Source organism: Lampris incognitus, chromosome 2 (genome assembly GCF_029633865.1).
Source record: "Lampris incognitus isolate fLamInc1 chromosome 2, fLamInc1.hap2, whole genome shotgun sequence".
Lineage (NCBI taxonomy): Eukaryota > Metazoa > Chordata > Actinopteri > Lampriformes > Lampridae > Lampris > Lampris incognitus.
Genome location: NC_079212.1, coordinates 5653126 through 5795683, shown reverse-complemented (window position 1 = coordinate 5795683; position 142558 = coordinate 5653126). Strand labels below are relative to the sequence as shown.

Sequence of the window (142558 nt, the reverse complement as noted above, 5' to 3'; positions counted from 1 at the left end):
GCTTTGGCCATGGCGAATGTCAGTGGTTTATGGTCCACAGACACAGAGAACCGGTGGCCTTCCAGCAGGAACCGGAAGCAGCGGATGGCGAGAAACAGGCCAAGAAGCTCCCGGTTGAAGGTACCGTATTTCCTCTCACTGCTGCGCAGCTGTTGGCTGAAAAAAGCAAGTGGCTGCCAGGCTCCGCCCACCCACTGCTCATACATTGCCCCCACGGTGAAATCTGAGGCATCCGTGGTGAGTGCTACTGGGGCAGTCGGTGATGGGTGCGCCAACAAGGCGGCGTCAGCCAGCGCAGCCCTAGTGTTCTCAAACGCCCGGTTTTTCTCCTCCGGCCAGCCCACTGGGCCCTTGGGGTCCCTACCCTTCAGAGCGTCATACAGGGGGCACATGAGATGAGCCGCCCGGGGAATGAACCGGTTGTAAAAGTTCACCATGCCCAGGAACTCCTGCAGGGACTTCACCATGTTTGCGCATGGGAACCTGGCGACAGCGTCCACATTGTTGGGGGGGAGGGTTGCTCCATCCTTTGTAACTCGTTGCCCAAGGAAATCAAAGGCTGGCAGGCCCAACTTGCACTTTGCCAGGTTGACGATGAGCCCATGCTGGCTGAGCCGTTTGAACAGCTGCCAGAGGTGGACCAGGTGCTCCGCTGCGGATGTACTGGCCACGAGAATGTCGTCCAGGTAAACAAACAGGAATGGCATATCTGGCAGCACAGAGTCCATGAGCCGCTGAAAGGTCTGTGCAGCCCCCTTGAGCCCAAACGGCATCCTCAGGAACTCGAACAGGCCGAACGGCATGATTACTGCTGTCTTCAGCACATCCTGTGGGCGGACCGGCGCCTGGTGGTATCTGCGCACGAGGTCTACCTTGGAGAAGATGACCGCCACCGCCAAGTGCACGGAGAAGTCCTGGATGTGCGGGACGAGGTAGCGGTCTGGTGTTGTGGCGTTGTTGAGGTGGCGGTAATCACCACATGGGCGCCAGCCACCGTTAGCCTTCGTGAACATATGCAGGGAGGAGGCTCATGGACTGTCGGAGTGGCGCATGATGCCGAGGCGCTCCATGTTGGTAAACTCCTCCTTGGCGATGGCGAGCTTGGCTGGGTCGAGGCTCCGTGCATGAGCATAGACTGGGGGGCTCGTGGTGGTAATGTAGTGTTCCACTCCATGCTTGGTGACTGCTGATGAGAAGATGGGCGTTGTGAGGTCCGGAAACTCAGCGAGCAGACGCTGAAATTCATCCCCACTGGCAATCATGTTGGACAAGCCGATGGGACCCGCCTCCCCCAGCGTATATGGGTAAGAGCAGAAGGAGACGGCGTCAATCAAGCGGCGTTTTTAACGTCTACCAACAGTCCATAAGCGCACAGGAAATCCACACCCAGGAGGGCAATGGACACCTTCGCCATTACAAAGTCCCAGCCGAACCGCCGACCTCCAAAAACCACCTCCACATACCTCGTGCCATAGGTGCGTACAGGTGTGCCATTAGCAGCATCCATAGGAGGGCCGAATCCGCCGGCTATCGCGTCCACTGGTGTCGCAGGCAGGATGCTCCGCTGCTTGCCTGAATCAACTAGCAACCGCTTGCCGGAGATGTTGTCCTGAATAAACAGCAGCCTGCCTTCCTGGCCAACACTCAGGGCTACTACTGAGTGCTGGCCCTGGCTTTTCCCGCCCTGCTGAAAGTGCATGGCGCATGGTATTGCTTGGCTTTGGTTCCAAACCTAGCATGGTAGAAGCACAGTCCCCCTGCCGACGAGAAACTGCTGCCGCAGTGACGCCTACAGCCTCAGCCGGCGGTGGTGGAAGAGCGTGGGCAGGCAGCAGAGCGGCCGCACACTGCTGTTGGCTGGTGAGAAAAATCCTGTCAGCCTCCGCGGCCAACTCCTGAAAGTTGCTGGTGGTGGACAACTTGGAGCTTGCCAAGGCAGCACAGATGTGTGGGGGGAGCTGACGGAGGAACAGCTGGCCGAAAAGGAAGGTGGGATTGCACGAACCCACCATACTCAGCATCTTGTCCATTAGCTTAATCGTACCGTACTTATCCACGGGCAGCGGGGCTTGCAGCAGGCCCAATATCCATGATGCTGTAGATGTTCCGAGTGCCGCCACAACGTATTGGTACTTGGTCTCATCCACGGTGATGTTCCTAATCGCGAACTGGGCTTCGATGTGAGCGAACCATGCTGCCACAGCCGTTTCCCAGAAGTCAGGCAGTTTGAGCGAGATGGCGTTAGTCACTGCCGCTGCACTGGTAGCTTCGTCCTCCATGGCTCACATCGGGGTCACCAATGTGGAGGATGAAAGAAAGGAGACGAGACCGCTTCTCCTTTTGACCACACAGCCACGGGGTCGTTTATTTCCTCCAACAAACTCTTAAGTCAGCAGTTCATTCTGCTACAAACCTCAGCTTTGTGTCTACCCACAATACCCCTTGCTAACCCCCGCCCACTGTCTTAAAGGGACCGTCTCTGGCCCGCATGGTGAATATCTACCCTGCAAGTAGGTCACTACAACATCAAAATTCTCTGACATTGGCGTACCGCAGAGCTCAGTTCTTGGCCCTGTACTTTTCTCTCATTATATTTCACCTCTTGGCCAAATTATATCAAGTCATGGAATAAATTTCCATTGCTATAGTGATGATACTCAGCTGTATGTACTTATAAGGGCTGATGCTCGTGCTGAAATGACTAATTTAGAGGCCTGTTTAGCTGCTGTGAAAATTTGGATGGCACTAAATTTCCTGCTTTTAAATTCAGATAAAACTGAGATGCTGGTCGGTGGCCCTGCTAGACACAGATACCAATTTGATCAATTAACAATAATAATCGACAACTCTGTGATTTCATAAATTCTCACAAAGTGTGGCAGCCAAAAATCTTGGTGTTACGTTTGATCCCAGCTTTTCCTTTGATAAGTATATTAAAGAAATCACCAAGACTGCCTTGTTTCACTTACATAACAGCCAAAGTTTGGTCTTTCCTGTCTGTAGCTGACACAGAGACTATAATACATGCATTTTGTTTCATCCAGACTTATTGTAATGTTCTGTTTTCAGGTCTTCCACATGCTAGTACTGAAAGTCTTCAGATGGTTCAAAATACTGCAGCTACAATCATAACTAAAAGTAGAAAATTTGACCTTAATACACTAATTCTTTCCTCCCTTCATTGGCTTCCTATCCATGAAATATCAGATTTCAAGGTGCTTCTGCTGACTTATAATATCCTAAATGGGCTTTCCCCATCATACACGTCTGATCTCCTTAAACCGTACATTCCATCTCGAGCTCTCTGCTCTCAAAATACAGAGCCTCTGTGTGTACCCAAAGTTGAAAAGAAATCACATGGTGGCAGGGCCTGTTGCTATCGGGCCCCGCTGTTGAGGAATAACCTGCCTGCTGCCATCAGACAGTCAGTCTGTTGAGTCCTTTAAATACAAACTTAAAAGTCATCTTTTTTGGGGGGAGGGGGTTCCCCCTTTTTTCTCCCCAATTGTACTTGGCCAATTACCCCACTCTTCCGAGTCGTCCCGGTCTCTGCGATACCCCCGCTGCCGATCCGGGGAGGGCTGCAGACTACCACAATCCTCCTTCAATACATGTGGGGTCGCCAGCCGCTTCTTTTCACTCGACAGTGGGGAGTTTCGCCAGACGTAGCGCATGGGAGGATCACACTATCCCCCCCCCCAGTTCCCTCTCCCCCCTGAACAGGCGCCCCAACCGACCAGAGGAGGCGCTAGTGCAGCGACCAGGACACATACCCACATCCGGCTTCCCACCCACAGACACGGCCAATTGTGTCAGTAGGGACGCCCTCCAAGCCGGAGGCAACACGGGGATTCGAACTGGGATCCCTGTGTTGGTAGGCAACGGAATAGACCGCTACGCTACCCGGACGCCCCACAAAACCCTTTTTTTTTTTTTTGCCTTAGCCTACAATTAGTTGCCTTTAAGTTGAGTGCTTCACAACCTGGACTGCGTGGCGGGTTGGTTTCTGTCTCAACCAAGCATTGTTCTGCTGACGCAATTATAGATTATTGATTATAGCAAACTGTTGTCTTCTCTCACGTCTTTTCTCTCTCTCTGAATGATGTCTTCTCCTGTTTCTTGTGATGTGATGTGAGTCTCCCTTGTATGGACGTGTAATCTGTCCCCCTCCCAGTCTCCATGGTGACAGTGGTCACCACCTGGACACTGCTTATAAATCCATATAATTTTGTTATCTGTTTCAATGTTGTTATCCTCCTCTCACTCAGATGCGTTTTGTTGTTGTTGTTGTTTTGTGTCCCGTGTGTGTGATTGGTGTGATGTGAGTCTCCCCTGCCCCTGTGTGCGTGTGTAGTCTGTCCTGCTGTCAGGTCTCCATGGTGATGCTGGTCGCGTGGCTCAAGTCCTGGGCAGTTCCGGTGGCATCTGGACACGGCTTGGCCTCCTCATCATATTCTTCATATATTTTATAATTCCATTATAATTGTGTTATCCTCTTTCAATGTTGTATTGTGTAAATTGTGTAAACACAACATCCATGGCCCGTTGTGCGTCTTGGGAGAGAGATCCTCCTCCGCTGCTCTCCCTGAGGTTTCTTCCTAGTTTTTTTCTCCCTGTTAAAGGTTTTTTTTTTAGGGAGGTGTTCCTTATCCGATGCGAGGGTCTAAGGACAGGATGTTGTGATGCTGTAAAGCCCCCTGAGGCACATTTGTAAGTTGTGATAATGGGCTACACAAATAAAACTGACTTGACTTGACTTGACAGGCAGACAGAGAGAGAGAGAGAGAGAGAGAGAGAGAGAGAGAGAGAGAGACAGGAAGATAGCTACCCATCCATCCATTATCCAAACCGCTTCTCCTGCTCTCAGGGTCGTGGGATGCTGGAGCCTATCCCAGCAGCCACTGGGCGGCAGGCGGGGAGACACCCGGGACAGGCTGCCAGGCCATCACAGGGCCGACAGACAGACAGACAGATAGAAAACTGTCCTCAACTGTATAGCCATATAACCAAGAAGCTATAAAAATAAAAATATAAGAAATACAAAATAAAATTAAAATAAAAAAAATATCTGGTAACACTTTAGTATGGGGAACATAGTCACCATTAATTAGGTGCTTATTAGCATGCAAATTAGTAACATATTGGCTCGTAATTGGTCATTATGACGTACTCATTAATGCCTTATTCTGCATGGCCTTATTATACAACCAGTAAGCCATGAACTATGAGTTTTCCCTCTATAACCTCAGAAGTATTGCTTATTAGTAGTACCATCTCAATATGCTTTGCTTAGTATGGCCTTTATAAGGTGGTAGTACCACAAGAAGAGTTATTCTCCCTTACTAACACTTAATGAATATGCTCTGTTCTTACATAACAACACACAACACTACAAGTGTTCATAGTGTTAAATTACTGTACATTAAGTTTTTGTTACTTAGAATATGTTCCCCATACTAAAGTGACATCTTGATCATTACTAATTCACTAGTAATTAAGTGTTTTTATGTTCCCCATACTAAAGTGTTACCAAGTATCTTCATATGTGCATGGAAAGAAATGGAAGAAAGACGGAGCAAACGGGTCAGATGTGCCATATCCTGCGACGGTGGCGGCAGCGGTGCACATGGTCAGACTGCTTGTTTAGTTGGCTGCATTAACGAGCAGTGAGGTCACGTGACGGTTTGCTCTGATTTTCAGGTACTTTAAATGCTGCTGATGGAAGCAGCCGGGATTCAGCACACGCTGGATGTGACTCGTCCCTGTGTGTTTTATCAGTCTGGTGGAACGGGAGCAGTTAATAGGAGAGCGGAGGTGTTTACTGCACCCCGGTGATCTTACAGATTTTCACAACCGTGCACAACTCCCTTCTCCGCATGGTGTTGGGACTCTCCAAACCAACCTGCAACACACCGGGGCGGTTTGCTCTCTTGACTTGTTTGTGAAACAGAACAGTAGGCCGGATCTGTTTAGTTGGCCAGCACGTGTAAGGACATGTCAGCGTTTCATGTCATTTTTGTGACGCTAAACTATTTGTTTGACCTCGGGATCGATGAGGTCGCGCGACTGAGTACTACTTCTTGTCGTGGTCGTATTGTGACGGGGGGGGGGGGGAAGTAGGAACAATAGCCTGCAGCCTGAGAATAGGGAGGTACACGGGGGGGCAGAAAAAGGTCAGAGGGAGCATTCAGGGGAGAAGGCATATATGTGTCACACAGCCGCAGTGAAGTGGCTGTCAGCCTGGCTGGGGGGGGGGGGGTCCACTATAAGCATGCCACAGCCAATCAGGATGGTACGCCGAGCTGGAGGGTTTGTTTGGGCAGAATTGAGTGCCGGTGTCGTCCTGTTGTGAACCCGTTATAGCCGTAGAGCCGGCCGGGAATGTCATGGGCAGGACCGAGGGGACAGATTCGGCGTGTGTGTGAGGAGTTTTTCCCCCCCATACGTTCTGTAGCCGGCAAAAGTTGAATCAGGCCCGGTGAAGGTCGGGTTTCGGTTTGTAGATCGTTATAGCCGACTTAACGTCTTGCCACTTGTTTACCCCGTGAACCTCAAAATTCATGGCCCCTCGGCTGGGTCGGGCCCTCCATTTTAAACAGATGTTGTGGTGGAGATAAAGGTTGCGCAAGAGGAACAGGGGTTGGGACCACCAGGGTCACACTTACAGCCTGCCTTTGTGCAGGGTTGATGGACTTCCTCTGGGCCCCTCAGGTTCTTAAATAAAGCACACGGCAGAAAGGGCAGCGCAGGGCTCTACTTGATGGGAGGGGCTTTGTTGGACAAGACCAGACTCTTAATGATTTTAAGATGTATATATACGTACATATACATACATCTACACACACATATATATATAATATATACATCTACATATATATGTATATATATATGTTTGTGTGTGTATATATGTGTGTGTATGTGTACATCTACATATATATATGTGTGTGTGTATATGTATATATATGTGTGTGTGTGTACATCTACATATATATCTATATATGTGTGTATATGTGTGTGTGTGTGTGTGTGTGTGTGTACATATATATCTATATATATGTGTGTGTATATATGTGTGTGTGTGTATCAGTGCCACAGCGGTTAGCGCGGTCGCCTCACAGCAAGACGGTCCTGGGTTCGAGCCCCTGGGTAGTCCAACCTTGGGGGTCGTCCCAGGTCGTCCTCTGTGTGGAGTTTGCATGTTCTCCCTGCGACCCTGAGAGCAGGGTGAGCAGTTTAGATAGTGGATGGGTGGATGGATGGATGGGTGGATGGATGGGTGGGTGGATGGGTGGGTGGCTGTATAACAAAGGGATATGCTAAACAGCTTGAAGGTTGACATGAACATACATAGTGGCTGTTGTGATGATCAGTTGGAGACTTGATGTGATCATTCAGACACTGGTTTACTTGTTGTCATTTGGATGCAGGTGCGGTGTTGGGCCTTGTTGAAGCATGATACGACTGTTCGATATCAGCGGCGGTTGCTCAGCGGCACTCTCGAAGTTAAAGAGGTCACTCGTATATTCTGAGCTCTCTTTAAACTGCAAACCATATTGGATGAACGCATTGAATTGGTTAATCACCGTTTGACAGAAGTGACCACTGCTGCTGGAAAATGGCTGCTGGCGTGAAGGCACAGCTCGTTGTAGAATATTGTTGAACCAGTCAACTAAGAACCTGTATGTCCATCCATCCATCCATCATGCATCCATCCATCCACCATCCATCCATCATGCATCCATCCATCCATCATCCAAACCGCTTATCCTGCTCTCAGGGTCGCTGGGATGCTGGAGCCTATCCCAGCAGTCATTGGGCAGCAGGCGGGGAGACACCCTGGACAGGCCGCCAGGCCATCACACAGGGCCGAGACACACACACACACACACACACACACACACACATTCACCCCTAGGGGCAATCTAGTACGGGTGAGTCACCTGACCTACATGTCTTCGGACTGTGGGAGGAAACTGGAGACCCCGGAGGAAACCCACACAGACACGAGGAGAACATGCAAACTCCACACAGAGGACGACCCGGGACGACCCCCAAGGTTGGACTACCCCGGGGCTCGAACCCAGGACCTTCTTCCTCTGAAGTGACTGCGCTAACCACTGCGCCACAACAACATTTTCTAGTGGCAAAAGGTAGCAGTAGTGGTAATCAACACAATTAAAGCGTAGCGACAAGGAGGTTGAAGTAGTGCCGGTAACATTTCAAATCATAATGGTACGTCTGAAATGTAAAGTATCCATTTTCTGTTGACTGAAGCTCACATGGGGGCGGCACGGTGGCGCAGTGGTTAGCACGGTTGCCTCACAGCGAGAAGGTCCTGGGTTCGAGCCCCGGGGTAGTCCCGCCTTGGGAGTCGTCCTCTGTGTGGAGTTTGCATGTTCTCCCCCGTGTCAGTGTGGGTTTCCTCCGGGGGCTCCGGTTTCCTCCCGCAGTCCAAACACATGTAGGTCAGGTGGATCAGCCGTACTAGATTGTCCCTAGGTGTGAATGTGTGTGTATGTGTGTGTGGGCCCTGTGTGATGGTCTGGCGGCCTGTCCAGGGTGTCTCCCCGCCTGCCGCCCGGTGACTGCTGGGACAGGCTCCAGCATCCCCACGACCCTGAGAGCAGGATAAGCGGTTCGGATGATGGATGGATGGATGAAGCTCGCATGTAAGCTCGCTGTATATACGATAAACGCCAAAATGTCATGTTTATGGAGAAGCAGTGCCCCCTCGACAAGTGTTTCCTGGTGGTTACTTCCTTGTGGTTTCGGCTGCAGTTTCCTCTGAACACCCGAGGCCGTCTCTCCATCTTCAGTCTCTCTCTCTCCATCTTCAGTCTCTCTCTCTCCATCTTCAGTCTCTCTCTCCATCTTCAGTCTCTCTCTCTCCATCTTCAGTCTCTCTCTCCATCTTCAGTCTCTCTCTCTCCATCTTCAGTCTCTCTCTCCATCTTCAGTCTCTCTCTCCATCTTCAGTGTCTCTCTCCATCTTCAGTCTCTCTCTCCATCTTCAGTCTCTCTCTCTCCGTCTTCAGTCTCTCTCTCTCCATCTTCAGTCTCTCTCTCCATCTTCAGTCTCTCTCTCTCCATCTTCAGTCTCTCTCTCTCCATCTTCAGTCTCTCTCTCTCCATCTTCAGTCTCTCTCTCCATCTTCAGTCTCTCTCTCCATCTTCAGTCTCTCTCTCTCCATCTTCAGTCTCTCTCTCTCCATCTTCAGTCTCTCTCTCCATCTTCAGTCTCTCTCTCTCCATCTTCAGTGTCTCTCTCCATCTTCAGTCTCTCTCTCCATCTTCAGTCTCTCTCTCTCCATCTTCAGTCTCTCTCTCCATCTTCAGTCTCTCTCTCTCCATCTTCAGTCTCTCTCTCCATCTTCAGTCTCTCTCTCTCCATCTTCAGTCTCTCTCTCTATCTTCAGTCTCTCTCTCTCCATCTTCAGTCTCTCTCTCCATCTTCAGTCTCTCTCTCCATCTTCAGTGTCTCTCTCCATCTTCAGTCTCTCTCTCTCCATCTTCAGTCTCTCTCTCCATCTTCAGTCTCTCTCTCTCCATCTTCAGTCTCTCTCTCCATCTTCAGTCTCTCTCTCTCCATCTTCAGTCTCTCTCTCCATCTTCAGTCTCTCTCTCCATCTTCAGTCTCTCTCTCTCCATCTTCAGTCTCTCTCTCTCCATCTTCAGTCTCTCTCTCCATCTTCAGTCTCTCTCTCTCCATCTTCAGTCTCTCTCTCTCCATCTTCAGTCTCTCTCTCCATCTTCAGTCTCTCTCTCTCCATCTTCAGTCTCTCTCTCTCCATCTTCAGTCTCTCTCTCTCCATCTTCAGTCTCTCTCTCCATCTTCAGTCTCTCTCTCTCCATCTTCAGTCTCTCTCTCTCCATCTTCAGTCTCTCTCTCTCCATCTTCAGTCTCTCTCTCTCCATCTTCAGTCTCTCTCTCTCCATCTTCAGTCTCTCTCTCTCCATCTTCAGTCTCTCTCTCTCCATCTTCAGTCTCTCTCTCTCCATCTTCAGTCTCTCTCTCCATCTTCAGTCTCTCTCTCTCCATCTTCAGTCTCTCTCTCCATCTTCAGTCTCTCTCTCTCCATCTTCAGTCTCTCTCTCTATCTTCAGTCTCTCTCTCTCCATCTTCAGTCTCTCTCTCCATCTTCAGTCTCTCTCTCCATCTTCAGTGTCTCTCTCCATCTTCAGTCTCTCTCTCTCCATCTTCAGTCTCTCTCTCCATCTTCAGTCTCTCTCTCTCCATCTTCAGTCTCTCTCTCCATCTTCAGTCTCTCTCTCTCCATCTTCAGTCTCTCTCTCCATCTTCAGTCTCTCTCTCCATCTTCAGTCTCTCTCTCTCCATCTTCAGTCTCTCTCTCTCCATCTTCAGTCTCTCTCTCCATCTTCAGTCTCTCTCTCTCCATCTTCAGTCTCTCTCTCTCCATCTTCAGTCTCTCTCTCCATCTTCAGTCTCTCTCTCTCCATCTTCAGTCTCTCTCTCTCCATCTTCAGTCTCTCTCTCTCCATCTTCAGTCTCTCTCTCCATCTTCAGTCTCTCTCTCTCCATCTTCAGTCTCTCTCTCTCCATCTTCAGTCTCTCTCTCTCCATCTTCAGTCTCTCTCTCTCCATCTTCAGTCTCTCTCTCTCCATCTTCAGTCTCTCTCTCTCCATCTTCAGTCTCTCTCTCTCCATCTTCAGTCTCTCTCTCTCCATCTTCAGTCTCTCTCTCTCCATCTTCAGTCTCTCTCTCCATCTTCAGTCTCTCTCTCTCCATCTTCAGTCTCTCTCTCCATCTTCAGTCTCTCTCTCTCCATCTTCAGTCTCTCTCTCTCCATCTTCAGTCTCTCTCTCTCCATCTTCAGTCTCTCTCTCCATCTTCAGTCTCTCTCTCTCCATCTTCAGTCTCTCTCTCTCCATCTTCAGTCTCTCTCTCCATCTTCAGTCTCTCTCTCCATCTTCAGTGTCTCTCTCCATCTTCAGTCTCTCTCTCTCCATCTTCAGTCTCTCTCTCTCCATCTTCAGTCTCTCTCTCTCCATCTTCAGTCTCTCTCTCCATCTTCAGTCTCTCTCTCTCCATCTTCAGTCTCTCTCTCTCCATCTTCAGTCTCTCTCTCCATCTTCAGTCTCTCTCTCTCCATCTTCAGTCTCTCTCTCCATCTTCAGTCTCTCTCTCCATCTTCAGTCTCTCTCTCCATCTTCAGTCTCTCTCTCTCCATCTTCAGTCTCTCTCTCTCCATCTTCAGTCTCTCTCTCTCCATCTTCAGTCTCTCTCTCCATCTTCAGTCTCTCTCTCTCCATCTTCAGTCTCTCTCTCTCCATCTTCAGTCTCTCTCTCCATCCTCAGTCTCTCTCCATCTTCAGTCTCTCTCTCCATCTTCAGTGTCTCTCTCCATCTTCAGTCTCTCTCTCTCCATCTTCAGTCTCTCTCTCTCCATCTTCAGTCTCTCTCTCTCCATCTTCAGTCTCTCTCTCTCCATCTTCAGTCTCTCTCTCCATCTTCAGTCTCTCTCTCTCCATCTTCAGTCTCTCTCTCCATCTTCAGTCTCTCTCTCCATCTTCAGTCTCTCTCTCTCCATCTTCAGTCTCTCTCTCTCCATCTTCAGTCTCTCTCCATCTTCAGTGTCTCTCTCCATCTTCAGTCTCTCTCTCCATCTTCAGTCTCTCTCTCTCCATCTTCAGTCTCTCTCTCTCCATCTTCAGTGTCTCTCTCTCCATCTTCAGTCTCTCTCTCCATCTTCAGTCTCTCTCTCTCCATCTTCAGTCTCTCTCTCTCCATCTTCAGTCTCTCTCTCTCCATCTTCAGTCTCTCTCTCCATCTTCAGTCTCTCTCTCCATCTTCAGTCTCTCTCTCCATCTTCAGTCTCTCTCTCCATCTTCAGTCTCTCTCTCTCCATCTTCAGTCTCTCTCTCCATCTTCAGTCTCTCTCTCTCCATCTTCAGTCTCTCTCTCCATCTTCAGTCTCTCTCTCCATCTTCAGTCTCTCTCTCCATCTTCAGTGTCTCTCTCTCCATCTTCAGTGTCTCTCTCCATCTTCAGTCTCTCTCTCCATCTTCAGTCTCTCTCTCCATCTTCAGTCTCTCTCTCCATCTTCAGTGTCACTCTCCATCTTCAGTCTCTCTCTCCATCTTCAGTCTCTCTCTCTCCATCTTCAGTCTCTCTCTCTCCATCTTCAGTCTCTCTCTCTCTATCTTCAGTCTCTCTCTCTCCATCTTCAGTGTCTCTCTCCATCTTCAGTCTCTCTCTCCATCTTCAGTCTCTCTCTCTCCATCTTCAGTCTCTCTCTCTCCATCTTCAGTCTCTCTCTCTCCATCTTCAGTCTCTCTCTCCATCTTCAGTCTCTCTCTCTCCATCTTCAGTCTCTCTCTCTCCATCTTCAGTCTCTCTCTCTCCATCTTCAGTCTCTCTCTCTCCATCTTCAGTCTCTCTCTCCATCTTCAGTCTCTCTCTCTCCATCTTCAGTCTCTCTCTCTCCATCTTCAGTCTCTCTCTCCATCTTCAGTCTCTCTCTCTCCATCTTCAGTCTCTCTCTCTCCATCTTCAGTCTCTCTCTCTCCATCTTCAGTCTCTCTCTCTCCATCTTCAGTCTCTCTCTCTCCATCTTCAGTCTCTCTCTCTCCATCTTCAGTCTCTCTCTCCATCTTCAGTCTCTCTCTCTCCATCTTCAGTCTCTCTCTCTCCATCTTCAGTCTCTCTCTCCATCTTCAGTCTCTCTCTCTCCATCTTCAGTCTCTCTCTCCATCTTCAGTCTCTCTCTCCATCTTCAGTCTCTCTCTCTCCATCTTCAGTCTCTCTCTCTCCATCTTCAGTCTCTCTCTCCATCTTCAGTCTCTCTCTCTCCATCTTCAGTCTCTCTCTCTCCATCTTCAGTCTCTCTCTCCATCTTCAGTCTCTCTCTCTCCATCTTCAGTCTCTCTCTCTCCATCTTCAGTCTCTCTCTCCATCTTCAGTCTCTCTCTCTCCATCTTCAGTGTCTCTCTCCATCTTCAGTCTCTCTCTCCATCTTCAGTCTCTCTCTCTCCATCTTCAGTCTCTCTCTCCATCTTCAGTCTCTCTCTCCATCTTCAGTCTCTCTCTCTCCATCTTCAGTCTCTCTCTCCATCTTCAGTCTCTCTCTCTCCATCTTCAGTCTCTCTCTCTCCATCTTCAGTCTCTCTCTCCATCTTCAGTCTCTCTCTCTCCATCTTCAGTCTCTCTCTCTCCATCTTCAGTCTCTCTCTCCATCTTCAGTCTCTCTCTCTCCATCTTCAGTCTCTCTCTCTCCATCTTCAGTCTCTCTCTCCATCTTCAGTCTCTCTCTCCATCTTCAGTCTCTCTCTCTCCATCTTCAGTCTCTCTCTCCATCTTCAGTGTCTCTCTCCATCTTCAGTCTCTCTCTCCATCTTCAGTCTCTCTCTCTCCATCTTCAGTCTCTCTCTCTCCATCTTCAGTCTCTCTCTCTCCATCTTCAGTCTCTCTCTCCATCTTCAGTCTCTCTCTCTCCATCTTCAGTCTCTCTCTCTCCATCTTCAGTCTCTCTCTCCATCTTCAGTCTCTCTCTCCATCTTCAGTCTCTCTCTCCATCTTCAGTGTCTCTCTCCATCTTCAGTCTCTCTCTCCATCTTCAGTCTCTCTCTCTCCATCTTCAGTCTCTCTCTCTCCATCTTCAGTCTCTCTCTCCATCTTCAGTCTCTCTCTCCATCTTCAGTCTCTCTCTCCATCTTCAGTGTCTCTCTCCATCTTCAGTCTCTCTCTCTCCATCTTCAGTCTCTCTCTCTCCATCTTCAGTCTCTCTCTCTCCATCTTCAGTCTCTCTCTCTCCATCTTCAGTCTCTCTCTCTCCATCTTCAGTCTCTCTCTCCATCTTCAGTCTCTCTCTCTCCATCTTCAGTCTCTCTCTCCATCTTCAGTCTCTCTCTCCATCTTCAGTCTCTCTCTCCATCTTCAGTGTCTCTCTCCATCTTCAGTCTCTCTCTCTCCATCTTCAGTCTCTCTCTCCATCTTCAGTCTCTCTCTCCATCTTCAGTCTCTCTCTCCATCTTCAGTGTCTCTCTCCATCTTCAGTCTCTCTCTCTCCATCTTCAGTCTCTCTCTCCATCTTCAGTCTCTCTCTCCATCTTCAGTCTCTCTCTCCATCTTCAGTCTCTCTCTCCATCTTCAGTCTCTCTCTCTCCATCTTCAGTCTCTCTCTCTCCATCTTCAGTCTCTCTCTCTCCATCTTCAGTCTCTCTCTCCATCTTCAGTCTCTCTCTCTCCATCTTCAGTCTCTCTCTCTCCATCTTCAGTCTCTCTCTCCATCCTCAGTCTCTCTCCATCTTCAGTCTCTCTCTCCATCTTCAGTCTCTCTCTCCATCTTCAGTGTCTCTCTCCATCTTCAGTCTCTCTCTCTCCATCTTCAGTCTCTCTCTCTCCATCTTCAGTCTCTCTCTCTCCATCTTCAGTCTCTCTCTCTCCATCTTCAGTCTCTCTCTCCATCTTCAGTCTCTCTCTCTCCATCTTCAGTCTCTCTCTCCATCTTCAGTCTCTCTCTCCATCTTCAGTCTCTCTCTCTCCATCTTCAGTCTCTCTCTCTCCATCTTCAGTCTCTCTCCATCTTCAGTGTCTCTCTCCATCTTCAGTCTCTCTCTCCATCTTCAGTCTCTCTCTCTCCATCTTCAGTCTCTCTCTCTCCATCTTCAGTGTCTCTCTCTCCATCTTCAGTCTCTCTCTCCATCTTCAGTCTCTCTCTCTCCATCTTCAGTCTCTCTCTCTCCATCTTCAGTCTCTCTCTCTCCATCTTCAGTCTCTCTCTCCATCTTCAGTCTCTCTCTCCATCTTCAGTCTCTCTCTCCATCTTCAGTCTCTCTCTCCATCTTCAGTCTCTCTCTCTCCATCTTCAGTCTCTCTCTCCATCTTCAGTCTCTCTCTCTCCATCTTCAGTCTCTCTCTCCATCTTCAGTCTCTCTCTCCATCTTCAGTCTCTCTCTCCATCTTCAGTGTCTCTCTCTCCATCTTCAGTGTCTCTCTCCATCTTCAGTCTCTCTCTCCATCTTCAGTCTCTCTCTCCATCTTCAGTCTCTCTCTCCATCTTCAGTGTCACTCTCCATCTTCAGTCTCTCTCTCCATCTTCAGTCTCTCTCTCTCCATCTTCAGTCTCTCTCTCTCCATCTTCAGTCTCTCTCTCTCTATCTTCAGTCTCTCTCTCTCCATCTTCAGTGTCTCTCTCCATCTTCAGTCTCTCTCTCCATCTTCAGTCTCTCTCTCTCCATCTTCAGTCTCTCTCTCTCCATCTTCAGTCTCTCTCTCTCCATCTTCAGTCTCTCTCTCCATCTTCAGTCTCTCTCTCTCCATCTTCAGTCTCTCTCTCTCCATCTTCAGTCTCTCTCTCTCCATCTTCAGTCTCTCTCTCTCCATCTTCAGTCTCTCTCTCCATCTTCAGTCTCTCTCTCTCCATCTTCAGTCTCTCTCTCTCCATCTTCAGTCTCTCTCTCCATCTTCAGTCTCTCTCTCTCCATCTTCAGTCTCTCTCTCTCCATCTTCAGTCTCTCTCTCTCCATCTTCAGTCTCTCTCTCTCCATCTTCAGTCTCTCTCTCTCCATCTTCAGTCTCTCTCTCTCCATCTTCAGTCTCTCTCTCCATCTTCAGTCTCTCTCTCTCCATCTTCAGTCTCTCTCTCTCCATCTTCAGTCTCTCTCTCCATCTTCAGTCTCTCTCTCTCCATCTTCAGTCTCTCTCTCCATCTTCAGTCTCTCTCTCCATCTTCAGTCTCTCTCTCTCCATCTTCAGTCTCTCTCTCTCCATCTTCAGTCTCTCTCTCCATCTTCAGTCTCTCTCTCTCCATCTTCAGTCTCTCTCTCTCCATCTTCAGTCTCTCTCTCCATCTTCAGTCTCTCTCTCTCCATCTTCAGTCTCTCTCTCTCCATCTTCAGTCTCTCTCTCCATCTTCAGTCTCTCTCTCTCCATCTTCAGTGTCTCTCTCCATCTTCAGTCTCTCTCTCCATCTTCAGTCTCTCTCTCTCCATCTTCAGTCTCTCTCTCCATCTTCAGTCTCTCTCTCCATCTTCAGTCTCTCTCTCTCCATCTTCAGTCTCTCTCTCCATCTTCAGTCTCTCTCTCTCCATCTTCAGTCTCTCTCTCTCCATCTTCAGTCTCTCTCTCCATCTTCAGTCTCTCTCTCTCCATCTTCAGTCTCTCTCTCTCCATCTTCAGTCTCTCTCTCCATCTTCAGTCTCTCTCTCTCCATCTTCAGTCTCTCTCTCTCCATCTTCAGTCTCTCTCTCCATCTTCAGTCTCTCTCTCCATCTTCAGTCTCTCTCTCTCCATCTTCAGTCTCTCTCTCCATCTTCAGTGTCTCTCTCCATCTTCAGTCTCTCTCTCCATCTTCAGTCTCTCTCTCTCCATCTTCAGTCTCTCTCTCTCCATCTTCAGTCTCTCTCTCTCCATCTTCAGTCTCTCTCTCCATCTTCAGTCTCTCTCTCTCCATCTTCAGTCTCTCTCTCTCCATCTTCAGTCTCTCTCTCCATCTTCAGTCTCTCTCTCCATCTTCAGTCTCTCTCTCCATCTTCAGTGTCTCTCTCCATCTTCAGTCTCTCTCTCCATCTTCAGTCTCTCTCTCTCCATCTTCAGTCTCTCTCTCTCCATCTTCAGTCTCTCTCTCCATCTTCAGTCTCTCTCTCCATCTTCAGTCTCTCTCTCCATCTTCAGTGTCTCTCTCCATCTTCAGTCTCTCTCTCTCCATCTTCAGTCTCTCTCTCTCCATCTTCAGTCTCTCTCTCTCCATCTTCAGTCTCTCTCTCTCCATCTTCAGTCTCTCTCTCTCCATCTTCAGTCTCTCTCTCCATCTTCAGTCTCTCTCTCTCCATCTTCAGTCTCTCTCTCCATCTTCAGTCTCTCTCTCCATCTTCAGTCTCTCTCTCCATCTTCAGTGTCTCTCTCCATCTTCAGTCTCTCTCTCTCCATCTTCAGTCTCTCTCTCCATCTTCAGTCTCTCTCTCCATCTTCAGTCTCTCTCTCCATCTTCAGTGTCTCTCTCCATCTTCAGTCTCTCTCTCCATCTTCAGTCTCTCTCTCCATCTTCAGTCTCTCTCTCTCCATCTTCTGTGGCTCACATGCCAGCCCACAGCAGGACGCCGGGACGCATGCTGCGGCCGAGCGGCCGTCCTCGGCGAGGCGCAAGCAGCATCAGCAGGGCCGAGCAGCTGGGAGGGGGGCTGTGTGCGCGCTCATCGTCGCCCGAAACAAAAAATACACAACGCAGCTCCGGATCCCCTCCTTCATTCACGCTTCCTTAAGTGCCGTCCTCAGACCACAGGCGGCTCGCCGTTTAAGCGGCGCACCGCTGACGAGGCAGGTCCTGGCAGTATCTGGGTCGCGAGCTGAAGACCAACACACAGCGGCGTTCACTGGGCCAGCGTTGGCCCGGCAAGTCCAGCGACGACTCTCGTGTAACGATTACAGATGCTAACGTTAGCAGTAAGAACCGGGTTACGAAGAACCAGAGGGGGGGGGGGTGGCGAGTGGGGAAGATGAGTTAAGCTATCCAGATATCCGATACGGACAGCTGGTTGCACACCTGGTGAATAGTACTGACCCGGAACGGGAAGTAACGGAACAGAGCTCGAGCTCGGTGACTGTGAACCCGAGCGGATGAAATGAGCAATGATGAAGCGAGTTCTAGCGCCGCGTCCAATTTCTATAACCGCACCACAAAAACACTGGCGAGTAATCACTTCATCTCATCACAGGCATGCATGCATGGCCTGGATACACACACACACACACACACACACACACACACACACACACACAAATCTGCATACATAAATTGCACATGCCAGACAAATTTTTTTGTGTGTCTTTTTATTTCATGGCTGCCATCCAGCTCGTTCCCCCTCTCTTTTCAGCGTTCATTCATTTACTCCCCCTCACGGATTTACAAAGAAAAAGGGACGGGTGCAGGAAGGGCGGAGGCTCCTTCTCCCGGCAGATGCTGACACTAATCCGGTGTCGATCCCGTCCACGTGGGGAGAGAATGAGCTCCCACTTAGGTGAAGAGGGGCGTATGTGGACTCGGGGCCTCTTGGCCATTGTCCCTTTCGCTCTGCCCTGCCCCCCCTCCCCCCCCCGTTCTCTCCTACGTTTAGCCCTGGTCTTTTTCTTGATGAACCAGGCCCACCGTGCTACATGGTCCGTTGTTTCCTGTTACTTAGTTACCAGTTGCCATGATTTGCCTGGGCCGCTTGTGTTTCCATGGTGACTGTACCCATTCTGTCGTCTCCCGGTTGCCTCTTGGCTTTGCTGTCCCGATGGCCTGTAGCCACCCCGGGCCCTGACCCACCGTTCCACGCCTCCCCGCCTCCGTGCCTCATGGTCCCAGAAGGCTGTCAGTGTGTGTTCATGTCGCACCCCAGCCCCCCACCATGCTGCACCAGCAAGCCAACTTCTGGCTGATATGTGTGCAGCCAGCGGCTGCAGGAGCAGACAAACAGGAGAGGTAGTACGACGGCCACACTGAGCCGAGCGTGCAGCCACGATGCCCCTTCTGCTCCCTCATCCATTTACAGCATCTCATCACACGCTGGACACATCAGCCAACGAATGCAAAAAAAAAAAAACTGCTTTTTTTCTTGAGTTGACACGGAGGTATACTGAAATATTCATGTATTCAGGCAAATTACGGTGGATTTTTGATCGTTATACTTGTCAGAAATGCATCACGAGAGACGTCAGCTGGACTAGAAAAGGTTTTTATGGGTTTATGGTGATAGGACCGGACGGGACAAGTGACACAAAGGAGGTGCAATTTTCAGCATCGCCACCAGGAGGCAGTGGTTATTAAATTCTCTCTTGTCGGTTTTTATCACACTCCCGAGATCAACACGGGTTGGGCCGTGTAAACTTGTCACCCAAAGCTGATTCACCATCACCCCCTCATGTGTCTGCCTCCCGTACATACGTAGTCAGTCGAACACTCACTGGGCTGTGTCAGTCTCTCTTTCTGCACTGCATGCTGGGAGTTTGGTCACTGCATGCTGGGAGTTTGGTGGTTGAGAGTGTGGGGAGTTTGGCTGAGAGTCTCTGACTTTTTCCTCGATTTTTTTCTTTTTTTCCTACTGTGTTTATTGTATGATTGTTTTGTAGTTGTGGTTGTTCTTACTGTAGTTTGTTGTGTGTTCGGTGGTTGTTTCTGGCAGACGGTGAGCCGTGCTTCTTGCTGGGCATGCCGTCCTTTGAGACGCTGTCCCTGCCCAGATAGCAAAATTGCTGTGGCCCGGACCCGTCCCAAACCCGACACTTTATCCGGCCCACATACCGCGTGGAATGATGGCACTTGGGCGGTCCGCTTCTGTTTGCCAGATCTGAGCCAGAACCAAGCCATAGAAATGCTGCATGTGCCACATATTTGTCGAAGGTGGCCCATATTTGTTTTGTGATATTTGGGCCATATTCACCATTTACCACACGGGCCACTTCAGGGTCACATCCAGATCACATGTTGCCGAGAGCACCGCATCTTTGCCAAAAAAGGTCCACATTTGATTTGGCATATTTGCGCCGTATTTGCTATTATACATGTGGGCCACTTCAGGCTCACATCCGTTTCGCCAGGGCCAGAAGAAGACCACCAGTGTTGCATCATTGCCTGAAGTTGCCCATATCCGGATGCTATCTGGGTGTCTTTGAGGCACAGAATGAGAATAGCACCGCGGCCCAGTACCCCGGTGGAGCAGGTGCTGTTGGCGGTGGGAGAACAGGTAGGGTATGGAAACATCCCATGTGCCTCACGAATGAGTAAAGCGGTGGTTGTATTTATGAAGGACCAGGGATTTGTCAACCAGCTGATAGAAAACGGCTCGCTCTTAAACGATGAGTTTACACTAATTTCCCCGCTGGCGGTGCCTTCCACCTGGATCACCATGTCCAGAATCCCCCCTTTTATTTCCAACGAGGCGCTGGCACAAGAACTGAGGCGTATCGGGAGGTTTGCAAGTGGGTTTCTGGATGGTGAGTCTGGGCTGTACGGATGCCAAATTGAAGCATGTTCCATCTGCATGTCAAGTGTTCATGTGTTTGGACTCTGACTCAAACACTGGATGTCTCTTTCCGTGTTAAGCATGAAAAGGGTTTCTGTATGGTGTATGCTAGCTCCGGGTGTATGAAGTGTTTTGAGTGAGGAGATGTGGGTCACAAGTGGATTGCCTGTGTATGACAGAGGGGAGGGGAGCAGTGGGAAGGCCGATGTGGCTGACAGTGGCAGGTATCAGGCCGCTGTGACTGGCAATGGCGGGCAACAGGCTGCTGAGATGCTGCAGGTCAGACTGGACAGTGAGGCTGAGGAGCAGGTGATGAAGCCTGCTGGTTGCCAAGATAACGTGACTGACATGGAGTGGAGCTGAACCCGATAGTGTTTCTGTAGCGGACAGTATGTCTCAGAATTTAAACCCGTGTTCATAGTTTTCTGGTTCACACATTTGGTAAATCAGTTACTACACTGCAAAGCGTCGGGTTAGAATTACTGGATAGCAAAAAACGTTATCGTCTCAAGAAGCATATCACTGGTGTAAGGAGAGGTTTAAACGTGGCGAAGGCTAAAACGGTAAAGAAAACGAAACTCTCACTTTAAACGTACCGTGATGGTACAACACTGGGTGTTTCATCTCTGCTGTCTTTTTCTGTCTGGCTTCTGACTGGTCTGTCTCTCCTCTCCATATATGCAGGGTTTAAGGGTGGCTTCATTAAATATGAATGGGGGTAGAGATGCACAGAAAAGAGCTTTAATAACAGAAGTAATCAAGCAGAAACGACTGGATGTAGTTTTTCTACAAGAAATGCACAGTGACAGCACAAATGAAATAGACCGGGGCTTATGGTGGGCAGGGCAGCACGTCCTTAGCCATGGGACACATTTTAGTGCAGTCACTCCGCCCTGTGATGGCCTGGCGGGCCTGTCCAGGGTGTCTCCCTGCCCGCCACCCAGTGACTGCTGGGGTAGGCTCCAGCATCCCTGCGACCCTGAGAGCAGGATAAGCGGTTTGGGTGATGGACGGATGGATGGATGGATGGATGGAGTTAACATTTTATTTTCTTCTACCTTAAATGCAAATATTATATCCCGCACACAGACTGTGAAGGGCAGAGTCCTTATGGTGAAAGCTGAAATAGAGGAATGTTTATGCACCAAACCAAGGCTCTGAGCATGAAGGGCTTTTTGAAATATTGAAAGAAAAATTAAGTGGCATTGATCCAGGGAGTGCATTGTATTGGGTTGAGACTGGAATTGTTGCACAGGCTTTACTTTGACTAAAGTAAAGTCTTCACTTCAGTCATCCTCTGTTTTGTCCCACGTCTTAAAGAAAACTGATTCGGTTGATGTGTGAAGGATGAAACACCCTTCAGTTAGACAGTACACTTGGGTCAAAATATCAGATGGCAGAGTTAGTGCAGCTAGATTGCACAGGTTTTACGCATCTAGTTCTTTTACTTCTCAAGCTTATTGTCGCCCACTCTGTCGCTTTTACAGACCATCATTTAGTTTTAATGGAGAGGATTTTATCTCCCACCGGAAAACCAAAAATGTTTTGGCATTTTACCGTTAAATTATTCCATGATCTTGGTTTTTGTGGAAATTTTAGATTATTGGAGATCTAAGAAAGACAAGTTTCTTTCTCTTACTCAGTCGTGGGAGGTAGGAAAGGTCCAAATTAAGGTGTTTTGCCAGCAATACACATACAATTCCGCAACTAACATTAAGAGATCTGTGCAGGAGCTAGAAGGAGAGATAAGAGACCTGGAAGATGTTTCTGTCTCACAAGCTAATGATCTGTTACACTGCAAAATACAGCAGCTGAACTCCTCCCTGCACGAGAGAGCTAAACGAGATTTAGCCTGAGCCTGCTTCACCAGACACCAGGACAGGGATGCACCAACCACTTTCTTCTTTAATTTAGAGAACTCAGTGGTTAAAAACAAAACAAAACAAAAACAAATGGTGTGTCGTCGTCTCCCTGATGGAAAGGTCAAGTCAAGTCAATTTCATTTGTATAGCCCAACATTGCAAATTACAAATTTGCCTCAGGGGGCTTTACAGCAACACAACATCCTGGCCCTCGCATCGGATAAGGAACAACTCCCTTAAAAAAAAACCTATTTAACAGGGAGGGGAAAAAAAATAGAAAGAAACCTCAGGGAGAACAACAGAGGATCTCTCTCCCAAGACGGACAGCGTGCAATGGATGTTGTGTTTACAGAATTTACACAATGCAACATTGAAAGAGGACAACAATTATAATAGAATTATAAAATATATGAAGAATATGATGAGGATGATGCCAAATGCCAAGTAGTGTCCAGACGCTACCAGAACAGCCCAGGACCCGATACATGTGACCAGCATCACCATGTAGACAAATCAATAGTAATAATAATAACACATTAGTCACACATTTGATTGAGAGAAGGTGACCACAGATTTAGCTGAGATCAGGAAATATGCAGTGGACTTTGACGCAGACTTGTCCAGGACAGACGGCTGTGATGTGGACTCTGTTGCAGAGCTTCTACAGGGCCTTCCTCAACTGAGTCCAGAAGAACAGGATACATTGAGCTTGGACATGACTGGATGAACTTACTGCTGCTTTGTCTCAGATGGTGTCAGGGAAGACTCCAGGAATAGATGCCTTACCATCTGACTTTTAAACACTTCTGGAGTGTTTTGGGACAGGGTCTTCTGGACATTTTAAAAGGATGTTTTAAAAAAGGGACACTACCAGCTTCCTTTAGGTATGCAGTTCTCTCTCTGCTGCCTAAGAAGGGAGATTTAGCCCTTTAAAAAATGGAGAAGAGTAGCTCTTTTATGCACAGACTATAAAATTCCTTCCAATGTTTTATCAAACAGACTGAAATATTTATTGAACTGTTGATTGGTGCAGGTCAATCTTATTGTGTTCTAGACTTATTTTTAATGAGAGGTGTGTTTCTTCATTCAGCTTGTTCCCTGTTTCTCAGGGGTCACCACAGCCGATTATTTTATAGTTTCCATCTGTACCTTGTGAGGGCAAAGCACCAATGGCAGTTGTTGTTATCCCGGGCCTTGAGCGATCCTGGTAGTGAGCCTTGACCAATCCGATATGATCTGTCAATCCGCATAATGATTTGGCAAAATTTTACATTGGATGCCCTTCCTGACACAACCACTAACCCTATGGACAGGGGCACAGGTAAAGCGTTGGATGCCATCCCAATATTCGTGAACTTGTGCCCATGACTGTCACTAATAACAAGAGATGTGTTTGATATCTGTAAATTATGTAATATAAATGTTGGTATTTTATCTACTGACCAAGAGAAGGCTTTTGGCCGTGTAGATCATAGTTTTCTTTTCTCTACCTTGAAGACTTTTGGTGTTGGGGAGGATATTCCTGCCCTGGATAAAGCTAGTTTATAGTGGTGCTTGTTGTGTAGTGAAGGTGGGGGGGGGGGTAAAGCTGTCCTGTGCCCTTTAGGAGAGGGATCAGGTAGGGCTGCCCCATCTCAGGCCAGCTTTACAGCATTGCCATTGAGCCTCTCCTGTGCAGGCTGAGGAGCAGGCTGAGTGGTCTCTCTGCTAGAGTTAGCTCAAAACCCTCCTGTTGTTGTATCAACATACACTGATGTTAATGTGTTTTTCCAGGGAGATGGAGCTGTCCAGGTAGTTGAAAGAAAGCCTGGACCTGTATGAAAAGGTTTCTTCAGCCAAGGTTAATTGGGGGAAAAGTGAGGCTTGTTTGGTGGCTCAGTGGGGCTTGGGCAGCACTCCTGGTCTTCCTGGGAACCTTAGGTGGGGAGAAAGGTATTAAAATCCTAAAAGTATACTTAGGAAGTGATGACCTTCAGAGACAGAACTGGGAGGGAGTGCTGGAGAAGGTGGAAGCCAAGTTGTCTGAATGGAACTGGTTGCTACCTCAGCTGTCCTACAGGGGAAGAGCTCTGAACCTGGTCGCCTCATCTCTATGGCACGGACTCATTGATTTAGTGCCACTACCAGGCCTTGTGGAAGAGATACAGAGGCTCCTGGTGAATTTTTTTCTGGCCTGGTCAGCACTGGCTGAGGGCATTGGCCCTGTATCTATCTGTGGCCGAAGCAGGGCAAGGACTTCTAGATATTCTATCCAGAACTGTGGCCTTCAGACTACAGACGGCACAGAAGCTGCTGTACGGCTGTGGTCACTGCTGGTTGGCTCCTGCTCGGCTTCTTCTTAGGAAAGCTAGCCGGCTTGGGTTGGATAAACAGCTTTTTCTGCTGAGATCACCTGAAGCTGTCCTGACTGGACTTAACACCCTTTTACAACTCGGTGGTTGAAGCCTGGCAGATGCTGAAGGTCACACAAACTCCTGACCCTAGACCAGGAATGTGGCTTTTGGGGGGGGGGGGTTCCCGCTTTTCTCCCCAATTGTACTTGGCCAATTACCCTATTTTCAGAGCTGTCCCGGTCGCTGCTCCACCCCTCTGCCGAGCCGGGGAGGGCTGCAGACTACCACATGCCTCCTCTGATACATGTGGAGTCACCAGCCGCTTCTTTTCACCCGACAGTGAGGAGTTTTGCAAGGTGGATGTAGCGCATGGGAGGATCGCGCTATTCCCCCAGTCCCCCCTACCCCCTGAACAGGTGCCCCGACCGACCAGAGGGGACGCTAGTTCAGTGACCAGGACACATACCCACATCCGGCTTCCGACCCACAGACGCGGCCAATTGTGTCTGTAGGGATGCCTGACCAAGCCCGGAGGTAACACAGCGATTCGAACCGGGATTCCGAAGTTGGTAGGCAACGGACTAGACCGCTATGGTACCTGGACACCCAGGAATGTGGCTTTTTGAGGAACCACTGTTTCATAATGACTTTCTTTCAAATACCACCATTTCCTCTGCTACAGTAAGGACTAAGTTTGTTGAAACTGGGCCATCTTATAAAAACATCAATGGAAACACTTAGTGGTATCACTAAGAGTGCCGAAGAGGGTTGTGGAGGAAGTCTGGCAGTCCCTGTCTGGACCACTGAGAGCGTTTGCCAAAAATTGTTCTCTAGCTGACTAATGGAATGATGACAATGAGTACGTTTTCCCTCCCTGATCGTTGATCCTGCTGTTGAGAAGCGGCGAGGGCGGAGCGGACAGCGTCTTTCGCAGAATACACCAGTGCTGGATCATTTCAGCTGTTGGGGAAGAAGCAGTTTTATTACAGCTGTATGAAGGTACTCAACCTTTGCTCTTTGGCTGAAGTCAAGGAGTTGAGGTGGACTGTGGTTTTTACTTCAGACAGTATCCCTAAAGGCAGGTGGAGGGTCCTGTAAAAGCTTCCTGTTGGGAAACAGACGGCTGACCTCCAGTGGAGGATTAAACATGGAGCAGTAGCCACGAACAGGCACAGAGCTCACCTGGATCCAAGCACTGTGGACAAATGTCCTTTCTGTGCACAAAGGAAAACATTAGAGCATTTAGTTGTCTCTTCTCCTCGATTAGTGGGCTTATTTAGAGTACTGAAGGAATGGGTGGAAGCGTTGGGAGAGGAATTCTCTGCCCCGTTGTTTGTTTTTGGGGCCTAAATACGCAGTAAGAAAAAGACTGCTTCTGGTCCTAGTCCATTTTTTGTTTGGAACTGCTAAGCTAGCGATCTGGAAGACCAGGAAGAATAAGATGTTAGGTCAGGGCTGGACTGATACGGTGCCAAATCTGAAGGATTTGGTGGCGGCTGTTCTGGGGATAGAGCACGCTTTTTACACCCTGACCAGTAATCTGGACTCTTTCAGGGCTCTGTGGGGGATCAGACCGGTTTTATGTTTACTTAGGGAAGATGGTTCACTTGTTCTTAATCTTTAATTTATAATGGGCATGTGTGTGTGTGTGTGTGTGTGGTGTGGGTGTGTATGTGACAGGGAAGTTTTTTGTGTAACTAATTTGATGGCGCCACAGTAATGACACCTGAGATTTTATTGTGTCTTAGCTTACCAGTTTATGTTGACATGATGGGAATGGAAAATTTGTATAATGTGATGGAAAGAAAAGTTCTTTAAAAAGTCTCTCTCTCGCTGTGTTATTCTGACTCCCCCTTTCCACCTCTCTTCTTCCTCTGTTTACTGATATGAGAGTATCTGGTGCTGTATGTCCCGCCGTGAGCCCAATTTACATCTCACCACCGACACCCAGACACCAGTTCCGTCTGCTTCCACCACAACCAATTGCTCTGTTCAAAGTTGTATCTGAAATGATCCTTTGTTGTAAAAGAGCCTCTGGAGAGAGACTCGGGTTGGGCTGAGTAAGCTCTCTGCAGGGATAAAACACCGACTAAAACACGGCCAATGCATTTCTGAACAGACACTTTTCACCTCTTGGATTCAAATCCTAACAAGAAACGACGAGGAACCGAGAACCTACTACAATTGTTGAGTTTCTGCCAAAATTTGAGTTCATTTGAATTGGGGGTGAGGGAGTAAGCAAATCCGAAAAGGTGATTGACGTGGGTTTGAAAATGATGTTGTTGTTGTTTTTAATGAATATTCAGAGCGGCGCGCATAAAATAAACAAATCACGAATCAAATTTGTTTGAGAATCCAGTATCAGCATGTGTGCAAGACAGCACACACTGTGGCCCTTCAGGATGGAGGTCCACCCCGTAGCGAGGAGAAGGCTCTCGGTGGGGGATGGTGAGCATAATTACAGCAGTCTTTGCCTCATTAGGAGTGAGGATGCGTGACTCTCCCTACAGGTCGGACAGCTGAACCACACGGAAGGCGGCGTTCGGGGGGGGCAAGCTAGTCACTACGCCTAGTGGGTATATAGGCTCTCGATAGAAGTGCAACAGCACCGTCTGGGTGGTGCAGGAGGATGGATGACTGGGTCCCTTGTTTCGAGGAATCCATAGAAGAATAGGATATTCACTGACACCCCAGTGTGTGCACGGTCGTGTCTCGGAGCAATTTGCAATAATGTCGAAATCTACACTTAAATCTGCCCGCGAGGAGTGGCCGTGAAATGCGACCCCACCCCACCACCCCCACCCCCCACCCCCGTGGGATGATGGTTCGCCTTTGGGCTCGTCCTGCACGCGGGCTGGTCCTAAGAGAAGAAGACTAAACACGAGTCACAATGATGAAACTCAATGAAATAGGGCTATACAAGGACCTTGGTCATCACACGCACACACACGCACACACACACACAATCACGCGCTCACTCGCGATGATGTATTGATCGAGTGTCGTGGTGTTCGTCGCATGGCGTTGGTGTGAGCAGGACGTGCGAGAGTCTGGGTGGAGCTGTGGTCCGGCATGCCGTTGTCTGAGTCAGGACGCAGAGATGAGGATCGGGCATCCCACTCACCCTCTGCACAGCCAGAGCCACTGCTGCGCTGCTGTCATGGCAACAGCAGCAGTCACCACCAGAGCAGTATGGTCCAGGCCAGAAGGAGTCATACGAACGCACACGCAAGCACACGCACACACACACACACACACACACACACACACACACACACACACACACACACACAAAATAAGAGTATGAGACCACATAGGCAGAACTAAACATCCAAGGGGTAGGTGAGGATGCAGAACACGTGTGATGCTTTTGGATGGAGGTCAAACTTTTCGCTGTTGGTAGCATCGGCGGGTGTAGTTACTTGCTGAATAATGCTGCCCTGTTCCTCCCCGTTGTTACGAGACGGTCCTCCGCCAAAAAACGACCCCACGGGTCGTTTGTACAAAGCAGCGTATTACGACCCAGAGTTCCGTTCTAAAGTTAAGCGCCCTCTAGCGGTCGCGCTGCCAATTGCAATGTTAGTTGCTAGTAAAACGCGCCGACTACATATTCTGTTGTTCTCAACTTGTTTTAATCACTATTTACGGACTACTTACCTTTGTTAGCCTGTCTGTCTGTGAGGCGTTGTAAAAAGGACGTCAGCAAGCAGATTAAAAACCCACTACGCGCAGAGGCGATACGTATCTGTGGCATATCTCCTGCCAACGGTAGGGGGCGCTGATTTAGGAAACGCTCCTGTGGGTCGTATTAGGAGGGTATACGACCTACGTGGTCGTATGGGTTGGAGGACTTGTTGGTTATGGCGCCTTCTGTTGCGCTCTTGTCGTTTGGAGGGCGTGTAGGGGAGGGCGGGCTGAGTTGAGCCGGGTTGTACTCGCGGTGCCTCCAGCGAGGGCTTGACAGTCACGTCTCCAGCTAACATGTGCACATAGCAGGGGGGACTCTAGGATCAGAGCTTTAGGGGTGCTGAGCACCCAGAGTGCTGGCCGGCCAGGCAAGATACATTTGGGGGGGTGGATCAAACCATTTTCGAAGCATGGGGGAGGGGGTGCTGTATTTTTGTTGTTAAAATATTACGTTTAAACCACATACCGGATATGGTTTTGATATTTCTTCAGCTTATTAAACATGGGCATACAGTAGAAAATAAAAAATCTCTTCAATTTTAGGGGTGCTGGGGTTCAATTTAGGGGTGCTGCGGCACCCCCCAAAAATGGGCTAGAAACGCCTATGGCAGGGGCGATTCTAGGATCAGAGCTTTAGGGGTGCTGAGCACCCAGAGTGCTGGCTGGCCAGGCAAGATACACTTGGGGGGGGGTGGATCAAACCATTTTCGAAGCATGGGGGGGTGCTGTATTTTCGTTGTTAAAATATTAAGTTTAAACCATATACCGGATATGGTTTTGACATTTCTTCAGCTTATTAAACATGGACATACAGTAGAAAATAATAAATCTCTTCAATTTTAGGGTTGCTGGGGTTCAATTTAGGGGTGCTGCGGCACCCCCCAAAAATGGGCAAGAAACGCCTATGGCACATAGTATATCCCAGGAGGCGGCGCGTCCCTGGGAAGAGTCACTCTGGATCTCAAATAAACAAGCTTTGAAAATACGACTTTCCAACGAGAAGCGGTGCCCTGGCTCAACTTGCCCCCCCTCCCGGTGAGGGGTAAGTTGAGCCACATGAGGGGGGGGGGTAAATTCACACTGTGCTAAAAATCGCCTGAGTGGACGAGAAGCGTCGATGCAGGCTCGTGTCTTTATAAATGAGCCGCTCGAGTGAGGCGGAAGTCTTACGTGGCCGCCCTCGAAGTGCAAACTGGATCACGTGTCATGTGGATCTGCAGAAAACCAAACAAACAAACAAACAAACACGAAGCGCAGTTTCATTCCGAACAAACCGGTGTGGTCTCCGTGGTCCGGTGGGAGAGAACCTACCCTCGCCCTTCCACCCCCCCACCCCGCACGTCTCCGGGTCGGACGTGTTCCGTCCGTGCAAGGAGGCGGCGTGGCGCCGCCTGCCGGTGGCGTGCTCCCTGGCGGGATTCGGATGGGGCCGGCTTCCTCTGCAGACCGCACGTGTAGCTAGTTTTCATTCAAACAGGTGTGTGTGTGTGTGTGTGCACGCGCGCGCGCGGTAGAGAGAAGGAGGGGGGGTGGAGGAATCGCAGGTGACGCGCGTGCACGATCGGATGCGATCGTCGGGGCTGGAACGTGCCGCATCCGAAAACAAGTGGGCGAGAGCTGTTAGGGGAAAAAGTAGGTCGACAGAAACCGAGAGTAACGTTATCTCTGCGCTTTACTCGTTTCTCTCTCTCTTTCTCACGCACACCCACACCCCCCTCCTCCCCCCTCCTCCCCCCCTCTCTCTCTTTTGTTGTTTGGTTAAAAAAAAGCACTGTGGTTTCCCCCCCCCCCCCCTCATATAGCCTTTAAGTCAAGGGAGCCGTTACGCACAGGTGGGAGATACCCGGCACTCCGTGTAGGACGGCCCCCCTCTCTCTCTCTCTCTCTCTCTCTCTCTCCCCCTCTCTCTCTCTCTCTCTCCCCCTCTCTCTCTCTGTCTCACGGGGACATTTTTGCGGCTGCAGTTCGGGACGGCGCATCTTCTCTGCAAACAGGTGTGCAGAGGTCCAGTCCACTTTAACGAGCCTTCTTCTTTTTTCTCCCTTTGCAAGCAAAAGTGAGAGCGAGACACAGAGAGAGAGAGCGCGCGCGCGAGAGAGAGAGAGAGAGAGAGAGAGAGAGAGAGAGAGAGAGAGAGAGAGAGAGAGAGAATCCCATCGCCGCATACCGAGCCTCCTCCTCGACGCGCGCGCGGGACGGGGGGCAGCGGAGGAGAAGACCCAAGCTCCATATTTGAAGTGGTTCTCCCCCCCCTCCCCCCTCTCTCTCTCTCTCTCTCAGATGTTCCCGTGTTAGCGCGACCTGCGGATCGGAACGTTGTGCCGGAGCAGGAGGAGGAGGAGGAGGAGGAGGAGGAGGAGGTGCGACATGGCAGCGAAGAAGGCGTGCGCGGACGCGGGCAAGCGGAGCCGGAGTCCGGTGGCGCTGGAGGCGGAGATGTTCGGCGAATTTCAGGACTGGTGTCTCCGGACCTACGGGGACTCCGGCAAGACCAAGACGGTCACCCGGCGCAAGTACAACAAGATCATGCAGACGCTGCTGCAGAGCGACGACTCGGACGGCGTGTACGTCGACAACAGCCACATCAACGCCAAATTCAAATTCTGGGTGAAGTCGAAGGGCTTCCAGGTCGGCACCAACGTCCTGGGGGAGCACAACAAGAAGGGGGCGGCCGGGAAGCCCGTCCTATACGTCCCGGTCAAGTCCACGGTAAAGTCTGTGTGCGTGTGCATGCGTGTGTGTGTGTGTGTGTGTGTGTGTGGTGAACGGAAACACACGGGGGGGGGGGGGCTTCTAAGCCATCGTGCGTGAGAGAGGACGCGTGCGTGTGTGGTGAACGGAGACACACATATGGGGGGGGTGCGGGGGGGGCCTTGTAAGCCATCGTGCGTGAGAGAGGACGCGTGCGTGTGTGTACAACGCGCGCGCTCGAGGTGTCCCGTCGCCGCCGCCGCCGCCGCCGCGTTAAGTTTTCTATTATTCCAGCCGACGACGACGCACACACGCGCCCCCGTCACGTGCATTAAATTTACAACTTATGGACGTGCCGCCGCCGCCGCGCCCGCTCGCTCGCGCTCACCCGGACCGACACCGGATTCGATTCCAGACCGCAAACAGGCATATATAGCCCATACCGATGGCTTGCTGCCATAGCAACGCCGGTGCCTCCAGGCAGTCGCGATAGTGTAAGGTAGACCGGCCATCATCATCATCATCATCATCATCTTCCTCTTCATCAGTCAGCTGCGAGTCCGTGTCAGGGGCCGCGCTGCTGGGCCGAGGGATGACATAATGATTGTCCATTGACAACATTTCCCCCAGACCCGTCCTGGCCGGGTCCTGGACCGTTGCGCGTGCACGCGCCTCGATGCCGGCGGTGTGCCGATAGGTAGGCTGTGTCGGGATACTCCGCGTGACCCTTACGGGAATGGGTGTAGGCTGTTTTTCCCTAAATCTCCCCTCGCAAGGGCGCATCTGGTTTTTCGGTGACGCTCCGCGCGGTAGGAGTCCTCCTATCCCCAATTAGGCCGTTTCAAATCGGCTCGTGCGCCATATAGAGGATTCTTCTTCTTCTTTATTTCGGGGGGGGGGAGAGAGACCGGGTGTGTGGTGGGGGGGGGGGCCGAGTGTGTGCACGATAAATACGCAATCCGTGCGCAATTTCGGAGGCTGCTTCCGCACAACGACAGCCGGTCGTGTGGCGGTCTGAGCGGCGGCGTTCGCATCCCACTTCTCATTGTCCTGCGTCGGCAGGATGCGGATCGGCTCGCAGGCGCTCGTTGCTCTGGCAACACCTGTGCAGCTCCGCTGCCTCCCTCATCCCCCCCCTCCCCCCCACAAAGACCAACTCCATTATCCCACCGACGACTGTCTTCACAAGTGCACAGTTTCTTTCTTTCTTTTTTGCGTGACACATTGATTCTGGTTTTGACGAGGGGTGGGGTGTAGGTGGGGTAGGGGGTGGGGGTGGGGTGGCATGCACGATTTGGTGACCACATGAGGGGCTCCGGTGGAGACAATAGGGTCTGCGTGGTGGTGGCTGATAGCGACGTGCGCTCTGCGAGCTGCGGGACTCTCGTTTCACACAGCAGCGGAGGAGCGGCTGTAATATTCGGGGGGGGGGGGTTAACGCCGCTGTTGCCCCGGTGGAGGCATCCCGGGGTATTCCGCTATCAGTCTAACTGGGTTGCTCTCTGTGTGTGTGTGTGTGTGTGTGCGTGGGTTTGCGTGCATGGGTACGTGTGCGCATTTCTGTTTGCGCCGTTTTGGGGGGTCTGCACCGTGCCGGTCGGGAGACAACCTCCATTTTAAACGAGCCCCCCCCCTCCCCTCAGGGAGTAATAGTCAGCCCCCACCCCCACCCACCCACCCACCCGATTCACCGGGACAGCCTCTCAGGGCCGCGGAGAACAAAAGACGGGAGCCGCGTGCTCATAAACGGGTCCTGGCGCAGACGAGAGGGGCGGTGATTGGATGAGAGATCGGTGATCCCGCCACAGGTGTTCCTACCTGTGTGAATGTGGAGAACTGCTCCAGTCTCGCGCCGAGCTCGCGCTTCACCCGCAGGGCAACCGGATGTGGCTGCGGCTATATCCGGTTGAAAACGGGCCGGTTCCTCGCGGCTTCTGCCCCGCATCTCATTTCTGGTCCCATCACAGACAGCATCCGGATGTGGGGCCACTTCAGGCAGCGATGCGGCACTGACGGCCTTCTTCCGGCCCTGACAACATGGATGTGGCCCTGAAGTGCCCCCCCCCCCCCCGTGTGGTAAATGGTGAACATGGCCCAAACGTCACAAAGCAAATACGGGCCACCTTTGGCGAATATGTGGCGCATGCGGCACTGCTATGGCTCGGTTCTGGCCCAGATCTGGCAAACAGGAGCGGACCGCTCAAGTGGCATCACGCCACGCGGTGTGTGGGCCGGATGAGGTGTCGGTGTGGGACGGGTCCGGGCCCCAGCGGTGTTGCTATGGCTCGGTTCTGGCCCAGATCTGGCAAACAGGAGCGGACCGCTCAAGTGGCATCACGCCACGCGGTATGTGGGCCGGATGAGGTGTCGGTGTGGGACGGGTCCGGGCCCCAGCGGTGTTGCTATGGCTCGGTTCTGGCCCAGATCTGGCAAACAGGAGCGGACCGCTCAAGTGGCATCACGCCACGCGGTATGTGGGCCGGATGAGGTGTCGGTGTGGGACGGGTCCGGGCCCCAGCGGTGCGAATATGTGGCGCATGCGGCACTGCTATGGCTTGGTTCTGGCCCAGATCTGGCAAACAGGAGCGGACCGCTCAAGTGGCATCACGCCACGCGGTGTGTGGGCCGGATGAGGTGTCGGTGTGGGACGGGTCCGGGCCGCAGCGGTGTTGCTATCTGGGATTAATAGTTAATGGTTAATGATCTGGAAGTGTCCCGCTTTCTGATGTGTTTCTCAGTCTAGCAGCTCTTTTTATGGGCCGCGGCCTTTCGGCACAGCCGTCCGTCCGTCCGTTCGAGGCCTGACGGAAAACCACCGAGCTGACGTCATTTTCAGGGGCCCCGGTTTGCAAAACCCACATCTGCACCATGCAAAACTGAGAACGACACATTTTTATTTTGCATCGCAGAGCTCTTTTTTTGGGGGGTGGGGGCGGTTCAGAAAAGTGCACAGCCTTTGTTGCTTATAAGACAACCCCCCCACCCCCACCCCCCCTCCCTCCACCCGGTTCTGGCTCGCTTGGGACATTTATAAGCAACGCGAATTACACGTCACAAGACACTTGAGTCGTACGTGAGTCATCAGCCAGTTTACACGCTTGACTCCGCCTGGTTCTGGTTCTGGTTCTGTACGTTTATCAGGCGCAGTCACACGTTCAGATACACAACACACACTTAGACGTCTTACAAAGCAGTCCGTGGATGTCGGCGTCCTCTCGTTGTCCGTATATGGTTCCCGTTCTTAAAACAGAAAGGGAGCGGGAACAGGAACGAGCAGTGATGTTTGTCCATGAGCACGGATAACAAGTAAATAAACATGACACAAGAAGAAGAAAAGACACAAAACCCCGTTTACACCCGCTTTTAAAATGCGTTTTTTTTGGGATCGGATCACAAGTGGACGGCGCTAAATACAAGTGTAAACCACCACCAAACCGTTTTGTGAACCGGCTCCTCAAACCACTTACCGAGGTGGTCTGGGACGAGTTGGACCACGTGTCTTTTGTAGCGGAAAGGCTAATGCGTCCTGACGCGTCCCCGACAAGGACGGAACAGGAAAATACGTCATCGATGCAGGATGTGGTGGTTGTTAGGGTAACAGCGCGCCAACTTTAGACAAAATGGAGGGAGGGGAGAGTGTACGTGGTTGGAGCAGGTGACACGAGACGCCTAATCTCCACGTGGGCAGAAGAATCAGTGCTGTCAGTCTCAACAGCTGGAACAGTCCGGACATGTATAATAGTGCTGGAAACATCTTCACACGTTAGCTCTCGTTTTCACAGCTAGTCGGCAAACCTGGCGCTCGACTGAGGCCCTTTGACCTCGCAGCGGAAGTGACGTAGACAATAACGAAATCTTGTTCGGAGTAACGAACTCTGATCACATGTGGTCAGCAGGACGCATTTGGAGACGCATGACGGACGCAGGTGATGCGTCTCTGTCCACTTGTGATCCGATCGCCCAACAACGCATTTTAAACCCAGGTGTAAACGGGGGGGGGGGGTAGTGTTCACGTTTAGATGAGGAGAAGAGAAATCCGCAAGAATTTTGTCTTATTTCAAATCGATTGAGGGAATATGAAACAATTGGGGACCACTCGGTGAGAAATACACCGGTTTTGGTTGTAACCTTGCAGTTGTGGTTTCCACGTGATAAACGTCCCTCCGATTAAGATCCCGAGTCCTCGCCGCAGTCCTGCACTCGTACGTGGTGAAGCGCGGAGCCGGGGTGCTCGGGGCGCTGATGGGAGGTGGCTCCAGTGATCGATGCGTGCGCAGACTGTGTCCCTGGCCTCTTGCGGAAGTCGCTTTGGACGAGAGCACGTGCCAAACGAATGAATGCACGTGTAATAGTTTAGCACACACGTGTTTAATCACACCATTGGTTGCCAATGGGGAAAGAATGTGTCGGTGGGACCCCTCATGGACAAATTCATCATCATCATCATCATCATCATCATCATCACTTCCGTAACCCATGGAGGTCGTAGCAGCGCAGCGGATGCCTAACAGGTTGAGTCATCATGGTGTTCCAGTGCGGGGAGTGCCTGGTGGTCCCTCGCTCCTCTCCAGGTATGGATGGCCGTTGGTTCACAGAGGAACTCATCCGCCCTTGGACGGGTTTTGTTTGTAGTCCTGCTGGGTGTCCACACACCCTCCTCACAACAACCCAAGGGTTGAAGGGGGCGGGAGGGGGGGGGGTGCCGGTTTAGTCGCCGACGACCCGGCGGTTGCAGGATTGAAGGAGGACAGTCCATGGGGGCAGGGAGGAGTCCCGCAGCGAGAGAATGCTTCCGCGGGCAGTGAGGGAGGTCAAGGCAATAACGCGAGTTTTGAAGATTAGTTGTGACGTTTATCTTCCGTTGGTCTTCCAAAAATGGCTACGTGAGGAGGTGGTGAAAGGTGAGTCTGCGGTATCTCGGAGACACCGTTGGGAAAAAAAGATTCCCAAAACCTAAACAATTTGGGGCACGGCCAGAACATACACGTAGGATCAGGTGGAGAAAGTGGGCATCTGTTGCATTTACCTTCGGCCGTATGTGGGTCAGGGTTGTGTGTTGGCGAGGGCGACGCGATACGGGGTCACGATACGGGGTCACGATACGGGGTCACGATACGGGGTTATGATTCAATGCTGTGATGCTGTAAGATAGGCGATATATCGCGGTTTGATAGGCCTGTGTTCTTTGTGCTTATGCTACTTCCCGTCTCAGTTGACGTTCTTGCGTTGGAGCGGAAGAGTCAAATGGCTGAAGATCGGTCACAACACTGCCATCTAGCGGTCGTGGGGTTGCACACAACACAAAACGTTTGTCACGAACCTTTGCGTGTAAACAATCAAAAATCGATACGGTATCACAAAAGATTATATCGCCATACTACAGTGTATCGATATTTCTTCCACCCCTGATCTGGGTAGGCTCTGTGGTGGCCTGGCGGCCGGTCCAGGGTGTCTCCCCGCCCGCCTGCCGCCCAGTGCCTGCTGGGATAGGCTGCAGCATCCCCGCCACCCTGAGAGCAGGAGAAGCGGTTCGGATAACGGATGGATGGATGGATTATCACACACTTGATGTGTCCGTGTACTCGTGTAGACACAAGGACACGAAGGCCCAAACACACATGTGCATGCACAGATGCAGGCACACACCAATACACACACAGACACACACAAACACACAAACACACCCACGCTCTCCATGCTTGCTGCTCCCTCATATGGCTGCAGGGCTGGGGGCATGTCTCTGGAGCTCGGGCAGCGGTAGCCCCGCTGCAGCTGCTCACAGGGTGTGCCAAGTTTCTGTATGGGGGGCAGACGCGGGGGTAAAAAAAGGAGGGGCGGTTTGCATGGGGGGTGGGGTAGGTCGTGATGGCGGCGGACGGGCCAGACAGAGGAGGTCTCTTCTCTGGGGTGGCGAGGCACACAAGGCCGCTTCAGTGTTCTGCGGGACAGAAGGGCGGAGCGACGGCGTTTGCACAGGCTCAGAGGGGACGCTTGTTTTCAAACAGTCGGAGGACGACGTAGAATTTCTCTTGTTGTTTGTTTGTTTGTTTGTTTGCTTGTTTGTTCGTTCGTTCTACCCGTCTGCATCTCCTTGCGGTTCTCGGGCCTTCTCTGTGAATGATTGAGCCTGCTAGTCTGGCTCGGAGAATCCGGTTAGCCCTCAGCGTGGAGACGCAACCTCGTTTGGCTCTCATTACGTCCTGATTAAAGGATGCTACAGAGGAGGAGGGTGATCGAGGCAGCTGCAGACCCCGAGATGCACCACGGAACCGTACACTCTGAGCCCAACGCCTCTGGGAAGACGGTTCGTGGCAGGGATGCTCCCTGTTTCAGAACACGGGTCCCGGTGCCGTGTGCGTGTGCTGTGCGTGTGCGCGTCCACCTCCCGTTCGGCTGATCCGCGCGGAGCCCCGGATTTTTTTTTTTTAAGAATGAGAGAGGATGCCTTTTTGTTGCCATGCCAACCGGAACCTGTAAATATCTCGGCGCATCTCTCTCTAGCAAGTATTTGGTGGGCATACACCAACGCGCGCGCGCAGGCGCGTGCGCAGACACGCGCGCGTGCGCGCACACGTCAGAACACTACTCTTTCAATTTTGGGAAAGTGGAGTTTGAAACGCGTCCCGGTGCCCCTTTCCGAGCCGACCATGCTGCACACACGAGACGAGTCAGCTGACTCCGTCCCAACACAAGAGCCATGAATAAACAGGCCGATGAATGGATGACTTAGTGCAGGAACCCATGAATGAGTGATTGATAAATAGTTGAATAGACAAATAAATAAATAAATAAAGCGGGACTGTGGGGCGACCTGGCTTTCTGTCAAGAGTGTTTCCGTACAGAAGCACAGCGGCCGTGACCGGGGACACTCCTTCAACACAACTTCTCCTCACCTATAGGGGGCGTCCGGGTGGCGTGGCGGTCTATTCCGTTGCCTTACTTAACACATGGCTCGCCGGTTCAAACCCCCCTGTGTTACCTCCGGCTTGGTCGGGAGTCCCTACAGACGCAGTTGGCCGTGTCTGCAGGTGGGAAGCCGGATGTGGGTGTGTGTCCTGGTCGCTGCACTAGCGCCTCCTCTGGTCGGGGGGGGGGGATAGCACGCGCTACGTCCCCCTGGTGAAACTCTTCACTGTCAGGTGAAAAGAAGCGGCTGGTGACTCCACATGGTAGTCTGCAGGGTGGAGCAGTGACCGGGACGGCATGGAAGAGTGGGGTAATTGGCCGGATACAATTGTGGAGAAAAGGGTGGGGGGAGGAATTTCACCTTAAGTGACCCCCCCCCTAATAAAAAACCAAGTATGAAGACGTGAGCACAAGCTCAGTCTGCGTGTTGGATTATGGGGCCTTGAATGTGTGCGCCTCGCTGTCAGAATGGAGGAGAAACATCATACTTATCATCTGATTAATTAGTCCACATTTCCCCTGGGAGCGCCCCCGCTGCTGAGGGCGCAGGGAGTCAGGAGAATGGCGCTCCTCTTGTTGGGCGGCGTTTGCGTTGATGCTAGTTTCTGCATGGAGCACGTGCTTTATCCAGCCTTTTTTGTTTGTTTGTTTGTTTGTTTTTGGTTCGCCCCTTCTCTGGTCTGGCTTAGTAGGGGCAACCCACGAGCTCCTACTCGTGGGGTTCAGACACCAAAGGCCGAACGTCCCGCGCTTCCTTGTTCTCCTCCCGTCACTGCCAACAACCCCTGACGGACTCTTTCATGTCTTGGCTGTAGTTAGTTTTACTCTTTCATGTGTTGGCTGTAGTTAGTTTTACTCTTTCATGGGTTGGCTGTAGTTAGTTTTACTCTTTCATGTGTTGGCTGTAGTTAGTTTTACTCTTTCATGTGTTGGCTGTAGTTAGTTTTACTTTTTCATGTCTTGGCTGTAGTTAGTTTTACTCTTTCATGTGTTGGCTGTATTTAGTTTTACTCTTTCATGTGTTGGCTGTAGTTACTTTTACTCTTTCATGTGTTGGCTGTAGTTAGTTTTACTCTTTCATGTTTTGTCTGTAGTTAGTTTTACTCTTTCATGTGTTGGCTGTAGTTAGTTTTACTCTTTCATGTGTTGGCTGTAGTTAGTTTTACTCTTTCATGTCTTGGCTGTATTTAGTTTTACTCTTTCATGTGTTGGCTGTAGTTAGTTTTACTCTTTCATGTGTTGGCTGTAGTTAGTTTTACTCTTTCATGTGTTGGCTGTAGTTAGTTTTACTCTTTCATGTGTTGGCTGTAGTTAGTTTTACTCTTTCATGTGTTGGCTGTAGTTAGTTTTACTCTTTAATTTGTTGGCTATAGTTAGTTTTACTCTTTCATGTGTCGGCTGTAGTTAGTTTTACTCTTTCATGTGTCGGCTGTAGTTAGTTTTACTCTTTCATGTGTCGGCTGTAGTTAGTTTTACTCTTTCATGTGTTGGCTGTAGTTAGTTTTACTCTTTCATGTGTTGGCTGTAGTTAGTTTTACTCTTTCATGTGTTGGCTGTAGTTAGTTTTATTCTCTCATGTGTTGGCTGTAGTTAGTTTTACTCTTTCATGTATTGGCTGTAGTTAGTTTTACTCTTTCATGTGTTGGCTGGAGTTAGTTTTACTCTTTCATGTGTTGGCTGTAGTTAGTTTTACTCTTTTATGTGTTGGCTGTAGTTAGTTTTACTCTTTCATGTGTTGGCTGTAGTTAGTTTTACTCTTTCATGTGTTGGCTGTAGTTAGTTTTACGCTTTCATGTGTTGGCTGTAGTTAGTTTTACGCTTTCATGTGTCGGCTGTAGTTAGTTTTACGCTTTCATGTGTCGGCTGTAGTTAGTTTTACTCTTTCATGTGTCGGCTGTAGTTAGTTTTACTCTTTCATGTGTCGGCTGTAGTTAGTTTTACTCTTTCATGTGTCGGCTGTAGTTAGTTTTACTCTTTCATGTGTCGGCTGTAGTTAGTTTTACTCTTTCATGTGTCGGCTGTAGTTAGTTTTACTCTTTCATGTGTCGGCTGTAGTTAGTTTTACTCTTTCATGTGTCGGCTGTAGTTAGTTTTACTCTTTCATGTTTTGGCTGTAGTTAGTTTTACTCTTTCATGTCTTGGCTGTAGTTAGGTTTACTCTTTCATGTCTTGGCTGTAGTTAGGTTTACTCTTTCATGTCTTGGCTGTAGTTAGTTTTACTCTTTCATGTGTTGGCTGTAGTTAGTTTTACTCTTTCATGTGTTGGCTGTAGTTAGTTTTACTCTTTCATGTGTTGGCTGTAGTTAGTTTTACTCTTTCATGTGTTGGCTGTAGTTAGTTTTACTCTTTCATATGTTGGCTGTAGTTAGTTTTACTCTTTCATGTGTTGGCTGTAGTTAGTTTTACTCTTTCATGTGTTGGCTGTAGTTAGTTTTACTCTTTCATGTGTTGGCTGTAGTTAGTTTTATTCTTTCATGTGTTGGCTGTAGTTAGTTTTACTCTTTCATGTATTGGCTGTAGTTAGTTTTACTCTTTCATGTATTGGCTGTAGTTAGTTTTACTCTTTCATGTGTTGGCTGTAGTTACTTTTACTCTTTCATGTGTTGGCTGTAGTTACTTTTACTCTTTCATGTGTTGGCTGTAGTTACTTTTACTCTTTCATGTGTTGGCTGTAGTTACTTTTACTCTTTCATGTGTTGGCTGTAGTTAGTTTTACTCTTTCATGTTTTGTCTGTAGTTAGTTTTACTCTTTCATGTGTTGGCTGTAGTTAGTTTTACTCTTTCATGTTTTGTCTGTAGTTAGTTTTACTCTTTCATGTGTTGGCTGTAGTTAGTTTTACTCTTTCATGTGTTGGCTGTAGTTAGTTTTACTCTTTCATGTCTTGGCTGTAGTTAGTTTTACTCTTTCATGTCTTGTCTGTAGTTAGTTTTACTCTTTCATGTGTTGGCTGTAGTTAGTTTTACTCTTTCATGTGTTGGCTGTAGTTAGTTTTACTCTTTCATGTCTTGGCTGTATTTAGTTTTACTCTTTCATGTGTTGGCTGTAGTTAGTTTTACTCTTTCATGTGTTGGCTGTAGTTAGCTTTACTCTTTCATGTGTTGGCTGTAGTTAGTTTTACTCTTTCATGTGTTGGCTGTAGTTAGTTTTACTCTTTCATGTGTTGGCTGAAGTTAGTTTTACTCTTTCATGTGTTGTCTGTAGTTAGTTTTACTCTTTCATGTCTTGGCTGTAGTTAGTTTTACTCTTTCATGTCTTGGCTGTAGTTAGTTTTACTCTTTCATGTCTTGGCTATAGTTAGTTTTACTCTTTCATGTGTTGGCTGTAGTTAGTTTTACTCTTTCATGTGTTGGCTGTAGTTAGTTTTACTCTTTCATGTGTTGACTGTAGTTAGTTTTACTCTTCCATGGGTTGGCTGTAGTTAGTTTTACTCTTTCATGTGTTGACTGTAGTTAGTTTTACTCTTCCATGGGTTGGCTGTAGTTAGTTTTACTCTTTCATGTTAAGGCTGTAGTTAGTTTTACTCTTCCATGTGTTGGCTCTAGTTAGTTTTACTCTTCCATGGGTTGGCTGTAGTTAGTTTTACTCTTTCATGTTAAGGCTGTAGTTAGTTTTAGTCTTCCATGTGTTGGCTCTAGTTAGTTTTACTCTTCCATGTGTTGGCTGTAGTTAGTTTTACTCTTCCATGTGTTGGCTGTATTTAGTTTTACTCTTTCATGTGTTGACTGTAGTTAGTTTTACTCTTTCATGTGTTGGCTGTAGTTAGTTTTACTCTTTCATGTCTTGACTGTAGTTAGTTTTACTCTTTCATGTGTTGGCTGTAGTTAGTTTTACTCTTTCATGTGTTGGCTGTAGTTAGTTTTACTCTTTCATGTCTTGGCTGTAGTTAGTTTTACTCTTTCGTGTGTTGGCTGTAGTTAGTTTTACTCTTTCATGTGATGGCTGTAGTTAGTTTTACTCTTTCATGTGTTGGCTGTAGTTAGTTTTACTCTTTCGTGTGTTGGCTGTAGTTAGTTTTACTCTTTCATGTGTTGGCTGTAGTTAGTTGTACTCTCATGTGTTGGCTGTAGTTAGTTTTACTCTTTCATGTGTTGTCTGTAGTTTTACTCTTTCATGTGTTGGCTGTAGATAGTTTTACTCTTTCATGTGTTGGCTGTAGTTAGTTTTACTCTTTCATGTCTTGGCTGTAGTTAGTTTTACTCTTTCATGTGTTGGCTGTAGTTAGTTTTACTCTTTCATGTGTTGGCTGTAGTTAGTTTTACTCTTTAATGTGTTGGCTGTAGTTAGTTTTACTCTTTCTTGTGTTGGCTGTAGTTAGTTTTACTCTTTCATGTCTTGGCTGTAGTTAGTTTTACTCTTTCATGTGTTGGCTGTAGTTAGTTTTACTCTTTAATGTGTTGGCTGTAGTTAGTTTTACTCTTTCATGTATTGGCTGTAGTTAGTTTTACTCTTTCATGTTTTGGCTGTAGTTAGTTTTACTCTTTCATGTTTTGGCAGTAGTTAGTTTTACTCTTTCATGTTTTGTCTGTAGTTAGTTTTACTCTTTCATGTATTTGCTGTAGTCAGTTTCACTCTTTCATGTGTTGGCTGTAGTTAGTTTTACTCTTTCATGTGTTGGCTGTAGTTAGTTTTACTCTTTCATGTGTTGGCTGTAGTTAGTTTTACTCTTTCATGTGTTGGCTGTAGTTAGTTTTACTCTTTCATGTCTTGGCTGTAGTTAGTTTTACTCTTTCATGTCTTGGCTGTAGTTAGTTTTACTCTTTCGTGTGTTGGCTGTAGTTAGTTTTACTCTTTCGTGTGTTGGCTGTAGTTAGTTTTACTCTTTCGTGTGTTGTCTGTAGTTAGTTTTACTCTTTCATGTGTTGTCTGTAGTTAGTTTTACTCTTTCATGTGTTGGCTGTAGTTAGTTTTACTCTTTCATGTGTTGTCTGTAGTTAGTTTTACTCTTTCATGTGTTGGCTGTAGTTAGTTTTACTCTTTCATGTCTTGGCTGTAGTTAGTTTTACTCTGTCATGTCTTGGCTGTAGTTAGTTTTACTCTTTCATGTGTTGGCTGTAGTTAGTTTTACTCTTTCATGTGTTGGCTCTAGTTAGTTTTACTTTTTCATGTGTTGGCTGTAGTTGGTTTTACTCTTTCGTGTGTTGGCTGTAGTTAGTTTTACTCTTTCGTGTGTTGGCTGTAGTTAGTTTTACTCTTTCGTGTGTTGGCTGTAGTTAGTTTTACTCTTTCGTGTGTTGGCTGTAGTTAGTTTTACTCTTTAGTGTGTCGGCTGTAGTTAGTTTTACTCTTTCGTGTGTCGGCTGTAGTTAGTTTTACTCTTTCGTGTGTCGGCTGTAGTTAGTTTTACTCTTTCGTGTATCGGCTGTAGTTAGTTTTACTCTTTCGTGTATCTGCTGTAGTTAGTTTTACTCTTTCATGTTTTGGCTGTAGTTAGTTTTACTCTTTCATGTTTTGTCTGTAGTTAGTTTTACTTTTTCATGTTTTGTCTGTAGTTAGTTTTACTCTTTCATCTATTTGCTGTAGTTAGTTTCACTCTTTCGTGTGTTGGCTGTAGTTAGTTTTACTCTTTCATGTCTTGGCTGTAGTTAGTTTTACTCTTTCATGTGTTGGCTGTGGTTAGTTTTACTCTTTCATGTCTTGGCTGTAGTTAGTTTTACTCTTTCATGTGTTGGCTGTAGTTAGTTTTACTCTTTCATGTATTGGCTGTAATTAGTTTTACTCTTTCGTGTGTTGGCTGTAGTTAGTTTTACTCTTTCATGTGTTGGCTGTAGTTAGTTTTACTCTTTCATGTGTTGGCTGTAGTTAGTTTTACTCTTTCATGTGTTGGCTGTGGTTAGTTTTACTCTTTCATGTCTTGGCTGTAGTTAGTTTTACTCTTTCATGTGTTGGCTGTAGTTAGTCTTACTCTTTCATGTGTTGGCTGTAGTTAGTTTTACTTTTTCATGTGTTGGCTGTAGTTAGTTTTACTCTTTCATGTGTTGGCTGTAGTTAGTTTTACTCTTTCATGTGTTGGCTGTAGTTAGTTTTACTCTTTCATGTGTTGGCTGTAGTTAGTTTTACTCTTTCATGTGTTGGCTGTAGTTAGTTTTCCTCTTTCTTGTGTTGGCTGTAGTTAGTTTTACTCTTTCATGTGTTGGCTGTAGTTAGTTTTACTCTTTCATGTGTTGGCTGTAGTTAGTTTTACTCTTCATGTGTTGGCTGTAGTTAGTTTTACTCTTTCATGTTTTGGCTGTAGTTAGTTTTACTCTTTCATGTGTTGGCTGTAGTTAGTTTTACTCTTTCATGTGTTGGCTGTAGTTAGTTTTACTCTTTCATGTGTTGGCTGTAGTTGGTTTTACTCTTTCATGTGTTGGCAGTAGTTAGTTTTACTCTTTCATGTGTTGGCTGTAGTTAGTTTTACTCTTTCATGTGTTGGCCGTAGTTAGTTTTACTCTTTCATGTTTTGGCCGTAGTTAGTTTTACTCTTTCTTGTGTTGGCCGTAGTTAGTTTTACTCTTTCATGTCTTGGCCGTAGTTAGTTTTACTCTTTCATGTGTTGGCTGTAGTTAGTTTTACTCTTTCATGTCTTGGCTGTAGTTAGTTTTACTCTTTCATGTCTTGGCTGTAGTTAGTTTTACTCTTTCATGTGTTGGCCGTAGTTAGTTTTACTCTTTCATGTGTTGGCCGTAGTTAGTTTTACTCTTTCATGTGTTGGCTGTAGTTAGTTTTACTCTTTCATGTCTTGGCTGTAGTTAGTTTTACTCTTTCATGTGTTGGCTGTAGTTAGTTTTACTTTTTCATGTGTTGGCTGTAGTTAGTTTTACTCTTTCATGTGTTGGCTGTAGTTAGTTTTACTCTTTCATGTGTTGGCTGTAGTTAGTTTTACTCTTTCATGTGTTGGCTGTAGTTAGTTTTACTCTTTCATGTTTTGGCTGTAGTTAGTTTTACTCTTTCATGTGTTGGCTGTAGTTAGTTTTACTCTTTCATGTGTTGGCTGTAGTTAGTTTTACTCTTTCATGTGTTGGCTGTAGTTAGTTTTACTCTTTCATGTGTTGGCTGTAGTTAGTTTTACTCTTTCATGTGTTGGCTGTAGTTAGTTTTACTCTTTCATGTTTTGGCTGTAGTTAGTTTTACTCTTTCATGTTTTGGCTGTAGTTAGTTTTACTCTTTCATGTGTTGGCTGTAGTTAGTTTTACTCTTTCATGTGTTGGCTGTAGTTAGTTTTACTCTTTCATGTGTTGGCTTTAGTTAGTTTTACTCTTTCATGTGTTGGCTGTAGTTAGTTTTACTCTTTCATGTCTTGGCTGTAGTTAGTTTTACTCTTTCATGTGTTGGCCGTAGTTAGTTTTACTCTTTCATGTGTTGGCTGTAGTTACTTTTACTCTTTCATGTCTTGGCTGTAGTTAGTTTTACTCTTTCATGTGTTGGCTGTAGTTAGTTTTACTTTTTCATGTGTTGGCTGTAGTTAGTTTTACTCTTTCATGTGTTGGCTGTAGTTAGTTTTACTCTTTCATGTGTTGGCTGTAGTTAGTTTTACTCTTTCATGTGTTGGCTGTAGTTAGTTTTACTCTTTCATGTGTTGGCTTTAGTTAGTTTTACTCTTTCATGTGTTGGCTGTAGTTAGTTTTACTCTTTCATGTCTTGGCTGTAGTTAGTTTTACTCTTTCATGTGTTGGCCGTAGTTAGTTTTACTCTTTCATGTGTTGGCTGTAGTTAGTTTTACTCTTTCATGTCTTGGCTGTAGTTAGTTTTACTCTTTCATGTGTTGGCTGTAGTTAGTTTTACTTTTTCATGTGTTGGCTGTAGTTAGTTTTACTCTTTCATGTGTTGGCTGTAGTTAGTTTTACTCTTTCATGTGTTGGCTGTAGTTAGTTTTACTCTTTCATGTGTTGGCTGTAGTTAGTTTTACTCTTTCATGTTTTGGCTGTAGTTAGTTTTACTCTTTCATGTGTTGGCTGTAGTTAGTTTTACTCTTTCATGTGTTGGCTGTAGTTAGTTTTACTCTTTCATGTGTTGGCTGTAGTTAGTTTTACTCTTTCATGTGTTGGCTGTAGTTAGTTTTACTCTTTCATGTGTTGGCTGTAGTTAGTTTTACTCTTTCATGTTTTGGCTGTAGTTAGTTTTACTCTTTCATGTTTTGGCTGTAGTTAGTTTTACTCTTTCATGTGTTGGCTGTAGTTAGTTTTACTCTTTCATGTGTTGGCTGTAGTTAGTTTTACTCTTTCATGTGTTGGCTTTAGTTAGTTTTACTCTTTCATGTGTTGGCTGTAGTTAGTTTTACTCTTTCATGTCTTGGCTGTAGTTAGTTTTACTCTTTCATGTGTTGGCCGTAGTTAGTTTTACTCTTTCATGTGTTGGCTGTAGTTAGTTTTACTCTTTCATGTGTTGGCTGTAGTTAGTTTTACTCTTTCATGTGTTGGCTGTAGTTAGTTTTACTCTTTCGTGTGTTGGCTGTAGTTAGTTTTACTCTTTCATGTCTTGGCTGTAGTTAGTTTTACTCTTTCATGTTTTGGCCGTAGTTAGTTTTACTCTTTCATGTGTTGGCCGTAGTTAGTTTTACTCTTTCTTGTGTTGGCCGTAGTTAGTTTTACTCTTTCATGTGTTGGCCGTAGTTAGTTTTACTCTTTCTTGTGTTGGCCGTAGTTAGTTTTACTCTTTCATGTGTTGGTTGTAGTTAGTTTTACTCTTTCTTGTGTTGGCCGTAGTTAGTTTTACTCTTTCATGTGTTGGTTGTAGTTAGTTTTATGCTGTCATGCCGCTGATTGACTTGTTTACATCCATTTGTTGTTTTTAAGGTGGAGCTGAGTCATGTTTTCACACGCACGCACCCACGTGCACGCACACACATACACACACACATGAAGGGATACCTCTTTGTTGGCGGACGGGGAACCTCAGACATGAAGGAATAAATAGTGCGTCTCAATATTTATTCATAAGCTGGCCGACAGTTCACTGGAAATAATCACATTATGAATGAACAAATAATTAAATACATAATTATGACGTTTGGGTGTCAGCGGACGACCCTCTGAAATACAACAGTCAACACAGGCTTGATGGAAGACACACTACATGTATGTTGTATAGTGTGTGTGTGTGTGTGTGTGTGTGTGTGCGGATGGCAGTACAAAGAGGGGGTCGCTGATCGCATGCTCTGTGTTACCTCCTTTTCAGCACCCTCTCTGTTGCCATGGAGAGACAGTTCTTTGCTTTCCCATAGGAGGAGAAATTAACACCATTTTTAACTGGCCCGGGGGCCTCCCCCCCTTGTGTGTGTGGGAGAGGGAGTCTTGAGTTCTGCTCCAGACACACACACACACACACACACACACACACACACACACACACACACAGATCGGTGGAGACAGCCGTAATCTCGCTGCCACACCGCCACTGTCATTTTTAATGCCCTGGAAAGGCCAACGTTTTACCAAGTGGGGCAGTATGGTGATGGCAGGAAGACGGCGGAATGGACCCGGCGACGTTACGGCCTGTATGTGTGTCATCCACACCGACCGGCTCATCAACAGCGCCCGTCCTTGGCCCACCGGGGACTGCCTGCCTGTGTCATAGTTTATATGCAATACTGGTAATGTCACACACTCTATCAAATAATGATCATCATGGGAGCAGATGAGAGAGAGAGAGGGAGGGAGAGGGAGAGAGGGGGGAGAGAGAGGGAGAGCCATGAGGGGTAGGGCACAGTGCACCTAATGTGGATTTAATGAAGGGGCTTATGAATTAAGAGAGTGAGTAGGGGTTGATGGCGGAAATAAAAGAGGGAAGGATGAGGGGATTGAAGGGGGGTGGGATTCAACAGAAAAAAAAGGGGGGGGGCACCGCAAGACAGTGTTCTCGCCCCCATCCCGGTTCCCGTTTCAAAAGCCCTTTCAGGGCGTCGCTTTATCGAAGTCCCGCGTGCACGTGTGTTCAGAGACGCTCGTGCCGAGGACGGCGTGGTTTTCCCATTTCCGTGTCCATTCGCTGCCGCCTAGATTTATGGGGGGGGGGGGGGGGCTGTAGAAGATCACCTGTTGTCACATCTGCAGTGAGATCATCTGTCACGAGCGCTGTTGACACAGTCGTCTTTACTTCCGCCCTGCCCGGCCCGGTCCGGTCCGGTCCGGTCCACTGGGCCGGGCGGCACACAACAAGGCCCGTGCACGCGACACACCGCCGATGCAACGCCGTCCCGCAAAAAGCGGAAATGCAACTCCCCCGGATGCATCTGACCCTGCCCCCCCCCCCACCGCCACCACCACCACACACCTTGCTCCCTTTTAAAGTTGGGGGTGGGGGGGGGGGTCCCGTGACCTATAATCTCCTGCTATCTGGTTTGGATCCCTTCGCCAGTGGAGCTAATATGCCCTTGTGTGTTGCTTCTCCTCTATCTTCCCTGGCCTGTCTTTGTGACCCAGCTGCTCCCCCCCCCCCACAGCTTCCAGCCCCCCTCCTCCTCCCCCTCCCCCCCCCCCCACCACGACCTGCCTGTGTGCAGGACTGCTCCGTTCTCCCCTCAAGCGACTTCTCTTGCGAGACTGTGCGACTGCCAGGGGGAGGGTGGGGGCAGCCGACTCAACCCCTCTAGTCTCCTAGCAACAGAGCGGTTTGGAGCGGGACAGGGAGAGCGAGGGAGCGGGGGGTGGGGAGGTGGGGAGAGAGAGAGACGGGGGCTGGTTTACAGTGGCTGGGGAGAGCAAAGTCCTGCGGGATTAGAAAGATGAAGAGAAGGAGGAAGGGAGCGAGGGAGGGAGGGAGAGGAGAAAGGAGGGAGAGAGGAGAAAGAGATGGAGTTCTGTTGTGCTGTTCGGTGGTTGAGGGATGCTGACACGTCTTTTCTCCCCTCCCTCTTTTTTTATAAACGGCACCTCGCTGATAACCCCAAATATCCACCGGAGACGCTGTGGTTGATACGCCGCGCAGCTTCACCATTCCACGTTACTTTATTCGTCGCGAGGGAAATTTGCCTCGGGGCCTAACGGCTGCCACGTACAAACACACACACACACACACAGCGCACACTGCCAGACTCACACTGCACAGCTCGTTTGCCCGGTAAACAAGTGTGGCGTGTGCACGATGCACCAGGAGCACGCAAACACACCCGGAGGTGACCGCTAGACTCCCCGCCGAGCGTCCCCCGTCACACAGAGGCCCAGTCCGAGGCCTCCGGGCGGCCGGAGTGACCGGGCCGGCTGATCTCAGCGCCACGCGTCGTCCTGGCTGCGAGTCAGGGGGGGGCGGATAGTCGAGGGGGTCCGTTCACGTCCACTTTGGAGGCAGGCGACCCTGAAGCCTCGCCAACGGTCTCGCATCCATACACATACGTGCAGTGGATGTGGCAAGTCTGCACAACCCAGTCGGAACGGCAGGTTTTTGTGACGTAAAAAAAACGAAACCCAGATAACTCCTTTCAGAACTTGTCCCACCCTTAACGTCAAATCGCAACCTATAGAAATAACGTGAAACCCAAACTGAAACATTTTAGGGGGAAAAACACAACTTACAATAACCTGATTGCATAAGTGTACACACCCTTTTTATAACCGGGGATGTGGATGTGTTCAGAATTGACCAGTCACATCCAAGCTCATGCTGAATAGTAGTTGGTATACACCTGCCGTCAGTTAAAGTGGCTGAAATAAAGTTCAGCCGTTCCTGTGGCAGTTTCCTGGTTGCATCCAACTGCAAAAGCCATGGTCCTCAAAGAGCTTACAAGGCATGACGGGGTCTCACTGCTGAAGGGTATCCATCAGGAGAGGGGTACACAAGAACTTCCAAGGCGTTAGATATACCATGGGACACCGTGAAGACGGTCATCGGCAAGTGGTGAAAATATGGCACAGCAGGGACATTACCAAGAACAGGACGCTCCTCCAAAACTGGTGAGAGGATGAGGAGAAAACTGGTCAGGAGGGGCTGCCAAGAGGCCTGCGGCAACACTAAAGGAGCTGCAGGAATTTCTGGGAAGTCCTGGTTGCTCCCCACATGTGACAACAATCTCCTGGGCTGTGGGGTAGGGGGGCAAGAAGGAAGCATTCTCACATGATAAAACACCCAAGCCGGGATAAATCCTCAAAAAGATGCATCCAGTCTCCCAGAACCATGTGGAAAACGTGTTATGGTCTGATGAGACCAAGGTGGAACTTTTGGGCCATAATTCCAAAAGGGCGGCACAGTCACGCAGTCGCCTCACAGCAAGAAGGTCCTGGGTTCGAGCCCCGGGGTAGTCCAAACCTTGGGGGTCGTCCCGGGTCGTGGAGTTTGCATGTTCTCCCCGTGTCTGCGTGGGTTTCCTCCCACAGTCCAAAGACATGTAGGTCAGGTGGATCGGCCGTACTGCATTGTCCCTAGGTGTGTGTGTGTGTTTGGGCCCTATGATGGCCTGGTGGCCTGTCCAGCGTGTCCCCCCTGCCTGCTGCCCAATGACTGCTGGGATAGGCTGCAGCATCCCCCATAACCCTATGTAGGATAAGTGGTTTGGATGATGGATGGAGGATGAATTCCGAAAGGCTCGTTTGGCAGAAAACCAACACAGCACATCAGCAGAGGAACAGCAGGCCCGCGGTGAAGCATGGCGGTACCCGACACCTCATCCGGCCCACATACCATGTGGAACGATGGCACTTTGGTGGTCCGCTCCTGTTTACCAGATCTGGGCCAGAACCAAGCCACAGCAATGCTGCATGTGCCACATATTTGCCAAAGGTGGCCCGTATGTGTTTTGTGATATTTGGGCCATATTCATCATTCACCACACGGGTCACTTCAGGGTCACATCCAGACCACATGTTGCCCAGAGCACCGCATCTTTTCCAGAAAAAGGCCCACATGTGATTTGGCATATTTGGGCCATATTTGCTATTAGACATGTGGGCCACTTCAGGCTCACATCCGTTTTGTCAGGGCCAGAAGAAGGCCATCAGTGCCGTATCAGTGCCTGAAGTGGCCCACATCCGGATGCTGTCTGGGGAACATGAGGAACACGAGGGTTAAGGGAAGTCCTCTGGTTGCAGTTTGGTAATCCAGCCTGGTTAGAATAACAAAGCAGAGGCCGACACACTGCAGACCACCTGTGTTTGTCCCGGTGTTAAGCGGGTCGATCCTACTGTGGTACTGCTCTTCATGCATATATACATGTATATGGATCTGAGACTCGCAAGCTCTCGCTGTGCGTGTCCTGGAAGTGAGCCACAACCCAGCCGGCACGGTATCTCATTGTCAAACCTGTTAGGGGAAGAAAACCAAAGAAAAGAAAATCAAAAACTTGCAATAACCCGGCGGAGTAAGTGTGTCCGCCCCTAAACTAACACGTCATTGAAGCACTTCCTGACTTTCTGTCAGCACTCGTCCTTGTTGGGCGAGAGTCTATCAGCTTGGCACATCTTGACCGGGCAAGATCTCCCCGCTCCTCCCTCTGAAAATGATTCTAGATCCATCAAATTGTCAGGGGCATCTCCCGTGCACTGCCCTCTTCAGGTCACCCCCCCCCCCAGATTTTCTGCTGGATTCAGGTCTGGGCTCCGGCTGGTGAAGCCGTCCCTTTGTTGATTTGGGATGTAATGCTTCACCCTCCTAACAGACGCCTGAGGGTTTTGTGGCAAAATCGACTGGTGTTTGGAGCGATTCATGATTCCTCCACCTGGACTAGAGCCCCGGTCCCGACTTAAGGAAAGCAGCCCCGAAGCCTGACGCTGCCGCCGGGACGGGTCCGGGCCACAGCAGTTTTGCTATCCGGGTCTGTTCACCGATTAGCAATGGCTGTACTATATGCCACTGGCGTTGACCCGGACCACCTCTGGATTTCACCGCTGACTAATATCAGCAATGTATTTTTACCCAGACACAGCACGACACCGAGTGTCCCACCCGGCCGGCACGGTGGGAGATTCTGTAGGGGCAGGCAGAAAAATCTGTGGACGTAATGTGGAGGTGTGGGGTTTTTTCGGCGGTGTGAGATTATCTAAATCCGGCGTGAACGGACGCCGGTGCCATTGTCCCGGCTGACAGCGGCGGTGACGTCACGCCGGAGGACAGTGATACGGCCGGTGCGGTGTAGATTAGAGCGGCGGTGGTGATGAGGTGGCGGATCACCATTATTTCATTTATTCTCATTACCTTTGGGCCCGTGCTGACAGAGAGGGGGAGAGGGAGAGAGAGAGAGAGAGAGAGAGAGAGAGCAAGAGGGCCGGATTAAAACAAACCCGCTCTGTGAGCTGGTTTTAGTTACCATGGCAACGATCATTACCTCGCACTTGGGAGAGCAGGAGCAAGGGGGGGCTGGTGGTGGTGGAGGAAGACCGGGACGGAGGCAGGAGAGGAGCACAGCTGGGGAGGAGGAGGGGGGGGGAGGCGCGAGGGGGGGGAGGGGGCAAACGAAAACGAAATGTCAGATCCCGCGAACGCCACGGAAATGTCAGGGAAAGGGGAGGAAAAAGTGCGATTCCTCGGTGCCGGGGGGACAACTTTCTGAACTCGGGACCCTCTCTCGCATCCCATCCCTTTCTCCCGCTAAAATGCCAGGGGTCGTTCCGAAGAGGCGCGGTCCGGCGGTGGTAACGTCAGCGGCGTGAGGGGGCCGGGGGAAATGGGTCGGGCTGCTTTTGCCTCGTTTGGATTACCGCAGTGTGGAAACAACTGTTAATTGCTGCACACGTTTACAGTTTGAGATTACAATCAGCAAAGCGTTAAACCACACTAATCAAGAGGGAGGGCAAATTGCGGCGATGCGAAAAATAATTAAATAAATAAAATGCCTAAATTGGCCGGGTAAATCAGCGAGTTATTCACAGCGATGGGGAGAGAGAGCGAGAGAGAGAGAGAGAGAGGTGGAGCGCAGCAAGTGAAAGAAAGCCCCATGTGGTGTTGTGGGTGGGGGGGGGGGGTGGTGTTGTCCTAGTGATTCCACTTCCATGGCATGTCACATGACCCTCTAGCCCGCACACCTGCCCGAGAGGGAGAGAGAGAGAGCGCGAGAGGGAGAGGGAGAGAGAGAGATCAGTGGCAGTTTCTATGGCGACAGGGTCAGCGGTACGGGAGGCAGGATGGCGGTGGAAAAGGGGGCTGTTGGGTCTCCTACAGTAGAGGCGGTGGTATTTTTAAAACCTCGCCGAGATGAGGCCGAAACGGTCGCTGACCCGAGGCGACCCGAATGAGAAGTAAAGATTCTCAAGCTCGGCGTTTCAAACGTGGCGAGGCTGGAGCCGAGGTGGGAAAATGGTTTGGCTCCGGCCCGGCAATCCAGCAGCGACAGGACGGGTTTGTCGACTGTCTGTGGCCACATGACCTATGATTCATGAGCCTGAGAAAAAGAGGAAAGCTTGCTGCTAAAATCTCAGGGCTGCAGCCTTCTCCGTCCTCGGCCACGACCTCAGACGTCTCTGGCTGTAGGTGATAGACGTAAGCCGTTTACATCCCGCCTGTAAAGCCCGAGGCAAGACATTGAACCAGAGCTTCTTTGTGTTGCAGTGTTCTGACGGCGGCTCGGCCCAAGACAACTCCTCCCTGAAGCGAGTGGCTGTGGTGGAGGACTTCTTCGACATCATCTATGCGATGCATGTGGAGATGGGTGCTGACCCGGGCAGGGCACCCAAACATGCGGGCCAGAAGAAGACCTACAAAGCGGTGAGAGAACATCCAACCAAACATCCCCCTGGCCTTTTACTATAAACTTACAGTAGCTCTCTCTCTGTCTCTGTCTCATCTGTCTCTCTCTGTCTCATCTGTCTCTCTCTCTCTCTGTCTCATCTGTCTCTCTCTGTCTCATCTGTCTCTCTCTCTCTCTCTGTCTCATCTGTCTCTCATATTATATGTATATCTATCACTACTACTACTACTACTACTACTACTTTCAGCTGCTCCCGTTAGGGGGCGCCACAGCGGATCATCCGTTTCCATCTCTTCCTGTCCTCTGCATCTTCCTCTGTCACACCAGCCACCTGCATGTCCTCCCTCACCACATCCATAAACCTCCTCTTTGGCCTTCCTCCTTTCCTCTTCCCTGGCAGCTCCATATTCAGCATCCTTCTCCCAGTATACCCAGCATCTCTCCTCCACACATGTCCAAACCATCTCAATCTTGTCTCTCTTGCTTTGTCTCCAAACCTTCCAACCTGAGCTGTCCCTCTAATATACTCCTTCCTAATCCTGTCCTTCTTCATCACTCCCAATGAAATCTTATCATCTTCATCTCTGCCACCTCCAGCTCCACCTCCTGTCTTTTCATCAGTGCCACTGTCTCCAAACCATACAACATAGCTGGTCTCACTACCATCTTGTAAACCTTCCCTTTAACTCTTGCTGGTACCCTTCTGTCACACATCACTCCTGACACTCTTCTCCACCCACTGCACCCTGCCTTGCACTCTCTCCCTCTCTTTCACCTCCCTTCCGCACTCCCCATTACTTTGGACAGTTGACCCCAAGTATTTAAACTCATACGCCTTCGTCACCTCCACTCCTTGCATCCTCACCATTCCACTGTTCTCCCTCTCATTCACACACGGTATATATTCCGTCTTGCTCCTACTGACTTTCATTCCTCTTCTCTCCAGTGCATACCTCCACCTCTCCAGGCTTTCCTCCACCTGCTCCCTACTCTCACTACAGATCACAATGTCATCCACGAACATCATAGTCCACAGAGACTCCTGCCGGATCTCGTCCATCGACCTGTCCATCACCATTGCAAACAAGAAAGGGCTCAGAGCCGATCCTTGATGTAATCCCACCTCCACCTTGACCCCATCTGTCATTCCAACCACACACCTCTCCACTGTCACACTGCCCTCATACATATCCTGCACCACTCCTACATACTTCTCTGCTACTCCTGACTTCCTCATACAATACCACACCTCCTCTCTCGGCACCCTGTCGTATTCTTTCTCTAAATCTACAAAGACACAATGTACCTCCTCCTGACCTCCTCTATACTTCTCCATCAACATTCTCAAAGCAAACATCACATCTGTGGTGCTCTTTCCTGGCATGAAACCATACTGCTGCTGCTGATCATCCCCTCTCCTCCTCTTAACCTAGCTTCTATTACTCTTTCCCATATCTTCATGCTGTGGCTGATCAACTTTATACCTCTGTAGTTGCTACAGTTCCGCACATCACCCTTGTTCTAGAAAATCGGTACCAGTATGATTCTTCTCCACTCCTCAGGCATCCTCTCACTTTCCAGATCGTGTTAAACAATCTAGTTAAAAGCCCCACTGCCATCTCTCCTAAACATCTCCATACCTCCACAGGTATGTCATCAGGACCAACCGCCTTTCTACTCTTCATCCTCTTCATAGTAGCTGCTCTCACTTCTTTCTTGCACTTCCTGACTCACCGTCACTTCCTGACTGCTTGACTGACTGACTGCCTGACTGACTTCTTGACATCCTGACATCCTGACTGCACTTCCTGACTCACTGCACTGCACTTCCTGATTCACTATCCCCACATCATCCAACCTTCTCTCTCTCGCTCTCATTTTCTTCATTCATCAGCCCTTCAAAGTACTCCTTCCACCTTCTCAACACACTCTCCTCACTTGTCAGCACATTTCCATCTCTATCCTTCATCACTCTCACCTGCTGCACCTCCTTCCCAACTTGCTCCCTCTGTCTAGCCAATCCGTACAAGTCCTTTTCTCCTTCCTTAGTGTTTAACCTCTCATACAACTCACCATACACATTTTCCGTTGCCTTTGCCACCTCTCTCTTCGCTTTACACCACATCTCCTTGTACTCCTGTCTACTTTCTTCATCTCTCTGACTATCCCACTTCTTCTTTGCCAACCTCTTCCTCTGTATAATTTGCTGTACTTCCTCATTCCACCACCAAGTCTCCTTGTCTTCCTTCCTCTGTCCAGATGACACACCAAGTACCTTCCTAGCTGTCTCCCTCACTATTTCTGCAGTGGTTTCCCCGCCATCCGGCAACTCTTCACTACCACCCAGGGCCTGTTTTAACTCCTCCCTGAACTCCACACAACAGTCTTCCTTCTTCAACTTCCACCATTTGATCTTTGGCCCTGCTTTCACTCTCTTCCTCTTCTTGATCTCCAGAGTCATCCTACAGACCACCATCCGATGCTGAAATATGTCTTCACCACAGCCATTTCCATCCTTTTCACAAAATCCACTACCATCTGTCCACCACATTTCTCTCCTTGACACCATACCTACCCATCACCTCCTCATCACCTCTGTTCCCCTCACTAACATGCCCATTGAAGTCCACTCCAATCACCACTCTCTCCTCCTTAGGTACCCTCTCCACCACTTCATCCAACTCACTCCAGATTCTTGTTTCTCTTCCGTCTCACACCCAAGTTACGGGGCATATGCGCTTATAACATTCATCAACACACCTTCGGTTTCCAGCTTCATACTCATCACTCTGTCTGACACTCTCTTCACCTCCAGCACACTCTTGACATACTCTTCCTTCAGAATTACCCCTACCCCATTTCTCCTCCCATCTGCACCATGGTAGACGAGTTTGAACCCTCCTCCGGTACTCCTGGCCTTACTCCCCTTCCACCTGGTGTCTTGCACACACAGTATACCTACCTTTCTTCTCTCCATCATATCAGCCAGCTCTCTCCCTTTACCAGTCATAGTGCCAACATTCAAAGTTCTGACTCTCACCTGCACACTCCTAACCTTCCTCCTCTCCTGCTGCCTCTGGACATGCCTTCCCCCTCTCCTTCTCCTTCACCCAACAGTAGCATAGTCTCCACTGGCACCCTGCCGGTTAACAGTACCAGTGGCGGTTGTTGGTAACCTGAGCCTCGACCGATCCGGTATGGAAATCTGATTTATGATCCGCATATTTGATTTGGCAAAGGTTTTACGCCGGATGCTTTTCCTGACGCAACCCTCCCCATTTATCCGGGCTTGGGACCGGCACTAAGAATGCAATAGCTTGCACATTCTCAGTGGCTGGGTTATATATAAAACATGATGTAGGGATAACAATAAAACATGATGTAGGGATAACACTCCATTAGCAGCCGTAATACTGAGCAGTCTTCTATGTGGCTCTGAAATGCTGCTGAAGTTGTACGGAAAGGTGTCAGTCCATGAATCCCACGTCTTTATGTGGCATTCTCTACAACAGCTGTACATAGCATTATTATTCACATTGTCATATAAAGCCTGGTCTATTTCAGTGTAGCCGCTGAAGGTAGTGACAAACCAGGAAGTAAGGGTTGTAGGTTTCACATTCACGGATCATCCGCCAGCGACGTCACTGAGGGACATTGCTTTGGTGGCGTTCCAGAGTCACAGAAGAATTCTCGGTATCATGGGTGCTAATGAAGTATTATCCCCACAACAGAGAGAGTGTGAGAGAGAGGGAGACAGAGAGAGAGAGAGAGAGTGTGTGAGAGAGAATGTGTAAAATTGTGATTGTTTACCTTTAAACTTGTAGTGTAATTTTACAGTTGCACTTTGCCCTTTTTCTTTCTCCATGCCTACACCATTTACATATTATCGCCATCGCACAAACTGTGAAGTATTTCCGGAGAGATGGAGTGGTTTTGCTTAAACAAACAAGGTTTTCTGCTCTCACCGTCACTAGTTACTGAGATGACAACCGCCCTTCAGACAAAAAAAGATAAGATATTGAGAAAACGAACAAAACGTACCCCCTCAAACTAAAATAAGTATGTAGCATCGAAACCAGACAGGCGCTTGGTTTCCTGGTTGCTTGTGTTGTTTACCAGAGGCGGGCTGTTTTCACACCACAGACCCGAAGCTGTGGTCTCTGGTGTGGTGTCGTCATCAAGGGCCACGGTACAAAAAGACGAGCTTCGTCTGCAGCTTGGGGCATCTGTCTAGTGTTGCGAGGCGAGGCGAGGTTTGTTTTTTGTTTTTTTACAGCAGGCCCTGGATACCACTCCTCCTCCTCCTCCTCCTCCCACCCTACCCCCACAGGACCGGAGCAACCAGAGAACCGGCTCCTCCTCGCGCCCCTGCCCCGTAGAGAGGTCCTGTCATGTCTCATAGAGTTTACCCTTTTGAGACGGCAGCACCACCAGGGCAGGGCATAATATGGAGCTGTCAGTGCGGCCTTCTGGGAAATGCACGCTCCTCTGGGTGGCCTTTCCCTCCCAGCAGCCTCAAGGGGTCTGGGTGGGTGGGGGAGGATGGGCATGGGTGGTGGATGGAGGGGGGGTGGAAGGTGGGCGAGCACCCCAACTGCCTCCTCATGGTCATGCGAAGGTCGCGTTTTAACAAGGAAACGCCAGTGGGGGGGGGGGGGCTGGGTGGGTTTGGTGTGCAGGGCCGGAGACAGCCGGACCGTGAGGGAGAGGAGGCGAGGTGAGTAAGCTGCACCTGGGTGAAGCGATGAAGAAAGCAGACAACCGCTCCGTTCGACGGTATCGAGGCAGGAGAAGGCGAACAAATGGCAGAGGTTAGAAACTGAGGCCATCAGCAGGCAGAGAGCGGGAACCTACAGGGAAGACCTCCCCCCCCCCCCCCGTGCCCTGCAGAGATGACGCATAATCGCCCCAACCGAGAAATACCGCGCAATGAGAACACACCTGCACACAGTTAGAGATCAGCCACAGCTGAGTCGCTCTGAATATCCCTGTCCGCTCTGTCTCCCCCTTCTCCCCCCTGACACAGATAGCCGAGACCTATGCCTTCCTGCCCAGGGAGGCGGTGACACGCTTCCTAATGAGCTGTGGAGAATGTCAGAAGAGGATGCACATCAACCCCAGCACGGCCGAGTTCAAAGGTAACCGAGCACGCCTGACCCGCGGCGCATTCATTCACCGAGGGCATCGTCCACCCAAAAAGAGGTTTTTGAGATCAACCTTTAGGGGCAACGACCCACTGATTTCCCTTCTGTAACATGTAGTAGTCTGTTTAAGGGGCCTCTACTTTGAAGAGGTTTCACAATTATAAGTCATAATGAAATATGTACCGATCACCCCACATGATGTAACAAAGACTCAAGAGGACCCCATCTCAGTAATTATAGACATCCTGTAAAAACGACCTTAGAGCCCCTCTAGTGGCCGTTGTGGAGGATGCAGGAAATGTCCCCCAGACGTCTACATATGAAGGCCCTCGCTCCAGACCTCTAACATGATGTGTGATCGTGAAGTTACTGGTTGTTAATGCCTGTTATAGTTTACATGACACAGAACACAACAATATGAGAGAAGCTCCGTGCTGTACATCTGTTTTTTTTTCACGAGTTGACTGGATGGACACAAAGCCCGATGTTTCCGTCTCGATACAAAACCATAGCGATAACAAGGTTGATTTCACAGCTACAACAAACACTTGGCCAGGTTGGACTGGGTTGGAAGGCTGTGACATAACAATCATATTTAGACTTTTTCAAGCAAATTCAGCTTAAAGAAATACATCAGAAAACAAAATTCAAACGTGTAAAGCTAAACAACTGAGAATAATTAAATACCCAGACACAGACATTTGTCCTCTGACAACATAAATCCTACCTAGACTTGGGTTTAGTTCCTGGTCTCTAGGCCATAGAGACCAGGAACGCTAGGTCAACAAATTTTGAAGAGGGGCAAAGTAAAGGACACCATAAAACAGAGTTAAAGTGCTGGGAGTAATAGTATATGTAATGATGTACATGATATAAATGATAACACTATAACCAGCTTGGCTGCAGTCACATCAGGGTCACTGTGCTCCATGGGGACAAAAACAAGACCACAGAGGAAAAACATAGGATGCAAAAACTGAGGACGAGGGTTTAAATGTTGAATCAGGAATCAGGAACACTCTATTTGTCATTTCACACGAAATGAACCGAAATATCATTTCCCCCAGCCCACAGCAGTGCAACACAAAGACAAAAACACATATCCAAAAACTACAAGAACCACAAGAACACATATCCAAACTAACACATATATCTGAGCTAAACCAAAAAATCAATGTCCACGGGAACGAACGCCAGCTAGGATGAGTGTCGGAACTGCCAGTCTGCATGGGCTAGCAGTTAGCTTAGCCTGCCCCTCTTCCACGTCCAGCCAGACCGCCTTCGGTGTTTCCTCTTCGGGCACAGCTCCGGTCAGGGCCGTGGTCCTTGGGCCCACCGGATGCGGCAGACCAGGCTTCCTCATCCGATCCATCTCCAGCTCTCCCAGCCAGACACCCTCGACACACCTCCCCGCACTCCACACGACGATGCCAAAAACACCACAGTCAATGCCAGTGGAGGCCGCCGCCAGACTGCCCTCGGTGTTATCAGAACTGCCGGTCTGCATGGGCTAGCAGTTAGCTTAGCCTAATAACAATAGAACAATAGAATAAGAATAGAATGTCTAATTTCAAGCCTCATATATGAGCACAAACTCAGCAGCACTTTATTATCTATGTACTAAATTCCCATCTGTTACCAAAATATCTGTTGTTGATAAAGCAAACTTTGTTAGTTTTAAGGTACAATAATAGGCTACATATGCTTCTGAGATAGTGCACATTTGAAGGTATTTGGACCATCTTTCTTCTCAATATTCAGTGGAGGATATGTTCCCCCCTCTGTCATGACAGGTTCCTCAGAGGATCAAAGGAGATGAGAGTTCTCATTCCCACAAGATAAGCATACAAACTAAGTGCAACCGGTCAGTAATGCAGGCTTATACATTCACTGGTGATGTCATCCAGGACACTTTCATACTCTAGCAAACTGTGGCTTCACCATAACATGTTTCAAAATGAAGGTATGTTTGCCTTCCAAAAACTGCATATAGTGCTCCCAGTTAGCATCCAGATGTGGGCCACTTCAGGCAATGATGCGGCACTGATGGCACTGATGATGACAAAATGGATGTGAGCCTGAAGTGGCCCACATGTATAATAGCAAATATGCCCCAAATATGCCAAATCAAATGTGGCCTTTTTTTGGCAAAGCTGCGGCGCTCTCAGCAACATGTAATCTGGATGTGACCCTGAAGTGGCCCATGTGGTAAATGGTGAATATGGCCCAAATATCACAAAACAAATATGGGCCACCTTTGGCAAATATGTGGCACATGCGGCATTGCTATGGCTTGGTTCTGGCCCAGATCTGGCAAACAGGAGCGGACCGCCCAAGTTCCATCATTCCATGTGGTATGTGGGCACAGCAGTTTTTCTATCGTGGCTGCTTTGGTGGTAGAATGTATTTTGTAGTATTTCAGTGTCTGTTGGCCTCCGAATCTCAGTTTTCTTGCAGTTTTATATACCTTCTTTATTCAAAATGAAAACAGAGTACTGTAGTTGACGTGCACAGCAAAAAAAGCATCGCTTAGCACCATGCTTGGCACTGTACAATAAGGCAAATTTACTGATGCAGTCTAAACTAAATTGGGAACCAGTGGTTACACGCTAATCGGCAAAAATTGTCTTAAACAAACCCAAAGCAGCATTCTATCTATTGTTTGTTGTACAACAAAGAATGCACAAGCTGCTGTTTTCTATTGACTGCAACTGACTGCTGATGAAAAGCCCAATCCAGCTGAAAATGTGCCACAAGTCTGTAATGCAGCGGGGCAACCGCCATGTCATGATACTGACCTGCTCTGCCTCAAGCAGCAGCTTTACAGTTGACAATACAACTTGCCACCATGTACCACACAGTGACTACACCTACACCTGTGCTGTAGGGGTAAATGAGGTATTAACAAATGGAATATTGTCTTCAAAAACATAGTGTGGCGAATTCTACTAGAATGTTCCTGCTGGAAGTCATTTGCATATTACCCACGATGCAACTGAAGAGTGTTAATGTTTTGGTTATATTGCAGGATATTGAACGTGTTAAAAACGGGCATAGCTGTTACAGATAACGGGGATGTTGTGGAGGGTAATGGGGACGTTATTAGAGAAGTTGTATTAGACAGCATAGTATTTCCCACCATGAGTGTAAAGAGTAGACAAATAGGCAAGGTCGGTTCTGTGGCCAAGAAAAGAAGAAACAAAAAGCTGAGACCAATACAAGCTTGTGTCTGATATCACTGGCTTGTCTTACGGTCATTAAAAGCTTGCTGGTTAACTCTGAAAGGTTGGCTGAGGAATCCAACATGAAATTGGTGTCAGAAGTGGGATGGACTTCTCTAGACAACAAACGTTGGCTGAACAGCGTAACCGTAAGTTGACCGGTGGGAGTATGGGACAGTGTGTGATACCCCGTACTCCTTTCGAACGGGAAGGACCGGGACAACACTCTGAGACACACACACTGACAAATTCACACACATCCACTCACACAGGATCTTGTTGCCATGACGTAGCTGTGTAAGTTGTTTTATTGCATGTGTTGATGTATGTATGTTCTGTATTCATGCACTCTTATTGTCCTTTATGTGAAAATGCTTTGCAATACAAATGTATATTTGTCATGCTAATAAAAGCAAGTTTGAATTTGAATTTGAAATCGCTGCTCTCGAAGAGGAGCTCAGAGGTCTGCTCTCTCTGCCAGATGGGAGCAACGCAGTGCGGCCTCAGGAAGGGGGAGATCTGCGCCCACCCCCGAGTGCGGTAGACGCGCTGGGTAGTGTCTGAGGGGCGGAGTCCCGAGGAAATGGAAAATTTCTTCTCTTTCAGAGCAAGCCCAACGAAGAGCCCCTGCCGCGTCCTGCCCCGACCATGCGACTAAAGACAGACAGCCCTTCAAGCCATGGGGAAGCCACCAGAAGCAAGTTGGACATGATCCGTGGAGAGAGAGAGCCACCAGCGGCGGCCATCAGGAGCAAGTTGGGCACGATCGGAGAGTGTGCCACCAGGGGGAAACACCAGCAGCAAGCTGGACACGATCTACAGAGAGGGAGCTTCAACCCAAGTTACTCACTGCCCCATCTGCCACTGCTGGAGAGTTGAACACACCCTGCAGATGTGGTTCCAGTACTAGACTCACCAACTCTACCGACCCATGGCAACAAACAAGAGGACATGAGGCCATCCTGCCCCAGTCCCCTCCCTGCCTTTCACATTCCAACCCCTGGCCAAGCCCAAACACTCCCTCGGGGAAGCTGGGGTGCTGCGACGGGAGCTCCGGCTGGGAGGGATTCCTTGCTCAGCTCAACCTGATTGCTAGGGTGATGAGAGGGACAGAAAACCAGCAAGTAGTCAACCTAGCAGCAGCCCTGGAGGGAGAAGCAAGGCAGGTACTCCTAGACCTGGTGGCTGGAGAGATATCACTGGGGGCGCTAACCACTGCCCTTGGTTGCCGGTTTGGCAACACCCAATCACTGATTAGCCTCCGGGATCAACTCCATTCAAGACAGAGACACGGCCAGGAGAAGTTGGGTACCGTGGTGGCTGACATTCAACGCCTGATGAGCCGTGTGTATCCTGATATGCCCCCATCTGCCATCCAATGCCTGGCCCTGGACTTCTTCCTACGGGCTCTACAGCCACCTCACCTCAGGCAACAGGTGAGGCTTGCCAAGCCACTCACCATTGAAGAGGCGCTGCATAGGGCAGAGGAGGTGGAGGCCATCATGGAGGAAAAAGGAGCGGCCCCAACACTGCACCATCATGTGCGGGCACTACAGGAAAGTGAGGAGGAGCCACGCACATCCGTCCTGACAGCACCAAGAGCAGAGCCATTTCGGTGCTGGGGCTGTGGGAAACCAGGGCACCAAAGACAAGAGCGTCAGAAGACAAAAAGACGCTTCTACCAACGAGTACAGAGGCCTGTCACTCAAGTAGCCGCCACTTCTGAACCGGGAAATTACCAAGGGTCAGCCTAGAGGGGGACTGGCCAGCCCATACAACCTCCCCCCTGAGTAACGGTCCCAGAGTCGTTGGATGGATTGGCGCTGGCTTCAGCTTCCATGTCTCCTGTCAGCTGAATGGCAACACCTGCATTGCCCTGGTCGACAGCGGTTCCACCATCAGCTTGGTGAGACCAGGGGTCCTGGGAGAAGAAGTACAGTGGATGCCGACAGAAGTAAAGATGGAGAGAGTTACAGCTCAGTGTGCTAGAATGGAGGGGATCAGTAAACTGACCCTTAAGATGTAAGAAATGGAAGTACAGCAAGAATTTTGGCTAGCAAACATACAAGAGGGCTGTATCCTTGGACTGGATGCTTTGAGAGCCATTGGTGCGGTGGTACGGGTGGCTGGACCACTACTGGAGGTGGGCAACCAAGTACTAAATGTCATTACCGTACACAGCAATCTGGGGGGCAATGCAGGTGGACCACGAATCTTGTGCTTGGCTTCAGGGCCATGGGAAGGTACATCACCAGAAACGGCCTATGCACTGGAAGAACTGTCCCAAAAGTGCATGGAGGGGTTGAGCCAAGAAGAGGGAGAGCAGGTACGGAACCTGCTGATAGAGAACAGACACCTCTTTGCTTCGAGTGATCTGGAGTGTGGCCGCACCAATCTTGTACAGCACCACCTTGACACTTGTAGTGTGGACCCAGTCCGCCAGAGAGCTCGCCGTCTCCCTCTGATGAAGTTTCAAGAGGCAGAGGCAAAGATCCAGGAGATGGCAGCTGCGGGCATCATTGAACCCTCAGAGAGCCCATGGGCATCCCCTGCCATGCTGGTTACCAAGAAGGATGGTTCTCTCCGATTTTGTGTGGACTATCGGCGACTCAACAACCTGACCCGGAAAGACTCATACTCATACCAGCGGCCTGTCCAGGGTGTCTCCCCGGCTGCCGCCCAATGACCGCTGGGATAGGCTCCAGCATCCCTGAGAGCAGGAGAAGCAGTTTGGATAATGGATGGATGGAAATATTGCTACTGTCGTGGTTGAACCTTTAGAAGTGAGGAAGTGAGCTAGGCTACTTCGTCTGGACGTGCGTGGGTGGAAATCACTTCACCCGACAAGGAATCTCCCGTTTATGAACTTTATTGAACTTCGGCAGGTGATTACAGAACATACAGCCATTTACATCAGTGATGCCAGTTCGTATGCTGGGTTGTGGACTCTAGTTTGGGCACAGAACAGCCCTGAGCACCATTCAACCATGTGTAACCCTGGGTTACATAGTAAAAACATAATGTAAACTACTAATAAGAATCGTTAGTCCCTAGCTAACGTGTCTTAATAGTAGTTTACAGTCGTCACCCTCCCCGGAAGCGCGCCCTCGCGCTTTGTTATTCCCGCGCTCCGAAGAGACTTCTGAGGATCTGCACACTTCCGGATCCCACCGCTGCCACCAATGTAACCAGTTACTTTCTTGCCCGGTGCGGGATTCGATACGGGGTGTACTGCACCACAAGGCGGCATCACTAACCGCTCGGCTAAAGGGTCAGACCCGTTAGCTAGGGGCTAACGTGTCTTATTAGTAGTTTACATTGTTATGTTTATTTTGCACTAGTACTTTCAATTTTATATGTGTAACCGGTTATTTTTTCGCCCGGTGCGGGATTCGACACGAGGTGTACTGCACTACAAGGCGACATCACTAACAGCTCGACTATAGGGTCAGACCCTCTAGTCAATCGGCCAGTGGGCTTTACTAGTAGTTTACAGTCGTCACCCTCTCCCGGAAGCGCGCCCTCGCGCTTCGTTATTCCCGCGTTCCGAAGAGACTTCTGAGGATCTGCACACTTCCGGATCCCACCGCTGCCACCAATGTAACCGGTTATTTTTTCGCCCGGTGCGGGATTCGATACGAGGTGTACTGCACCACAAGGCGGCGTCACTACCCGCTCGACTAGTCGATCGGCCAGTGGGTCTTATTGGTAGTTTACATATGTATAGCCCAATATCACAAATTACAGATTTAAAGAAAAAAATAAATTTGAAGCGTCTTAAATAAGTTAAATGTTATTTATACAGCACTTTTAAAAACACAGTTACAAAGTATTTTACACGCAATACAGAAAATGATAGTAAATATGTAAAATAAATTGAATGAATGACTATAAAACATGGTATAGGGAGAAACAGACTAAGCTAAAAACGAACCAAAACAGAAGGCAGGGATGGGGATCTATAAGAAGGCTTGCCTGAAAAGATGGGTTTTTGGGAGCTGCCTAAAACAGTGCAAAGATCCAGCAAATCTAATAGATTGGGGGAGATTATTCCTGAGGCTTGGGGATAAAACTGCAAAGGCGTGGTCAACTTTTGTTTTGCAGTTGGAGTGGGGGATGGATAAAAGACTGAGGTTTGAGGGTTGGCGTGGTCGGGAAGTGGAATGAGAAGATCAGAGATGTAACTGGGGGCAAGGTCATGCAGTGCTTTTAAGTGGAATCAATATGATCTTAAAGATTAGTCTGAATTTTACGGGAAGCCAATTGATGGATGCAAGAATAGGAGTAATATGGGACCTTATGGCCAGTTCTAGTTAGTGGTCTAGCAGCTGCATTCTCAACCAACTGTAGGCAATTTAAAGTAGCTTGGTTGAGGCTAGAGTAGAGGATACAAAATATTTCGGATTTTTTTTTTTGCAATATTTCTTAGCTGAAGAAAACCGGACTGGACAAGCTTAGTAACATGGTGATCAAAAGACATTCTCGTCAAAGATGATGCCAAGATTTTTAGCAGTAGGTTTGACGTTTGAATGAAGCAGACCAATAAACTGAGCAACTTCAGTGGCAGAGTTCTCAGGACCAGTTAAGAGAACTTCAGTTTTGTCGGTGTTTAGATGGAGGAAATCAAGCCATTCTGTTTTAAAAACGGCTCATTCATGTGAATGTCTCATTCTTATATTTACATTTACAACAGCTGTCTTCATACATGAAGATGAGGAAATAAAGACACGGCCACACCCTGGTCCGGACTACCAGGTATTAAAAACAGCTCTTGTTTAGAAAAATTTGCATATCTGCCTTGTCAGGCTGTATATGCGAGCGTTCAGCACAGAAAAAAAACCACATTTCAATATTTGCATGTGTAACCTCTATATTCTGGTCACAACTCCAAAGCAGAAACCACATCCACGCATGTACATCGGGTTCAGGCGACAAATGTCCCGTTTATTATTGTCTGGCAGTGAATCAAAATAACAGTTGGTTAATTTCGTTACAATATTGTAGTGAATTCGGGGGGACAACGCAACCGCAGGAACTGCCGCGGCCGGGAAGCGAACCCGTGTCGCCCGCACCGCAGGAGGCATCGCTAACCGCTCGACTAAAGGGTCAGTTCTGCGAGCCAGCGGCCAGCATGTCTTTTTATACATGCACGTTACACTACCCCCTCCTTCGGGAAGCGTATCAGCTCCTTCACGCCTCAGGGCGCATGCGCTTCCGATGGCCTTACGGTCGCTCCATCCCACTTCTGACACCAATGTAGCGAATTCGGGGAGCAACCACAGGAACTGCCGCGGCCGGGACGCGAACCCGTGTCGCCCGCACCGCAGGAGGCATCGCTAACCGCTCGACTAAAGGGTCTGACTCGCGAGCCAGCGGCCAGTGTGTCTTCTTATCCATGCACGTTACAATATGAATAGTACTCCAGCTCCGTCTTCGCCACAATCACCACGGAAAGGGGGACTACTCTACTTAACCAGTGGGGTCGTATAGTTTGAATGATACACACAATGGCTAACGAACCCACGTCACATGAACCCGTTTTCTCCTTCTAAAGTACGACGGTCTGCTAGCTAACATAACCTAAGCCAGGGAGGATGGATTTTAAAAAATTTGTTAGAACTATATCACAGCGGCTGGAGGAGGGATGCATAAGGGCTACAGTATTTACAGGGAACTGCAGAGAAACGGGAGCAAATTCCAACATTAAAATTGGATGGATGAAAGGGGGGGGGGTAAAATTGGATCTTAGACCATCAATCTTGTCAACAAAGACAAGAATTTTTCAGTCAGCAGAACAGGCAGAAATGGTAGGAAGGGAGGGATTCGCAAGCTGATTGATAGTCTCATCTCATCTCATCATCAGCCGCTTCTCCGGGGTCTGGCCGCGGTGGCAGCAGGCTAAGTAGGGCACTCCAGACGTCCCTCTCCCCAGCAACACCCTCCAGCTCCTGGGGGATCCCAATGCTCTCCCAGGCCAGATTGGATATATAGTCCCTCCAGTGAGTTCTGGATCTACCCAAGGGTCTCCTCCCAGTAGGAAGTGCCCGCAAAACCTCCAAAGGAAGGCGCCCAGGAGACATCCTAATCAGATGCCCAAACCACCTCAACTGGCTCCTTCCGACGTGAAGGAGCAACGGCTCTACTCCGAGCTCCCTCTGGATGTCTGAGCTCCTCCCGCTATCTCTAAGGCTGAGCCCAAACACCCTGTGGGGGAAATTCATTTCAGCTACTTGTATCCGCGATCTCACCCTTTTGGTCACTACCCAAAGCTCATGGCCATAGGCAAGGCTCAGCGTTTTAGGTTTTTACCGATTTTCACCGAAAAATATCCAGAGTTTTTAAAAGGAGCAGATCGGATTAAACTGATTTTCACCTGGATTTTATGTTTCCACGGATCCAAAAGTTGTTCCTGTTCGTGTGAGGCTATGTAACAGTGCCCTCTTGTGGCAAAATTCGGCATGCTGGATGGCTTTGAAAAACAAAAACCGAAAACGCTGAGCCTTGAGCATAGGTGAGGGTTGGAACGAAGATTGACTGGTAAATTGAGAGCTTTGCCCTCCAGCTCAGCTCCCTCTTCACCACAGCAGTCCGGTACAACATCCGCATTACTGCTGATGCTGCACCAATCTGCCTGTCAATCTCTCGCTCCATCCTACCCTCACTCGTGAACAAGACCCTGACATACCTGAACTCCTTCACTTGTGGCAACAACTCATCCCCAACCCTAAGGGAGCAATCCACCATATTCTGGTAGAGAACCATGGCCTCAGACTTGGAGGTGCTGACTCTCTTCCCGGCCATTTCACACTCAGCTGCAAACCGCCCCAGTGTGCCCCAGAGGTCGCGTTCTGATGAAGCCAACAAAACCACATCATCTGCTCAGAGCAGAGATGCAATTCTGAGGTTCCCAAAACGGACACACTCCTCACCTTGGCTGCGCCTTGACGTCCTGTCCATGAATATTACAAACAGAATCGGAAGTGGATGCCCTGGTGGACCACTTCAGGCCTGTGCTGAGTGACTCTGGGGTCGATACTGAGCTGATCCCTGACCAGTGGACCATCCTAAAGACCAACTTCTATCTAGAGCCCCAGACCCTTAAGAAGACCAGCTGGTGTGACATCAACAGCATTCTTCAGTTCTCATGCCCAGACATTCTGGCTTTGGTAGACCTGGTGCTGTCCCTGCCTGCCTCCACAGCAGAGTGTGAGCAGGGTTTCAATGTAATGAAGCAAGTGAAGACAGACTGGCTCTCTAATCTACAACCCGAAACCCTCTCAGACCTACTCCTAGTTCAGCTGTCTTCTCCAAGCATACAGGACTACAACCCCACCTGTGCCGTGGAGCTGTGGCACCAGGAGTCCATAAGGAGCAGAAGACCAGACTTCATGGACAAAAATAAGTCGGTGGAAACTGGAAGTGAGGAGTCTAGTGAGGACGACTGACTGGGGGTGCGACCCATACTTTGAAGTTCAAATGAAATGCATACAGGCATGTTATTTTGTTGCACTTTGTTGCACATTGCTTTGTTGCACTGTTTTATTAATACAAAATGAAATTAAATTATTTTTCACTTACAGTCTGCTCTGACCACTGTTTTTATTCACCACCGTAGTGTGTTATCATGCAGATTAACTGTATGTATGCTACGCAACACAAAAATCAAATTTCATTTTTTGGCCGGTAAAAAAAAAAGTTTGGTGGGTAGAAATGTTAATCTACCAGACATTTGGCTGGTGAACCAAAAATTTAATTCCGACCCTGCGTCCTTTATCCAAAGTGAAAACAGAGTACTATAGTTGTCGTGCACGACAGCAAAAGGATCGCTTGGCACTATTCTAGGCACTGTACAATACTGCAAATTTACTGATGCAGTCTAAAAGAAATTGGGAACCAGTGGTTAGGCTCTAATAGACAAAAAATTGCCCTCAGCGAACCCAAAGCAGCACAACTAATGACTACTACCGCAGAGTTTTATTATGCTCCCCATACATGACATGCTACATTTAGCAACAAACAGCACATTTTGTGGGGGGGAGGGGCAAACATAACCATTGCGAACTGCCTTACACTATCATTGTCACAAAGGGTGATCGGGCTTTTGCTGTTAGAGCCCCCCAACTATGGAACTCTCGTCCTGTCAAAGCTTTTACAAACGCTTGATATTTGTTTTGACTTATTTATACTGTCTTTAGTTTTACTGTTATTTGGTTTTATCTTATATTTGCCTTGTCAGGCTTCATTTCTTTGTAGTGCTATATAAATAAAGTTATTATCATTTACAGTCTAAAGTCCCCTGCACTTGAAGTGCTTCGCCACCATGTAGCGACGGGATCCATTCTTTAATTCTCATTGCAAAAAAACAAAAAAAGAAGCTTAGGAAGCCACCTCAGTAGAATGGCTTTGATACAAATGATTGTTAAACGCTATCAGGAAATTTTCAAGTAGTCACAGGTGTGGCTGTAACTCTAGGAAGGATTTCAACTTAAGTGTGGAGATCAAACTCAAGGACGAAGGAGTGAGAGCAAATTAGAGGGGAGTGTTCAGGTGGGAGTTATTCAGGGTAGAGCTTTGTGCTCATCATTGTCGTCCAGTATGAGGTCCACCACCTCGATAGGGGTCACCCGGTTGGGCTGAGGTGAAATTTTACTCCAGACCTGAGGTAGCCTTGTGCTGGCCTGTCAAACTGCTCCGCTGAGGTTGGCTCCCAGGGGGACGGACTATTAATCATCCCTCCACCAGGAAGGGAACTCCTTGCTGTACATCTCGGAGTAGACCTCGAAAGTGTTGTCCTCATTTCCGGGCTTCCAGACTAGATCCGGATCCACTTATACTTCAGCCGTGGCTAAAACGAGTATGGTTTTGAATCCCGTACCAGTTATTCTGTTATATTGATACAAGTAGAAGTGACATGATGGGGCCAGTATAAGAACACGACCACGTAATGTTCTTATTGTAGAATAAGACTTCGTTAAATTTCAAACTTGCTAGTTGTGCTAGCTTTTTATCCCAAGTCGTCTCATCCACTCTGCCTCTCTTCTTCCTCTCAATTACCCAGATGTACTATTACATAATACATTTTAGCTTCTCAGTGATTTCCTTTTTCTTTCTTACGAATTAGTTTGCTACCAACCGTGGTGCGGATGCTGCGCCACCTGGCTACGAGAGCGCAGTTGCAGCATATGCTAAGCTGACAACTGCTAGATGTCTTAATGCAGCTTCAAAACCCAAGTCCACTGCAGCCAAAGTTAGAAATGCTTCAGAGAGCAATTCCTAAAGGCAAAAACAGTCAACCGGGCATACCTAAAGGCAGCCATTTTACACAGCTATGCATCTTTACATTGGACTGAATGAAAAGGTTAGATCTGGTATCTCTTTTTGGGTGTGAAACGTAACCACACTTTCAATGTCTGTTGAATTCAACTCACCTGCTTGCTCTTATAGTGGTTCTAGGAGGGTAAAATGGTATGTAGTGTGGCGATTTCATGTTTAGCTGGTGATGTATGTTTTTTTGTTTCTTTTGCAGAAAATGACAGACCCACTTCACTGGTCCCAGACCTCATTGACTACAACATGCCTCTCACTGCCACCTACCTGAAACAAATGAAGCTACAGTGTATGACTGCCAAGGAAAGGGTAAGGATACCGTCTAGTGAAGTGAAAAAGTGTCAGGAAAATGTTACAAAAATCTCTTAGGATTACTTCATTCAAGCGTGTCACGTTTGCATTTAGTGTAAATCTGTTTGACGAGTATTCTTCGGCTATTGCTAATCAAGACTACTACTACTACCACTACTACTTTCAGCTGCTCCCGTTAGGGGGCGCCACAGCGGATCATCCGTTTCCATCTCTTCCTGTCTGCATCTTCCTGTGTCACACCAGCCACCTGCATGTCCTCCCTCACCACATCCATAAACCTCCTCTTTGGCCTTCCTCTTCTCCTCTTCCCTGGCAGCTCCATATTCAGCATCCTTCTCCCAGTATACCCAGCATCTCTCCTCCACACATGTCCAAACCATCTCAATCTCGCCTCTCTTGCTTTGTCTCCAAACCGTCCAACCTGAGCTGTCCCTCTAATATACTCGTCCCTAATCCTGTCCTTCTTCATCACTCCCAATGAAAATCAAAATCAAAACCAATATTTCTAACTATTATCAACGTATGGGAGAATAGGCACTATTTCCTTACTATATAAAACACATTCTGTGTAATGGCCTGTTCGGGAGGGGGGGGGGAGTGAGACGGGGATTAGTCGGCCTTCTGTGGAGAGTGACGTCAGAGACAAAGCCCCGCCCACCAGAGAGGAGTGTCACGGAGTATTATTATAGGCCTGGGAAAGTAAAGGGAGCAGTGCGTTGTGATGCTGTAAGGTAGACCCCCCATCCACACTTAGGATTACCCTGAATCATGACCTCCACAGTGGTCCGCGGGTGAGTAAAACTGGTTGAGCTTCATGTTGTCAGCAGTCTTTATATTCAGATTCAGAATGAACAGGGGTCTGTTTTAACTGCACAAGTCCTCAGCAAAATTGAGGTCTGCTCTGCTGATGTGGAAGCCAGGTAACGGGGATTTTCTGTATCTCAGGCCTTAGTGTACCAGCAAACTCGTGGCGTGGTGGATGGATAATGTTTGACTTTGCTACGGGTGTAAAAGTAGGAAGGTCTGTTTTGCTTCACCTAGTTTGTGGTATCTTGAACTGATCGACGTGTAATTGTAGCCGTAGTAAGATATTTAGAGTGATCACCTTGCTCAAAAACCATTGGACTCTTCTGGTTTATCACGTTTGTCTTATTTATCCTGTTTGTGTTGACTCGGTGTTGCTGGTACTGCTCGTCTTCTTCGGTGTGTAGTTAATGGGCAAAGTATGAAATCTGGCGTCACTGACAGCTTTTTTTGCAGTTTCACACAAATCCTCTTCATGCCTCTTTTTCAGGAGAGAGTCTCCTCCCATAACGCACATCAATACTTTTGCAAATAAAAAAAAGAAGATAAAAACAAGGTACCTCCCCGAAAGGTATTCAAAAAGATGGAGGTTGTAAAGTGATTTCATTTTATCCTCTGTGTGAATCTGGTGAGATTAACTAAGGATGGATGGGGTTCAGAAGGAGTTCCTGTGTTTGTTTTTTTTCTTCACTCATTTATTTTCTCGAGCAACATATCGATGACCGTTCTTTTCCCTTTCCCCCAGATATTAAAACAACAGCAACTCCCCCCTTCTTCTCTAGCAGCTTCTAGAAGTGACCTCTGTCTTTATTCCAACACGGAGCTTCTGCTTTCTGCCGAGTTGCCGTTGAGCATGTTGGTTGTCTTTAAAACTCATCCAGGGGTGCATATCCCCGGGACTGTGGGGCACTTTTTGTACTTGTTGGGGAACGAGAGGGCCACTATTCTCTTGTTTCCAGTACACAGAAAGGAGCCCCTCCTGCAGACGCCCAGTCAGATGTCAAACGATGCATGAACGTATATGTGCAGAGTGTCCTATGCACTGTTGTTCAGCCGATAATGCAAGAAGTTGCCATCCAGTTTGACTCAAAGCAAACAGTCCACTGTAGTGCCACAAAGCAAAGCCCAGCATTGGGCTAAAAGAGCTGTTTTCATGCTTTTTAGCAAAGGATAGCGCGACAGTGTCGAGCCAAAGCTTAGGACAGCTTTTGAATAGTACTTTGTTCTAGAGTGTGTGTGAGTGTGTGTGTGTGTGTGTTCTCGTTCTCCCCCGTCTTCAATGATTCTGATTCTCTTTCCTACTTGGGTCCAGCCCCTGTTTGTGTTACGCTACAGCGAGCATCTTAGAGGTTTTTTTTACATTGCCGAGTTAAAAATAGAAATGCTCCAAGATGCATATCATTTAATAGGGAGGCTGTTCTGTCTGTTTGACCCGTTATTCTGCTGCCGGAGGTCCGCTTCGTGGTGTCAAAAGTTGAACTGGGAATATGTCTGTTACCTTACAAGGTTAGCGTGCAGGAAGCGGAATAGACAAAATTATGAAACAATCATTTTCTCTTACCGCTTTTCCTCCAATGGGACGTTGATAAAACATACCACATTTATAGAGCAACTGTCAAAATCAATTGTGGGTTTAACTGGAAGTGCACTTTGCCTTGAAGCACAGACTCGCCTGTCCTCTCTGCCTGCTCAGGTCCTCTCAAGGCATCGGCAGGGTGATAAATCCTACCCCAAAGTGCTTACTGTCGTTTACATTATCTCCCCCTGTTTCTCCTCCAGGATGACAGTTCAGTGAGCAGTGAGGACATGGACACGGCTGAGCCCACATGGGTCGCATCTGAACAGACCCCAGTGCCTGAACATGGTACCCCCAACGGAGAGAGGGTCACCAGCCCACCACCCACCATTAAAGAGGAGGACGGTAAGACTGTTCTCTGTCTGGAATTGACAAATCTAGACTAAGCTCGCTACCACCTAGAATGAATGAACTCTCGAGTCGCACTGTGTTAACTAATGTTTGTTGTCTTTTGTTTCTACTTATTACTGTATTGCCCCCCCCCTTTTTTTGTACATATGTACTTTTTGCACAGTTATTATAAGAAATTGTTCATCTTTATTCTTTTGATACTGTGAACCTTTATAGTATGTCGATATAAGTGTGTGTGCTTGTGCTGGTATTTGTGTGTACTGTGATTGACTCTTGTGTATTTTCAATCCTGACTACATGGCAAATTTCCCATTTAGACAGTAAAATTATCAATTGATCCAGTCATTGATTTACTGAATATTTCCTTCAGGATTTTGTCGATTTGTCCACTGAGGGTTTGTTCTGTGTTGGCGAGTTTACTGTACTGTCACGTGGAAAGGGTACAGCTTGGTGCACAGGAAACAGCTTGTCCCATTCTTAGTGGTCTAATCCAAATAAATCCACTCTCACAGGGGGTGGTTCACCACCCCTGCCCCGATCCATTCTGCACCCCCATGAACACCCACCCTCTAGGGTAGAGGGCTTAGAGAAGTAGGCCAAAAACCTATATTAACCTCCACAGATTAGAAACCACAATACAAAAGATTGAAATCAGGGGCAAAAAAAACCCCTGGAAGGGGTACTTTCTCTGTGGCGGTGAGGAAGAGAACAAGCATGACACATAGTAAATATCAGCACGGCAAAATCATCACGGCACATCCAGGAAATGAGGGCTCCCCTCCCCCACACACCCTGTACCTCATCTCTTTCCATTTCTAGTACTGAACCCCGTACCAACCCCCACCCCAATGTTCCCCTTACTTCCATGTGTCTTGACAGTTGACCCCATTACCCACTTCCTTAAATACAGTTAGCACAACAGCAAATGAAAACATGCCCTTACCCAATGCGACCACCACCATTAATGCACAGTAGGGCTGCAACCAATAGGATTCTTTTCATTCAAGATGAATCCAGATGATATTTTTCAATAATCTGATCAATCATTTAGCCTATAAAATGTCAAAAGATAATGGTAACTGCCCGTCACAAGTTCCTGAAGCTGTTTTGCTTAGTCTGACCAGCAGTTAAAAAAAAACTCCAAAGTATTCATTTTGAAATTTTATGAACTGGAGAAAGGCAAGCAAATCTTAGCATATGTCAAGCTGTAACCAGCAAGTGTTTGGTGTTTTTACTCAATAAATGACTCATGAGTAATCATAACCAAAATCATAATCAGTTAATTTTCTGTTGGTTATATAATCAATTAATTGACTAATCATTTCAGCGCTAATACTCACCCACACTGGTTTCAGTGAAGACAAAAATAGTTGGATGCTATGAAAAACCACAAGAAGGGCGAGTAGGATTGATAACAAAAAGTCCCATAACTTGTCTCTGTCTTTCCGTCATCCTGATTGATCCTCTGCCAGACGAGGACTCCTCAGAGAGCGGCAGCGCCAATGGGCTGCCGGCCCTGACCTCCTCGGAGGTGCCGGCTGTACGCAGGAACCCCGCAGATGGCGGGGCCCCATATGGGGAGGTGACCGAGAATGGGGTGAGCGCGCCCCTGGACTTCAGCACCACCTCCTCCTCGTCCTCCTCAGAAGATCAGCAACCAGTGAATCTGAGTGAAAGACTGTTGCCCATGGGGAGTTCTCCGCTAACTCCGTACCCAGCTGACCCTAACAGGAAGTGCCCCGTCAAAACTGAATACACCAATAAGGTAAGGCGGTATCTTCTCTGGGAGCTTGCTAGTTATCTCCCATAGGGTTACAATGAACCAATATAGCCTTTACCACCAGGCTTTGGTTGGTGTAAATTCACTCAGCTAAAATGCTAGGAGCTAAAAATGTTTAAATTGTTTATTACAAAGAACTAAAATATTCCAACATAAAGGTCCATTTAGCAATCATTAACTGCTATCCAATGCTAGTTTTTTTGTCAGCTTGATCTATGACTGCCTCATGAGAGGACAGCGTTGCAGTGCTAGCATCAAAGCTAACTGACATTGATTGGATGTGATGCTCATGAATACTAAAATATACAGCCAGTCTCCCCATGACAATGCACACAACAGATCTAAGGCAATGGACTTTACAGTAATGGACGTAACTGCTTTAATAGCTACAACTGCTTTATTGTCCAGTTAAATTAATAAAATGCCTTGTGAGTGAAGCCATAAGCTGCCTCAAAGTAGTTTTCAGGCACTCAAGCCATATTTCATATTACATTATATGATGATGTCCTCAAACTCGTGAATGTTAGTTAGCAAACAAGGGGGATGGCTACCTCTCTATTGTGCTGCAATTTTCAAAAACATATAGATGGATAAAACAAAAAAAAGGCCCAGTGATGGCCTGGCGGCCTGTTCAGGGTGTCACCCCACCTGCCACCCAATGACTGCTGGGATAGGCTGCAGCATCTCCACAACTCCTAGAGCAGGATAAGCGGTTTGGATAATGGATGGATGGATATCACTTCCAAATTGTGTGGATATTAACAAGAAATATTTACAGGTGTAAATTGCTGGTTTGGGGGGGGGGGGGGGTTACTCTCCATAGAGTCCAAGTCATTCTACCTACACTCAGTGCTCAACAGCACCAGTAGCTGAATGAGCGTCACCTTACTTCTTTTTAGAAACGCTTTGGTTTTGAATCAGGCATTGAGCTTATGGAGGCTGGGGGTGGCCAAACTGAACGAGAACTATAAAAAGCTGTGATAAATTGTGCACGTTTTGTAAATCATGAGCACAAGTTAACAAGTCATGCTCTCGAATAGCGAGTAGAAGTGAGACACGAGCACGAGAGTTGCTGTCAGTTAGGTTCATGTGCTGCAATTGCTGCAAGGTAATCAAAACCATCATTTACAGCACAAGAATCATAAAACCGGGTTTAGGAGTGGTGTTATGTGGCGAATCACTCAGTTCAAAACAAGAGTACGGAGCCCAGGGTGTCCGGGTAGCGTAGAGGTCTATTCCGTTGCCTACCAACACGAGGATCGCCAGTTCGAATCCCCGTGTTACCTCCGGCTTGGTTGGGCGTCCCTGCAGACACCATTGGCCGTGTCTGCGGGTGGGAAGCTGGATGTGGGTATGTGTCCTGGTCGCTGCACTAGCGCCCCCTCTGGGGGAGGAGGAACTGGGGGGAATAGCGTGATCCTCCCACATGCTACACCCCCCTGGTGAAACTCGTCACTGTCAGGGGGAAAAGGAAGTGGTGGCGACTTCACATGTCTTGGAGGAGACGTAGTCTGCAGCCTTCCCCGGATCGGCAGAGGGGGTGGAGCAGCGACTGGGACGGCTCGGAAGAGTGGGGTAATTGGCCAGGTACAATTGGGGAGAAAAAGGGGGGGGAAATCCAAGAAAGGAAAAAAAAAGAAGTCCAGAGCCCCAATATTAATTGCACAACATATTTTGTGCACACAAAGTATTAAAATTATATGCACAATATACACAAAATGATGCAATAAATTGTCTCTTGTGTGCCCTTGATTCCATCAGTTGACATCTCATGGCCTCTGTATGAGCTCAAACATACATCGCTTGGCTTTTTCTTTGTGAAATACAAGCTTTATATTTGTTCTTTACTGAGTGGCTACTTAAGCAGCTTATTGAGCTGAACCATACCGTAGTTTTGGCGAGCATGTGCGCCTGTGTTTTAATCTGTCATGATGGTGTTTTGGTGTATTTATGTGTCTCCAGTCTCCTCAGTACAGCTCAGGAAGCTACGACTCTGTGAAAACGGAGCTGAGCATGAGTGCAGAGGACTTGACCTCTGGCCGAACACAGATCATTGACGATGATGACGACGATCACGACGAGCACGATGACAGTGACAAGATCAACGATGCCGAGGGCATGGACCCTGAAAGGCTGAAAGCCTTCAATGTAAGGGCCTCATCAGATTGTTTTCTTCAAAGTCGCTGCTCCTGAAATTCACACAGAGTAAATATAATCAATTATGATTGTAATCTATAATCAATTAAAAGATTATGAATCCGGTACACTATTGTCATAAGTGGGGTGCCAGTGCGGATATTGGAAGCACGCCGCTATTGGTGCTAAATGATTTTTTTGGGCTGAAAATGTTCTTGTAACTTCAGTTGTCTCAAAAAGTTTGGACTAAAACAACGAGGCTAGAATCGTAACTATTCAGGAATCTTCTGTAATCTGTACACAGTCAGTGAGTGCTCAATGTTTTGTTTTTGGTAACTGAAAAATAATACCTGTGGACTTCCAAATTTTCTTATTATTTTTTTTTAGCAATATGTTTATTGGATTTTCTTATTTTTCCACAAGAGCAATAATAATAATCTACAGGCCCTTTTCTGCTGCCCTGGTGCCGGTGCCGATGCCTAATCTAGAACCAGCTCCGCACTTTTCCACCAAAAAAAGACTGGTGCTGGTGTAAGAAAACTGGCACCGGCACGGCACCACAAAATTGCTAGACCAGAAGTTGAAACCTGACATCAGTGGCTATGGGAGGGGCTACCGCAAGACATTTGCTGTCCCTTAACTCTTGGCGCATGTCTACTGATGTTTAGTTTCGCAGTGAAAATGAGGAATTCGCCGTCATTTTGAGAAAACATGAGTGAAAGCTTCAGTAGAACAACAGAACAAATCCCAAACAAACTGAAGAAGTAAAAGAAGGATTATAGAGATAATAAGTAAGAACTGTCAAAAAGTGGTGCAGGAAGGAATCGGTTCAGTTTGGTTTTGTAAAATTCAGTTCGGTTCTCAAAGGCGCCAAGGGAGAACTGGCACCTCCCTGGCACCGTTCTGGTAGAAAAGAGGCTTACTACTACCGGTACTTTTGGGTGCTCCTGGTAGGGGTCGCCACAGCAGATCATCCATTTCTTCCTGCCCTCTGCATCTTCCTCTGTCATGCCAGCCCCCTCTTTGGCCTACCTCTTCTCCTCTTCCCTGGCAGCTCCATATTCAGCATCCTTCTCCCAGTATACCCAGCGTCTCTCCTCCACACATGTCCAAACCATCTCAATCTCGTCTCTCTTGCTTTGTCTGCAAACCGTCCAACCTGAGCGGTCCCTCTAATATACTCGTTCCTAATCCTGTCCTTTTTCATCACTCCCGACCGCGGCCTGCTCAGCTAGCTCCGAAAGCGGTTGACCATCAGTCTCATTTGGGGCTTTATCCTGCTTCTTCCTCCTTTCGGCTTTCAGCTTGTCATCCTGAGCCTATTAGACATAGGAAATTATGAAGTAAAACTGGCAAATTCAACTAAATATTAAGTGACTGACTGAATTATTTCGAATATGGAGAGGAGCCCTTGAAAAACGCGTCTACTCCATGTGGTGCTCACTAGCGCCCCCCTCTGGACTTTCAATTTTAATGTAAATGAATATTAGAGATTACTACAAATGCAACCGTGAAAAAGTGTAGTGCCAAACCTTGAGTAGCAAATGACTGAAAGGTGCTGAATATACACAACTGAAACCCCCCACGTCATTCTCTGTGTTTCCTCTACCTCTAATCACCCGCTTCCTCTGTTATCCCTCCTTTTATTTTCCTCTCTCTCTCTCCCCCACTCCCCAACCAACCCTCTCCATTTTTCTGCTCCACCCACCCACTCCGGCCTGTGTCCACATCTCTCTCAGATGTTTGTGCGTCTGTTCGTGGACGAGAACCTGGATCGGATGGTGCCCATCTCCAAACAGCCCAAGGAGAAGATCCAGGCCATCATTGAGTCCTGCAGCCGCCAGTTCCCAGAGTTCCAGGAGCGCTCCCGCAAGCGCATCCGAACCTACCTCAAATCCTGCCGCCGCATGAAGAAGGGCGGTTTTGAGGTACGAGGCCACCGTTTCAACACGCCAACGACCTCACACATCCACACCTTTTCATTCCCTCGCAGACGGCGGGAGATGCTCACTCGCTGTAACAAATAGGAGAGAGAGAGCAAACTAAATTATATTGTGGTTTATTTATTTATTTATTGCTTTTCACACTGTTTCATATATGTCTAACATTAAAAAAACATAACCTATGCTTTCCTGTGACGCCAGATACGACCAACACCTCCTCACCTCACCTCTGCCATGGCGGAGAACATCCTTGCTGCCGCCTGTGAGAGTGAAACTCGAAACGCTGCCAAGAGGATGCGGCTGGACGTCTACCAAGCAACGGTGAGAGTCTCTGCAGGGGAACACTTGCACATCTGCCTTAAGGTTGTTGTACATCTACACGAATACTTGTGCATCTGTAATAAGGAAGATACACAACGGGGGGCTGTATGTCAATAGTGCCGAGCCAGACTTGACAGTTTCCACAGTCTGCCAGAACTGAATCAAACTTTTCCTCTTTTTTTACATTTTCTTTTCAAGCTTTCAGCTTCAGACAAAATACAGATGTGTTCAACAGAAGCCTTACCTGCACACGCGTTAAAAGAAAGCTGTTGGACAAGGTGTTACTGGGCTAAAGGCCACTCTCAAGACATTTGTTTTGGTACATCAAAGTACACAAGTTGGCATTACCTTATTAGTTAATTCTGGATTCTCACAAATCTATTTGTCTTTGATTTGTTGAAGTGTGCTCATGTTCATCATTTCGTTGAGCCATTTCTGAAAGTGATGGGAGTATGTGGATGACTTCCGGTCCAATAGAATTACTTTCCTGGGGCGTCCAGGTAGCGTAGCGGCCTATTCTCTTGCCTGCCAACACGGAGATCGTCGGTTCGAATCCCCGTGTTACCTCCGGCTTGGTCGGGCGTCCCTACAGACAGAATTGGCCGTGTCTGCAGGTGGGAAGCCGGATGTGGGTATGTGTCCTGGTCGCTGCACTAGCGCCTTCTCTGGTTGGTTGGGGTGCCTGTTTAGGGTGGAGGGGGAACTGGGGGGGAGTAGCGTGATCCTCCCACATGCTACGTCCCCCTGGTGAAACTCCTCACTGTCAGGTGAAAAGAAGCGGCTGGCGACTCCACATGTATGGGAGGAGGCATGTGGTAGTCTGCAGCCCTCCCTGGATCGGCAGAGGGGGTGGAGCAGAGACCGGGACGGGTCGGAAAAGTGGGGTAATTGGCCAAGTACAATTGGGGAGAAAAGGGGGAAGAAAAAAAAGGAATTATTTCCTGGCAGCCACCTTTCCCACCGTCAGTACCAGTTGCTGCTGAGATATAAGTGTACAGGTGACTTCAGAGCTTCCAGAAAGAGCCGGCGCTGTGTCAGGAGTGATGTCTTTCTCGAGGACCATTGAAATATTTTTGACTGAAAACTGTGTAATGCAGGACAAAGGGCAAAAAAAGACACGTCGTTGAGCCCCGCTCCATCTTACATGTCCCACGGTGCAGGGATAGTTCATTCAATTCTCCTTACTCTGCTCTTTGAATGTTGGACTCAAACGTTTCACTTTTTGTAGGATGAACCTGCCTCGGTTGACAAGCCCAGCTCGTGGGAACCGGCCTCTGTAGCCCCGTCAGGCTTCTCCATAGTGAGCGCAGCATTTTCCCAGGAGCAGCATTACACCAACGGAGGCCTCAACTACAATTTACGAGGCTATGGGACAGTCAGTAGCAACCAGCAGACTACTGGTGCTGCACAAAGTAATGGTGATTAACCTTTTATCATTTCCACTTCGACATTTTAGCATTCATTCTACACCCGATACCATGACAAGGAAAAGTACACCCTGGTGTACTATCACTTAGTCCTATCCAAAGGTTAGGACTAAGTGCCAATATTCTACTTTTCCATATCATACTTCCCGTTTTGTACGTTCTCGTACCTTAGAAATTGTCAAATCTTTCTCCACAGGTCCCACAGATCTGAGTATGAAATCCGTGGTGCCGAATTCCTCGTCGTCCAGTTCCAACAGTCACGGGCAGGGCGGCGGCGGCGGCGGAGCGTCGGCTCAGCTCAGCCCCCCGGAGGTCACAGCGGTGCGGCAGCTCATCGCCGGATACCGGGAGTCTGCCGCCTTCCTGCTCCGCTCGGCGGACGAGCTCGAAAACCTGATCCTGCAACAGAACTGATGAATCTGAGCCGGACTTAGCCAGGCCAAACCGTGTGCCAAGACCCTCTCCCAGCCTGCGTCGCTCTCAGTCTACACGTATGTGGAGAGAGTTTGGATTCCATGCAAAACAAACACACATGAGTGAAACTGCATTGCACAGTTAGTTCTGTAGGTGTGGTACCTTTATTTTGTATTTGGAAGGAGTCAGTGATGCCACAGGCTGAAATGTGTTTCGTTACTTTATGCATCGGTTCACTTTGACCATAGTGCCCCGTTGTCCTTTTGCTAATCACGCTCACCGACTCATTCACACCAGTCATCCTCCATCCCCCTCAGGTCTTACGTTCTGATCTGTCTGGATAAAGAAACAACAGTCTGACGCGTTTAGATGGTAAAGGACAACGCGTACCGGAGGTTTTACTCGTGAATCCAGCCGTCCCCATTCCTTTAAAGTGGCTGTCGTGCACAGATGTTTGGGTTAATGTACAGGAAGTTGCTCGCCTTCACCTGTGGAATAACCTGGTAGTGAGGTGACAGAAAGCCCTTCTCACGAGATAGCGAGTCAGTGTTGTTAATTACCTCTTGTAGGTGATCCTTTAAATGACAGGCCGGTCATTACACAGAAATAACGGAGTAACTTTGGAGCGAAATAGATGTAACTGAACTGTGATGAGTGGTAATTGCTGAGTAACGTATGAGTAAAATGTGGACTTCTCACTAGCTCTAGTTTGCTCCCTTGTCATTATAAGGTGCTGTAAAATGTAATGTACGTCAAACATATTCACAAATCACATCGTGCCAAACAAGTGTTTTTGAGTGTTTTGTGCCACAGTGATAAATAGTAATTATCTGTTAAACTTGAATATAAGGTGCATACTGGATGTCGTGCTACCCTTCCTACGGTCATGTTACCCAGCAGGACAGTCAACATGTAGATTATATATTTAGCGGCACATTATAATCACAAGGAAGCAAAGTGCAGATGCAGGAAATCCCTCAGTGTACTCATATATCACTCACGTCCACTCGTCGTAGTTCAGTTGCATCTATTGACCTATTTACCTCGTAAGATAGTTTCAATTAAAAACCCTCAAGTCCCCCCCCTCTTTTTTTCCCTTTCTTGGATTTGCCCCCCTTTTTCTCCCCTATTGTACTTGGCCAATTACCTCACTCTTCTGAGCCGTCCTGATCGCTGCTCCACCCACTCCGCCCATCCGGGGAGGGCTGCAGACTACCACATGCCTCCTCCCATACATGTGGAGTCGCCAGCCGCTTCTCTTCACCTGACAGTGAGGAGTTTCACCAGGGGGATGTAGCGCGTGGGAGGATCACGCTATTCCCCCCAGTTCCCCCTCCCCCCCGAACAGGCGCCCCGACCGACCAGAGGAGGCGCTAGAGCAGCGACCAGGACACATACCCACATCCGGCTCCCCACCAGCAGACACGGCCAGTTGTGTCTGTAGGGACGCCCGGCCAAGCCGGAGGCCACACGGGGATTCGAACCGGCGATCCGCGTGTCGGTAGGCAACACAATAGGCCGCCACGCCACCCGGACGCCCCCACCTCATCAGTTAGTTGCTCTGCTGTTTCTGCATAATGAACGGCCTCATGGATTCTGCCTGCCGTGGCGTGGTCTGCATGACCGTCTGAAAGGTCTTCTGCTGTTTCCAGCAGAGAAAAAGACTCAAAAGCTCCCCGCCTTCTCCAGCTACTGTGAACAATTGGAAAGGTTTTTTTTGTTTTGAATTTTTCCAAATTCCTTAATGTTGACTGCTGCTACAGACTGCTAACCTCAGCCTGACATCTAGGATGCGTTGACATGCGCAGGTGCAAAACCTGCCGCGACTATAGAGCGAGGGAGGGAGGGAAGGAAGTTACCATAGATGTTGATGTCCCTTCTGGGTGGCACCAGAGCAACTTATCTGTTCAAGTAGTACCGTCACAACGATACCTCTGTCCTGTTCTGTCGCAGTGGCGTTCGTGTTCTTTGGTCCGTCGCTACGAGACGAAGACTCGGTAGTCGCCATGATTCCATTTTCATCCGCCACTGTCACACTCCTCAAAGTGCAGAAGGTCTAGAAGAGGCTGTAGAGAAGCCCGGGTATGCAAGTGGAGGTCTCACACGTCTGTCAGGGACAAAGGAGATTAACTTATGGTCCGGGCTCTTGCTCATAAGCGGGGCTACTGGGCCGAGTGGAAAAAGGTGCAATATGGAAGATAATCAGTTACGGTGTGACTACGAGACGTGCTCCGGTACCCTCTTCGCCCACGGCGGCGGAAGCCTGGCGTAAGGGAGCACCGCGAGGGGGGAGGTTATACTGTCAGAGCTGAGAAGACGAGATACCCATGCAGCGTTGTAGCCGATGTCAGCGGTGCTCCTTGTGGGCGCTGATCTCTCTCTGACGTCATAGCCGAGGCACTTTTCCTTTTTGGGGAGCGATTTAGCAAACGGACCCTGGCAGGAGTAAGTACAGGACTTGACGTTTCAGTGTTTCAAGTGTGTTTGTGCAGAAACGGGTTGGTGAGAGTTTTCGTGGGGAAGCTGCACGGGCGCGTTAGACGCGTCCGCGCCGCCGTCGTTCAGGGTCAGTTGAGAGCCGGCCGGTGTGGCGGTGAGATGACGAGACGGGTGCGCCGCTTCCTCCGGTGTGCGCCAACAGTGTTACTGGAAGTGCCGTGCTTCACGTGGAGGCCGCCGAGGCCCGCCTCACACAGGCGACTCCTCCTCCTCCTCCTCCTCCTCCTCCGTACATATCCTTCCTTTCCCTCTGACCTCATCTTTTCTCCCATCTGCACATGTTCCTCGCTGACACAATGGTTTTAAAAGACACACTATGAAGGAAGCAAAAGACAATCTTAGATTAACGATGTGATCACATCACAGTTTACACTCACAAATTTCCGCTATGGTGTGTATATATATATGTGTGTGTGTGTGTGTGTGTGTGTGTGTGTGTGTGTGTGTGTGTGTGTGTGTGTGTGTGTGTGATCTGAGGGCACACAGAGTACCCCAGCCTTAGAAAAGACACTTTTACTGGTGAGTCAGTGGAGCTCTCAGCACAAACAAGACGTTTTGTTGGTGTGCATGTGTGTGTGTGTGTGTGTGTGTGTGTGTGTGTATATATTCGATATGTGGTGATGTTTTGGGGGTTGTATGGGTTTTTGATTTTATTTTTTTTGTTCATGTTGGTGTCGGCATTGACGGTATGTTGATGATTCCTGTTGACGGTGTTAAATGGAGTGGCCCTCTCGAAGTTCCTTTGTACAACATCTCCTCCGTGGAGGTTTCGCTCCGTCGGCTGAAACGTCCCCGGCGAAGACGGTACTTCGTGCGGTCGACACGGCGTGCACCTTACCGAGTGGTTAAGAGCGCTCGAGAGTTAGATACACGATGAGTGTACACGAGTCACGACGCAGCTCGGCGTGCCGGTCTAGTGTCGGACTCGCCCGTTCCCTCGCCGTGTTGTAGGCCGCATGGCGACCGCACAAACGACACGCAGAGTCTGCAATTCTATTGCGAGTTGGGAAGCACTTTATAACTCAGGATTAAGATACAGGTCGTGTCTTTATCTCATTGTGGGTTATCTGTTCCAGCTCAAACAGCCTGGGGGCGGATGGTGCAAGAGACGGTTCGATTTTGTGTGCGAGCAACCTGGTGCCAGTAAGGGTCCGAATCACGTTTCCCTTCCTGTTTTTCCAACTCCAGCCAACAAAATCGGCTCAGATTTTCTATGAAGAAAAGCTTTTTGAACTCGTTTCCATTTCCCAACGGTCCATCCCGGTTCCTGTAGATAATCAAACTGAGGGAGTGACGACACATTCGTGAGGGCCTTCGTGATCCCGAGACACGTCTTCCTCGTCTCCTTGTTCACCTTTGGTCACAGCGCCATGACAGTCTGCTGGGTTGACCTGCGGGGTTGACCTGCGGGGTTGACCTGCTGGGTTGACCTGTTGGGTTGACCTGCGGGGTTGACCTGCTGAGTTGACCTGCTGGGTTGATCTGCGGGGTTGACCTGCGGGGTTGACCTGCGGGGTTGACCTGCTGGGGTTGACCTGTTGGGTTGACCAGCGGGGTTGACCTGCTGGGTTGACCTGCTGGGTTGATCTGCAGGGTTGACCTGCTGGGTTAACCTGCAGGGTTGGCCTGCTGATTTGACCTGTGGGGTTGACCTGCTGGGTTGACCAGCGGGGTTGACCTGCTGGGTTGACCTGCTGGGTTGACCAGCGGGGTTGACCTGCTGGGTTGATCTGCAGGGTTGACCTGCTGGGTTGATCTGCAGGGTTGATCTGCAGGGTTGACCTGTTGGGTTGACCTGCTGGGTTGACCTGCGGGGTTGACCTGCAGGGTTGACCTGCTGGGTTGATCTGCAGGGTTGACCTGCTGGGTTGACCTGTTGGATTGACCTGCAGGGATGACCTGCTGGGTTGATCTGCAGGGTTGATCTGCAGGGTTGACCTGTTGGGTTGACCTGCTGGGTTGACCTGTTGGGTTGACCTGCTGGGTTGACCTGCAGGGTTGACCTGCAGGGTTGACCTGCTGGGCTGATCTGCTGAGTTGACCTGCTGAGTTGACCTGCTGGGTTGACCTGTTGGGTTGACCTGCTGGGTTGACCTGTTGGGTTGACCTGCAGGGTTGACCTGTTGGGTTGACCTGCTGGGTTGATCTGCAGGGTTGACCTGCTGAGTTGACCTGCTGGGTTGACCTGTTGGGTTGACCTGCTGGGTTGACCTGCTGGGTTGACCTGTTGGGTTGACCTGCTGGGTTGATCTGCAGGTTTGACCTGCAGGGTTGACCAGTGGGGATGACCTGCTGGGTTGACCTGTTGGGTTGATCTGCAGGGTTGATCTGCAAGGTTGATCTGCAGGGTTGACCTGCAGGGTTGACCTGCTGGGTTGACCTGCTGGGTTGACCTGCGGGTTGACCTGCTGGGTTGACCTGCGGGGTTGACCTGCTGGGGTTGACCAGCGGGGTTGACCTGCTGGGGTTGACCTGGTCCATCTCCACCACTCCCCCCCCCAAACGATGGCTTTGCAGATTTGCGTACCGTCTGGAGGCAACACTGAGCTCCATCTTAGGTGTGCGTGCTGGAAGTTACTGTGATGGAAGACGACCGACCACTTGTAGACACGATGGGGTTTTCGCTCGTTCGTTCGTTCGTTTTTGCTCACGGCCGGTGGAGTTTTTCTTTCTGTCGACTGGACAGTGTAACGTATCGATGTTTGATTAACATGCCCTGGTAGCTTGTGGATTGCTAAAGTGGTCAGATATGTGTACTGTATAGCTGTACAGAGTAACAAAAAGAAAAAAAAGAAAAAAAAAGATGTTTTACAAACCTTTGGTTTCCTGTAAGTGCAGCACTGTTTAAAAGAAGAAGAAGAAAAGCGGAAGCGGTTTCGACCCTCGCCTGTTTTGACTCATCATTTGGTGGTGCTGTGTATCTCTTCTTCTCTTGTTATTTATATGATTTACCCGCTGCCTCGCCTGCACCCGTGAAGAGACTGTAGCTCTGTGCAAAGGGGTCTTACTGTATTCCAGTGTGAAGCTTTGTAACCCCTCCTCCCCCCCTCCCCCCTCCCTCCTCTGGTTTTTGGACTCAGTGAAAGTGTGATGTTTACATGTACAGTTTTTCAGAATACTTTTTTGGGTTTTGTTTCAGTCTGGTTTCCCCCCCACCCCCCACCTACACACCTCCTCTCTCTCTCCGTGTACTTTTGATTCGACCCTTTTTCTGTTTGTTGTTGTTGTTGCTGTTGTTGTTGTTGTTGTTATTGTTGTTGCATTGCATCAAATGCAGATTTGATCACTTGAACTTTAGCGGTGATGTGGTCAGATGGGGCCTCGACGAGCCGGCGGGCGGGCGGGGCGGGCGGGGCAGACGGGTGGAGGAGGGCTTCGAGGGCATCTGACCAGGAAATCACGCGTAAGAGGGAGCTTCACGACATCTCAAAGTGGACCGTTGAAATTTTACCGAGCAAGACGGCGGTCGGCTGTCAGTCGACCGACGTTAGGGATACGACAATTGTGGCCTGTAGAAGAGGAACGATGTGTGTCACCGGAGCATACATGAACCCTCCCTGCGATCCTCCGTAAGCGCTCAGTCTCTTTTATTATCCCGGCCATTCTGTCAGGAAACAAAAAACACACGAAAAAAGTACAAAAAAAAAAAAAGAGAGAGAAGAAGAAGAAAACAAACCTCCTTGTCCTTAACCTGTCGAGTACCCTGGAAGGTACACTTTGACCTGTTGTAATATCTCCTCGGTCACACAAAAGCCATTCCCCTCTCCTGGCCTTCGAAGGGGAACCCATAAAACCTCAGGAAGTACTGAATCTCCCAGTTAAGTTTTTATCCGTTGGGCTCCTCTGAAGCGGGGGCTGACTTCTCCGGCGAAAACCATAACATTTATATGAGATGTCTATCGTTTTGTACATTTATCATTGTGACTCTAGAGTGGAGCTTTTTTCCAGTACCTGTGACTTAATATTTTGATTTATTTTGATTTTTTTTTTGTTTTTTTTGGAGTGTTTATAGGTATGGATATTTATTATATGTGAAACGACTAAAAGACAAAAGAAAAGGCTGAAGCTGTTTCATTTGTATGTTCATGCAAAGTGTGCGGGCGGGGTTCTCTCTCCGCCTCCTACATATCACTGATGAGGGACTTGTGTTTGTTTGGAAATAGCGCTTTCTCAGTGTTGCATCAACGCTACGGTCAGAAAAACAGAAAAAAAAAAGAAAAGAGAAAAAAAAAACTGGTTTACCAACAGCAGAGCTGCCAGGCTCGCCTCTTTCCCTGAGATGTCAGTAATTGAATTAAATAGTGCGATAAGCTATCAAACTTAAAACATGGCTTCTGATTTGTTTTCTTGGATTATTTTTTATGCATTACCTTTTTTTAACTCCCCCCCCCCTCCCCCCCATCGGTTCAAACACTATTGGATGAATACATTTTTTGCAGTTTTCTGAGCAAAAGCTGCAGTGGCGCAGTTTCATCTCCAGTCCACGAGAGGGCAGCAGAGGCAAAGATTCACAGATTGGAGGCCAGCAAAGCAAACGCCAAATGCGAGACGTATTTACAACAAATAACGTGGCTTAAAGGAAGACACACGTATATGCACATACATGCACACTTGTTGCTAATGCGGTGTAGTGTTTGGTTAACTCAGTGAACGTGTTGCTTTCAGTGTAACTGCCAGAGAACCTGCAGAGGCAGCAGGGCGGTTTGAAAGGGGTGGCCAAACAACGCAACGGCAAGCAAGAAGAGGAGACATGGTGTGGTCATCCATCCATCCATCCATCCACCCATCCATCCATTATCCAAACCCCTTGTCCTGCTCTCAGGGTCGCTGGAGCCTCTCCCGGCCTGATATACAGCCGATTCACCTGACCTGCAGGTCTTTGGACTGTGGGAGGGAACCCACGCAGGCACGGGGAGGACATGCAAACTCCACACAGAGGACGACCCCCAAGGTTGGACTACCCCGGGGCTCAAACCCACGACCTTCTTACTGTGAGGTGACCGCGCTAACCACTGTGCCACCGTGCCGCCCATAATGTGGTAAATTAATGCAAATTGGCTATATAATTGAATCCCTGCTCAGTTCATCTTTTCACTCCACCTTAATGAACGTATTTGCAGACAGCTGTGTGGTGGAGTAATGAAAGATCTGGAAGCAAGTTCAGGGCCCATCACTGTAACGTCTCGTGTAAAAACTGTTATGACTGCACGAGACCAATCAGATTATCATGATTATCAACATATTGTCACATGACATGACCGCTAAGACAAAATCAGAATCTTCTCGTTGTCTTTAGATGGTGTGTGTGTGTGGGGGGGTGCAGTGGTTAGCGCGGTCGCCTCACAGCAAGAAGGTCCTGGGTTTGAGCTCCGGGGTAGTCCAACCTTGGGTGTCGTCCCGGGTCGTCCTCTGTGTGGAGTTTGCATGTTCTCCCCATGTCTGCGTGGGTTTCCTCCGGGGGCTCCGGTTTCCTCCCACAGTCCAAAGACATGTAGGTCAGGTGAATCAGCCGTACTAAATTGTCCCTAGGTGTGTGTCTGTGTGTGTGTGTGTGAGCCCTGTGATGGTCTGGCAGCCTGTCCAGGGTGTCTCCCCACCTGCTGCCCAATGACTGCTGGGATAGGCTCCAGCATCCCCACAACCCTGAGTAGGATAAGTGGTTTGGATAACGGATGGATAGATGGTGGGGGGACGACAGAGGTGGCCTCGGCCCCCCCTGGCCACCCTGTGGCTCCGCCTCTGCAGAGAAACTTAACAATGGAAATTGCTGTATTAATTTTTTTCTAAAGGCCCTTTTTTAAAATAATATATATATATCCAGCGCTCATGTCCATGATCTCAGAGTGTTTGTTCTTTTGCATCACCGTAAACATTGCGTGGCCCGAAGGTCTCCCGGCTCTCAGAGAGCCCCCCCTCCCCCCCTTGTATTGATGGCTTAAAAAGATTACTTGTTCTTAACACGAGGAGATGGTCCTCCACCAAAAAACGACCCCATAGGTCGTTTGTACAAGCAGCTCATCACGACCTATAGTTACGTTTTAAAGTTAGGCGACCTCTAGCGGTCGTGCTGCCAATAGCAATGTTAGTTACTATACTAGACGGCGAAACAACACAAAAGCACCCTGACTACATATTCTGTTGTTCTCAACTTGTTTTCATCCCTCTTTACTGACTACTTACCTTTATTAGCCTGTCTGTGAGGCTAAAGGACGCCTACAAGTAGTTAAAAACCCACAATGCACAGAGGCAAAAAGTGGCATATCACCTGCCGCCGGTAGGGGGCGCTAATTTTGGAAAACCGCTCCTGTGGGTCGTATTGGAGGGTATACGACTATGTGGCTGTATGGGTTGGAGGACTTGATGGGGTCAGCAGTGTGGGTGGTGACTCCGCTTGGCGGACCTCCGAGCTGGTTAACTATTGATGGAGGCCCGTGTAGATGTTGTGCTGGGCAGCAGATAGTCTTCCCCGTAATTGTACAACATGGGTTGGATCTATTTTCTCATTTTCCCTTATCAAGACTTCCCCTGATTGGTTCATTTCAGCTACAGGGCGCCTGAGTTCAGCGGAGGAAAGAAAAGCACGATTTGTTTTTAACGGGGAACGTGCCGCCATCTATTCCTGTCTTGCTCTGTAGACACGTGGCCAAAGAGAAAGAGGGGACTAAAGGGGGCAAAGTTGTGAAACTGCTGCTCCGATGAAGAAGGGCACAACCCTTCAGCTGTATCTGGACATATTTTACACTATAATTCATGTCATATTTAATTCATGTCATATTTAATTCGTGTCATATTTCCAGCATCGTTATTCGTCAAATATAAACACCCAAGTTTTGGGTGTTAGCCTAATTACCTGGGTCTGGATGATGGTATTCATGCCATTAAATCATGCAATAACTCATCATCCATCCATCCAAACCGCTTATCCTGCACTCTGGGTTACGGGGGGTGGGGTGGGGGTGGAGTCATGCTATTCACTGCCTTTTAATGCAAGCCTCACTTGCTTTAGTGGAACGACCAAGACCAAGACCTTCTGACCCTTTTGGCTTTTCAAACTTTAATAAGTTGGTTGAAGAAGAAGAAAGACGAACGTACAGACCTGCCGCTCCCTGGAGGCTCTAAAATGTCACACATATCCGCCTGAAAATGAGTTTCAGATCAATTGAACATAAAAAGGTTATAAGAGCTACCTAAAACCACCATGAGTGGTCAAAATGGCCGCGCGTAATTTGCGCGTCATGTCCGCATTCATGACGTGTGTTGGTGGCGTCACTTCCTTCATGAGGTTTGTCGCTCTGTCCTAGAATCCCGCTGGCGTCCTCCGGTCCAGAGCGATAGTCTAAACTTAAGTTTAAATTGTTTAAAAATAGTGTTAAAGTTGTTAAAATGTTAATTTTGGTGTCAGTCGTTTCCTAGCAGACACGCTAACATGCAACGCGTTAATATCTCAACTGGGTATTTAGCTTGACACAATATAGAGTGTCAACACTGTTGGCAGTCATTTTGACCGCCGACGGTCGTTTTAGGGTGGAGTGACATGCGATGCTGCGGAGTATAAAGGGTTTATTTGTGTGAGCTCGCTGTCCACTCCAATGAAGTCAGACTCTTGTTTTCAAAGATACTCACCCAGGCCCCAGACCTGAACCACCCAGGCCCCAAACCTGAACCACCCAGGCCCCAGACCTGAACCACCTAGGCCCCAGACCTGAACCACCCAGGACCCAGACCTGAACCACCCAGGCCCCAAACCTGAACCACCCAGGCCCCAGACCTGAACCACCTAGGCCCCAGACCTGAACCACCCAGGACCCAGACCTGAACCACCCAGGCCCCAGACCTGAACCACCCAGGACCCAGACCTGAACCACCCAGGACCCAGACCTGAACCACCCAGGCCCCAGACCTGAACCAACCAGGCCCCAGAACTGAACCACCCACGACCCAGACCTGAACCACCCAGGCCCCAGACCTGAACCACCCAGGCCCCAGACCTGAACCACTCAGGCCCCAGACCTGAACCACCCAGGCCCCAGACCTGAACCACCCAGGCCCCAAACCTGAACCACCCAGGCCCCAGACCTGAAACACCCAGGCCCCAAACCTGAACCACCCAGGCCCCAAACCTGAACCACCCAGGCCCCAGACCTGAACCACCTAGGCCCCAGACCTGAGCCACCCAGGCCCCAGACCTGAACCACCCAGGCCCCAGACCTGAGCCACCCAGGCCCCAGACCTGAGCCACCCAGGCCTCAGACCTGAACCACCCAGGCCCCAAACCTGAACCACCCAGGCCCCAGACCTGAACCACCCAGGCCCCAGACCTGAACCACCCAGGCCCCAGACCTGAACCACCCAGGCCCCAAACCTGAACCACTCAGGCCCCAGACCTGAACCACCCAGGCCCCAGACCTGAACCACCCAGGCCCCAGACCTGAACCACCCAGGCCCCAGACCTGAACCACCCAGGCCCCAGACCTGAGCCACCCAGGCCCCAAATCTGAACCACCCAGGCCTCAGACCTGAGCCACCCAGGCCCCAAACCTGAACCACCCAGGCCCCAGACCTGAACCACCCAGGCCCCAGACCTGAACCACCCAGGCCCCAAACCTGAACCACCCAGGCCCCAGACCTGAATCACCCAGGCCCCAGACCTGAACCACCCAGGCCCCAAACCTGAGCCACCCAGGCCCCAGACCTGAACCACCCAGGCCCCAAATCTGAACCACCCAGGCCCCAAATCTGAACCACCCAGGCCTCAGACCTGAACCACCCAGGCCCCAGACCTGAACCACCCAGGCCCCAGACCTGAACCACCCAGGCCCCAGACCTGAGCCACCCAGGCCCCAAATCTGAACCACCCAGGCCTCAGACCTGAGCCACCCAGGCCCCAAACCTGAACCACCCAGGCCCCAGACCTGAACCACCCAGGCCCCAGACCTGAACCACCCAGGCCCCAAACCTGAACCACCCAGGCCCCAGACCTGAATCACCCAGGCCCCAGACCTGAACCACCCAGGCCCCAAACCTGAGCCACCCAGGCCCCAGACCTGAACCACCCAGGCCCCAAATCTGAACCACCCAGGCCCCAAATCTGAACCACCCAGGCCTCAGACCTGAGCCACCCAGGCCCCAAACCTGAACCACCCAGGCCCCAGACCTGAACCACCCAGGCCCCAGACCTGAAACACCCAGGCCCCAAACCTGAACCACCCAGGCCCCAGACCTGAACCAAACCTCCGAGGCGGTGTTGTGGACGGTGACCTGAAAACCTGATCCGTCGTGATAAGATGTCCCCGCCGTGGAACAATTTCTGTTGACACTTGAATGTCCCCCGGTGACACGTGAAAGTCCCCCGGTGACACGTGAAAGTCCCCCGGTGACACGTGAAAGTCTCCCGGTGACACGTGAAAGTCCCCCGGTGACACGTGAAAGTCCCCCGGTGACACGTGAAAGTCCCCCGGTGACACGTGAAAGTCCCCCGGTGACACGTGAATGTCCCCCGGTGACACGTGAAAGTCCCCCGGTGACACGTGAATGTCCCCCGGTGACACGTGAAAGTCCCCCGGTGACACGTGAAAGTCCCCCGGTGACACGTGAAAGTCCCCCGGTGACACTTGAATGTCCCCCGGTGACACATGAAAGTCCCCCGGTGACACGTGAAAGTCCCCCGGTGACACGTGAAAGTCCCCTGGTGACACGTGAAAGTCCCCCGGTGACACGTGAAAGTCCCCCGGTGACACTTGAAAGTCCCCCGGTGACACGTGAAAGTCCCCCGGTGACACGTGAAAGTCCCCCGGTGACACGTGAAAGTCCCCCGGTGACACGTGAAAGTCCCCCGGTGACACGTGAAAGTCCCCCGGTGACACGTGCACTCTCACCTGCCACTGTTCACCTCCTCCCCCGTCCCTGACAGGCCACAGGACGGGGGGCCAACAGCAGCACTACTGCAAACACAGCGTTACACAACACGGTTTGACCTCCGGACACGCTCTGGAAGTTGCCTTTGCACATGCTGACCTCCCCTAAATTGTCCGGTCAAGTGTAGTTTCTTTGCTGTTGAAAGAAATCGATCAGTTCATAAACACACAAACACACAAATGTGCAGAGGAGGAAGAAAGCCCAGGAAACTGTTTTGAAGTCCAGATGAACTGATTCAACCTTCTTTGATTTTCTTCTTCCGGCTGCTCCCGATAGGGGGCGCCACAGCGGATCATCCGTTTCCACCTCTTCCTGTCTTCTGCGTCTTCCTCTGTCACACCAGCCACCTGCATGTCCTCCCTCACCACCTCCATTAACCTCCTCTCTGGCCTTCCTCTCCTCCTCTTCCCTGGCAGCTCCATATTCAGCATCCTTCTCCCAGTATACCCAGCATCTCTCCTCCACACGTGTCCACACCATCTCCATCTTGTCTCTCTTGCTTTGTCTCCAAACCGTCCAACTTGAGCTGTCCCTCTAATATACTCGTCCCTAATCCTGTCCTTCTTCGTCACTCCCAATGAAAATCTTATCATCTTCACCTCCACCACCTCCACCTCCACCTCCTGTCTTTTCATCAGTGCCACTGTCTCCAAACCATACAACATAGCTGGTCTCACCACCATCTTGTAAACCTTCCCTTTAACTCTTGCTGGTACCCTTCTGTCACACATCACTCCTGACACTCTTCTCCACCCACTCCACCCTGCCTGCACTCTCTTCTCCACCTCTCTTCTGCACTCCCCGTTACTTTGGACAGTTGACCCCAAGTATTTAAACTCATCCGCCTACGTCACCTCCACTCCTTGCATCCTCACTTTCCCGCTGTCCTCCCTCTTCCACGCATAGGTATTCCGTCTTGCTCCAACTGACTTTCATTCCTCTTCTCTCCAGTGCATACCTCCACCTCTCCAGGCTCTCCTCCACCTGCTCCCTACTCTCTCTACAGATCACAATGTCATCCGCGAACATCATCGTCCACGGAGACTCCTGGCTGATCTCGTCCGTCAACCTGTCCACCACCACTGCAAACAAGGAAGGGCTCAGAGCCGATCCTTGGTGTAAAATGCCGTAAGAATAATGAATGAATGGTGATTTATTTCAAACATGTGAACAAGCAGGATATAACATACAGATAAAGCCATTGCCAGTAATCTGAAGTGATCAACAAATCCACACATCAGACTCGGCGAACAAATCTCAGTTTACATCCGATTATTTGCCCCATGTTGGAAAAGGAGTAGGAGGAAGTAAACACGCATTATTCCTTCCCCTTCTCGCCTACTCTTCAGTTACGAGACATCTCAGACCCAGTTCCCACTGTGCAAGTTGTGCTGCACAATACAAACTCGACTACTGTGAACAATAGGGGAAATGGAAAACCAACCTTCAAAAAGAAATGTCTGAGGGGCCCAAAGTCACATCCACCATTCCCTTTTTATCTCTGCCCTAAGCCTTGTCCGAGACTGACCCGCTCGTTCCACCACTGTAGCCAACTGGTGTCACGGCTAAAAAAAGACCCCATGTCTACCTCAGTCCCCTGCCATCACACTGACATGGATCTCTGGAGGTCAGTTCTCCTCCAGTGTCAGCTATTTCAATTCCGAGTGTCTATTTGACCTTGTTTTGTCACAACCCGGCCCGGCCCGGCCCGGCCCGGCCCGGCCCTAACCTTCACACTAATCTTAACCTAACCTTAAGCCTTACCTTAAGTAAATGTTAACCCCTGGGTGGTAAGGCATTAAAATAGGGGGTCTCCTACTTTATCTCCCACCTATGGAAGCCCTGAAAGTAAAGCAACACTTTTTGTGGTGGTGGTGGGCGGGGGGGGGGGGGAGAAATCCTAAAACTACAGCTGCAAGCAGCAAAATGCGGTCGCCAAGCAGAATATGTCATAGACAACCTTGAGCCCTAGACACCTTTTTATTCTAGTCAAATATTTCTGTCGTGGCAAAACAGTCTCAAACAACGTTTGGTTGAAAGAATTGAGGCACAGGGGTCATTTGAATGTTTTTTTTTAATTATAGCGCCCCCATGAGGCAAAACTATTCCATTACGTGTGTGTAACGATATGTCGGCTATAGCTATTATCGACGCGTAGGTGTCGCTGTGGTTCGTGTGCTATAGTACACCTGGGAACTCGAGAGAGAAGAAGAGGGAGGCTTGGGTGACCGGAAATGAAGAGCTCGCGCGGCTGGCGAGTTACAAACTGAGCAAAGTCTCGTTTCTTATCTACTAAGAGCATCACGTGGTACCAGGACGGGTATTCTCTGTCAAACGCTAGAAGTAAAATACTGTAGCGAATTCGGGGGGGGGGGCAAACGCATCCACAGGGACTGCCGCGGCCGGGACGCGAACCCGTATCGCCTGCACCGCAGGAGACACTGCTAACCGCTAGACTAAAAGGTCAGACCCGCCAGCCAGCGGCCAGCGTGTCTTCTTATCCATGCACGTTACGATACATAATGAAATGAAAGAATGGGGGCTATAAAACATCTGTCGAACACACAACCCCTCAGTAAAACTCAAATACACTCCCAGAACTTGTTTGTGCGTTCTCTAGTTCCCCAGAGTCCCTATCAGCATTGTTTATGGTCTAGCGTTCTGTAACCTACAAAAAGACTCACTGGCCGGTCGCCAGGAGTCAATCCCTTCAGCCGAGCGGTTAGCGATGTTGCCTTGTGACGCAGTACACCCCGGATCGGATCCCGCACCGGGCGAGAAAATAGCTCGGTTACATCCCCGCCTGTCACCCGGTGGACCGGGGTTCGATTCCCCGACGGGGAGCTAATTTAACCGAGGTGTTTTCTCGCCCGGTGCGGGTCGATCCGGGATGTACTGCACCGCACCTGGCCGACCCCCCAGTTAGTATTGTAACGTGCATGGATAAGAAGACACGCTGGCCGCTGGCTGGCGGGTCTGACCCTTTAGTCTAGCGGTTAGCGATGTCTCCCGCGGTGCGGGCGATATGGGTTCGCGTCCCGGCCGCGGCAGTTCCTGTGGTTGCCCCCCGAATTCGCTACATTGGTGTCAGAAGTGGGATGGAGCGACCGTAACCAGTATCGATCCTTGCACACAATCGTTTGGTGACCCGATTTGTTCAACGCATGCGCGAAAATCCGTCTGCTAAATGTGTCCGACAGTTCCGTAAATTGGTTCGTACAGTGGGTTGACGCTCAATTCAAAAAGAGTTTAAACCCTAACCAACAACCAATCACGTGTACTTCCGTGCACACACCCCGTTGGATCTAGCATCGACCGTGAAGAGGTCAGACCTGACAGGGTGGTGATACGTACAGATTCAATAGCAGTCTTGGAAAGTATTGTAGCGAATTCGGGGGACAACGCAACCACAGGAGCTGCCGCGGCCGGGAAGCGAACCCGTATCGCCTGCACTGCAGGAGGCATCGCTAACCGCTCGACTAAAGGGTCAGACCCGCCAGTCAGCGGCCAGCGTGTCTTCTTACCCATGCACGTTACAGTATACAGTCAACAAAAACTGTCAAGAGAAGATTTAATCATCGAAATGTACCATAATTTGCTAAGACGTCACAGAGGTGGTATAGATGTACAGCTCTGTCGGGTACCAGCACATGAGGGACGGAAAGGGAACGAGTGTGCAGATAAACTAGCAAAAACGGCTTTGCAAAGGGAAATAACAGCATCAGTCCACTTGGAAAAGGAGAAGGAAAAGCAGTGATTAAGAGGACAGGAATGGAGATATGGCAGAAAAGGTGGGAGGAAGACCAGAAAGGAAGGAGGTGTTACAGAATACAAAAATCTGCCATAACAAAGAATTATAAAGGAAGGAACAGAAGGGAGGAGATCATCGTAACAAGACTAAGCTTGGATCACACAGGATTAAATGGCACCTTGTTTATAATGGGGGGAAAGGGACAGTGGTAAGTGTGAGAACTGTGGAGTTAAAGAAAACGCCGAACATGTAATATCACATTGTAAGTGGAGAGAGAGAAAGGTTACAGGATTAACTCCGAGAAGGAGTGGGAGTGGAATCTGATGGGGACAGTGGGAACAGAAGGAGTGGGAGTGGGAGTGGAATCTGATGGGGACAGTGGGAACAGAAGGAGTGGGAGTGGAATCTGATGGGGACAGTGGGAACAGAAGGAGTGGGAGTGGAATCTGATGGGGACAGTGGGAACAGAAGGAGTGGGAGTGGAATCTGATGGGGACAGTGGGAACAGAAGGAGAGGGAGAGGGGATTCAAATCACCAGGAAGGCGTTATTTGCTGTCTAAAGCGACACAAGGTTGATGGGTAGAATTCAATAGGGTAAAATGACACGATGGTACACACTCTTGTACAGTAGGTGGCGCTATGCACCGTAAAGTTGTTTGCGATCCGCCAGTAAACCGAGAGAAGAAGATGAAGAACGGGTAAATTGCTTGGCCGCAATGCCGAGCCGTGAACTGCTTCGACATGGCTCCTGCACGCCGGGCCTTCCGTGGGAAGTCGAGGAGAAACACGCAGGACCCCGGCACCAGAGGACTCCCCCCCCGTACGCCTCTGACCCACCAGCCCGAGGAAAACATGTCGGCCTCGGCGGCGAAAGTGAGGAGAAAGGAGCTGAACTCGAACCCCGACGGAGCGGACGACCCCGCCGAGAGAGGGCGTAAGGAAGTTCTCGAACACATCGAGGAAGTTCAGCGGGAACTGGATAGGCTGGGGGAGCAGGCCACCGAGGAGATCTTAAAAGTAGAGCAGAAGTACAGTAAACCTCGTCGGCCGTTCTTTGAGATGAGGTCAAAACTGATCCTCAAAATCCCCAACTTCTGGGTCGCCACGTTCGTCAACCACCCACAGGTGTCCGCCCGGCTGGGCGAGGAAGACGAGGAGGCGCTTCAGTACCTGAGGCGAGTGGACGTGTCGGACTTTGAAGACGTCGAGTCAGGCGACAGAATAGATTTTCATTTTGACGAAAACCCGTACTTCGAAAACCAAGTGCTTTCCAAGGAGTTTCGTCTGAGCGAGAGCGGAGACCCATGTTCAAAGTCGACGGAGGTCAAATGGAAACCGGGGAAGGATCTGACCAAGCGCTCCGACCAGACGCGAAACAACGTGGGGGGGAAGAGGCGACAGGAAGAACCGGAGAGCTTCTTCGCCTGGTTCACTGACCGCGCTGATGCCGGGGTTGATGAGCTGGCGGAAGCCATTAAGGATGACATCTGGCCAAACCCCCTGCCCTACTTCTTGGTTCCTGACACGGATGATGAAGAGGGCGAAGGCGAGGAGGATGGTGAAGACGAAGAAGGCCCGGAGGACATAAGTGAGGAAGGTGGAGAAGAAGGTGAGGAAGGCGGAGAAGAAGATGAGGAGGAGGACGGAGAGGACGACGATGGAGAAGATGACTAAAATCGACGGTTATCTACCAAGAACCCTCAACCTTCTGTCCCCGATTGGTTTTTCCATCCATGATCCGGAGCAAAGTGTCTGTGTGTTCGTCCTCCATTCCGAAGCCCATCACCTGTTGGTGCCATGTTATGTTCTTCATCTAAAGCCATTGGCCCTTTGCCCTCTATTGTGAGTATCGTCCCCTGACTCAAAAATGAAAACGTGTTCAGCAATAGAATCAGCGGGGCATCCCGAGTAGAATTTGAAAGACAGTTTACACCAACTTCCTCCTCCTGTTTAAGGTTGTGTGGTAAATTTACGAAAACCATTGTGTAGTGACCCATAGCAGAACTGTTGTGTGTGTGTGTGTGTGTGTTTGTTTTTTCCATTCCGGGTGTTATTTCTCTCTTATGTGGTCTGTCACCTGTGGGGGGGGGGGTGCTCGCGTTATTGGAGAGAGGTTATTTTGACACCATTTCTGTGGATTGTTTTGTTTGGTTTTTTTTACTGTATTGTTTTACAAATATCCATGCGACTTGAAATGACATTTTTAATAAAGAGAACAAAATGAGGAGAAAAAAGGAGCTTGTAAACGTTGGCCCCCGCTGCTTCATGGGAAGGATTGCCTGTTAAGTCTGCCGGGGGGGGGGGGACTGTTTTAAATGTGAGGCGACTACTTGCTTTGTTACAATAAAACTTAACTGTGCGTAAAAAAGAAAAGAAAAGTAGCCATTTTGCCGACAGGAAGTCGACGCATTTTCGCGCATGCGTTGAACAAATCGGGTTTCCGTAACGGACCGGGGAGTGACGGCCACCCAACCGAGTCTCACACGTTTTCGTTAAATACATACGAATTTAATCAAATACGGTTCGTGACTATATACGAAAAGAACGTATCAATATAACGGGCGTCGACTTCCTGGTTCCCGGTTTACGTTGTCCGGCTATAGTTTTCCGGTGGAAACAAACACGTGTTTTATTACGGTGGTTAATGGCAGCCGTCAGCACGTGGATGACGTTATTTCGCGAATAGTGGGGACGAGCGGGCGGTCTGTGTATTATTGATATAATGTGAATTCTTAATGTTGTAAACTGTTTATTTAATTCGCCTCGGCAAACTTAACATAGCAGCCATGTATGTGGCGTTCCCCACTATATCCAATATGGCGGACATCCAATATGGCTGACACCATTGATGGAAACGTCATAAGGCAGGGGGTGGGACGTCTTATCCAGAAAGTGCCGGTGGGGGTGAAGGTTTTTGTTCCGGCCAAGCAGTTACACACCTGTGTGTCTCCTAATTAAGTTCCTCAGCAGAGTCTCTACTGGCTGATTAGTGGGATCAGGTGTGGAACTGCTTGGTTGGGACAAAAACCGTCACCCACGCTGGTCATTTCTGGATAAGACTGCCCACCCCTGCTGTAGCTTTGATAACTTTTGGTCCAACTGGGGAGGGAGGGGGGGGGGCATACCCAGCTATAGGTAACAATTCATTTGATTACTGTAGTGCCCCCGATGGCTGATGGGAATAAAAACGGACATCGGCAGTGTGCACCCCAGTACCTGGAGGAGGTAAGTTTCACTCCGACCGACCTAATTTAACCCCACTTCAGGGCTTCTGAAAGCTGATTGGACCATCGCTGATCTGCGGTGGCCGTCTCGTTTTGACCATCAACTTCACCTTAGTTGAGCCACGAGTGTCACAGAGTTTGTTGCGTTCAAATGGGACTCACGGTCAAGGGGAAGGGATTTCAATGTGTCCTAGTATAGCGCCCCCTTTAGGTGCAGGTGGACGTGGCCTGGTGTTGAACTTGCACACCAAGTTTGGTGACAATTGGACCAAAGGTTTAGAACAGGGGTGGGCAGTCTTATCCAGAAAGGGCCGGTGGGGGGGGGGGGTTAGTTCCGGCCAAGCAGTTACACACTTTACCCCACTAATCAACCAGCAGAGTCTTTGCTGAGGAACTTAATTAGGAGACACACAGGTGTGTAACTGCTTGGTTGGAACAAAAACCCACACTGCCCCTTTCTGGATAAGACTGCCCACCCACCCCTGGTTTAGAAGATATGCCAACTTCTTGTTTAGAAGGAACCAAAAACACGTTTGTGCATGTGGCACTTATAATGTTTGACACTTCGGAAGTCTCTTGATATTTTTTGATAATGAGCGTCCTTTGAGTAGAACACGGCATATTTGGTTCAGATAGGTCAGATGGTGGAGGAGGAGATAGAAAAAGAAGGTTTTTCAGGGAATTCAAAATGGCGGGAAGTCTCGTCGGGCGGTAAAGAACATTGCCTCTGGCGACATCGAAGGCCAAGAGGATCTACGGTATAGGAAATAGTGCGAAAGTGCGACTTTGACCTCATGGTGGCGCTAAAAGCCTGGTTTGACCCACCCCAAATTTATTGACTCTCCGTTTGGCATCAAAACGAGCCTGGAAAGTTTTAGAAAAATTTACCAACGGTTTGGTCTGTACGGCCAAAGACGTCGGAAGACTAATAATAATAATAATAATAATAATAATAAAAATAACAATAGGCACCAAAAAGCAAGTCTGGGGGGAGAGCTATGGTTAGTCAATGAAAATAGAAAAGGAAAACAAACAATGTATTGTAACGTGCATGGATAGGTAGACACGCTGGCCGCCGGCTGACGGGTCTGACCCTTTAGTCGAGCGGTTAGCGATGTCTCCCGCGGTTCGGGCGATACGGGTTCGCGTCCCGGCCGCGGCGGCTCCTGTGGTTGCCTCTCGAATACGCTACAATATATAGTAACGTGCACGGATAAATAGACTCGCTAGCCCCGGGCTAACGGGTCGGACCCTTTAGTCCAGTGGTTCTCAACCTTTTTGGGGTCCTGGACCCCCTGCGTATTTTTGATCTACCCTGAGGACCCCTCCACCTGATCTTGGGGGAGGGGGGTTGCAATTTGATAGAAACAGTAGAAACTGCATTTTAAATTGCATTATAGCATTTATTCACTCTTTGGGGCAAAAATAAGAGCTTTCAGTTGTAACTTAGATATACTTAACAAAACAGAATATGTATTCAGTAACTTTCAGATATATGTAACAAAACAGAATATGTATTCAGTAACTTTCAGATATATGTAACAAAACAGAATATGTATTCAGTAACTTTCAGATATATGTAACAACACAGAATATGTATTCAGTAACTTTCAGATATATGTAACAAAACAGAATATGTATTCAGTAACTTTCAGATATATGTAACAAAACAGAATATGTATTCAGTAACTTTCAGATATATGTAACAAAACAGAATTCTTATGCAGTAACTTTCAGATATATGTAACAACACAGAATATGTATTCAGTAACTTTCAGATATATGTAACAAAACAGAATATGTATTCAGTAACTTTCAGATATATGTAACAACACAGAATATGTATTCAGTAACTTTCAGATATATGTAACAAAACAGAATATGTATGCAGTAACTTTCAGATATATGTAACAAAACAGAATTCTTATGCAGTAACTTTCAGATATATGTAACGACACAGAATATGTATTCAGTAACTTTCAGATATATGTAACAAAACAGAATTCTTATGCAGTAACTTTCAGATATATGTAACAACACAGAATATGTATTCAGTAACTTTCAGATATATGTAACAACAGAATTCTTATGCAGTAACTTTCAGATATATGTAACAAAACAGAATTCTTATGCAGTAACTTTCAGATATATGTAACAAAACAGAATATGTATTCAGTAACTTTCAGATATATGTAACAAAACAGAATATGTATTCAGTAACTTTCAGATATATGTAACAAAACAGAATATGTATTCAGTAACTTTCAGATATATGTAACAACACAGAATATGTATTCAGTAACTTTCAGATATATGTAACAAAACAGAATATGTATTCAGTACCTTTCAGATATATGTAACAACAGAATTTGTATGCAGTAACTTTTAACAATGCAAACGGGAGCGAGATCTCTTATTAAAATACAATAAATTACACTTGTGAAACAGATGTAATTAGAGAAAAAAGTCCTGTTACCCTTTATAGTTTAGGTAGATAAAGGTCTCAGTCACATTTGAGTAAAATAATCCTATTTCTATAAATGTCATAGGATCTTTTTTTTAAAGATATTTTATTTTCACGGACCCCTTGCAATTACACCACGGACCCCCGGTTGAGAAACACTGCTAGTCGACTGGTTAGCGTAGTCTCCCGTGGTGCGGGAGACCCGCGTTCGCGTCCCGGCTGCGGCGGTTTCCGGCTGCCCCCCCCCCCCCCGAGCTCGCTGCATTGGCGTCAGAAGTGGGATGGAGCGGCCATCGGAAGCGCGTGCGCCCAGCGGCGTTAGGGAGTTGATACGCTGTTCCCGAGGTAGGAGGGGGAGGAGGAGGAGGGAGGGGGGGGTAGTGTAACGTGCACGGATAAACAGATTCGCCAGCCCTTAGCTAACGGGTTGGACCCTTTAGTCGACTGGTTAACGTAGTCGCCCCCGGCTGTGGCAGTTCCCGGGCTGCCCCCCAAATTCGCTGCAGCACATTAGAGTTTGGCTGTATTTTCCTGCTCAGCTTCCCTTTCTGTTTTCTATCCCCTTTTTTGTGGTTTTTTTTTTTACTAGACCAAAGGAAAAAAATGACATGTTAGATTTGAGTGTCTTTTTTTCCTTTTCTTTCTGGCTTCCGCATCTGTGCACATAAGGTCTTTTAAACAAATAATTAAAAAAAATCTGCTGAGGAACTGCAGTGGTGTATCATCAGCTGTCTTAACCTGCTGTCAACACCACGAAGTGTTGTATTTGGTACCCCCTGTGATTTCTGACAGTTGGTGGATTCAGAGGTAAACTTCACAGCTAACCTGCCCGTGGTGCAGCAAGTGAACTGAAGCCTCTTAAAGCTTCCTGCAGGAGCTAGCTAGCATGCCCCCCCAACTTCACAGCTAACCTGCCCGTGGTGCAGCATGTGAACTGAAGTCTGTTAAAGCTTCCTGCAGGAGCTAGCTAGCATGCCCCCCCCCCCCAACTTCACAGCTAACCTGCCCGTGGTGCAGCATGTGAACTGAAGCCTCTTAAAGCTTCCTGCAGGAGCTAGCTAGCATGCCCCCCCCCAACTTCACAGCTAACCCGCCCGTGGTGCAGCAAGTGAACTGAAGCCTGTTAAAGCTTCCTGCAGGAGCTAGCTAGCATGCCCCCCCCCCAACTTCACAGCTAACCCGCCTGTGGTGCAGCAAGTGAACTGAAGCCTGTTAAAGCTTCCTGCAGGAGCTAGCTAGCATGCCCCCCCCCAACTTCACAGCTAACCCGCCCGTGGTGCAGCAAGTGAACTGAAGCCTCTTAAAGCTTCCTGCAGGAGCTAGCTAGCATGCCCCCCCAACTTCACAGCTAACCCGCCCGTGGTGCAGCATGTGAACTGAAGCCTGTTAAAGCTTCCTGCAGGAGCTAGCTAGCACGCCCCCCCCCAACTTCACAGCTAACCCACCTGTGGTGCAGCAAGTGAACTGAAGCCTGTTAAAGCTTCCTGCAGGAGCTAGCTAGCATGCCCCCCCCAACTTCACAGCTAACCCGCCCGTGGTGCAGCATGTGAACTGAAGCCTCTTAAAGCTTCCTGCAGGAGCTAGCTAGCATGCCCCCCCAACTTCACAGCTAACCCGCCCGTGGTGCAGCATGTGAACTGAAGCCTGTTAAAGCTTCCTGCAGGAGCTAGCTAGCATGCCCCCCCAACTTCACAGCTAACCCACCCGTGGTGCAGCAAGTGAACTGAAGCCTGTTAAAGCTTCCTGCAGGAGCTAGCTAGCATGCCCCCCCCAACTTCACAGCTAACCCACCCGTGGTGCAGCAAGTGAACTGAAGCCTGTTAAAGCTTCCTGCAGGAGCTAGCTAGCATGCCCCCCCCCAACTTCACAGCTAACCCGCCTGTGGTGCAGCAAGTGAACTGAAGCCTGTTAAAGCTTCCTGCAGGAGCTAGCTAGCATGCCCCCCCCAACTTCACAGCTAACCTGGCCGTCGTGCAGCATGTGAACTGAAGCCTGTTAAAGCTTCGTGCAGGAGCTAGCTAGCATGCCCCCCCCCCTTCACTATTTAAAGACCTCTTCCATGAACTTTGAACAGAGTGACCTGAAATATTCTCTGGGGTGGTATAAAGAAAAGTGTGGGGGGGGGGCTCAGTAGCACCTGTAGAATAGGAGACTCCCATGTTGGTGATCTAAACGTACTTGGCTGGACCTTGGGACAAAATTAGACACAAGCAGCCCTCATGCTTTACTAAGAATAGGAGGGCTTTGGCAAGTGAGTCAGATAGACGGGGGGAGAAAGAAGGGGTGGGGGGTGAGGGCGGTCACGTACTTGTTGCGTGGACATTTGCCGCATGAAGCGCTCACACTTACCTGGAGTCTAACAGGAAGGTCAAAATACAAAGTCTGCCTCTGATAAATGGCCATGTGTACCTGGAGCTGAAATGGCATGTACTGGAACTGCTTAGCTGTACAGACAAGATGAGGACCACACACCATGGACGGACCGGTCTGCATCTGGGTCCATCCATGCTGTGTTTGTTCTATTCTTAGCCGTCGGTGTGCAGATTGCAAAACGCTCTCTGAACATTCTGCCAAAGTCCATGAGATGCACCAGAACTCCGTAGTCATGCTCACACCACCAGGCTGTACTACAAAGTGCAGTGTGGTGAAGCTGATCATAGTATTCTGAAGGTCCATTGTAATACTTCAAGGCCTGCAGGGTGTTCTAGGAAATGTATTACTTACTTGCAAGAGCCCTGTAAAGTTTGATTCTGTCCCAGACAGCATCCGGATGTGGGCCACTTCAGGCAACGATGCGGCACTGATGGCCTTCTTCTGGCCCTGACAAAATGGACGTGAGCCTGAAGTGGCCCACATGTATAATAGCAAATATGGCCCAAATATGCCAAATCAAATGTGGGCCTTTTTTGGCAAAGCTGCGGTGCTCTGGGCAACATGTAATCTGGATGTGACCCTGAAGTGGCCCGTGTGGTAAATGGTGAATATGGCCCAAATATCACAACACAAATATGGGCCACCTTTGGCAAATAGGTGGCACATGCGGCATTGCTATGGCTTTGTTCTGGCCCAGATCTGGTAAACAGGAGCGGACCGCCCAAGTGCCATCATTCCATGTGGTATGTGGGCTGGATGAACCTGCTGGTGTGGGACGGGTCTGGGCCACAGCAGTTTTGCTATGTGGGGTGCCTGTTGTATTTCAGATTTTCTGTGTGCACACAGCATGCAGTATTTACAGGATCATCAAGAAAGAAAGATGGAAAGGGAGCAAAACTCGAACTATGTGCCAAGCATCCTGCAAAATCTGCTGTCTAGCATTCCTTCCTGTCATGTCACCTTCATGATGTCAACACACTGACGGTCTCATCAACGACATCACGTGACCTTTGAAATATGACCTTGCAGACGATTTTAGCAGAAATAGGTACCTACTTCCAATAACCGGTTCATTTTTAGGCTCTGCAGTGTTTAGAATATACCTGGGGAGGAGCTGTATAGCTAGCTGTGTGTGTAACTGTATAGCTGTGTGTGTAATTGTGTAGCTAGCTGTGTGCGCAACTGTATAGCTGTGTGTGTAACTGTATAGCTGTGTGTGTAACTGTGCAGCTAGCTGTGTGTGTAACTGTATAGCTGTGTGTGTAACTGTGTAGCTGTGTGTAAATGTGTAGCTAGCTGTGTGTGTAACTGTATAGCTGTGTGTGTAACTGTGTAGCTAGCTGTGTGTGTAACTGTGTAGCTAGCTGTGTGTGTAACTGTATAGCTGTGTGTGTAACTGTGTAGCTAGCTGTGTGTGTAACTGTATAGCTGTGTGTGTAACTGTGTAGCTAGCTGTGTGTGTAACTGTATAGCTGTGTGTGTTTCCAGGCAGGAACTGATAGCTAGCAAGTGGCCTCTTCGTTTCAAATGATGAATCCTGTATTTTGCAGTTTTGTTCAAGGATTTGGAGGGTTTCTTCTTGCCTTCAGATGTCATTCTGAAGGTTTCCTGTATGTTAACCTGCAACCAGTCCCTGCTTTTTTACATTTTCAGTGTTGAACGTTAATAGTAACCAAACGGATAACTTTCATATGGAAATAATTAATTTTCTAACTCATAGCGGATATGAATTTACATTTTGTGTAACTGGCATGACCTCTTCCCGGGTCCTTCATTACGAAAGGGCTCTGTCAGGCTGTTTTCCACAGTGGCTGACCTACATCCAGACTCGGGTGAGGGAGGTCTTGTCTAAACTGTATTAGTCACAGGAGCAGCTGTCCCTCATCACATCATCACTAACCAGATGATCTCCACTGAGCAAGCAGGCTACCTGCTTTCCCAGGAAGCAATGAAAACAGGCTTTTTGTTTGCCCACCGTCTGCATTACATGAAAACAACATGTTGTGTAAGCCCTTAAGGCATTTTAAGTTATATGATAATAATAATAATAATGAGATAATAGTATAATAAACATTTTATTTAAAGGCGCCTTTCATGACATTCAAGGTCATCTTACATCGGGCCTAGTCAACTGGTGGCCCGCGGGCCAAATCCGGCCCGCGAGTATTATTTTTTCCGGCCCTTTGATCAATTTTTATTAGAACATTAAAAATCCTAATGCATTTTCCCTCGAAGAAAAATCTGTTTTAGGGCAAGAATGCGCTCCCATTCCATCTCCTCCAATGGGAGACTGCTTTGTCCCGCTCCTAACTGCTCCCGACACTCCCTATGTGCGCGCCACCAGCTGCCAAGCTAGCGAGTGGGCCGCGCCAACCTGCTTGCTGCTGCTAACTAGCAAACAAAAGAACCTCAAAATGTCGCCGTCCACACTGAAAAAGAGGAAAGTTGGCAATGGAAATCGCCAGTTTAATAACGAATGGATGGATGTATATAGGGCAGTCATTTCATACATAATGACTGCCCTATTTTGTATGCTACATAAACACATTGTTAATAAACACTTTTGATACACAGTATTAAGGGTATTTATTTAGTGTTGTTTTTCATGTTCACATGTAAGTGCTAAGAGCTGAAAATTACTCTGAAAAAAAGTTTGGCCCTCTTACCATTTACGTTTGAATGAGTTGGCCCTCATAAGAAAGTGGTTGACTAGCCCTGGCCTACATTAAATACAATAAAACAAAGCAGTAAAAAAGTGCAATCGACAATAAGACACACAGTAATTAATGGAGCATAGATCAGCAGGTGTTGGAAAGAAAGATGAATTTGATGCTGTTTTTACTGAATTTGATAAGGTGGCACGGCGGCCCAGTGGTTGGCACCATTGCCTCACAGCAAAAAGATCCTGGGTTCGAACCCCACCCAGGCTACTGTGACACAGGAAGCCAGTGTAATTGAATCAGCAGGGGGGGGACATGGTCAGTGGACTTTGAATGTGTAATAATCCGGAATGCAGAACTCTGGGTGAGTTGAAGTCAGTGAATAAGTTTGTTGGGGATGCCTGCCAGGATCACAGTGCAGTAGTCAATGTGGGATGTGACCAAAGCATTGACTAAGACTTCCTTCCACGGAGTGTTGTGTTAAAGCAGGATGTAGTCTGGAGATGTTTCACAGATGGGGAAAAAAGGCAATCCGGGAGACATTGTTTATATGACTGGAAAAGGAAAGGGTACTATCTAGGATAACACCGAGGCTCTCGGCCTGAGCAGAGACAGGTATGGTGGCTCCAACAATGGGTATTGAGCAAATATTAGTAGACTTAGCGCCAATGAGGAGTAGCTCAGTTTTACTACTGTTGAATTTCAGTTAATTGTTAGCCATATCTGTATATCATGGAGACAAGCAGTGAGGGTACTGGAGGAGAGAGTGGAAGTGGGCTTAGTGGACACATAAAGCTGTGTATCATCAGCATAGCAGTGGCAATGGACACTATAGTGCTGGAAGATGTGGCCAAGAGGGAGGAGGTAAATAATAAACAAGTGGCCCCAACACTGAACGCTGTGGAACTCCATGAGGGATTCTCAGACTCTCTGACTGCTAATTCTGAGTTTGTACAAACTGTGTCCTGTCTGTAAGGTAGGAATCAAACCACTGATACACAGTGCCCCCAACTCCACTGCTAGCCAGACGATCCATGAGAAGCCGATGGGATATTGTATTAAAGGCTGCAGTGAGGTGAAGGAGGACGAGGAGTTCTTCCCCAGAGACAGAGGATGCTGCAGAACTTAACGTTTAATGTCTGATGCTGTTGTTTCCAGATGATGAAGGCTAATATAATGTGTACCCAAAAGAGACAATAGCTTCAGTCAACAAAATGGCCACAGTATGTCACACATTGTATGTTTCTCTTCACAACTGGTTGATGATAATTTAACAGCAGTTGCTAGCAATGAACAAAACACATGGCAACACACAAGTACTAATGTAGCAAGCATTTTATTTAACAGCGAACCACGTCACAAATGACAAGAAATGCAAAAAAACTCTATACATTTGATTAGTCTTTTTTAGGTCATAGTAAAAAGGTACATTATACATATATATATATATATACATATATATATATATGAACATAGAGGAAAAATATCTCATCTACTACAAGTATAAAAACAAGCCGCCGTCATCTCCATCTTCAGTAGTGAACTGTTTCATGGGTGGCCGGGCCAGGATATATGGGGGGGGGGGTATGGGAGGTGGACGTATGAGGATGGATGTATGGGGTGGATGCATGAAGGTGGATGTATGGAAATGGATGTATGGGGGTGGATGAAGGGATGGAGGGAACCCTTAGGAGGAAGGTGGTGGAGGGGTTGTCGCCTCAAACTTTGCGTGCTCACTGCTCTCGCTCAGCTGCTTCTTCAAGACCATTTCCCTGGCGATACAAGTGACCTGACCGTTGGCCACTGTGTAGGTTCTGTTCCTGTAGCACAGAGAAGCAAAGGTACGTTTAGAAATGAGGTCAAGATACGACACGTCAAGGCATACTACTTTGTAAAGGGTTCATACGTGGTTAGTAATGACTATTTATGGTTGATAATAATGTGTTTTAACAAATTAATAAAAAGACTTTCTGGGTTGCCAGGTTGGGAGCCCACATTTTATATATTATGATTGAGTCTCCGTAGAAATTCTCTCAGAAACCACGTGACCAGTCAGGACTGTCGATTCACATTCTTACTGAGCGATGTCCAAACAAAATGACTTGAAAATGTCGTACAATTCATCTGCAAAAGTTGATTTTTACAAAGTAGTGTGGCAAACACCGATCAGGTGTTTTTAAGTGTTGGGTTAGGGTAGCGGCTAATAGTTTGACTATGTTTGTCTAATCATGTGGTTTCTGAGGAAAGTCTGTGGAGACTCTGTCCTATCGATAAAATATGAGCTCCCAACCTGGCAACCCAAAAGTCTCTCTATCAATGCATTACAATATCTTAGTATTGATTAATAATGCAATAAGTTATTAGCTTTTCACAACGTGATTAGTCACCACTTATAAATCCTCAGTAAGTAAGCCTCATGGCTACCGGTCCAGATAACCATGTGGGGGAGCACACAGCGGCGGACTCGTTTTCATTTAGCTCTTGTCCCACACTTGGATATGAACTCACTTCTCGGACTCAGCGCCGTTGTGCATGCTAGGCTGGTTCTGGTTCTGCTTCCCGAAGAAGAAAGAGGCCCACCAGTGTCCAGAGTCCTGTCGTGGCAGTCCTGCAGAAAAACCAGAATTAAGATGGGAAACGGGGGAGACCTGAGAATAAATGGTCAAAACGAGTCCAGGCTGATTCGCCCTCCGCCTACCTGGATGGTGAGGGATGACCTCCCCCGTGTACTCGGAGCTCCCACAGGAGCTGCTGCTGGAGGTGGACCCCAGACGCCCTGAAATGAGAGACGGCACTTCAGCAAGATTCGAGGACCCAGCGGAGGAATGAAAGCTGACTGAAAACACACGTGACGGTGTTTCCTCTGGGTGGAGGAGGGCAGAAAGCATAAAGAGCAACAGTTCACTCACTCCTGTAGTAATCGTGGGTGGCGATGAGGGAGCCGCTTGATGGAATTGCTGCCATTTTCTCCGGCCTTATGTGGAAATCTGCTTGAAGCTGGGGGGAATGGTGACCTTTAGAGGAGAGAGAGAGGGGGAGAGAGAGAGAGAGAGAGGGAGAAGAGGGGGAAATATGCAGCCCTGATATATTATTACAGTAGGAACAACGTGAAATTAAGCTGCAGCTGTTTTGACATCCTGTATGAATTCATTCCGTTTAAATTTGTTTTCCCTTTTTCATTTTGTTGGTATTTTGTTGGCATTTTGTTGGTATTGTGTTGGTATTTTGCTGTCTGCTGTTGTCGTTTGGATCGTACGAGCATGTCCGGTTTTGACCGAGCCCGAGAAACGAATATGTGAAGAAGATTTTAGCTCCTCTGCTCTCTCGTATTCACCGTTCTGGCTCATTAGAGTTCTTCTTGAGTGTTTACAAGGACCCGAAACCTGAACTCGACACCAAACAGGAAACCCCCCATCACACTTCCCGCGTGCCTTGCTGGTGGAGCCGGTGCAGGGAGGCCTCGCGGGCATATGGAGACGGGTGAAACGTGACAGGCCGCCTCCACCCCCCCGTGACAGCTTCCCTAGAAAGTGTGTCAGCCAGGACACGTTTCTCTGACAGCCAGTCTGGAAGCATCCGTGACCTCTGAGCAGCGACTCTTCATTCCTGAGTGTCAGGGCGACCGGCACCGGGAATCCGGTGTCCCCTTACTGGACCAGCATGAGTGGAACGTCTGTGGCGTGTGGGGGGGGGTCCAGAAAACTGACAGGCCAGTGCACGGACTGACTGCGTGATCGTGATCGGTGGTGGGTTATAAATAAACACACATCACTAAGGAGTTTCAAGCATTTCGTAGGCTGAAAAGAGAATTCAAGCCAAGCTAGGTGTCTCTCCCGGAGGACTGAAGAAGCAGCAAAAGGCCTTCGCCCTCTAAACAGAACCGGGGGGGGGGGGCGGACGGATGTTGTTATAGTCTCCACCTTTGCACCGTGAAAGGTTTATTTGTAAGTCTCGGCCTTAAGTAGGCTGGGAATCTGCCAGATGCTGCGTCGCTTGCAGCTCCAGACAGATAAGACCGGGCAAGCTCCAGATGGCTGCAGGGATTTCAGGGGGCAGCTAACACTTACCTGCACCACACAGTCCAGACGGCAAGACCGGTGGAAGGGCAAACGGATGAGCACTACGACCGGGTCTGTCGTTATCTAAAGGCAAGCGGAGTCCACCTCCACCCCGGCCCCGCTGAATATTTCTGCCTGCAGACTACCACACGTGCCTCCTCCGATACTTGTGGATTCAGCAGCTGCTTCTGGGCAGTGCAGACGAAATTATCCACAAAAAATCAGAATTGCAATTGCCTTTTTATATATATATATATATATATATATATATATATATATATATATATATATATATATATATATATGCGACTCCTTCACTGGTGTAGTCTAACAGTCAGGGATGCTGCTTCTCCCTGCAAAAACAGCCCAGTTCCTCACGCCTCCGTCTTCTCCGAGGAGACTGGAGGTGCAGGGGACCTGGACGGGAGCTGAGGGGAGAAGCGCCACGCCGGACAGTTGGGTGCATTGAAGACTTGGTGGCAAGAAGAGGCCAAATAACCTGCAGCTCACCGACTGACTTGCTCAGGTTTTATTGTCACCCTGCTTGGTTCTGACCTTATGCTGTCTGACACGGTGCTGCCGGGTCTTCACTGTCTGCTGTAAGGCGCCCGCAAATAACATTATTATTATCATTATTATTACCATTATTATTGCTGCTGATTAGGAGCTTTTTGACATTGTTCATCCTAATGAGTCAGTTTTAGAGCTCATCATCATCATCATCATCATGATCTTCATCATCAGAGTTGAACTGGATCACATACGAAGTTACACATCTACACAAGATACATATATATACATACATATATGTATATATATATATGCATATATATATGTGTGTGTGTGTATATACACACACATATACATATGTGTATATGTATATGTATAAGCTTAGCAGTGTAGAGGTCCAAAGCCTCCCATAGTAGGTTTAAAAAGTGAAGATATAAGTACGAGTGCAGACTTACCTCGGAGTCCCTGGCAGGGTGGAGATGTTCTCACCGAAGGCGGCTCGGCAGCGGATCAGCGAGGTGTTGGAGAAGTTGGGGGGGAGGACTAACTCTTACTACTGCCCATCTGTGGGTTCAGCTCGACACTCCGACCTCCGGCGCCTGTAGCCCGTCTGCCGCCAGACCGGGACGAGCGTCTTTATAAGGGCTCAGGGCAGAAAGGGGCGGGGGCTGATGAGGGGAGGGGGAGGGGCAAGTGGGCGGGGAAATGGCTCGAGAGACGGACGGGGGGTGGGGGGGTGTTCTGGCGCCGTTTCTTTCACTTTCTAAATATTGTCAGCAAGCTGGGATCGTGGCCACGGCACGTCAAACGCAGGGTGGGGCACCGTAACTGTGTGAATATTCTGCCCCAAATAATGACCGCCCGGTCTGCAAGTTAGTTCGCAATAGCTCAAATTTATCGAGTCAAAAACGCCAACGGGGTACCACTATGCTATGTAGAACTGCTTTACGGTAGCTTTCCCAGCTTCCCTGGTGGTCTAGTGGTTAGGATTCGGCGCTCTCACCGCCGCGGCCCGGGTTCGATTCCCGGTCAGGGAACACCACCTTTTTTCTTTTCCCCCGTCTGTATTACTGCACATTTTATATTCACACCAGGTCATTTGGTACACACTTTCACCCGGAAGTGACTCAAGAGTGTCAGCGGTTTGCACATACGATGGACTCTGTGCATAACTGTAGTCCACTGACTTCCGGTTTCTACTGCAGCGGTCATACCAGTTTCCTGTTTGTTGGCGCGTGCTGTTCACAATGGCATCTTTTTCGCGATGCCCGCAAGATTTACCATAAGTACAACTTGAAACTTCTCGCCCGTCTGCTGGTAGGTGCAGGTGAAAGTTCGTCGACAGTTGTGTGCATGTGGTTGACATTTATCCATGGTGAATCCTGCAGGCATCGCGAAAAACATGTCGTCGTGAACAGCGCACGCCAACAAACAGGAAACTGGTATGACCGCTGCAGTAGAAACCGGAAGTCAGTGGACTACAGTTATGCACAGAGTCGACAGTGAACTACGTATCATATTAGTGCTATATGAAGGTGTTGTAGTACATTTGCTACATAAGTAGCAATTATATCATAGCCAAGAGTGCATGTCATGTCATGTCATGTCATGTCATGCCATGTCATGTCATGTTGGGTTCATTTAGAGTAAGTGTGTCTTAGATCATCAAGAGACAGTTAATGGGAGAATCAAAGTACAAAGTAGATATTAGTGCTACATGAAGGTGTAGTAGTACATTTGCTACATAAGTAGCAATTATATCATAGCCAAGAGTGCATGTCATGTCATGTCATGTCATGTCATGTCATGTCGGGTTCATCTAGCGTAAGTGTGTCTTAGATCATCAAGAGGCAGTTAATAGGAGAATCAAAGTACAAAGTAGATATTAGTGCTACATGAAGGTGTAGTAGTACATTTGCTACATAAGTAGCAATTATATCATAGCCAAGAGTGCATGTCATGTCATGTCATGTCATGTCATGCCATGTCATGTCATGTCATGTCATGCCATGTGGGGTTCATCTAGAGTAAGTGTGTCTTAGATCATCAAGAGGCAGTTAATAGGAGAATCAAAGTACAAAGTAGATATTAGTGCTACATGAAGGTGTAGTAGTACATTTGCTACATAAGTAGCAATTATATCATAGCCAAGAGTGCATGTCATGTCATGTCATGTCATGTCATGTCATGTCGGGTTCATCTAGAGTAAGTGTGTCTTAGATCATCAAGAGGCAGTTAATAGGAGAATCAAAGTACAAAGTAGATATTAGTGCTACATGAAGGTGTAGTAGTACATTTGCTACATAAGTAGCAATTATATCATAGCCAAGAGTGCATGTCATGTCATGTCATGTCATGTCATGTCATGTCGGGTTCATCTAGAGTAAGTGTGTCTTAGATCATCAAGAGGCAGTTAATAGTAGAATCAAAGTACAAAGTAGATATTAGTGCTACAGGAAGGTGTAGTAGTACATTTGCTACATAAGTAGCAATTATATCATAGCCAAGAGTGCATGTCATGTCATGCCATGTCATGTCATGTCATGTCATGCCATGTCGGGTTCATCTAGAGTAAGTGTGTCTTAGATCATCAAGAGGCAGTTAATAGGAGAATCAAAGTACAAAGTAGATATTAGTGCTACATGAAGGTGTAGTAGTACATTTGCTACATAAGTAGCAATTATATCATAGCCAAGAGTGCATGTCATGTCATGTCATGTCATGTCATGTCATGCCATGTCATGTCATGTCATGTCATGTCATGCCATGTCATGTCATGTCATGCCATGCCATGCCATGTCATGTCATGTCATGTCATGTCATGTCGGGTTCATCTAGAGTAAGTGTGTCTTAGATCATCAAGAGGCAGTTAATAGGAGAATCAAAGTACAAAGTAGATATTAGTGCTACATGAAGGTGTAGTAGTACATTTGCTACATAAGTAGCAATTATATCATAGCCAAGAGTGCATGTCATGTCATGTCATGTCATGCCATGTCATGTCATGTCATGTCATGTCATGTCGGGTTCATCTAGAGTAAGTGTGTCTTAGATCATCAAGAGGCAGTTAATAGGAGAATCAAAGTACAAAGTAGATGTACATTGACACATACCAGTATAACACACATATCACTGCTATAAGAGCAGGCACAGTGGTACTACACACTGACGATGGCAGTGTCTCAGTGCGGATATCATAGTAGTATGAGATGATCTATATTATCTGCAAATCGCCAGCAGAGAGGTTAGAGGTTGAGGTCGGTCTGGACGAGGTTGAGGTTTTAGGGCCTTTCTTAATGGAGGGGGGAAACCTCAGCAGCTCCGTACGGAGACCAGGATCCGTTCCACTATTTCAGGGCCAAGTATTACTGCGGGCGGCAATACCACCTAACCTGGTTGTGGGGACGTTGAAGAAGTGCCAGAAGACGCCGTACGCCATTAAATTAACTTTAATTGAAAAATATGAGAGTACAAAAAATACTTTACATCAGTCAAATTCGTCCCTTTTGAACAAAAAAGAGACGGGCGCCGTGTCCCAGTTCTACGTCAGCGGACGCTTGCTGCTAAACGTCAGTACTCCGGTTCCACTTTGACGTGACGACAACTCGAAAATCACACTCAAACACGCAACAACAGCAACAGACTACTTAGACATGTAGGTTTAGACACACGGCTCGTCCTATATAACCCGTGGGATCGCCGGGGCCGGGGCCACAGGAGCGCCGCGGCTCTACGCCTCCCGTCAGGGCCTCGTCCCCCGGCCCCTCAGAAGGGACCGTCTCGGGAGCTGCGACGCGAGGACCTTCTCTCGAACCCAGAGGCGTTTCCGTCACTCGCCTGGCCGCCGGTCACCTTCCCCTGTGAGGTTGTAGGGTCAAGGGTCAACGTCGGCGGTCTCAAATTGGCAAAACGAGGATGCTGCAGCACGCATACTTACCCCGCATAATAATCTCTCGTTCACACACACACTCATCCATCACACCACACCCCATGACCTCCACACAACACCGCCCGCATGGTGACCTCTATAGGCTGAAATGGGGGGGGGGGCAATAAATATCACAACAGCAGACACTGGGGGTAATAGAAAAGAGAGAGTGGCAGTTTAAAAGAGGTGAATAATATAATACACCGTCACCTAATGAAGCCTGCCATTATATCCACCCTCTGCTACGGCTTTGTGGAGTAGCCTGACTGGCAGCGGGGGAAGGTAAACCCAGGGGAGTCGTGACGAGGCAGTCTACACCTTCCCCCTTGCACATAAAATAGGAGCGACTGGCTGACTTGCTGATCTTGACGCTATCGATAACTCGGCGTGCTCCCGTCACAAACTCACCTTCACGTTGTCGACCAGCTCCTCGAAAGACTTGAAGGTGGAGGAATGTCTGCAGGGGAGCAGGAGCAGAAACCACAGGGTTCAGCTGAGGCGTCGCCTCGTGCCGGCGTGGCTTTCACGCCCAGGTTAAGTTTTTAGCTAATCCTGCTTCTCAACTGGTTAACCCCTCCACCTGCACGTTGCATCACAATACCCCACCACCACCACCACCACCGCCACCGCCACCACCCCTTCTTTTTCTCCCCAACTGTACTTAGCTAATTACCCCCACTCTTCCGAGCCACCCCGGTCTCTACTCCACCCCCTCTGCTGATCCGGGGAGGGCTGCAGACTACCACATGCCTCCTCCCATACATGTGGAGTCACCAGCCGCTTCATGCTATTCCCCCCCAGGCGCCCCAACCGACCGACCAGAGGAGGCGCTAGTGCAGCGACCAGGACACACACCCACATCCGGCTTCCCACCCGCAGACACGGCCAGTTGTGTCTGTAGGGACGCCCGACAGAGCCGGAGGTAACACGGGGATTCGAACCTGTGATCCCCGTGCTGGTAGGCAACGGAATAGACCGCCACGCCACCCGGACGCCCGTCACAATATCATTTTCAAAGGCAATTCGAGATGTTTTTTGTTGTCTGACATCTACGCCAAAACGAGGAGTTCTGACGGGTCATAGCGCTCATCAGAGGACAGTAAGAAGAGATTCATCCCGACTGTCTCTGCCACAGCTCAACACCGTAAGCTGGGGGTGACGGCGTTGGTTGTAGTTTGGCGTTTGAGGAGCTTCTTCTAACCTATATTCCTGCGTGGCTTGGCCACCATTGGCCACCTCAGCGGAGACTGACAGAAAAGTCTGAAAGCGTGCGGCGACACGGGGGGTGGCCGTGGCCCAGCGTATCTGGGAGACTGATTGGAAACAGGCGTGGGTTCGTGTGCCATCGCCAGGTAAACAACAGACAGGACGGCTTAAGTAAACCTCTTACGGACGTCAGCAAACATTAAGACGGGTCCTGTCAGGGACACCTCATCACATGCCTTCAACTTTACCTCATGGAAGGTACGCTCATGTTCTGACTCAGCGGTCTTTGCCAGGGCCAGGGGAGACAGAAGACAGAAGGGAGGTTTTATGAGACACATAACAACAAGAACATAAGGCATTGCACTGCAGCATAACAGCTAACTTTACTAATTGGACTTAAACATATGCTAACGAGTTGCTTGCATTTTATTGATGCCTTGATGTAAAGCATGAGCGCCAGGGAAGCATGTCTATGTTCCCTAAACCCTTATGAGGAACACAGGGCGGAGGGGACACAAGGCTGAGGGGACACATGGCTGAGGGGACACAGGGCTGAGGGGACACAGGGGTGAGGGGACACGGGGCTGAGGGGACACAGGGCTGAGGGGACACAGGGCTGAGGAAACACAGGGCTGAGGGGACACAAGGCTGAGGGGACACAGGGCTGAGGGGACACAAGGCTGAGGGGACACAGGGCTGAGGGGACACAAGGCTGAGGGGACACATGGCTGAGGGGACACAGGGCTGAGGGGACACAGGGCTGAGGGGACACAGGGCTGAGTGGAGACAGGGCTGAGGGGACACAGGGCTGAGGGGACACAGGGCTGAGGGGACACAGGGGTGAGGGGACACAGGGCTGAGGGGACACAGGGCTGAGGGGACACAAGGCTGAGGGGACACAGGGCTGAGGGGAACACAAGGCTGAGGGGACACAGAGCTGAGGGGACACAGGGCTGAGGGGAACACAGGGCTGAGGAGACACAGGGCTGAGGGGACACAGGGCTGAGGGGACACAGGGCTGAGGAGACACAGGGCTGAGGAGACACAGGGCTGAGGGGACACAGGGCTGAGGGGACACAGGGCTGAGGAGACACAGGGCTGAGGAGACACAGGGCTGAGGGGACACGGGGCTGAGGGGACACAGGGCTGAGGAGACACAGGGCTGAGGGGACACAGGGCTGACCCAGCAGTTAACATGTTCTTACCGTGGCGGGTTTGGAAGGGGCAGAGCTCTGTTCAGCCGGAGGCATTCGGGGTAAAAACAGAAAACTGGTTAGAGACACAAATGACGTGAGAGCTGCTGCTCTTTTCCCACCGCTGAGGACAACAGACGGAGAACAACAGACGGGGAACAACAGACGGGGAACAACAGACGGGGAACAACCGACTAATCAGATCTGGTTGCGCAACTTCAGACCCACTGGAGTTGATTGGATTATGCCCATTGTTTACCGGCTAAACAAGGACACCAGGTTGAGATCTGTAACCTTGACAGGGACGTCCTGTGACGGGCGGCACCAGCATGTTATCAGAACAAAACCTCTGCGGTAGGGATTGAGCGACAGACTTAGTTAGTGTGATAGTATCTAAAACACGCCTGCACTGTGTACACTGTGTATACTCACAGTACTACTTTAGCTGTCATGTCCCAGCTGAGACACTGGGAGTACTTCACATGTATGCAATAATGCACATGTACTAGGTTAATGAAAGGATTCTGATTTTGATTGCAAAAACACCTGTGTCGGTGTTTTCGTTGTTGAGATATCAAATGCAAAACATTGGGTGATTTTTAGTTCATGGAAAGAAGTTAAAACTAGAAAAAGCACATCAGCACTGAGGGAACAGAAACGTAACTGAGGACAAAAGGGACTCACAACTTCCTGCAACATCACTAATATTCTGACATTAGTCATACTTTATAATTCTACTTGTTGGTATTTGATAGTATACGTGTGTTATATAGTGTGTAGTATTTTACCACTATACCACTATACCATAACCCAGCCACTGAGGATGCACAGGCCAATGCATTCTTAGCGCCGGTCCCAAGCCGGGAGTCCGGCGTAAAACCTTTGCCATATCAAATATGCAGATCATAAATCAGACTTCCATCAGATTGGTCGAGGCCCAGGTTACCAACGACCACCACCGGTACTGTTGGCCAGCAGAGTGTGTTACACACTCGACATGCCTGTAGCAGGGTGTCGGTGGAAACTATGCTAGTGTTGAGTGAAGGAAAAGGTGAGGGGGAAGGCATGTCCAGAGGCAGCAGGAGAGGAGGAAGGGGTGGAGTGTGCAGGTGAGAGTCAGAACTTTGAATGTTGGCACTATGACGAGAAGGAAGGTGCTGTGTGTGCAAGAGACCAGGTGGAAGGGGAGTAAGGCCAGGAGCATCGGAGGTGGGTTCAAACTCTTCTACCGTGGTGTGGATGGGAGGAGAAATGGGGTAGGGGTAATTCTGAAGGAAGAGTATGTCAAGAGTGTGCTGGAGGCGAAGAGAGTGTCAGACAGAGTGAAGAAGAGTATGAAGCTGGAAATCAAAGGTGCGATGATGAATGTTATCAGCGCATATGCCCCGCAAGTTGGGTGTGAGATGGACGAGAAAGAAGAATTCTGGAGCGAGTTGGACGACGTGGTGGAGAGGGTAGCCAAGGAGGAGAGAGTGGTGATTGGAGCGGACTTCAATGGACATGTTGGTGAAGGGAACAGAGGTGATGAGGAGGTGATGGGAAGGTATGGAGTCAAGGAGAGAAATGTGGAAGGACAGATGGTGGTGGATTTTGCGAAAAGGATGGAAATGGCTGTGGTGAATACATATTTCAAGAAGAGGGAGGAACACAGGGTGACATACAAGAGTGGAGGAAAGTGCACACAGGTGGACTATATCTTAAGTAGGAGGTGTGATCTAAAAGGGATTGAAGACTGCAAGGTGGTGACAGGTGAGGACGGAGCTAGACAGCATCAGATGGTGGTCTGTAGGATGACTTTGGAGACCAAGAAGAGGAAGAAAGTGAAGGCAGAACCAAGGATCAAATGGTGGAAGTTTAAGAAGGAAGACTGTTGTGTGGAGTTCAGGCAGCAGTTAAGACAGGCACTGGGTGGTAGTGAAGAGTTGCCGGATGGCGGGGAAACCACTGCAGAAATAGTGAGGGAGACAGCTAGGAAGGTACTTGGTGTGTCATCAGGACAGAGGAAGGAAGACAAGGAGACTTGGTGGTGGAATGAGGAAGTACACAGCAAAGTAACAGAGGAAGAGGTTGGCAATGAAGAAGTGGGATAGTCAGAGAGATGAAGAAAGTAGACAGGAGTACAAGGAGATGTGGTGTAAAGCGAAGAGAGAGGTGGCAAAGGCAACGGAAAAGGCGTATGGTGAGTTGTATGAGAGGTTAAACACTAAGGAAGGAGAAAAGGACTTGTACGGATTGGCTAGACAGAGGGAGCAAGTTGGGAAGGAGGTGCAGCAGGTGAGAGTGATGAAGGATAGAGATGGAAATGTGCTGACAAGTGAGGAGAGTGTGTTGAGAAGGTGGAAGGAGTACTTTGAAGGGCTGATGAATAAAGAAAATGAGAGAGAGAGGTGGTAGGATGAAGTGGGGGTAGTGAATCAGGAAGTACACTGGATTAGCAAGGAGGAAGTGAGGGCAGCTATGAGGAGGATGAAGAGTGGAAAGGCGGTTGGTCCAGATAACATGCTGTGGAGACATGGAGGTGTTTAGGAGAGATGGCAGTGGGGTTTCTAACTAGATTGTTTAACACAATCTTGGAAAGTGAGAGGATGCCTGAGGAGTGGAGAAGAAGCATACTGGTACCGATTTTCAAGAACAAGGGCGATGTGCAGAACTGTACCAACTACAGAGGTATAAAGTTGATCAGCCACAGCTTGAAGATATGGGAAAGAGTAACAGAAGCTAGGTTAAGAGGAGAGGTGATGATCAGCGAGCAGCAGTATGGTTTCATGCCAGGAAAGAGCACCACAGATGTGATGTTTGCTTTGAGAAGGCTCAGGAATCAGGAACATTTGTCATTTCATTCCATGCACCTGCGCACATGAAATGAATCGAAAAATCGTTTCCCCAGCCCACAGCAGTGCAACACAAAGACAAAAACGCATATCCAAACGACGAGAACACATTTATCCAAACTACAAAAGAAACAAAACTACAAAAACATATGTCCAACATATCCCAAACGAAAAATTTCACTGTCCAAGACAGTGAATGCCAGGATGGCTGTTGGAACTGCCGGTCTGCATGGGCTAGCTGTTAGCTTAGCCTGCCCTGCATCCACGTCCTGTCAGACTGCCCTCGGTGTTTCCTCCTCGGGTGCAGCTCTGGGCAGGGCCATGGTCCCTGGGCCCACCAGACGCAGCAGACCAGGCTCCCCCAGCCAATCCAATGCCAGTTCTCCCAGCCAGACACCTTCGACACACCTCCCCGCACTCGACACAACAACACCAAAAACACATTCAACGCTAGGCGAGGCCGCCGCCAGTTATTAGAACTGTTATCAGTTGTTATCAGAACTGCCGGTCTGCATGGGCTAGCAGTTAGCTTAGCCTGCCCTGCTTCCATGTCCTGTCCGACCGCCCTCGGTGTTTCCTCTTCGGGCGCAGCTCCGGGCAGGGCCGTGGTCCCTAGGCCCACAGGACACAGCAGATCAAGCTCTCCCAGTCATCAAACGAAGACACAAACTTAGACGCAGACGTGGACAAAGACACCGCATGGACGGTGCTGGGTGAGGTGTGGGAAATAATTGGTTTAAGCATCTCCAATCAAGCATCTGCAACACATAAGTTTTTTCCAAATGTCAACACTGGGGTTTTCAACGTGTCTGCTCAGGTTAGTGTCGATAACTTCTCGAGTCTTGTACTCATTCCTAGTCAAACGTGGGGTGAGATGTTTGGCTGGAGAGGACATGGGATAATTGTGATTTCTGCCTGACAGCTGAGTTTATATGGAGTGTGTTGATGTAAACCTGATGCACGCCAGTTGGCTTACAACCGACCGACAGACCACACAGTCCTTCTGTATGAGGTTCCCCAGGATGTAGAACCATTGTCGTGTTTTCATTCGATGTTTTATCTGGATGAGTTGTTGCTGATTAAAAGTAATCAAAAGGGGGATTGTGAGAGCAATTCATACTTGATGTTTGCTTAATTTCAATCTTTCACCATGTATGACCTACGCCATGTTTAACTTTGTTCTACATTGCTTAGATAGATGCTGGGGCGCCACGGTGGCGCAGTGGTTAGCGCGGTCGCCTCACATCAAAAAGGTTCTGGGTTCAAGCCCCGGGGTAGTCCAACCTTGGGGGTCGTCCCGGGTCATCCTCTGTGTGGAGTTTGCTTGTTCTTCCCGTGTCTGTATGGGTTTCCTCCGGGTTCCCCGGTTTCCTCCCACAGTCCAAAGACATGTAGGTCAGGTGAATCAGCCGTACTACATTGTCCCTAGGTGTGAATGTGTGTGTGTTGACCCTGTGATGGCCTGGTGGTCTGTCCAGGGTGTCTCCCCGCCTGCCACCCAATGACTGCTGGGATAAGCCTCAGCATCCCGCGACCCCAAGAGCAGGATAAGCGGTTCGGATAAAGGATGGATGGATGGATGGATGGATAGATGCTTAAAGTCCATGTGTAACAGAACAAAGGTAGCCTTATAAGGCGTCTTCTCCAGGTGCACAAATAAAGGCCTACTGTTGACCGTTGGTCGATAGCAGAGGAATGTATGGGAGACTCACTGAGTGTAGCAGGTCTCTATATGCTATTTGGAGAAATGGCCTTGGTGGGATGAGAGCTGGAAGACATGAGATAAGGGGGAAGTGATGTCACCGATGCTCTCCACACAAGCACAAGACAAAGCCAGTGTGTATGAAAAGTGTCTGGCTAAAAAAAAAGAAGGGGGAGGGGGGCGATCAAAAACACAGCAGAAGGCCCACACAAGAGGTTGTGGAGAGGCCCAGCAGGACATTTTGTGGCACCCACTTCATTACTTTGACCTCAGATGCTCATGGTCAGGACCATTGCGCAAGGTGGGAAGTCATAAAAAGGATTCAAAGGGCCTGGTGGTCACCTTATTTAGCAGGGATGGTGGACCACGCACTACACAGTTGTGAGATATGTGCATCATATAACAACAGAAAGGCCTTTTCAGTACCAACTGGGCACATTCCGCCACCTGATGGACCATTCAGTCATCTCATGATAGACTATGTGGACATGATCGCACAAGTGCAAAATAGAAGATACATGCTAGACAGATTCAGTAGATGGGTGGAAGCCATACCCACTGCCAAACCAGATGCAACGTTTTTGTGTAAAGAGGTGTTTGCCAGGTCCGGCATGCCGGACAAGATCAGTTCAGACAATGGGGCACATTTTGTAGCAAAAACAGTGGCACTGCTCACCAAAGTATTGGGAATTAGACGACGATTTGGATGCGTCGACCATCCACAGTCACAGGGGATGGTGGAAAGGGCCGATGACAGCCTGAAAGCAAAAATAGCCAAAATATGTGCAGACAGCAACGGCAAGCTTAACTGGGTGGACGCACCGCCTTTGGCTTTAATGAGCACGAGAATGCAGACCAACAGAAGCACGCATCCACTGCCACATGAGATGTTAACAGGGCGCCCCATGCCAGCACCATACCTCAGGGGTCCATACCTCCACTTGAGCAACTCCAGCAGGAGTTGGATAACTATATGCAACACCAAACCTCAGTACATAAGACTATACTCCAACAGGTGAAAGGTCAGGGGGAAGGACAGCTGATATCCCGGAAAACCCTCAAGCAGTAAGTTCGGGAGATCAAGCTCCAGTATAAAAGAAATCGCTTTGGACAGGTTGCCTCAGTTGCTCCATGGACCAACTCGGTATATTGTTGTACCTATTTTTGTGATACTAACAATAAACCTATTCACATCAGACTCGTAAGTATTGGACCTTGACTGGTTGACTTTGAAAAACGGTGTGTCGAGAATAAAATTCTCACACAGAGGCCGCCGCAAACGGGAATTCGCGCCGCCATCTTCCCACACCGGTACTGGGTGAGGCCGCTGCAAACGGGAATTCGTGCCGCCATCAAGATGGAGAAGTATAGAGAAGTTGATGGAGAAGCATAGAGACGTTGATGGAGAAGTATAGAGAAGTTGATGGAGAAGCATAGAGAAGTTGATGGAGAAGTATAGAGACGTTGATGGGGAGATGTGGTATTGTATGAGGAAGTCAGGAGTGGCTGAGAAGTATGTAGGAGTGGTGCAGGATACGTATGAGGGCAGTGTGACAGGGGTGAGGTGTGTGGTAGGAATGACGGATGGGTTCAAGGTGGAGGTGGGATCACATCAAGGGTCGGCTCTGAGCCCTTTCTGGTTTGAGGGAAAGAGGAAGGCCAAAGAGGAGGTTTATGGATGTGGTGAGGGAGGACATGCAGGTGGTTGGTTTGACAGAGGAAGATGCAGAGGACAGGAGGAGATGTGGTGAACCCCTAATGGGAGCAGCTGAAAGAGGAGGAGGAGAAGGAGAAGGAGACGAAGAAGATGAATTTTATAGTTTATGTTAATGAAAAGTGCTAGAGGACCAACTGCAGTTAACATCCAGGTGTATTTCTTTGCTCTGTTGCTGGTCTTCTGCCTTTCCATCTATCTTTGTGAGCTATCGCCAAAAACCACCTTCTGTTTACCCCCAATTGGGCACCTCAGTAGGAGCTTGTACACTGTACTCCCTCACGCTGCCCTAATTCCGCCTGTTTTTCTCATTGTCTTTGCAATCCTCGATGTTATGTCTGAGAATGTGCAGAATAACTTGAGAATCAGAAATTCTGTGTCTAAAGCAACAATTACTCAGTCTGATCAGGGGATGAATCATTAGTCAAAGTACAGGAACTTTAAAGCTGCAATCCGTGACTCTTCTCGTTATTTGGTCGATTTGTAACGTGATGGCGCTGTGCTGATTCTGCTGGACAGACAGACAGACAGTCTTCCAGTAGAGCAGTGTTGTGATATAGTGGGTGTAGGAGGCAGAGAGAAACAGACCCGCTAAGTCTGATTTCTGGGACTACAAACCAGGTGTAGCAGGACTACAAACCAGGTGTAGCAGGACTACAAAACAGGTGTAGCAGCCACAGTGGCTGGTGTGCTGTCAGCCCAGCTGTAAACAGGTCCCACCCTTGTAAAAATGGATCCTGGGACCAAAGCTAACACTGCTGTACAGTCATGTTGGTTGTCATGGACACATCAGCATCACGTCTCAGTCTTTTATCCTGTTGGAGTTTTTTCCAACACGTACGTGTCCCGCTGCACCAGTGTTGGTCCTACCCAGTCAAAACGTCTCAACAGCGGTATACAGACACTGGCGAGAGTCTCCAACCATGGTGAAGATGACTGGTAGTGTTATGGAGCCTGACTCCATCATATATATATGGAGAAAATGATGATTTATAACGGGGGAAAAGTCGCAGATTTCAGCTTGCATGCTTTATTTCTATTTCTAATTGTGGCTCAAAATCAAGATTCGAAACCGACCATGGTTATTACACACCATTACCAATCCCTTTTTTTTCTGAAAAGTGATAGGGGGTGAATAAAGATGATTTCGTGGTACCTCATCTCTGTCAGTCTCCTGGTAATGGCTACACCCACACTGGACAGAGCAGCAGAAGTCACCTGGCCTGCATGAGACAGAGTATCCTGGGTCCTCCTATACCTACATATATATATATACAGACACAGACACACTGTGGATTACTTGATTAGCCTTGGTATCCATCCAGATACAGAGGATCCCTTGTGCACTCCCGTTTCCAGCACATGCGGCCGACTACTGTGGAGGCCTGCTGTCCGCTAATACAGCTGCTCCATGTGCTAATGAAGGAGACTACGTGGCTATTAACAGAGTGCAGATCCTGTTTGACCCAGCTAATCCCATTACTTGTTCCACAGGGTTCCCTCCTGTAGCATGTGTGCGGCTGGAAAACCACTTTTGTCAGATCTCACCTCCACTCGATCCCTCACATACAGTTATGCTAGAGTACCGCCCCAACCGTGACCGCCGACACTCACGCGCTGGAGTGGCTGATGTCCTCCAAGGTGGCGGAGGCCGTGAGATACCTGGAAACAGAGGAAAAAACAGCCACAAACTGGCGGATTACTGCCGTGTCTTAGGGAGATTAAGCGAACGTGCATTTCTTGCTTACGTAACCCTGCTGAGGTAACGTGCAGCAAATGTTCTGCTACTGGTGGGGGTGGGGGGGTGGGGGGGGGTCTTACACCAAGATTACTAAGAGCTTTCCCTTGTTTATGGAGCCATGGAGCACCTAGCTAGTGAATTAATGGCAACAAAGGCCGTGTCATACTCGTGTTGTCATATTGTGCATCGTGTCATACAAGCTGCACACCATATTTATGTCATACAGTGCATTGCACGTCATGCTAATGTCATACAGTACATTGCAGAACTAAGCCTGTGATATGTGTGTGTGTGTGTGTGTGTGTGTGTGTGTGTGTGTGTGTGTGTGTGGACACACTTACGGCGATGAGGTCTGGACTTCTCGCCAGCCTTTGGCCAGGTTCTGCTTGATGTTGCCGAGCGGACTCATACCCAGTTGCCTCTTGATGTCCATTGCGTATTTCTCTTTGGCCAGAATGACTTGGTGCAGGGTCTGAATTTCCTCTTCCACCTGTCGTGTAACGGCAAATTCAGTGCTTTGCTGGTCACGAAGACACAGCCTGCAGACGTGTTGTGTGTTTTTATATACATGTCATCCGTGTGCCAGTATTACGCCATAGAATATTAATGACGACTACAAGAAGGACACCTTTGATAGCTCGATCCTCAGATCGTCCAGATCCTCCTCCGTTAGGTCAGATGAGACTCCGTTCCTCTGCATCCCAGAGGAGTAGGTCATGGAGGAATCCACACCGAAACCTTTGAGAGATGCGACGTGTGGAAAAACACAACCAATTTATTTTCTAGACTATGAACAAACCCTCTGCAGGTGAACCGGAGGCATTTCCACTGAGCTGGAAGTAAAAGGTGTGGCTGTGGGGGTCTTACCCTTACACAAGAGTAGTTTATATTAGTGCGCTTATTTTAAACTAAACAAAAAATCAGTGAGTATACTTTTTCAGTACTTATCAGAGGTATGCTAAACAAAATTATACTTACATATACTTACGAGTATACTACTACTAGTACATATACTTGAACGTCACTTGAAGTTTACATAAGTTTACTTGATAAAATAAACTTCAAGTATCCTATTTTTTTTTGTAAGGGTTGGTATAAAGACGCTGTGTCATAAGGCTGGGTTTAGTGATACGAGAACACAGGATAACAAGAACGGGTACTACTGCAGTAATACTGCGTACTACTACTTTTACTCCATTCCAGCGTGACGGGATCTCCATCACAGACGGGCTGACTGACGCTACAGGCTGGCGCAAATAAAACTACCGACATGTCTTATTTCTACAAGTTAACGCCACTCCATAGCAGCGGGACACTGTGCGTAACGATCCGCCAGGCGTGTGTAACGATCCGCCAGGCGTGTGTAAGGATCCGCCAGGCGTGTGTAAGGATCCGTCCGGCGTGTGTAACGATCCGCGAGGCGTGTGTTGTGCAAGGATCCGCCAGGCGTGTGTTGTGCAAGGATCCGCCAGGCGTGTGTTGTGCAAGGATCCGCCAGGCGTGTGTAAGGATCCGTCCGGCGTGTGTAAGGATCCATCAGGCGTGTGTTGTGCAAGGATCCGCCAGGCGTGTGTAAGGATCCGCCAGGCGTGTGTAAGGATCTCTTACCTTGTCTGTTCATTGTCGCCATTTCCACCTCGGAGTCGCTTTGGAGAAACCGCGGCTCAGTGGCTCCGATCCGCTCAGTGCGCACGCACGCACACTCGCGCACACGCACACACACCTGGTGACGACGAGGATGTGCACTGTACTATCAGTCAATCAATCAATCAATCAATCAATCAATCAATCAATCAATCAATCAGTCAATCAATCAGTCAAAAAAAAGTAACGACAAAAGAAAACAGAAAAGAAAGGCAACAGCAGCACAACCAGTGGTTCTACTACTACTATTACTAATGCTGCTGTTACTACTACTGCTAGTACTACTACTACTACCATTAATAATAATAATACTTATTATTATAGTAATAATAATGCAATTAACAATGATAATAATTATAATAATAGTAATAATAATGACAATAATAATAATCATAATAATAATGCAATTAACAATGATAATAATTATAATAATAATTATAATAATAATGATAATAATAACAATAAGTCCCAAGATATAAGACATATAAGCATTTGTATTACATGTTACTATATTGATACCGTCAGCAAAAGGTATTTATTGTCTCACGCCATCTGCTCCACATCTAAAATCACTTCCACTACCCAGGTACCTAGTAGATGACGTCATGTGAAGAGGGGCGATATAAAGTATAATGCTGACGTAGCAGGAGTAAGAAGCGCCTGCGAGTTAATACGCTGAAGTTCGTCAAAATAGTACGTTGTCCCCAAGGGAGTAGCGTTCTAATGACCTTTAATTATAGAAAGGTTTTATCGTGTTGCTGGCGCCCTCCTGTTGGCACTGGCTGCGATCGCTAAACGTCACTCGTGCCTTCAGAAGCAAGAGGGCGAGAGGGGTGAGGGAGAAGTGCGCTGGCTTCGTTGAAAAAGTAATGCCAAAAGTTTCAAGTAACGTTCCTTCTAATCCTGGACTGTCGGGACGGCGGCGGGAAGTCGGCGGGAAGTCGGCTGGGGGATGGCGGCGGGATATCGGCGGGTAGTCGGCGGGAGGAAGTCGGCGGGATATCGGCGGGGAGATGGCGGCGGGAAGTCAGCGGGATGGCGGCGGGAAGTCGGCGGGAGGAAGTCAGTGGGATGGCGGCGGGGAGATGGTGGCGGGTAGTCGGCGGGAGGAAGTCGGCGGGACAGCGGCGGGAAGTCGGCTGGGGGATGGCGGCGGGATATCGGCGGGTAGTCGGCGGGAGGAAGTCGGTGGGACGGCGGCGGGATGGCGGCGGGGAGATGGCGGCAGAAAGTCGGCGGGAGGAAGTCGGCGGGATGGCGGCGGGATATCGGCGGGAAGTCGACGGGAGGAAGTCGGTGGGACGGCGGCGGGGAGATGGCGGCAGGAAGTCGGCGGGAGGAAGTCGGTGGGACGGCGGCGGGAAGTCGGCGGGATGGTGTTTGCCTGTTTCGTGAGCAGCAGAAGAATCCGACACGGAGTTGTGTGTGTGTAAGGCTAGCTAATTAAGTAGCATAGCAAGCTACACAGCGCGCTCATTGGCAGAGTGAACGGACAGCAGGCCACCCGTTAGCTAACAAAGCTAGCCGAGAGGAACCATTACAGCGCTGTCAGCGAGGGAACGCCGGGGAGAACCAGACCGCCCTCTGAGCTACCGGGCCGCCCGGACTCCCTCTGGCCACGCTGGACTAACGGACGCAGGAGGCTGGTCTGTTGCTCCACGAGGGCTCCGTCAGCACGCACGGGTATCAACGCCTCGCTCCAATAGACGCTGACTGACTAAAACACGTGCACGACCCCACGCAGCCCGGCGAGTCGCTGCACCGCGCAGACCATAGACGAGAGGGTCAGCACCGACTAGACTAGAGGGTCAGTACCGACTAGACTACAGGGGCAGCACGGACTAGACTAGAGGGGCAGCACCGACTAGACTAGAGGGTCAGCACCGACTAGACTAGAGGGGCAGTACCGACTAGACTAGAGGGTCAGTACAGACTAGACTAGAGGGTCAGCACCGACTAGACTAGAGGGGCAGCACCGACTAGACTAGAGGGGCAGTACTGACTAGACTAGAGGGGCAGCACCGACTAGACTAGAGGGTCAGTACAGACTAGACTAGAGGGTCAGCACCGACTAGACTAGAGGGTCAGCACCGACTAGACCAGAGGGGCAGCACGGACTAGACTAGAGGGGCAGCACCGACTAGACTAGAGGGTCAGTACCGACTAGACTAGAGGGGCAGTACCGACTAGACTAGAGGGTCAGTACAGACTAGACTAGAGGGTCAGCGCCGACTAGAGGGGCAGCACCGACTAGACTAGAGGGGCAGTACTGACTAGACTAGAGGGGCAGCACCGACTAGACTAGAGGGGCAGTACCGACTAGACTAGAGGGTCAGTACAGACTAGACTAGAGGGTCAGCACCGACTAGACTAGAGGGGCAGCACCGACTAGACTAGAGGGGCAGTACTGACTAGACTAGAGGGGCAGCACCGACTAGACTAGAGGGTCAGTACAGACTAGACTAGAGGGTCAGCACCGACTAGACTAGAGGGTCAGCACCGACTAGACCAGAGGGGCAGCACGGACTAGACTAGAGGGGCAGCACCGACTAGACTAGAGGGTCAGTACAGACTAGACTAGAGGGTCAGTACAGACTAGACTAGAGGGTCAGTACAGACTAGACTAGAGGGTCAGTACAGAACACTGAGCGACTGACAACGTTAACAGCGCTGGTTCTCCGATTTCAGGGGTTCCTTAAAAAACCACCAGTCCTGAGGCGTTTGGGCGACTAAAGCGAAGGTTCATGAAGCCACCAAGATGGCAGCCGTACTGACCTGCAGCATCGGCAGCAACAAATAGACTTACAACTTAGGGAAGAGTACAAAGAACACGTAGAATAAAGGTGTGAAAATACTCTCTACGAATGAACCCAAACGGTGGAGGTAAAGCGAGACTACACACCCCTCTGCGCCTCTTTCCTGTAATCCAGAGAGGAGCTGCAGACTCGGTACTGTCAGAGGCATCAAGCATTGCAATGTGGCGGTCTGCAGCCCTCCCGGATCAGCAGAGGGGGTGGAGCAGCGACCGGACGGCTCGGGAAATAGGGTAATTGGCCAAGTGCAATGGAGGAGAAAAAAGAAAACGTACAGATGACTTTCAACTCCTCACTCGGCCTTGAAAAAAGACCCCCAGTGACTCCGCGTCTGTCCACGGCGTCCCATAAACCGGTTTGTGGAGCCTTTCAGTCTGTTTTGAAAAACAGATTCCTGCACGCTTCTCCTGAGACACGCCACTTTTCGTTCACTGGTGTTTCCCCTGGCTGGGCCTTCTCCCGAGGGATGACGAGGTGGCTTACGGACGCCACATGGCCCACGCTTTGCATTCTACTTTGCAAATACTTTATGTTATTATTTTGGTTGTTTTGTGGCGCTCGGGCTTAAGGTACTTTTTGTTTTTTAAAACCTACCACACGATCCACGGCCCTGTGATGGCCTGGCGGCCTGTCCAGGGTGTCTCCCCGCCTGCCGCCCAGTGACTGCTGGGATAGGCTCCAGCATCCCTTCGACCCTGACAGCAGGATAAGCGGTTCGGATAATGGATGGGTGGATATAATGAGTGAATGTGGTAGGATGAGAGACTGGCAGCGTCACATGTCAGAGCTCCACGTCCACGTTCAGCATCCACCTGCAAGTCTGTCAGATGAGGCGTTGTCTCCACCTGCTGGAAGAACACACCACCACACCACCGGCCTCACAGGACGGCACCGCCGTCTCAGAGCTACACAAACTTCTGGGGATTTATCCTTTTCCCTCGCAGGATGTGAAGTATGTACATGACCTTTGACCTCCCCTAAAAGAAGCTAAACTTCCCCTAAGGAAGTGTGTGTGTGTGTGTGTGGTGGTGGTGGTGGTGGTGGGGGCTTGTTGTTGCTGAAAGGATATTGAGGATGTTACAGCTAACTCCATGTTGGCTTTATCAAATGCTTCAATGGAACGACCGGGATTTCACTCCTACCTAAAACGACCATGGGCGGTCAAAATGACGGCTGGGTTTTAAACTCTATATTCTGTCAAGATAAATACCCAGTTGAGATATAAATATATTGCATATGTTAGCGCGTCTGTTAGGAAACGTCTGACACCAAAATTAACATTTTAACAACTTTAATACTATTTTTCAAACAATTTAAAATGGCCGCTGTCCAACGTCTGTAAATCCTGCAGCGCCTCGGTGGTGGTCATGGTGCGTCTGGACCCAGACATGTTGGGACATCACCACACATCAAGTTTAGACTATTTCTCTCCACTGGAGGGCGCTAGTGTGTTTCTAGGACAGAGCAACGAACTTCACGCAGGAAATGACGCGACCAACACACGTCATAAATACTGACATGACGCGCACCATCACGCGCAAATTCTGACGGCTCGTGGTCGCTTTAGGTGGATCTTATCATAACCTTTTCATGCAATTGATCTAAAACTCGTTTGCAAATATGCAAATATGTGCAATTTTAGGAGCCTTCAGGGAGCGGCAGGTCTGCATCTTTTTTTCTTCTTCTTCTTCTTTTCACAAAGTTATTAAACTTTGAAAACCAAAAACCGTCAAAATGACGGCCTTGGTCACGACACACCAAGAAGTGAAATATGAAATGAATCCTCAAGGACAGGAGCCGAACATGTTCAGGAACATTTATTCCACAACAGCAAATCTGATCAATGATCCACTTGTTTTCTTTCAGACACACAATTTACCATGCGACAACGTAAACGTCAAGATGTATACTTTGTACGGGGCCAAGTGTATGTACAAGCAACCCTAACCATTAAATGATGCCTTGCACAATTTAACGGTCAAATTACAACACCATACCATTGAAAAATGATAGTCAGTCATTTGAAACATGACAAAATGTGAAATAAATAATACCCCAAAAAAGAAAAAGCATCATATAACCATTTCACTATAGTTACATTATATATATATACTATGTTGTCTCAATACACATTTATGGAGCCAAACCCCGATCATTGATCCATTATAGATTTTTTTTTTAATTTTCTGAACACACATTGCATTCAACTTTAAACATTTACAGTTGCATTTTCCAGTATCTCAATGAGAAAGCCATGACGGGTACATCTATGTGTGATCAGGGGTTACAGATAACATTGTAAAAGGGCCACAGGGGTCAACACCCATACCATTAACAGCAGAGGGTGGGCAAAAAGAACTCACCCACTGTAAACCATTAAAAACATTTCATCAGCAGTTATGAAACTGACCCAATGGTAAAAGAGAGTGGTGGGTTATGGCAATTTGCTAATTTGCGGCAATATATGCATATTCAGCAGTATGAAAAATCTGGAGTCACTTCATGGAGAGCTGCCTGTGGTGCGCCCTCACACGTGGTCCGCCTCGTCAGCTTTTGTCTCTAGCGTGGACTCATGAAAATTCAAGGATGATAAACGATCACAGCATTTGGACAGAAAGTCAAAGTCATCAGACTTTACAATAAAACACGACACAACCAAAACTGAGATGCTAATAATAATAATAATAATAATAATAATAATAATATTCTTCCCTGATTAGAACGATTCCTTAACCACGCTGTACTATAAGGAATTGTTATAAATCTGTACTGCAGGAAGCCTTCAAACCACAGGATAGGTATGAAGAGTTGCTCTCCATTAACTTACATCTTCAAGACAGGTCAGAATTGGAGTTGCTCGTTCTGGAGACGTGAGGCCTCTGTCAGTCTACAACCCCCGCTGTACATGTTCCAGTACTGACTGGTGGTATGGGACAGGGTCCTCGCCTAACACCAATAGCTTTTCACACATGAACAGGACGTACTAGTACAACAACACAAGTCGCCTACGTTAACAAAAATAGATGCCATAGAAAAGGGTGCGCAGAATGTCCTTCAGTCTCTACTGAGCTGAACTGTCCTCTGTATTAATTTAGCTTTGGCTCTAGATGCTAACCCCAAGATATAGTTGCATCCAGGTTAAGAGCTCTTAAATGCTTTTATCAAATCAAAACAGGAGGACATTTTTTAATCGAAGAGGTGTCATCCTATGTCGACGATCAGGATAATACGCTCAAGATCCCCTCTGTAATCTCAGGCTTCATGTTGGCGAATCCAGCTCTGACTTGCACAAATGAACTGCTGATATGTCCCAAAAATATATTTTCATGAAAATCTTACTTAAAAACCAAACCCGTGAAGCTCGGATCAATTCTCCCTCCTGTTAACGTGTGAAACGCCATTGATAGTGATCCTACGATGGAAGTTGCCTCGACTCGTCTCTGTCCCGAGGGCTGATCCGGTTCAGTACCGCGCGAAGACAGGCTAGGTACTTCCTTGCAAGCAAGTACGGAAACCAACCAGAAACCAGGTGAAGGAGGGGCCAGCACCCCACAAAAAACAAGTTACAGTTCCTACGTCAGCGGCCAGTTAGGATAATCAGTGCCAAAAAAAGGAAGCTCCTGTGCACAAACCACCTCATGTTGCACGACCAAAACACAAAGGGGAGCACTCAAGACAACAAACACGGGGCCAAAAGTAACAATTCCAATGAGGATGTAGGCTAAAAGGACCCGGCATTTCAAAGTTCTACAGAATCAATTGCAAATCAGAGGTGAAAGTCGTACTAGTGAGTGACAACTCTTGTTGGTGAAAGTTTCATGATGGCACGAACCACCAAAGACACAACAAACACACGTCGCTGTCCAACGCCTCCCTGAGCCATGCGTCTTCTCTATCCATTCGGCACAAACGTCACCCCCGCAGCGACCTATACTCAGATGAGCCCTCAGACGAGCCTAGCATCACGCAGCGTCATCTCACGCACGAACATGAATGGATGAAGGTAAAGATGTCACGAGAGAGAACAAGAAAACTGGAGACAGGGTTTTTTTTTGGGGGGGGGGTTTCCTTTTAAACAGTGCATGCTACACCATGATGCAAACATACGGGATAAAGGGGACGGTGGGGGCAGGCGAATTGTGAGAATAAAGGCCGAGAGATACAAAAGAAGAAATGAAAGGAAAACAATCTTTTTCTTTCTTTTTTTTTCCTCCATTTAATGGCGGAGGGGAGGACACGGGGAGCAGACCATTTGGGGAGGGTGAAAGGGGATGGGTCTTCATTAGTTCCTATTCATGGACCATGCTCACTTCGTCCCTCTCCTTGTTCGCCGCTCTCGCTCTCACTCTCTCTCTCTCACTCTCTCTCTCTCTCCACAGAGATGACCCCTCTCTCGTTCGTCTTGTTTATTAAAGGTGGAGTAGGGAAGCAGGCAGGACCGTGGGGCCACGACACCAGGGGGGGAAACGGAGAGTTAGTTGAAGCCGGTGTCGGTGTGGTAAGTGGAGTGGTGACCGTCCGATGTTAGCTGGGTCGTCTCTGTCGCTGATGGTTGCAGAACGATGGGCTCGCCGCCAGCCTCTGTTTTGTTTTTTTTTTTGTTTTTTTTTTTTTTGGAAATGGGCAACATTTTTTGTAGTGACCAACAATTGCCAGAGGACGTGACAGGTAAAACAACAGCCGGTCATAAAAAAAAATGAGTTCAACTCCAGACTCCGGACTCACCTCTTTCGTCGGATTGCAGCTGGGCCTCCAGGTCCTCGGGGGACACATAGAAGTCCTGCTCCTGGCCCTCTGGAGGCCGTGGTTTACACTTTCCGCAGCAGCAATTACAGCAGCAACACAGGCAACAGCAGAAGTAACAGCCAGTAGCCAGGCCACAGAGTACGAACAGTGCCTGCGAAGGTGTTGACAGATGGAAGGAACAAACGGATTATCAGACAGAGAATAGACCATCGAAGTGTGACGTACATATTCCACCCACATAAGGGGTTCTGCTTCCACTGCCTTGCCAGACTAACGGAAAAATGAATCCGGAGTTTATGAAATTATCTCCTCGAACTACATCTGATGCCAGCACTGACTATTTTGCTTAAAGCGACATTGTGTAAAAATTCTTTATTCATTTTTCAAACTCTGGAGTGTGCACAGTGCAGGCTCGGGCAGGCTCGGGTGATGCGTTCAGGGGGCATCTGTACATTTCAGCCTCTACCGATAGTCTCTGCATGTGAGGCTTTTAAGGGGATGTTTGTGAGTTTGAATCACAAGAAATAACCTGGTGTAAACTACTAACAACACACGTTAGCCCCTAGCTAGCGGGTCTGACCCTTTAGCCGAGCGGTTAGTGACGCCGCCTTGTGGTGCAGTACACCCCATATCGAATCCCGCACCGGGCGAAAAAATAACCGGTTACATTGGTGGCAGCGGTGGGATCCGGAAGTGTGCAGATCCTCAGAAGTCTCTTCGGAGCGCGGGAAGAACAAAGCGCGAGGGCGCGCTTCCGGAAAAGGGGGACGACTGTAAACTACTAAAAAGACACGTTAGTCCCCTAGCTAACGGGTCTGACTCTTTAGCCGAGCGGTTAGTGACGTCGCCTTGTGGTGCAGTACACCCCGTATCGAATCCCGCACCGGGCAAGAAAATAACCGGTTACACTGGGTTATATACACAACAAATTGAGACCGTTTGGTGTTTTAATACACACCGAATTGTCGGAAAACGGTCACCTGCATCTACCAGCAAAGGGTGAAAAGTTTCAAGTTGTACATATCAAGTTACGTCCTCAAGTCCGTCCGTCTGCTCATCCTCATAACTGTGGACGTGACTTGATATGTACAACTTGAAACTTCTCACCCGTGTGCTGGTAGGTGCAGGTGGAGGTTTTACGACAGTTGTGTGCACGTCGTTGACATGTTATCCATGGTGAATCTCGCAGGCATCGCGAAAAACATGCCATTGTCAACAGCGCACGCCAACAAACAGGAAACTGGTATGACCGCTGCAGTAGAAACCGGAAATCAGTGGACTACAGTTATGCACAGAGCCGATTCACGCACAGGATATGACGCGCTCTACGAGGCACGATAAAAATGAACGTGGGATTTTGCTGCATTTTTCCCCTCGGCGTTTGCCTGTTGGTGGTAGAGGTTGCAGCCAAATACATGTGGTCCACTGCTGACCATCACGTCTCGTTCGCTAAACTAATGGAAAAATTACACAATACGGCTTTAAGACATAAGAATCAATATGGATTTCTGTATTTTTTTAAGGCGGGTGTAAACTAATTTGGAAGCCACAATGAACAAATGTAAACATGAATTGCTAGTGTAAACTACTAATAAGACACGTTAGTCCCTAGCTAACGGGTCTGACTCTTTAGCCGAGCGGTTAGTGACGTCGCCTTGTGGTGCAGTACACCCAGTATCGAATCCCGCACCGGGCAAGAAAATAAGCGGTTACAGTAGCAACACGGCTGGGGAGATAATTTCACAACAGATATGCTGAGCAGATTGATGCACCGGGCACTAAAACAGAAACGCCATCACAAAGAATTACTGTTCCTACAGGCGTTTAGATACTCGTGTCGGTTTTACCTTTGCCCACCAACTTGAAAGGACAAAGTATGTGTTGACGTTCTCCTCGCCGAACTGCTCAGCCACGTACAGTCCCAGAGAGCCGTACTTGTCATAAATATTACGCTTCGTGGGGTCGTTCAGGATGGCATGGGCATTGTTTATCTCCTTGAATTTATCTGCCGCCTCTGGATTGTCAGGATTCTTGTCGGGGTGAAACTTCAGTGCCAGCTTCCTGTGGAAAAGATGACAAACACAACAATTGGTGCTGGTTGATACCGGCAAAACCAAATACCACAATATTTATGACTGGTGTAACCTACAGAAAGACTCCCTTGCCGGTTGTTGAGGGGCTGGCCCCCCTCTAACCGAGCGGTTAGCGATGTCGCCTTGTGGTGCAGTACACCTCGGATCGAATCCCGCAGCGGGCAGGAAATACGCTCGGTTACCCTGGTGGCAGCAGTGGGATCCGGGAGCACGCAGATCCTCATAAGTCCCTTCGGAGCACCGGAATAACGAAGCGCGAGGGCGCACTTGCAGGAGAGGGTAACTACTGTAACCTACAAACAGACTTACTGTTAGGTCGACCCCCTTTAGTCGAGCGGCGAGCGATGTCGCCTTGTGGTGCAGTACACCTTGGATCGAATCCCGCAGCGGGCGGGAAATATACTGGGTTATAGTAACGTGGCCATGATGACCGTACAAGTATCCATGTCACTCAGCGAATGCGTTCAGAAAATGACGTCGCTTTATTGTAATGCAGCCATAGGGCCCACCAAGGGGGAGGGGGGGTGTATTTTGAGATTAGTGAGAAAGGCGAAATTTCGCAGTTAAAATCAAATGCAGGGGATAAAGTCGAGACTAAGGCTAACGTGTCGTGCAGAAAGTAACCATTTTGTGTTTAAACTTGAAATCTGGGAAAACGAGTCAAAACTGAATTCCAAGGGCGTCCGGGTAACGCAGCGGTCTATTCCGTTGCCCACCAACACAGGGATCGCCGGTTCGAATCTCCGTGTATCTCCGGCTTCGTCGAGCGCCACTACAGACACAGTTGGCCGTGTCTGCGGGTGGGAAGCCGGATGTGGGTGTGTGTCCTGGTCGCTGCACTAGCGCCTCCTCTGGTCGGTCGGGGCGTCTGTTCGGGAGGGAGGGGGAACTGGAGGGAATAGCGTGATCCTCCCACGCGCTACGTCCCCCTGGTGAAACTCCTCACTGTCAGCTCCCTCCCGCGTCCGGGCGCACGCGCTTCCGATGGCCTCACCGCCCCACTTCTGACACCAGTGTAGCGAATTCGGAGGGAGCCGCCGCCGCACCACTGCGCTAACCAGTCAACTAAAGGGTCCGACCCGTAGGCCAAGCGAGTCTAGTCATCGTTACAATATTTTTTTCCTTTCTCTGAGAATGTGATCTTCTTTCGTGGGCCTAATATGCTTCTGTATTCAAGAACGACGACATTTGAGTTACATCACAATGCCATGATAACCAATATCCCAGATGATATCAATTCTCATATCATATCGATATATTGCCACATCTCTCTCACACACACACACACCGAGTTCAGGGGGCAGCCGGGAACCGCCGCTTCCGGGACGCGAACCCGGGTCTCCCGCACCACGGGCGACTGCGCTAACCAGTCAACTTAAGGGTCCGACCCGTTAGACAAGGGGCGAGCGAGTCTACTCATTCATGCACATGCACACGCACACGCGCGTACACACACAGATCATGGCAACATGTGTTCTCCTCACCGGGATGTAATGCATATGCAGCTAATAAGTTGCCATGGCGACACGTGACATTGCTCACCTGTAAGACCTCTTGATGTCATCAGGAGTGGCCAGCTTTTCCACACCCAGCACGTGGTAGAGAGACTCTCCAGCGGTGGAAAGGGAGCGCTGTCTCTGCTGCTCGGCCATCGTGTCTCACGTCCACAATCTGGGACCAGGAAGAGAAAACCACTAAATCACAGACCCGATCGAAACCACTGGCCAGCGTATCCAGAAACCAGTCTATGGGACCAGGGACGATGTTTTACAATATTCTGATGCATGATGTACAGACTGAGAGCAGCTCTCTTTCTTACCGACAGATAGATAGATAGATAGACAAACAGACAGGAAGATAGATAGAGAGAGAGAGAGAGAGAGACAGACAGGAAGATAGATAGAGAGAGACAGACAGACAGGAAGATAGATAGACAGACAGACAGACAGACAGACAGACAGACAGACAGACAGATAGATAGATAGATAGATAGATAGATAGATAGATAGATAGATAGATAGATAGATAGATAGATAGATAGATAGATAGATAGATAGATAGATAGATAGATAGACAGACAGACAGGAAGATAGATAGACAGACAGACAGACAGACAGACAGACAGACAGACAGACAGATAGATAGATAGATAGATAGATAGATAGATAGATAGATAGATAGATAGATAGATAGATAGATAGATAGATAGATAGATAGATAGATAGATAGATAGATCGATCGATAGACAGACAGGAAGATAGATAGATAGATAGATAGATAGATAGATAGATAGATAGATAGATAGATAGATAGATAGATAGATAGATAGATAGATAGATAGATAGATAGATAGATAGCAAGTGACCACTGGTTGCCTGTTACCAGTGATGGGCTCTATGGAAAGAGAATATGTAGAAATGATGTGGACTCCGAGAACTTGATTTATAAACTGTGCCCATGCTAGATCTGGATCTCGTCTCGGTGTCAGCCCGTGAAGGTTTCAACGGCACTCCGTTACACGGACTGTGAAAACTGCCTGTCATTTTGCCCTGCTGACGCCAGTAAACCATTCCCTGACTATCAGCACACCCTGGCATTCCCTGACTATCAGCACACCCTGGCATTCCCTGACTATCAGCACACCCTGGCATTCCCTGACTATCAGCACAGCCTGACATTCCCTGACTATCGACACAGCCTGGCATTCCCTGACTATCGACACACCCTGGCATTCCCTGACTATTGGCACAGCCTGGCATTCCCTGACTATCAGCACAGCCTGGCATTCCCTGACTATTAGCACACCCTGGCATTCCCTGACTATCAGCACAGCCTGGCATTCCCTGACTATCGGCACAGCCTGGCATTCCCTGACTATCAGCACACCCTGGCATTCCCTGACTATCAGCACACCCTGGCATTCCCTGACTATCAGCACACCCTGGCATTCCCTGACTATCAGCACAGCCTGACATTCCCTGACTATCGACACAGCCTGGCATTCCCTGACTATCGACACACCCTGGCATTCCCTGACTATTGGCACAGCCTGGCATTCCCTGACTATCAGCACAGCCTGGCATTCCCTGACTATTAGCACACCCTGGCATTCCCTGACTATCAGCACAGCCTGGCATTCCCTGACTATCGGCACAGCCTGGCATTCCCTGACTATCAGCACACCCTGGCATTCCCTGACTATCAGCACAGCCTGGCATTCCCTGACTATCGGCACACCCTGGCATTCCCTGACTATTGGCACAGCCTGGCATTCCCTGACTATCAGCACAGCCTGGCATTCCCTGACTATCGGCACAGCCTGGCATTCCCTGACTATCGGCACAGCCTGGCATTCCCTGACTATCAGCACAGCCTGGCATTCCCTGACTATCAGCACACCCTGGCATGCCGTAATACAGCAAAGTGGTCAAAATGACGCATCAGTTGTATGAAAGAGGCATGGGGTGTAGTTGTTCACCCGGGATGACATTCCCCGGGAATCTCATCCTGGCACGTATCACCGATGATGCAGCTCTAGTCCCTGCGGAACCGTGTTGACCACGAGCTCTGCACCGAGCATCGCACGAGATATTCGCGAGGCAGAGCCCGAGGTTAAGTGTGCGCACACGCGGGGCCGGACTCCTGGGGGGGGGGGGGGGCGATGCGCGAGGCATAATCTGTCCGCCAGCCTCAGCAGCGGCTGTAGT

General features: G+C 48.8%; 5 protein-coding genes and 1 non-coding gene across 6 annotated transcripts; 3 read left to right on the top strand and 3 right to left on the bottom strand.

The window, feature by feature from the left end:
• The first annotated feature begins 30212 nt into the window (after window positions 1–30212).
• Window positions 30213–81785, top strand: nol4la (nucleolar protein 4-like a). The gene is made up of 11 exons (XM_056274576.1): window positions 30213–30554; window positions 52891–53046; window positions 58056–58167; window positions 70921–71030; window positions 73617–73758; window positions 75237–75529; window positions 77507–77692; window positions 79420–79608; window positions 79825–79944; window positions 81173–81362; window positions 81568–81785. The coding sequence occupies exons 1-11, from the start codon at window positions 30213–30215 to the stop codon at window positions 81783–81785; spliced, it is 2058 nt and encodes a 685-aa protein (XP_056130551.1).
• A 17018-nt stretch (window positions 81786–98803) lies between these two features.
• On the top strand, window positions 98804–99625 carry LOC130107993 (protein SET-like). Its single transcript, XM_056274822.1, has one exon. It carries the CDS (start codon window positions 98804–98806, stop codon window positions 99623–99625), a length of 822 nt encoding a protein of 273 aa, XP_056130797.1.
• Window positions 99626–109989: 10364 nt separating this feature from the next.
• Window positions 109990–113842, bottom strand: LOC130107495 (pancreatic progenitor cell differentiation and proliferation factor B-like). Its single transcript, XM_056274121.1, has 5 exons — window positions 113696–113842; window positions 111582–111686; window positions 111371–111448; window positions 111181–111280; window positions 109990–110492 (listed from the first exon to the last, which is right to left on the bottom strand). The coding sequence occupies exons 2-5, from the start codon at window positions 111634–111636 to the stop codon at window positions 110360–110362; spliced, it is 366 nt and encodes a 121-aa protein (XP_056130096.1). The 5' UTR covers window positions 111637–111686; window positions 113696–113842; the 3' UTR covers window positions 109990–110359.
• A 363-nt stretch (window positions 113843–114205) lies between these two features.
• On the top strand, window positions 114206–114277 carry trnae-cuc (transfer RNA glutamic acid (anticodon CUC)). The gene has a single exon. It is a non-coding gene; the product is annotated as a tRNA-Glu (tRNA).
• Window positions 114278–117005: 2728 nt separating this feature from the next.
• On the bottom strand, window positions 117006–129185 carry LOC130108071 (tumor protein D54-like). The gene is made up of 9 exons (XM_056274912.1): window positions 129164–129185; window positions 128184–128293; window positions 127897–128045; window positions 127429–127476; window positions 126971–127072; window positions 119580–119606; window positions 118623–118658; window positions 117577–117625; window positions 117006–117098 (listed from the first exon to the last, which is right to left on the bottom strand). The coding sequence occupies exons 1-9, from the start codon at window positions 129183–129185 to the stop codon at window positions 117006–117008; spliced, it is 636 nt and encodes a 211-aa protein (XP_056130887.1).
• A 7265-nt stretch (window positions 129186–136450) lies between these two features.
• LOC130108022 (dnaJ homolog subfamily C member 5-like) lies at window positions 136451–140503 on the bottom strand. Its single transcript, XM_056274857.1, has 4 exons — window positions 140394–140503; window positions 138606–138819; window positions 136722–136909; window positions 136451–136601 (listed from the first exon to the last, which is right to left on the bottom strand). The coding sequence occupies exons 1-4, from the start codon at window positions 140501–140503 to the stop codon at window positions 136487–136489; spliced, it is 627 nt and encodes a 208-aa protein (XP_056130832.1). The 3' UTR covers window positions 136451–136486.
• Window positions 140504–142558: the final 2055 nt, after the last annotated feature.

Coding starts and splice junctions, on each gene's coding strand:
- nol4la (XM_056274576.1), top strand. CDS start 30,213: ATGGCAGCGAAGAAGGCGTGCGCGGACGCGGGCAAGCGGAGCCGGAGT. Junction 30,555..52,890: donor ACGTCCCGGTCAAGTCCACG/GTAAAGTCTGTG, acceptor TTTGTGTTGCAG/TGTTCTGACGGCGGCTCGGC. Junction 81,363..81,567: donor TGGTGCTGCACAAAGTAATG/GTGATTAACCTT, acceptor CTTTCTCCACAG/GTCCCACAGATCTGAGTATG.
- LOC130107993 (XM_056274822.1), top strand. CDS start 98,804: ATGTCGGCCTCGGCGGCGAAAGTGAGGAGAAAGGAGCTGAACTCGAAC.
- LOC130107495 (XM_056274121.1), bottom strand. CDS start 111,636: ATGGCAGCAATTCCATCAAGCGGCTCCCTCATCGCCACCCACGATTAC. Junction 111,281..111,370: donor GGTCATCCCTCACCATCCAG/GTAGGCGGAGGG, acceptor GTTTTTCTGCAG/GACTGCCACGACAGGACTCT. Junction 110,493..111,180: donor AACGGCGCTGAGTCCGAGAA/GTGAGTTCATAT, acceptor TCTGTGCTACAG/GAACAGAACCTACACAGTGG.
- LOC130108071 (XM_056274912.1), bottom strand. CDS start 129,185: ATGGCGACAATGAACAGACAAG. Junction 127,477..127,896: donor GAAGTCCAGACCTCATCGCC/GTAAGTGTGTCC, acceptor CTCTGTTTCCAG/GTATCTCACGGCCTCCGCCA. Junction 127,073..127,428: donor GACATCAGCCACTCCAGCGC/GTGAGTGTCGGC, acceptor ATATATATGTAG/GTATAGGAGGACCCAGGATA.
- LOC130108022 (XM_056274857.1), bottom strand. CDS start 140,503: ATGGCCGAGCAGCAGAGACAGCGCTCCCTTTCCACCGCTGGAGAGTCT. Junction 136,910..138,605: donor TTTCAAGTTGGTGGGCAAAG/GTAAAACCGACA, acceptor ACACCTTCGCAG/GCACTGTTCGTACTCTGTGG. Junction 136,602..136,721: donor AGAGGTGAGTCCGGAGTCTG/GAGTTGAACTCA, acceptor CAAAAAAAAAAA/CAAAACAGAGGCTGGCGGCG.